This window comes from Nycticebus coucang, chromosome 22, assembly GCF_027406575.1.
Source record: "Nycticebus coucang isolate mNycCou1 chromosome 22, mNycCou1.pri, whole genome shotgun sequence".
NCBI classification, from domain to species: domain Eukaryota; kingdom Metazoa; phylum Chordata; class Mammalia; order Primates; family Lorisidae; genus Nycticebus; species Nycticebus coucang.
Window position 1 is genome coordinate 39053157 of NC_069801.1, and position 117687 is coordinate 39170843.

Genomic DNA, 117687 nt, shown 5'->3' on the forward strand with positions numbered 1-117687 from the left:
GGCCCTGACCCATCCAGTCCACTCCTGCTCCCTCACTGCCATGGGCACCTCTTCACCCCATGCCTCATTCTAAGCACCTCACACCAGCCACATGCACTGCTTCTTTGCTGGCTCATGGGAGAATCCATGTGGGGGTGGCCGCCTGGCTCATGAGGACTACTCATCTGGAATGGCCTGGAACAAATGAGTTGGCTCCCCAAACCAAGGATGTGATGCAGGTCCCTCGACCCCACTCATGGCTGATTGAACCAGTGGTGGATACTTGACCCAAATCAAGCCAAACAGATTCTCTTCCTTGAGTACTGGAAGCTTGGAATGGAGAGTTTGGGAGTCCTATGCCACTAAGCGAGAGAGTGTTAGAGGTTACAATGCCTCTGGCTGCTGGAGCCAACTGCTTTCTGCCCTCCCAAGTCAGCCAGCCTTTTGATTCTAGCCAGCAACAGCTAGGATTCTTCCCCAAACTCTTTCTGTTGCTTGAACTAAAAGCAGCTTAAATCGAGGGTCTCCCATCTTAAAACTACCTCCCTTACTCAATTTCCCCACCAGCAGCTATGACCCTACCCTCCTCTTCATCAAGATTCTTGGTGAAGTTGTCCACGCTGGACTCCACCTCCTCACTTTCCACCCATTTACTCCTCAACTCACAGGAATTCAACGTATTTATTTAACATCTGCCTTGGGTGATAATCTGAGGATACAGAACAGCCTGGAGCCTCAGATTGATCACAGTCTGGCTATGGGGACAGAGGTAATTAGGGATAAGTGAAAATTGTGATAAAGATTAAAATAAAAGCATGTCCAGAACAGTGTCAGATACACTCAAAGGGCTCCAGTAGAGGGCAAGCTCATGGAAGGAGTCCTGGAGAAGAAGGTGTCTGAGCAGTGTCTTCCAGCTATGAGTCTTAAGTACTAGTTCAGGAAAAATAAAAATGGGCTATGATTTTTCATTCAAAATGACATTTATTAATCCCTGTGAAAAACATAATATATTATAACCAGAATATCTACTTTATTGATAGGAAAAATGTTATTAAGAGGCTTAGCGCTGTTTTTCACCAGCTCACATGTTATCTGGGCACATTTGAAATGCTGGCGGGTAGGTAGGCCACATGGAACCTACTGACTACAGTTTTCATCACTATCGTAGAGGATTTAGGCAGAGGATTACCAAGCAGAAGGGCATGGAAAAACTGCATGGGGTGGGGCATGGGGATAGCAAACATTTAGTTACATAGGGAGTGGCAAGAAAGGAGATCAAGAGTCCCAGAAGTGAATCAGAGGAGGTCTTTTCCCATACTCAAGCTAAGTATTTGTTAGGCTTTATTCTGAAAACAACAGGAGCCATTGAGAGTTACACAGCAAGAGAGGGGTCATTGTCACTTTGGTGGCTAATATCAGAGAAGGGAGAATGATCTTCCCTTGGTCAAACTTTAAGCCCTCACTGCCTCTGTTCCTGAGGGTCAAGGCCTCTCAAAGGCCACATAGTAGCCTCTGTTCTTAGCTATCACTCATGGAGGAAGGGGGCAGTGCCCAAAAATTGGGGCTCAGAAGGAGAAGTGGTCCCTGCTACCCTCTGTCCCCAGCTCGCCAGCTCCAGGCTGAATGTAATTGTCCTCGATGAAGCCATCATCCTCATCTTCAACCAACTCTGGATGGTTCCCCCTCCCTGTCTCAGGCAGTGGGCGGTGCCTATAGCTGGCATAGTATCGGCGGCAGAGGTGGCATTTGGCAGCAAGTGCGATAAGGAAAGAGAGGACCACAGCCCCCAGCACAACACCTACCAGCACTGGCCATGCCCGGGCCCCAGTGCCTGGTCCAGGGACTATGGCTGATGCCGTGGGGAGCTCCGAGGGCCCCACAATGGCTGTAGAGAAAGAAACAGCATTATGTGTGGACCTCCAATTGGGGCTCTCTGGGGACACCCAGAGGAGTGAAGGAAGGATCCTTCCCCTCAAGCCCAGCATCTAAGGGTAACCTACCCCAGTCACCACCCTGATCCCCGCCACAGTCACTCACTTTGGTTTGTCCCATTCATGGAGGGGCTTGATGACACTGGTGAAACTTGGCCTTGGCTAGAAAGAGCCCAGGCTCCAAGGAAACCCCCTAGATACCAGTCCTGGAAAATACACATACATGAAGATTTCAAGGATGGCCACAGGGTACACAATCCAGGTCACACAGCCATGTTAGTGCTGCACAAACTTGGGACAGAACAGCTGGCCAAGCCAGTTGTCCACAAAGAAGAAACAAGACAAACCTATAGAAATTGGCTATTAGTAGGGGATAGTTGTACAGTCCAGGTCTATAAGATACTACCCAAATAAATAAATTCTAGAACTTAACTGAGCACTCCTCATGATTCAGGTATCAGACTCACAAAACCCTGTAACATGGGTATAAGCATTACCCCCACTTTGTAGATGAAGGCTCTAAGGCCAAGAATGGTGAACAAACTCAGCCAAATCCCCTGGAGACAAGTCAACTACACCGCTTAGCAAGTGGAGGACAGATGGGGCAGAGGTATCTCCGGCTCCTGAAGGTCAGACAACAGAGGGACCCAGCCACAGTGAGGACCACTCATGGGGCAGACCATGTGGAAGACCACACAAGCAAGTCCCCACCCAGGACAGGGGCCCTTCTGTTCCTCTCCACCCCTTAGCCCTTCAAGCAAAAACCCCTGTCCATCCACCTCTACTCCCAGGATGTCCACAATCTGTTCCCAGAGGGAAGCTCGAGCCAGGAGGGTCCACACAAGGATCACCTGAGCCAGGAAATTACTAGATGGGACTCACCCAGGGCCCAGACACCTAAAACACCTGGATAAGGGGAGTAGCGGAAGGAAGACCATCTAGACTTGGGAACAGCAGGAGAAGAAGCACCTGAATCAGAGGTGTGTCTGGGGGAGGCGCACTTGGGAGTATCTAAAGCAGTGATTTCCTTTTTTTTTTGTTTGTTTTTTAAAGCAGTGATTTTCAACCAGTGTGCTGTAGTGCACTGGTGTGCCATGAAAATTTTTAACATTTTTTTTTTTTTTATTTTGTGGGTTTTGGCCAGGGCTGGGTTTGAACCTGCCACCTTCGGCATATGGGATCGGCACCCTACCACTTTGAGCCACAGGTGCCGCCCGAAAATTTTTAAAGATCATTAATTAAACTGTTTTTGAAAGACGTTCAAAGCAAAGTATAGTCTTTTACTTTTTTTTTTTTTTGACCAACATAACTCATGTGTTGCCGAAGTTAAACTATAGGTTCAGGTGTGCCGTGAGATAAAAATGGTTGAAAAACACTGATCTAGAGGAAGAGCGGCAATGGTAAGGTCATACCTGGAGGAGCAGCAGATAGGGCTGGTGAGTGTCTGCAGGAGGAGCACCCAACTCCAGGGAGTCCCTGGCAGCAGAGTAGCCAGGCTAGAGAAGTGCCAAGGAGAGAAGCACCTAGTTGAGGGCAGTACTCTGCCATAATGCTTGATGTCCATACCTTAACAACACCCTCCCCCTCCTCACCTCCAACCTGGTGTCAAGCCCCATCAGTTCTTCCTGTAAATATCTTTGGAATGACTCTGCCCCTCCTCCCTACCTACTGCCACTGCTGAGTCCAATCCACCTCTACCTTGGACCTGAACTTTAACCAGAATCCCCCACTGGTCTCTACCCACCTCTAAGCCGTTTCCCAGAGTGATGGGCCAAAAGCCAAGTCTGGCCCTATCACTTGCCTGATTAAAACTCCTTCAAGAGTTCCCCCCGCCCTCAGCACTGCTTGCAGACTTCTCAGTGAGTCTTTCAAGCCCTGCAAGCCAGCAGGTGGCCCTCAAGCCAAACCCCTCCCCCTTCTCCACAGCTTCCTCCCCACACCCCTCCAGACTCAACACCCTCACACACCCCTCCAGACTCAACACCCTCTTGCTTCCTGGCCACTCCCCACCTCACTGTTCTTGACCCCATCCATCAAGTCCAAATCAAACCATACTTGCTTGTGAAGATTGTCCCAGGGTCTCCCTGATGACCCCATCACTGTCCTACCCGGTCAACCACCAGTCAGAACTGGCCATTGCCAGGCAAGCAGCTCCGGGAGGGCAAGGACTAGCTGATAAAATGTGCCCTGGTGCTGCCCAGAGCTGGGACTCAGCAGCTCAGAACCACATTTGTGAGATGAAGGAGGGGGTGTGAAAGTGAGGTGGGGACACACCCTTGGAAGGAGAGGTAAACTACTCATTCATTCATTAACCTACTGTGGGCCTCACCCTAGGCCCTAAGTCCTCAACAAATGACAGTTTGTTAAATTGGAATGAACTGATTTCAATTTGATGTTTCCAAGATTTCACTCTCATTCCTTTCCTCCCTGCCCTATCCCTGTGAATTCTTCCCAAGGAGACACACAAACATACACATATCATAACCTTCCAAGGGCATAGATACACTCCCCAAAAGGCCTCTAAACTCACAGTCCACACCAATACGCCCGTCCCCAGTACACACACCTACGTCACCGCACCCCTCAGGTCACACTTCCTCCACTAAGGAAGCACATGCACCTGCTCAGCACAAATACCCGGCTCTGGTCTGTAGCCAGTTCCTGCCACCCCGAGCCCCTGGAGATCTTGCAGAGGCTGGGTAGTCCCTCACAGCCCCTCCACCCTCCACCCCCATGTCTTCCCACTCCGCTCCCACCTTCAGGAACAGTGCACAGTCCGTGGAGTAAGCTTCCGGTTGGGGCCGACAGAACCTGGACTGGTGGGCGGGCCCGAGCCGCCAATTGACTCACCAGGGGTGGCAGCGGGTGGGCGGGGCCGAGTGCAGGTGGGGAGGGGCGGGGCATCGATCAGCAGCCTGTCCCACCGAGAGGACTCTTGCTACATCTTCCCAAGCCGTTGCCAGGAACTTTATGAGTGTACGCCTCACCCCCACTCCCAGAGCTGGGGGTGCCACAGCTAGGACACAGGAAAGGGACCCTAGAAGGGGCAGACACCTCAGCAGACAGCTGCTCGGGCTAGTGGCCCCAGTAAACAAGTGAATTTCCGGTGACAGGTACGAAGTCCAGAGTTGAAATGGGAGCTGGAACCAGAGGGAAGTGGGGTGCATTCTCCCCCGGCAAAGCCAGAGGGACTAAGGACACTCGGAATTTGCCTGCAAACTTACGTGTATGCACGTGTGTGTTTGTCTGGATCTCCAGAATCCAGTAGCCCCATCAGCCAGGTTCTGGGCTTTCCTGAGGAGCGCCCTGACTGGTGGGAGCTGCCACTGACTCCTTGTTGCCTCAGTCCTGGGCCTGGAGCCTCTTTGACCTTCAGCACCCAGTTCAAGCGTCACCTTCCTCACCGCCTCCTTCTACCCCGAAGCCCCGCCCCTTCCACGCCCAGAGCACCCCCTACCGCAGCATTTCCCTGGGTACCTTGTGATCATTTCTCCCGGTGCTGCGACTCAGAAGCTCTCCCGCGGTGGGGCCAGTCTTGGACAACCGCTGGGCTCCTGCACGGCACCTGACCCAGGGTGGGCGCTCAGTAAACCCTAACGGAGGGAGGACTGCAGCGCTTAATCCTGAGGTGCACAGAGACCTACAGGGCACAGCTGGAGCAAGGGCTGCGGAGAGAGGTCGCAGGTGGGGCATGGGAAAGTGGAAGTGGATTCACGCTTGGCCTCTGGAATATCTTAGCATGGAGCCTGACAGCTCACCGCCAATGCCTCTTCCACCTCTCCAACATTGGCTGGGCTGAACCCTCACACTCTGCTCCAGCCACACCACACTGTTTTCCCTTCTATTCCCTGGCTTCCCAGGCTTTGCGGGCTCTGCTCCCCCTTTCCTGGGACCCCTGCCTTCCCTCTTACTCTTCCTCAGGACCCTCTGCCTCCCAGTCCTGCGCCTCTCTCAGGCCCTGCTGAGGCGCCTCTCGGTCCTAGACCAGCCTTCCCTGGTGCTCCCGGGTCTGGGTGAGGAGAGCTGCCCTCCGCCATGCCTTTGTCCCCATTCCCTGACTGCATAGCACTGCGCTTTATCTTTAGAACTTCTCCTACCGGCCTGTAAATACTAGGGGAGGGGTCAGCGACTGTCTTGTTCCCGTCATATCTCCAATAACTAAAAATAATAACAATAAATACTTCTGAAATAAATGAATGAGATGAAGGTAAATATTATCCTGGAAGAGGCAATGAGGCAATGGGGTTTTACTTTATTTATTTTCTTTCTTTCTTTTTTTTTTTTTTTAGAGACAGAGTCTCACTTTGTCACCTTCAGTAGAGTACTATGACGTCACAGCTCACAGCAACCTCCAACTCCTGGGCTTAGGCGAATCTCTTGCCTCAGCCTCCCGAGTACCTGGGACTGCAGGCGCCCGCCACAGCACCCGGCTATTTTTTGTTGCAGTTTAGCTGGGGCCGGGTTCAAACCCGCCACCCTCGGTATATGGGGCCGTGTCCTGCCCACTGAGCCACAGGCACCGCCCTTTTACTTTATTTCTGAAGCAACAAAATCACCAGATTCAACTGATACTCACTGAACACCTACCATACCCCAGGCACTGTGCCAGATTTGGTTAAATCGAGGAACTCATGTACTGTAACCCAATTCACAGAGCATGCAATTCATCGTTTTATCCATTTTTAAGGACACCTTTCAGTGGTAGTTAGTGCATTCATAATGTTGTACAACCATCACTCTAGTTCTAAAACATTTTCATCATACCAAAAGGATACCCCTGACCCATTAAGCAATCATTCCCCATTTCCCTCTCCCCACGGACTCTGGCAACCACTAATCTGCTTTCTGTGTTTATGAATTTGCCTATTCTGAATATTTCATATAAATGAAATGATATTTGTAACAGTTTTTTTTTTGTTTGTTTTGTTTTGTTTTTTTTCTGAGACAGAGTCTCACTCTATCATTCTGGGTACAGTGCCATAGCATTATAACTCACAACAACCTCAAACTCTTGGGTTCAAGTGATCCTCAGCCTCCTGAATAGCTGGGGCTATAGGTGCCTGTCATGACTCTTGGCTAGTTTTTCTATTTTTAGTAGACACAGGGTCTCAGTCTTGTTCGGGCTAGTCCTTAACTCCTGAGCTCAGGCAATCCACCCACCTCAGCCTCCCAGAATGCCAGGATTACAGACGTGAGCCACCACACCTGGCCCTGTACCACCATGCCTGGCCTTGTGCCAGCTTTATAATGAACTATTTAATCCTTATAACCATGCTATGAGATAGATGTTAATTGTCCCATTAACACACAAAGAAAATGAGAAAGTAACTGGCATGAAATCCTATGGAAGACAGTAAGCGAAGTCTCTGCACATCCATCATTTAGTCATTTATTCAATGAACATTTTTTGAATGCCCACCACAGAGCCACAGCCAGCCCATATGGCGCACATTACAAAATAGCAAACGGCAACCTGCTGTGTGCCCTCATAGCAAGGAGAGCTGAGAGCAGACTGCATTACCCGCACCTTCCAGCCCCTCAGCCAGGAGCTCTGATGCAGTGAACAACATTTACAACCTTGCATGCCAGCCCTGGTGACCAAGTGGTAGGCTCTGTCTGCACTAACTAACGGTACTGAGGGCAGAGTTTGCACCACCATAAAGCTTTTGTTCTGGTGGGGAAGAAGATAAATAACACACTAGTATGGAAATGAATAGGATTATTTCAGAGAATGGTATTGCTATGAAGAAAGTAAAATAGCTTCATGATAGTTTCATGTGAGGATGAGAGGTGACTGCTACTTTAAATAGCCAGAAGAAGAAGGGACTCACAAAGAAGGCACATGGGAGCTGAGATCTAGGTAAGGGTAAGATGGTTGATTGTGCCAATATCTGGGAGAAGAGCTTGGCAGGCAAAGGGAACAGCCAGGACAAACACTGAGAGGAAGAAGCATGGCTGGATTGCTAGGCAATAGCAGGGAGGCAGCTGATGGATTTCAGAGAGGCAGTGGACAGTGCAAAGAGCTGCACTAAGAGGTAAGTCAGGAGCCACCTGCAGGTCTTTGCCTGAAAAGGGAAGCCATGGTTGTTTGGCCAAAGGACTGATCTTCACATTTTAAAGGAACTTCTGTGTCTGCAATGTGAGGAATGAACTAGTAGAGGCCAGGGTAGAAGCTGGAAGGCCAGGCAGGAGGTGTCACAGTCATCCAGGGCAAAGGACACAGGAGCATCAGGGAAGTCAGGAGGTGGGGAGAAGTGCTCAGATTCCAGATAAATTGTGAAGGTGAAGCTGACACAATTTGCTGATGAGATATGGGGTTTGAGAATAAGACAGCAAATCAGGAGTAATTCCAATGTCTTGGTCTGAGCAACAGGAAGATGAGACCTGACATTTAGTGAAGTGGGGAGACTCTGGAGGGGCCTTGGAGCTCTTTTTGGGACATGTTAGACACTGTGAGACATCCAAGCAGTGCACTGTGCAGGCAGTGGGTAAACCAGCCTGGGAGCAGTGGGAGGTGGGGGTTAGGAAAACACATTTGGGAACCAGAAAAATACAGTTGATTTTTAAATCCAGGCATCTGGGTGAGATCCCCAAGGAGGAATGCAGAAAGAGAAGCAGAGCCCCAGAATATGCCAGGAGTAGAGGTGAAGGTACCAAGGAAAACAGGAAAGGAGAGTGAGGAGAGGCCCACAGGGCAGGAGGCAAAAACTGAGAGAGTGTCCTGGCCAGAGAGGAAAGCATTCAAGGGCAAGGGCTTGATTAGCTGTTTAGTCAAATGCTGCAGGCAAGTCAACGAAGATTTGGGCAAACTGGCAAAGTGAAAGTCACTGGAGACTTGGACAAGAGTAGTTTCAAGAGACAAAACAGCATGTTGGGGACAAATGCCCAATTGGAGCATTGCAATATGTGTGGGAGCAGAGGAAATGGAACCCACTCCTCCAAGGAATTTTGCTATAAAAGGAGCAGAGGAATGGGGCAGACACTGGAGAGAGGGTCCAGGCTAGGAGCTGTGAGACTGTAGGTGTGCTAAACAAAAGCCAGAGGAGACTGGAAATTGAGGATGCGGAAGGAAGAGAGAAGGAACAACTCAAGTGCAAAGGCCTTGAGGAATCCAGAGGGCAGGGTCAAGTGTACAGGGAGGCCTGGCCACTACAGGAACAGAAGAAACCCTCAACTCACAGGGGAAGGTGGCCTATGTAGGTAAATGCCTTAGGTGAGGACCTTAGGAAGTGCTCTTCTGCAGGCTTCTGTTTTTCCAGAGAAATAAGCAGCAGTGTCCTCAGCTGAAAGTGAGAGCAGGAAGGCTCTCCAAGGCTGGAAGAAAGGAGAAGTGTGAATTCTCCATGTCAGAGCATGAGAGAGAACATGGATTGCCAGTCAGCACCCGTCCCCCTTGAGGGAGATAGACATGGTCAGTGAGAAGTCTGCATCCTTTCCTCTTCCAGCAGCTTCAAGTGCAGGGTTGGGGATCTGCCCAGCAAATGGGATCAAGTGAAAGAGGGGCCAGGTAACCCAGGTGAGACTGTAATGAAGAACATGGAATCCATCAGAGCAAAGAAGGAAATGGAGAACATGGAAAAAGTGATAGGATCCATGGATTTTAGGATGGATTGCTGGTGTACTAGCAAGGGAGTGGAGAAAATAGAAGGTGGTGGGCTGATGTCTGCACGTGGAAATTGATGTTCCCTTAGGGATGCAGTTCTTTTTTTTTAATTAATTTATTTTTATTGTTAAATCGTAGCTGTGTACATTAGTGCAATCAAGGGGTACAATGTGCGGGTTTCATATACAATTTGAAATATTCTCACCAAACTGTTCGACGTAGCCTTCATGGCATTTTCTTAGTTACTGTATGTAGGCATTTGTATTCTGCATTTAGTAAGTTTCACCTGTACCCATTCTAAGATGCACCGTAGATGTGGCCCCACCTATTACCCTTCCTCCACCAAAACCTCCCCCCTCCCTTCCCCTTCCTTGGCTCTTTCCCCATAGTCTTGTGCTATAGTTGAGTTATAGCCTTCATGTGAAAGCTATAATTTAGCTTCATAGTAGAGCTGAGTACATTGGATACTTTTTCTTCCACTCCTGAGATACTTTGCTAAGAAGAATATGTTCCAGCTCCATCCATGTAAGCATGAAAGAGGTAAAGTCTCCATCTTTCTTTAAGGCTGCATAATATTCCATGGTATACATGTACCACAATTTGTTGGTCCATTCGTGGGTCAGGGATGCAGTTCTTGATAAAGACAAGTCCCAGGATTTGAACCAACGAGTGACCCTTGAGGCAGGGGCTACAGACCAAAGATGGTCTTACTCTTATCTGAAGCATATGATTAACTCAACCTTCTAAATCCAAGGTGTAAGGGTTAACTTCTAAGAGCTCTATAATTGAGCAACAGATCTAAGATTCAAACCTGTGCTTCCGACCCCAAGTTCAGCACCTTTCCAGTTACCAACATCCCAGCCACTTCCCTCTACTCCTATGAGTACAACTGACCATCAAGGTGTTCCATTCCTCACGCTCCTTCAGAGTGACAGATACCAATCACTTCCTTTCAAAGATGGCATTATATTTCCCAAAGGAAACTCAGGACGCTGCTACCAGAAGACCAGGGAACGGAAGCTGAACAAGCAATAAGCTGGGGTGCCCTGTCCCCACCAGACCCCACCCTGCCTGCAGCAGACAAGACTTCCAGCCTGGGCCTCAGCCTTGGGTAGCTGCAGAGCACCTTTGAGAAGCTGAGGAGAGCAGGTAGATGGTTTGTCACCAGCCACCAATCACAAATGTGCTTGTGCACTGATAGATGCTCAAGAAAAACTTGTTGCTGGATCAATAGTGAGAGCTCCAGGGGCTCACTTGCCCACACTAGGTTAAGAACCAGTGTTGACCTTTTCCACTCTGCTCTGTTACAAACAACCCTTGTGAATAGATAAAGGGCACCTTCTCTTTACAAGCCTTAGAATCTAGGCCTTTAGACTCTGGAGGGAGGCTTCCCATTTCCCATGCTCCCAGGCACTTCCAGCTTCCCAGATAGGAGTCAACACCTCCTGGGGACTTAGGAGTATCCTTAGAGGGATGCCACACTCTTCCTCTTTTGTTCAGCCTCCATCTATCCAGGAGCCCCCCACTCTTGGTCTGCCATCACTGACCTCCCGGAAGTGCTCTGACATTCAAAGCAACTCTACAGACCCACAAAGGACTGGACTTGAAGCTTGGTGAAAAAGAGTCCTGTGACCCAGTTATCCCTAAGAAGTCACAGTTCACAGGGATAAGCTCAAAGATATATCCTCAGTGGAGCTTCCCAGGAAGCCTGAGACTAGGGAACTATTTCCTAACCTTCCCAAGGAAGACAAGACTATCCAGGGCCACAGTGTTCCACGAAGCCCTCAGGGAGAGCTTACCAAGCCTCTTAGGCACCAACCGCACCACCCTGAAACTCCAGTATAATCACTCATCAAATTGCCACATCAGATCCAACTTCCAGGTTCATGAGACAATTTCTTCCCAAGGCACCAGCTCCACCAGGCCACATCTGATATTCGAAGGTAATTAAACATCACACATGCACAGTGCACAGATGTAGCAGTCTATGTGTCCCCTGTGATCATTTACCCCTGAGTAGCCAGGTCTAGGAGAAACGAAGCTTGGCAGCCTTGGCAGGGACTAGCACACCCTCTCCTGAGGATGTCACATCCATACAAGTGGCCAGAAGTAAGAGACCATCTAGAGAGCTGCCCCACCACACTGCCTCTCTGGGCCCCACTAATATGAAGGGTCATCTCTGCTATATTCTTGCTTTCCTGCAGAGGCCCTGTTAGAAGGGGAGGAGTTGGAAAGTTGGTGCCCACCTGAGACCCTGTGGGAACAGTTTCCATGTAGAAATTCACTGGTGGCAGACACCACTTAAGCCTAGAGGGAAGCCCAAGCCAGGGTGTTGTTGCAATGGCACAGAACTCAGTCAGAATAAGTGTCCCTTCCTCCAAGTGGGGGCAGGGGTGGAGCTGGCAAAACGCCAATATGCCTTCTGGGTAAAAGGTTAAGAAGAGGGTGGAGTTGGGATGCCACCTTCAAAGCTTTCCTTAACATCACTGTGTCACCACAAAGTAAATAAGAAAAGTAAGTAAGGCCATGGTGCCCATACCTCAGTGGGTAGGGCGCCAGCCACATACACTGGGGCTGGCAGGTTTGAACCAAGCCTGGGCCTGCTAAACAACAATGACAACTGCAACAAAAAAAATAGCCTGGCGTTGTGGTGGGCGCCAGTAGTCCCAGCTACTTGGGAGGCTGAGGCAAGAGAATCACTTAAGCCCAAGTGTTGGAGTTTGCTATAAGCTGTGACGCCACAGCACTCTACTCAGAGTGACATAGTGAAACTACCTCAAAAAAAAAAAAAAGTAAAGTAAATAAGGAGCCAGCCTAACATGCAAGTGTTATCTATCCCTCCCACTCATCCTCAAACCAGCATTTTTTTTTTTATTAAATTTATTTATTTTTATTGTTAAGTCATAGCTGTGTACATTAGTGCATTCAAGGGGTACAATGTGCGGGTTTCATATACAATCTGAAATATTCTCATCAAACTGTTCAACGTAGCCTTCATGGCATTTTCTTAGTTATTGTATGTAGGCATTCATATTCTACATTTACTAAGTTTCGCCTGTACCCATTCTAAGATGCACTGTAGATGTGGCCCCACCTATTACCCTCCCTCCACCAAAACCTCCCCCCTCCCTCCCCCTTCCTTGGCCCTTTCCCCATAGTCTTGTGCTATATTTGGGTTATTTGAAGCAAGACTGAACAACCAGGAGCCGAGCTCCCACTGACTTCTGGGAGGAGTATGTGGCCATGGCCTATGGTGGCAGCTTTCCCATAAAATATGTTTTGTATGTTAAGCAGGTTGCTGCTGTTTGAGGCAAAAGGACAATGAGTCACTTGTATTTGGTGCTATTGAGCGAGCTATTGATTCTAGGATTTTGGTGATTTCGGATAAACAAGGACCTGGGATAACTTAAGAAAAGAGGCCCTTAAAATTCTCCCTATCTCTCTCGTCTACCCCTGCCTTTCCAAAGGCCCCACTCCATCTTAACACAACACAGAGCTGTTTGTTCAGAATAAAATCTCTAATGCTTTCTGAGTAGGCAAGGATTGATTTCCTTAAGTCATTTTTTTTTTTTTTTTTTTTTTTGTAGAGACAGATTCTCACTGTACCGCCCTCGGGTAGAGTGCCGTGGCGTCACACAGCTCACAGCAACATCTAACTCTTGGGCTTACGCGATTCTCTTGCCTCAGCCTCCCAAGTAGCTGGGACTACAGGCGCCTGCCACAACGCCCGGCTATTTTTTTGTTGCAGTTTGGCCGGGGCTGGGTTTGAACCCGCCACCCTCGGCATATGGGGCTGGCGCCCTACTCACTGAGCCACAGGCGCCGCCCTCCTTAAGTCATTTTTAAGAGTTTGAGGGATGGAGGGGCGGCGCCTGTGACTCAGTGAGCAGGGCGCCGGCCCCATATACCGAGGGTGGCAGGTTCAAACCCAGCCCCGGCCAAACTGCAACAAAAAAATAGCCGGGCGTTGTGGCGGGTGCCTGTAGTCCCAGCTGCTCAGGAGGCTGAGGCAGGAGAATCGCCTAAGCCCAGGAGTTGGAGGTTGCTGTGAGCTGTGTGACGCCACGGCACTCTACTGAGGGCAATAAAGTGAAACTCTGTCTCTACAAAAAAAAAAAAGAGTTTGAGGGATGACACATGCGGACAGTAGCAACCTCCTGTGAATGCTGCAGACTTTTAACCTGCTTCCTATCTAGGTAATATAATCTAACCAGCCGGTGCACAGTTAAACTCTCAGACTGTGTGGGGTCAAGGCTGAGCTCCACCTCTTAATTAACCTGAGGATGCATCAGTTTCCTTACCTGCAGAAGGGGGACAATAATTATGAAACATATCTCAAGAGGTGGGGAGTCCATGAAGTATAGCCAACACCTTTTCCTGGTACCTGTGAATGTCTAACATCTGTCAGCCATTGTAATTAAGGTTTATTGATGTTCTAGCAAAGCAAGCTGAGTCTTGTATTGCTGAGTAAATGTCATTCTAACCAAGATAAGTAAAAGTTTGTTATTCTTTAATAAGTCCTGAATTTCAAACTGTCTGAACCCTGTGTGGGGCATTGATTTCAGCTTCTGACCTCACAGGACTCCACGGGGCCAAATGGCCTTTGTCAAGCAGTTTGTATAAAAGTTTCATTCAAAGCTTTGTTGAATTAACTGGGGCTTCCTTTAAATAAGGGCTTGTTTTCAGAAGCTTTCTTTTTCCAACAAGGAAAAGAACACAATGGATTCCAAGTAATCCACTGTCCTTACCACAGCTTGTCACAAACACCTGGCACATCTTTTCAGACCAGAGTGAAAACACGGCACACACACACACACACACACACTCGTTAACTTCAGGGACACAGCCTCAGCCTGAAGTTCCAAAAACATTTGCTATTAAACTTCCTCTCACGACAGAATTATTTCCTGGAAAACAGTAAAAATTGTTTTTGACAAGATGGTGTTAGTTGCTGCTGAAGTTAAGTGAAAGTACCATTGTTATATTAACCTAAAAAAAAGAAACCTTAAAAGAATTACTTTCTTTTTCTTTACTTGACAGGAAAAGATATTTTTCCTTTCTTTGCTGATCAATATGAAGAATGATTTTTCAGTAAAGTCGATTTCAGGCAAAGACAGAACTTAGGAATCTGGTTAATATGTAGCTTATTTCAACAACAACAAAACCACTTTATATTGTTGTTTGAGCAAAATTTACTTGGTTCTTCAAAAAGCAATTGTAACCAACAGTAGAGAAAGTTAAGGCACTTGTGGAATATACAAAGATGCCAGCGTTTGGAGTTTGCACATAACAAAGAAATATTTTAAATACTTTTCAAAATATTCTAGGAGCCAAGACACAGGGGCATGCTTTAGGAGAACACAAGAATGTAATTTGGGAGGAAAATTGAAAATATCCATTTCCTTTAAAATCACTGAGTAAAACAAAGCAGCATTCAACTTTACATACTGACTTTACATAGTTTACATAGTATAATAGTTTGACTTAAATCCAAGAAGCAAACATGGGACCCCGACACTGTTTATTTTGGAAAATAATTGAGGTAGTCTACCTCAATATGGCAAGTTTACTAGGTAGGAGTCTCCGTTATTTGGAAGAGGACCAATCTGAAACTTCAATTTGAATGTCCCTGAGGACATTTGGAGGGCAACTTGGAGAAATTAATTTTCTTCCCCCTGACACAGTCTCTATTGAGCCAGCCCTAAATTTCCCCAGCTTTTTTGATACAACTCAATGGGATCTTAATTGCACCACTTTTTCTGCAAGAAAACTGTGGGTCTTATCTACATAGAAAATTAAATCAAATTCATAGATATTTTCAAGAGTCTGTCAAATTTTTTTTATATATGTGTGTGTGTTTGTGTGTTTACATGTAGTCTAAAACCCTAAGGGCAGTCTAAGAAGCCACAAACAAGACCAAAATGAATGTTGTAAGAAATATACATCGCTTTGTAGTTTGAACCACCTATTAAGAAAGACTAGACTGGTAGAACCTGGGCAGTCAGGTTTTTCTGTCCCTCTTGAAAAAAGGGTCACAGGGAGGCTGAAGCAGGTAGATTGTGTGCGTTCAGAAGTTCAAGACCAGTCTGAGCAAGAACGAGACCCCATCTCTTAAAACTAGCCAGGCACCGTGGCAGGCTCCTGTAGTCCCAGCTACTCGGGAGACTAAGGCAAGAGGATTGCTTGAGTCTAAGAGTCTGAGTTGCTGTGAGCTATGATGCCATAGCACTCTACCCAGGGCAAAGTGAGACTCACAAAGTGAGACTCTCTCTCTCTCTCCAAAAAAAAAAAAAAAATGAGGTTGCTTGGAGAATACAGGGCCCACCCTGCTGAGGGGGCCACCAATGATGCCACTTTTTTTTTTTATTGTTAAGTCATAGCTGTGTACATTAGTGCAATCAAGGGGTACAATGTGCAGGTTTCATATACAATCTGAAATATTCTCATCAAACTGTTCAAGGTAGCCTTCATGGCATTTTCTTAGTTACTGTATGGAGGCATTTGTATTCTGCATTTAGTAAGTTTCGCCTAACATCATACTTTCAAGATTTGGAAAAAATAATTCTTCTTTTTGTATGGAGCCGGAAAAAAACCTATATAGCCAAGGCAGTTCCTAGCAACAAGAACAAAGCCAGGGGCATTAGCCTACCAGACTTTAGGCTGCACTGCAAGGCCACCGTGATCAAAACAGCATGGCATTGGCACAAAAATAGAGACACTGACATTTAGAACCAAATAGAAAGCCATGAGATGAAACCAACATCCCACAGCCACCTAATCTTTGACAAACCACACAAGAACATACACTGGGGGAAAGAATCCCCATCCGACAAATGGTGCTGGAAGAACTGGATAACCACATTTAAAAAACTGGACCCGCACCTTTCTCCACTCAGCAAAATTGATTTAAGATAGATAAAAAATCGAATCTAAGGAATGAAATAATAAAAATCCTCCAAGAAAATGTGGGGAAAACACCCGAAGTTATCAGAGGGGTAAAGACTTTATGAACACTGCATCAGTGCCAATTGCAATAATAACAAAAATAAACAAATGGGACCTAATTAAACTAAATAGCCTCTGTACAGTCAAGGAGACAACAACCAAAGCAAATGGACAACCATCAGAATGGAAAAAGATATTTGCACATTACGAATCGGACAAAAGCTTGATAACTAGGATTTACAGAGAACTCAAATTAATCAATATACAAAAAGCCCACAAACCCTTACATAAATGGGCAAGAGAGATGAATAGAACCTTCTGTGAAGAAGACAAGTGGCTAACAAACATATGAAAAATGCTCATAATCTCCAATCATCAGAGAAATACAAATCAAAACCACCCCGACACATCACCTAACCCCAGTGACAATGACCCACATCACAAAATATCAAAGCTGCAGATGCTGGCGTGGATGTAGACTGCAAACATAATACAACCCTTCTGGAAGGCAGTAAGGGGAACCCCCAGAGAACTCAAAACTAGACCTCCCATTTGATCCTGCAATCCCACTATTGGGCATCTCTTCCTTCTCATGTAGCATAATATGCGCTTTGAGACTAGCCACTCTGGAGAATTTCTTGTTATACACAGGGCAGGTAGGATCTTCCCCGTTGTGGGTACATTTATGAAGTGTCAGATTGAATTCAACGTTAAATGTTTGGGGGCACTGGTCACATCGATGTGGCTTGTCATTGCGCTCGTGGTTCCTCATATGGCGTTGAAACTGGGATTCTTTTGGAAAAGACAGCAGACAGATTTCACATTTATGGAAGTTTGGGGCTGGATAGGCATAATTAGAGTTCTCCGCATTCAATGTTAAAACTCCATCGGAGTTGCCACGCTCCTTGCTGTCCCTGGGCTTCGGGGGGGGGCGGCCCCGCGGCATCGTCGGCGCGGCGGACCACCCCTCACTCGCACACTCACACACCATGATGCCACTTTAATTCCCTAAAATGAAAGAAAAATCAAGAAAATAATGCTTTGACTGGCTTCCAGTGAAGCACTTCTCTCAAAATAGAATTTAATACTATAATAGATTTTCAACTTATCCAAATACATATTAAGCATCTCTAATGCAAAAATTTTAAGTCTGGTCAGTGCTATAGCTCATACCTATAATCCTAGCACTCTGGGAAGCCAAGGCAGGTGGATTGCCTAAGCTGTGGAGTTTGAGACCAGCCAGAGCAAAAGCAATACTCCATCTCTACCAAAAACAGAAAAACTAGCTAGGCATTATGGTGGGCACCTGTAGTCCCAGCTACCTGGGAGACTGAGGCAAGGGGATAACCTAACCCCAAGAATTTGAGGTTACTGTAAGCTATGATGCCATAGCACTCTACCCAGGGTGACAGAGTGAGATTCTGTCACAAAAAAAAAATTGAAATCCGAGATGCCCCAAACTATACAACTTTTAGAGTGCCAACATGATACCTCAAAGCAGAAAATTTCACACCTGACCTCATGTGATAGGTCACATGTTATTGAAAATATTATATAAAATTACCTTCAGGCTATGTGTACAAATAAATTTCATGTTTAGACTTGGGTCTTATCCTCAAGATATCACATTATATATATGCTAATATTAAAAAAAAATCTAATACACTATGGTCCCAAGCATAGGGGATAATCAGCCTGCACAAGCAGTATGAAAATACATTCTTAATTTTTCCTTACTTTGGCAAAAACTTACATACTACATATACTATTCTGCACCTTGGTGTTTTTTTTGTCACTTACTAATTAATGCGTCTCAGAGATCTTTTAAAAATCAATATATAACTGGCCATAGTAGCTCATGCCTGTAATCCCAGCACTCTAGGAGGCTGAAGCAGGAGGATCACTTGAGCCCAAGGATCTCAGACCAGCTTAGGCAACAAAGGGAGACCCTGTCTCTTTAAAAAGAAAGAGATAGATGTAGTTTCTTACATTATTTTTACAGCTGTATAATACTTTATGGTATGGCTACATTAAAATTTATATAACCAGTTCCCTGTTGATTGACACACGAGCTACTCTTAAGCTTCTGTCATTACATATAAAGCTGTAATGAATAAACATGACCTTTTGTACTATGTGAGCATGCATATCTGCAGGATAAATTCCCAAGGAAGGAATTGTGAATCAAGGTAAATAGTTTTATGATTCTGACAGATATTTCCAAGTTGCCTTCCATGGGAGTTATATCAACATGCACTATATAGAAGTATGCCTATTTCCCCACAACCTCACCGAGACAGGATGTTATAAAACTTCAGGATTTCTGCCACACTGATAGGTGAGAATGATAGGAAGAATTTTATTTTGTCTTATTACTCTCACAATGAGTGAGGCTGAGCATCAGGGCCATTTGTATGTACTTGTTTATAAACTTTTCATAATCATGAAATTACATGTTAATTTTTATCATTTTCATAATCTGTGCCTATTTATCTATTGGATTTTATCAGGCTTTATTGATTTCTAATTTATTATTTTTTGTTTTTGTAGAGACAGCATCTCACTCCTGGGCTTAGTCGATTCTCCCGCCTCAGCCTCCCGAGTAGCTGGGACCACAGGCGCCTACCACAATGCCTGGCTATTTTTATGTTGCAGTTTGGACAGGGCTGGGCTTGAATCCCCCATCCTCAGTATATTGGGCCAGCACCCTACCCACTGAGCCATAGCACTGCCCTAATTTATTGATTTTTAATCTGTATGATGAGTTACAAATACTTTTGACATTTGTCTCTTATTTTTGCCTTTTATATTTTTTATGTGTGCGTAGTAAATTTGATTAATGTTTTCTTTTGTTTTGTTTTATTTTGTTTTGTTTTGAGACAGAGTCTTGCTGTGCCACCCACTCTAGAGCCCGATGGCCTCAGCTTAGCTCACAGCAACCTCAAACTCCTGGGGTCAAGCAATCCAAATAATCCTGCTGCCTCACCCTTCCAAGTAGCTGGGGCTACAGGCATGTGCCACCAAGAGGGCTAGTTTTTCTATTTTTAGTAGAGACAAGGTCTCACTTTGCTCAGGCTGGTCTCAAACTCCTGACCTCAAGTGACCCTCCCAGAATGTTAGGATTTACAGGAATGAGCCACTGTGCCCATCCAATAATTTTCTTTTAAGGTCTGCAAATTTTGAGTTTTACTAAGAAAAGGTCCACCCAATATAAAGTTAGAAAATAATTCTAACTTTTCTTCTAGTTCTTTTGTGAGATTTATTTTTATTTTTAAATCCTTAACCCTTTAACCCTTGGAGTTTATCTTGATAAATAATGTATAGGTTCAACTTTATTTTCTACAGATGTTTACTCAGTTGTTACAACATTATTTGTCAAAAAAAAACCAACTTTTCACACTGATTTGAAATATCACTTTTTATGTATATATTTGGGTCCATGTCTAGATTTTCTCTTTAGTTCTATTAGTCTATGTATTTGTGTGCCATTAGCACATTATTTTAATTATTGACTTTAGATACATTTTATATTCTGGAAAATATTGCTATGAAATAAATCATTCCATAACATAGTCACTTAAAACAACAATTATTTTATCTCAAAGTGTCTATGAGCCAGAAATTTAAAAAGTCACTGCAGAATGGTTCTGGATCATTCAGAACCAGTATTATCTGGCCTGTATTGTCAGACAGTAACTAGAACTGGAACAGTGTTGGAAGGAGAGGGAAGCACTAAAGCAGTTGAGGGCTGGCCAAGCATCTCATTCTCTTCAAGTAGCCTTTAGGCTTCTTTATGTGATCTCTCTGCATGGAGTAGTTTGGGCTTCCTCGCAGCATGGCAGCTTCAGAGTAGTCAGACTATTTGCTCTGGAGCCAAAAGGGGAGCCTAAATTTTCTTAAGCATAGGCTGTATCTAGTGACTGGACAAATACTACCTCAGCTAGGTGATCAAGGTCAGTATCAACAGTGAAAAATCATGTTGATACTATGTGCACTTGAAATAATGGGATGAAAAGGGCACATTACCTCTGTGGTCTTCCCAAAACCCATGACCCCAGTCTAATCATGAGAAAAACCTCAGGCAAATGCCAACAAAGGGAAATCCTACAGAATACCTGACCGTACTCCTTAAAATTGTCAAAGTCATCAAAGCAAGGAAATCCCAAGAAACTGTTGCAGCCAAGAAGAGCCAAAATTACTAAGTGAAACGTGTTATCCAGGAATTAGATTTTGAAACAGGAAAGATACAAAGGGAAAAACCAAAGAAATATAAATAAACTGTGAACTTTAGCTAATAATAATGTAATTGCAGCAAATAGACCATACTAATGTAAGATGTTAATAAAAGGGGAAATTGGATGTGGAACAATATGTGGGATTACTTTTTCTATACATCTAAAACTGTTCTAAGAAATAAAGTCTATTTAATATTTTAAGAAGCACTGCCCCCTCCACCTCAGGACAGCAAGATTCACAGGGGCCTGTGGGCCATGTCCACAAGCAGTGCCAGCTTTCGCCCCATCTCCCACTGTCCCATTTCCCTGAGACTAAAGAAGTCCAGCCAGGCACTGCCAGCCCCATCCTTGACTTCTACACAGCATCAGGGTGAAAGGGCAGGTAGTCCATTTGCTTTAAAACTGGGATTAGGGAAAGGATATCTCCCCAGGAACACCACTATCTAAAGTAGAAACTGAGTGGGCCCTGGCTAGGCATCATTCATCCCGCCCCCTGCCTGCCCACCCAGCCTCCTGCCCACTGCCCAACACAGTGTGCTATTCCTATTAATCCCTCCCCTTCCCTGCCTCGCCCCAGCTCCACTCACTGAAGGAGAATGGCAGAAATCACATGGAAGGTGGAGGATGGTCCAACATGGAGAAAAGCAGTCCTAGCCCCAAATTAGCAGCATACAGCAGATCTCCCATAACCTGGGACCTCCCAAGTGCCCTGGGGTCCAGTATGACACAGTCGTACCAGCAATAGAAGCTAGTACCACTGCCTGAATTTTAGGGGAGCTCTGTCCTTCCTGTCACCACCCCCCAAAATCCTGAAATCACTCTGCAAGAAAGGCAGAATCTGTTTTGAGATACTTTATGAGTCTTGATGCAATGTTATAGATGATGTGCAGACAGTATACATAATCAGCAAGGCCTGTGCTGGAAAGGACCAGGGCAGAGTCCCTTCATTATATGCTTTATCTGCCTGAGTCTACATGAAGATACAGTGTGTTCTGAATGGTGAAGGGGAAAAGGAACAGTCCTCAGAGAGGACCCTCCCAAACACCCATGGGACTTCATCTCCTATGACCTTAATTCCCTTGCCCCTTAACCTGCAACATCATTGACTCTGGTCATCACCCAGAAATGCTGGAACTCTCAAAATTCAAATTCAGACTTCAACTATGACATTAGCCATCTATCCCACCAACCCTGTTGTCTGTTACCCCACCAGACTAGTGCTACTCAAAAAATGGTCCACAGCCCAGCACTTGTCTGAGAACTGTTACAAAGAGACAAAAATAAAAACTGAGCAAGCATTCTGAAACTCAGACAGCAATTTGACCTTGCCACAACATCCAAGTGCATGGTCAGCAGACTCGTGTCAACCAGATGGGGTGTTAAAGCATCAGAGAGGGGGTTGGGAGAGAGAGAGTGAGAGCTGCCTCCTGGGGATGCACACCAGGACCACAACCATGTGGATGTAACTCGAGAGGCTGCATTAAAGGCTCGTCAGCCTCTCCTCTCTTCAGCCTTAAATGAGGCATTTCTTGCTCCTCCCATAACCCAGTGCTGGAGAAGAAACCCTTCCCTATGAGAAACACTTCAAAGTTCAGGGATTCGCCCCTCTCCTCTCCTTTCACTTCCTTCCCCACCCAACCGAGGGAGACCCTCCATGCCTACTCTCACTACTCAGTGCATCTGCCCAGCCTTAACCTGGAAGGGATTCACTTCTGACTCAGGCTGCCCATCAGAGCCAACTTCCTGTGGGGGGCCCACCTCCTTCTGGGATCATGGAAACAAAATTCCCTTCAAGGAAGACCTAGCACCTGACCATGCCTTTCCCTCTTATAATACAACACAAATAAACACACAGTTTTCTTTTTTTCTTTGCCAAATATTTATTGAGAGCCAATTATCTGCGGTGATGTCAACCTCTGACACCAGTGGTCCCTGTCTACAAGGTGCTCACAGACCAGAAGGAGACGCCACCCAGGTATTGAAAGGAAGTTGAAGGTTATGTAAAGGGGAGATACGGGAGGCTGTGAGAGAGTGTGACTCTCACGGAGGAGGCATACACATGCTGGAGGCGGACAACAGCCAGGCAACAGTGTGTGTGTGTGTGGGTGGGTGGGTACGTGGTTTAGTTACATCTCTCTCTTCAAAATGGAAAAGGGAAAAAGTAAGCTTCTGTTATTTTAACATTTTTCTTAGACTGGGTCATTATTAGCAGAAAAGAAAATAGCACAATGACGGTTTCCCAGAGTGCGCCTCCGGGGAAGAGCAGCAGGCCGTGGGGAGAGGAGGGAGGGATTCCTGGAGGGCCTCGGGCTCTGGGCCAGAGGTGCGGGCGGGGAGAGGCGGCGCCAGGGAGCCCTGCGACAAGGCATGGCCGGACCATGAGGAGGGGGCGGCGGGAGCGCCTGGGCACCCGCTGGCGAAGGGATACCTCCTGGTGCGGAGGGACGCGCCGGCCGAGAAGGAGAGAGTGGACCGCAGAACGGACCAAAAGCTGGCTGCCTGGCCCTGAATGGGGTCCTCCGGGCCGCAGACTCCGCTGGCCCCGGAGACCCAGGCCCGGCTGCTGCCCACGGGCCCGGGAGAGGAGACTCAGGCCGTCGAGGGCACCCTGCTGCCCCGGACTGCGTTCTCGGGCGGCGCTTTGTGGTGCTTCTGATCTTCAGCCTGTACTCGCTGGTGAACGCCTTTCAGCGGATCCAGTACCGCATCATCAGCAACGTCTTCGAGGGCTTCCAGGCGTCACCTTGCTGCACATCGACTGGCTGTCGATGGTGTACATGCTGGCCTATGTGCCCCTCATCTTCCCGGCCACCTGGCTGCTGGACACCAGAGGCCTGCGGTTCACCGCCTTGCTGGGCTCCGGCCTCAACTGTCTGGGCAGCTGGATCAAGTGCAGAGTGTGCAGCCGCATCTCTTCTGGATCACCATGTTGGGCCAGTGCCTGTACTCCGTGGCCCAGGTGTTCATCCTGGGCTTGCCCTCCCACATTGCCTCTGTGTGATTTGGGCCCAGAGAAGTGTCCACTGCTTGTGCCACCGCCGTGCTAGGCCATCAGCTTGGCACTGCAGTTGGCTTTTTGCTACCACCAGTTTTAGTGCCCAACACACAGAATAACACAAACCTCCTGGCTTGTAATGTTAGCACCATGTTTTATGGAACATCAGCTGTGGCTACACTTTTATTTATTTTGACAGTAATCACATTCAAAGAAAAACCTCCGTATCCACCAAGTCAGGCTCAAGCAGCTCTTCAAGACAGTACCCCTGAAGATTACTCCTATAAAAAATCAATCCAGAAACCTGTTTAAAAACATTCCTTTTGTCCTGTTCATCACTTATGGTATCATGACCGGAGCATTTTATTCAGTCTCGACATTATTAAGTCAAATAATATTGACATATTATGAGGGGGAAGAAGTGAATGCTGGAAGGATTGGACTAACACTGGTAGTAGCTGGAATGGTGGGCTCTATTATCTGTGGCTTTTGGCTGGATTATACTAAAACATAAAAACAGACTACTCTGATAGTTTACATTTTGTCTTTTACTGGAATGGTTGTATTTACTTTCACATTGGACCTTGGCTACATCATCATCGTGTTCATCACTGGAGGGGTGCTTGGTTTCTTCATGACTGGTTACCTCCCCTTGGGTTTTGAATTTGCTATTGAAATCACTTACCCTGAATCTGAAGGTACTTCATCTGCGCTTCTTAATACTGCTGCACAGATATTTGGAATTTTGCTCACATTGGCTCAAGGAAAGCTCACATCAGTCTATAGTCCTAGAGAAGGGAACATTTTCCTCTGTATCTGGATGTTTATAGGCATCATTTTAACAGCATTAATCAAGTCTGATCTGAGAAGACATAACACAAATGTAGGAATTACAAACGTTGATATTAAAGCGGTGCCAGTTACAGTCCTACAGATCAAGAACCAAAAGATGTTACATTGTCCAAGCAGTCAGAATCAGCAATTTGAGGTGAAAGGAAAAGTTATTATCCTGAAGTAATTGGGCTAGAGTGTGAACATCCTTAGAGTGTTATATGAGCACCATGGCTGGGTTATAGGTGGTAGGGAATGGATTCTTACTTGAAAATTACTTTAAGAGCTCCAAATATACAGTTAATATTTTGCTTACTAATTTAAGCAGTGTTTTGCTTAAAATACTTTTGTGTACATCCTGTTAACACTACCATTTATCAAATTAGTGTTGCACTTTTACATTGTGTCTGAAAGTAAGTTTCTTGACATTTACTTTTTTTGTTTTTTTCACTTTTCTTTTTTTTAATTTATTTGTTTTTATTGTTAAATCATAGCTGTGTACATTAAGATGCACCGTAGATGTGGCCCCACCCATTACCCTCCCTCCACAGAAACCTCCCCCCTCCCTTCCCCTTCCTTGGACCTTTCCCCATAGTCTTGTGCTATAGTTGGGTTATAGCCTTCATGTGAAAGCTGTAATTTAGCTTCATAGTAGAGCTGAGTACATTGGATACTTTTTCTTCCATTCCAGAGATACTTTGCTAAGAAGAATATGTTCTAGCTCCATCCATGTAAACATGAAAAAGGTAAAGTCTCCGTCTTTCTTTAAGGCTGCATAATATTCCATGGTATACATGTACCACAATTTGCTAGTCCATTCGTGGGTCAATGGACACTTGGGCTTCCTCCATGACTTAGCAATTATGAATTGGGCTGCAATAAACATTATGGTACAGATGTCTTTGTTATATTGTGACTTTTGGTCTTCTGGGTATAAACCTAGTAAAGGAATTATAGAATCAAATGGCAGGTCTATTTTTAGGTCCCTAAGTATTCTCCAAACATCCTTCCAGAAGGAACGTATTAGTGTGCATTCCCACCAGCAGGGTAGAAGTGTGCCCATTTCTCCACATCCACGCCAACATCTCTGGTTTTGGGATTTTGTGATGTGGGCTACTCTTACTGGGGTTAAGAGATATCTCAAAGTAGTTTTGATTTGCATTTCTCTGATGATTAAGGATGATGAGCTTTTTTTCATGTGTTTGTAGATTGTGCGTCTGTCTTCTTTAGAGAAGTTTCTCTTCAAGTTCCTTGCCCACTCTGAGATGGGGTCTCATGTTCTTTTCTTGCTAATATGTTTGAGTTCTCCATGGATTCTGGTTATAAGACCTTTATCGGAGATATAACCTGCAAGTATCTTCTCCCGTTCTGAGGGCTGTCTGCTTGCTTTACTTACTATGTTCTTGGCTGTGCAGAAGATTTTTAGTTTGATCAGGTCCCAGTAGTGTATTTTTGATTCAATTGCCTGCTTCAGTTGCCTGGGGAGTCCTCCTCATAAAATATTCACCCAGGCCGATTCCTTCAAGCGTTTTCCCTGCACTTTCTTCAAGTATTTTTATAGTTTCATGTCTTAAGTTTAAATCTTTTATCCAGTGAGAGTCTATCTTAGTTAATGGTGAAAGGTGTGGGTCCAGTTTCAATCTTCTACAGGTTGCCAGCCAGTTCACCCAGAACCATTTGTTAAATAGGGAATCTTTTCCCCACTGAATGTTTTTAATTGGCTTGTCAAAGATCAAATAACAGTAAGTAGCTGGATTCATCTCTTGGTTCTCTATTCTGTTCCAGACATCTACTTCTCTGCTTTTGTGCCAGTACCATGCTGTTTTGATCACCATTGATTTATAATACAGTCTCAGGTCTGGTAGCGTGATTCCTCCTGCTTTGTTTTTATTGCTGAGTAATGTTTTGGCTATTCGAGGTTTTTTCTGATTCCATATAAAACGAAGTATTATTTTTTCAAGATCTTTGAAATATGACAATGGAGCTTTAATGGGAATTGCATTAAACTTATATATTGCTTTCGGTAGTATGGACATTTTAACAATGTTGATTCTTCCCAGCCATGAGCATGGTATGTTTTTCCATCTGTTAACATCTTCAGCTATTTCTTTTCCTAAGGTTTCACAGTTCTCTTTGTACAGATCTTTCACATCCTTTGTTAGGTATACTCCCAAATATTTCATCTTCTTTGGCACTACTGTGAAAGGAATAGAGTCCTTGACTGTTTTTTCAGCTTGGTTATTGTTGGTATATGTAAAGGCTATAGATTTATGGGTGTTGATTTTGTAGTCTGAGACATTGCTGTATTCCTTGATCACTTTTAAAAGTTTTGTAGTAGAATCCCTAGTGTTTTCCAGATTTACGATCATATCGTCTGTGAAGAGTGAAAGTTTGATCTCTTCTGACCTTATGTGGATACCCTTGATCACCTTTTCTTCCCTAATTGCAATGGCTAAAACTTCCATTACAATGTTAAAGAGCAATGGATACAATGGGCAACCTTGCCTGGTTCCTGATCTGAGTGGAAATGATTTCTATTTAACTCCATTCAATACGATATTGGCTGTGGGTTTGCTGTAGATGGCCTCTATTAATTTAAGAAATGTCCCTTCTATACCAATTTTCTTAAGTGTTCTGATCATGAAGGGATGCTGGATATTATCAAAAGCTTTTTCTGCATCAATTGAAAGAATCATACGGTCCTTATTTTTTAGTTTGTTTATGTGTTGAATTACATTTATAGATTTACGTACATTGAGCCAGCCTTGAGACCCTGGGATAAATCCCAGGTGGTCGTGGTGTATAATTTTTTTGATGTGTTGTTGGATTCTGTTTGTTAGGATCTTATTGAGTATTTTAGCATCAATATTCATTGGTGATATTGGTCTATAATTTTCTTTTCTTGTTGGGTTTTTCCCTGGTTTGGGGATCAAGGTGATATTTGCTTTGTAGAATGTGTTGGGTAATATTCCTTCTTTTTCTATATTTTGGAAGAGGTTTAGTAGTATAGGTACTAGTTCTTCTTTAAAGGTTTGGTAGAATTCTGACGTAAAGCCATCTGGTCCTGGGCTTTTCATTTTAGCGAGATTTTGTATAGTTAATGCTATTTCAGAACTTGATATAGGCCTGTTCAACATTTCCACTTTGTTTTGGCTAAGTCTTGGTAGGTGGTGTACTTCCAGGTATTGGTCGATTTCTTTCAGATTTTCATATTTCTGAGAGTAGAGTTTCTTGTAGTATTCGTTAAGGATTTTTTGAATTTCTGAGGGGTCTGTTGTTATTTCATCTTTACCATTTCTGATTGATGAAATTAGAGATTTTACTCTTTTTTTCCTGGTTAGGTTGGCCAAGGGTTTATCTATTTTATTGATATTTTCAAAAAACCAACTTTTGGATTTATTGATCTGTTGTATAATTCTTTTGTTTTCAATTTCATTTAGTTCTGCTCTGATTTTGGTTATTTCTTTTCTTCTGCTTGATTTGGGGTTGGAGTGTTCTTCCTTCTCCAGTTGCTTGAGATGTCCCATTAAGTTATAAACTTCCTCTTTCCGTTTTCTTGAGGAAGGCTTGCAGTGCTATAAATTTCCCTCTTAGGACTGCCTTTGCAGTATCCCAGAGGTTCTGGTAATTCGTGTCTTGATTGTTGTTTTGTTCTAAAAATTTGGTGATTTCCTTCTTAATCTCATCTATAACCCATCTATCCTTCAGCACAAGGTTGTTTAGCTTCCATGTTTTTGTATGGGTATGCAGGTTCCTGTTGTTATTGAGTTCAACTTTTATTCCATGATGGTCTGAGAAGATGCAAGGAATAATTTCTATTTTTTTAAATTTGCTGAGGTTAGATTTGGGGCCTAGGATGTGGTCGATTTTGGAGTATGTTCCGTGGGCTGATGAGAAGAATGTGTATTCAGTTTTGTTGGGATGAAATGTTCTGTAGATGTCTGTTAAGTCCAGATGGTGAATGGTTGAGTTTAAATCTAAGATTTCTTTGCTTAGCTTCTTTTTGGAGGATCTTTCCAGCACCACTAAAGGGGTGTTAAAATCTCCAACTACTATGGAAGTGGAGGAAATCGAGTTGCTCATGTCTGTTAGAGTTTCTCTTATAAATTGAGGTGCATTATGTTTGGGTGCATAAATATTAATAATTGAGATCTCATCATATTGAGTATTACCTTTAACAAATATGAAGTGTCCATCCTTATCCTTAATTATTTTGGTTGGTTTAAAGCCTATTGCGTCTGCGAACAGGATTGCAACACTTGCTTTTTTCTGCTTTCCATTTGCCTGGAATAGAGATGACCATCCCTTCACCTTGAGTCTATATTTGTCTTTTAATATAAGATGCGATTCTTGTATGCAGCAGATATCTGGCTTGAGTTTTTGTATCCAGTCGGTCAACCTGTGTCTCTTTAGAGGACAGTTTAAACCATTCACATTAATTGAGAATATTGATAAGCCTTTTGAGAGTCCGGTGGACATTTTTAATCCTTTTGCGACTGTGGAAGTTGGAATTTGATCAAAATTTTCTGGGTGGGTTTACTTTTGTTGGGGAGGATTACGCTGGTCTTTATGGAGGATAGGTCTGAGACTATCCTGGAGAGCTGGCTTAGTTATGGCAAATTTCTTCAACATGTGAATGTCATTGAAGTATTTAATTTCTCCATCATAAATGAAACTCAGTTTAGCTGGGTATAGGATCCTGGGTTGAAAGTTATTTTGTTTTAGGAGATTGAAAGACAATGACCATCCTCTTCTAGCTTGAAAGGTTTCAGCAGAGAGATCTGCAGTTATTCTAATATTCTTCCCCTTGTAGGTAATGGTTTGCTTTCGTCTGGCAGCTTTCAGAATTTTCTCCTTCATATTAACTTTAGTGAAATTGATTATGATGTGTCTGGGGGATGTCTTATTAGGATTGAGTGGTGCTGGAGTTCTGAAACTGCTCTCAATTTCAGAATTTCTTGGCACTCAGAGAGTGATCTGTTTTTGCCCTCCATTTCTCATCCTCTTTGAGAGTTTGGGAGCATTTGAAAACTTTGTCTTCAATGTCAGAAATCCTTTCTTGTTTGCTCCATTCTGTTACTGAGGGATTCTACTGTATTTCTCAGATCTTTGAGGGATGCAACTTCTTGTCTCAATGTGTCAAAATCTTTGGTCATTTGGTCTTTGAATTTGTTGAATTCTTGAGATATCTTTTGGGTTACTGCTTGGAGTTCTAATTCAATCTTATTTGCTATCCAGATTCTGAATTCGATTTCTGACATCTCAGCTTTTTGTTTGTGCATGGGATCTTGTGCTGTGTCTGCCCCATTGATCCTTGGGGGAGTTGATCTATTCTGATTATTCATATTGCCAGAGTTTTTCTGTTGATTTCACCTCATGATTGTTTTTCACCATTGCTTCTGGCTGCCCTCAGAGTTGGGAGGTGTCTCTCCCAGATTAGACCTCAGCGGGATCACTCTATTATTGCTGGATCTTTGTAGGGAGTGACCCTGTGTAGTTCCTCTTGGTAGTTCCTCCCCTGCTTCAGCTAGGGAGTTCTGGTTGTGGAAGCAGCTCCGGTATGTGACACACCCGGATCTAGCAACAGGATGGGAGATGGTGTGCACGCTTCTGGGAGTGCCTGTCACCCAGTGACTTTGGCAGAGAGAGCCCAAGGCTCCAGCAGTCTCTGGCCAGGAGAGGGGCTCTGCACCAAGGCAGTGAGGGCTCCAGAGGGCACGCAGCTACCAGTATCCCTGGCCAGATGAGTGGGCCAATGTGGAGGCTGGGAGGACACAGGAGGGAGGATGCAGGGTTGCGCGGCTCCCGCAGTTCCTGGTCAGGGCATGTAGAGGCCCAGTTGGTGTGGGGTCGCAGCGCAGATCTTGTGGAGGTCCGGGCAGCGCCAAGCCCAGGGGTTTGAGGTTGCTATGAGCTGTGACATCACGGCACTCTACCCAGGGCAACAGTCTGAGCCTCCAGTGTGCCAAAACTGTCTCACTCTGCCCCTGAGGGTTAAGGCTGTAAGGCAGCTCAGTCCCCGCCTTTAGGCTGCTGAGTCACTAGGTTACTAGGTCCTGCCTGATCCTTGCTATGGAACCCTGAGGGTGGAGCTTGCCAGGGCAGTTCTCTCGCAATGGCTGCCTGCAGCCCAGCTCAGTGGCTCTGTCTGGGACCCCAGACAATGCGCAAAGTTCTCCGCACTCCTGCTCAAGCTCTCCCCAAGGCAGTTCAACTGAGTGCCAAGTCCAAAGACACCGAAACAGTTCGCAGTTAAGGCCTTTCTAGTTTGCAGTCTCACTGCTGCTTGTACTTATGGTTGCCAGCATGATTAGGTCTCGAACACACGCAACCACTTGCCAGTTTCCCACTGTTTTTGTCCTCCTCTTGGGGTCCAGAAGTCCCTTGCTGATTCCCTGTATCCTCAAAGGGATGATTATAGGCAGATCCCGCCGGCCAGAGATGCCTGGAGTCTTATCTCCCCAGATTCACCGTGCCCAGTTGCAGGGAAGCTGTTATTCAGCCGCCATCTTTTGACATTTACTTTTCAAAAGTAGGTGTCTTTTTTCTTTTTTTTTTAATGAAAAGTGGAAGCTTAGGGGACTTTGTAAAAAGGATAATGTGGGGGTCCATTCCCCATAAGATACATAAGAAAACATGAAGTTTATGCATAAAAAATACCCAGTGGAACCAAATGTACCATATATCCCAAATTGGCTACCTTTGTACTCTGCTGACCACCTCTCTAAGCTACTTCAGTGAGAGTACAATGTACAACATGATGCTACAGTATTGGGGTCAGACTGCCGGAGGACCTTTAAGATCTTTCCCATTTCTCATACTGTTGTCACAACATGCTTTGAAACACATACTGTCAGTGGCCACAGAACCTATTCTGTGCACAGATTTTGCCCATGACTTTGGTCTTGGAATTATCTTCTGATTAAGCTTTGGGGCCTAGATACGAGCTCACTGTCTGAAGTTCTTTCCCCTGCTGCCTTTCTATGAAGGAGAAATGCTAATATTCTGTATTTTTTTTTTTTACTGCAGCTTGAAGTGGGGTAGTATTTTTTTTTTTTTTTTACTCAGAGATTTTGTTTACTCTCTTCTCTTTTTTCCAATATATGTCTTTAAAACAAGAAAATTTCAAAAATAGCCGAGTGTTGTGGTGGGCACCTGTAGTCCCAGTTACTAGGGAGGCTGAGGCAAGAGAATCACTTGAGCCCAAGAGTTTGAAGTTGTTGTGAGCTGTGATGCCACAGCACTCTACCAAGTGTGACAAAGTGAGAATCTGTCTCAATTAAAGAAAAAATTTCATCATTCTTGTTACTGGCTGTTTCATGATTTTTTGTATCACATCCTATATATTGCCTTGAAGATTCCTGAGCTAAGGAAAGCTATACCTTCAGATAGCCTAGGTCTCCCCATGTAGTGGAGATCTCTTGAGTGCTGTTTTAATTCTCCAGTATCATTTTTACGACCATTCTCCTCTGAAGGTACTATGCCCACCTACATGCTCCATCAGTATGCTGGAGGAGTCGATTCTTTTCTTCACCACAGAATGTGTATGGTCACCATACTGTAAAAGAACAGTATGCTCTTTTACATGCTCAGGGTAAGGACCAAATATATTTCCACAGTGCCTACCACTGTGTTGTGTTTACAGTGAGGATTTAAATGTTGTTGATGTACTGATTCTCTAAGCTCACAGGGAAGGTAATATCTTTACAGAAATGACATCTGATCAGCCATTAGCATATACATTTTGTCCACTTGTACAAAAAAAGGCCAATAAGGTGTAGCGAATACCCTTGAAGCGAATAGAAATTTTGATTAAAGCAGAAAAGATGCATTAGTTTATACTGACATTCTAACACTCTCTATAATCTAGAAATAACTATAAATTATGTAGAATCTGACCCTAAACATGTGTTACCAAAAGAATGGCTAAGGATCAAGAATTCTGTGTCCGTGTCCTTGATGTAGTTCTGTCTATCCCTATAACTCTGGATAAGTTGTTTAACTTTGGGAAACATTTTCCTCATCCAAATAAATGTGTTTAGTTTTAAAATGTTAAATGCTTCTTTCATCATGGAGTAGACCCAATCATTGTATTACAGGAGTTGAAATCTAGACAGATGAAAATTTCCCGTACAATTGAGTAAAAAATTGTGATTATTACCTTGTGGATATGAAGGACTTTTGATTCTCTTTTTAGCCTTATTGGTCAGTTGGTCAATTGGCAAAACATGCCCAATCATTAGCTTCCTTTGATATTACATTACAGGTAAAAATGTCTAAAAAGATATTTTAAAGTCTGTCCCAAATAATCGTTTTATTTTTAAGCTGTCAATGATTTTTTTGGAATGACTTTTAAAATAATCATGTATTTGTTGACTTCCTAAGGTTTTGAATAAATTACACATTAAAAATCAGAATACTTTAAAAAAAAAAAAAAGAAAGAAAGAAAGTAGCACAACCAGAGTTGTGCCTCCTATGGCCAAATCAGATACTCCTTGCACTTCCCCTGTGCCCCTGTAGCTATTATTCTAGAAACTAGACTCCCAAAAGAAACACCACTCCCTCAATATGGGAACCTCAATATGGGTCAGATGTCATCAGGCATGATGCTAAATCATACACTCAGTCTCTGAGAGAAACCTCAGTAAAACACAGGCTTCACTAAGTAAAAAAAGTAGGTGGGTCCCCATTCTTTGGACAAATGCCTTGAGACTTTGAGTCTTTAAGTTTCTGTCATGAAACAATTTCTCCTGCTTTTAGGCTGTATATTCCAAAGCATAACATCTGTCTTTTTGTGATTATGTCCTCAGCATGTCCTCAGCATGTGTCCTCAGGAGGGGTGCAGTAAATACACGCATACATGGGTAGATTCCTATGATCCTACAGGCATGTCCTCACCTTGGTCTCACTAGCCTGCTCCTTCAGAAGGACTACCTCTCCAAATGCAGAAGCCCCAATCTACAGGTCAGCTATGAAAAATGCATGATGATTATCAGTATCACTTGAAATAGGTGACACCATCAAGCAAACACAGACCCATTTAGTTCCACAGCCCACTGTGGAGCATGAGGACACGAGATGGGTCTTGGACAGTGCCAAAACACAAGTCCTTTTTTCAGTCGTGATGAGCAAACAATTACTAATTTCATTGATTTTTCATGGTAACCTTCTAAATGAAAGTCACCAAAATTTAGCAATTGAAAACTAAAACTGGCATGTTGCTTCATTAAAAACCCTACTTTAATAAATAAATAAATAAATAAAATAAAATAAATAAAAACCCTACTTTAGAGTGGCGCCTGTGGCTCAGTGAGTAGAGTGCTGGCCCCTTATACCGAGGGTGGCGGGTTCAAGCCCAGCCCTGGCCAAACTGCAACAAAAAAATGGCCGGGCGTTGTGGTGGGCGCCTGTGGTCCCAGCTTCTCGGGAGGCTGAGGCAAGAGAATCGCCTAGGCCCAGGAGTTGGAGGTTGCTGTGAGCTGTGACGTCATGGCACTCTACCAAGGGCAACAAAGCGAGACTCTGTCTCTAAAAAAAAAAAAAAACCCTACTTTAGTATTCTGCTAGGAAGCCTGGCTGCCCTGGAACCCCTGGCAACCTGGCAAGCCTCCTGCATGTGCCCATGTGCCAACAACTGGAATTCTCGCTATTTGCAGGAAGGCAGCTTTTGTTAGCAGTGAATTATCAGCCTTATGTGGAGTTGATCGTGCTGCTGTTCTTCCTTTTTTCTTTTTTATAAAATGTGTTTTGTTTAGCTCAATAACCATCAACTTAGTTTGTTTTGGGTTGGGGAGGTTAACCTTACAAAATGTAGAATTTCATCTTTGCATTAACATTATCTTTAGCCCATAATTTTCCAGTGACTGAGTCTTTAAGATGAGCACTATGGTGAAGCATTCCTACTGCAGCAGCAGGCATACATACAACCCACTCAAAATGTGTGCAGAATCATTTTATTTGGGACATGCTGTTTGTGAAATGATGCTATTTAAATTATTTGCAACAAAATCTCAACACATGTAAACTATTCTTTAATACTTACAGGATATTGTTTTATAATGCAAATTCTTATATACAAATTCTATAATATTTGCATTTTATTTATCCACAAATCATTATTAAGGTTTGTTTCCTAGGGAAAATGGGGAGGGTAGATGGGCATAGAGTCAGACTTTTTTTTTGAAATGGAGTCTCACTCTATAGCCCCAGGTGGAGTGCTCAAGTGATCCTCTTGCCTCAGCCTCCCAAATAGCTGGAACTATACGCATCTGCCACATTTTTAGTAGAGATAGGGTCTCCCTCTTGCTCAGGCAAGAGTTTGGTCTCAAATTCCTCAGTTCAAGCAATTGTCCTGCCTTGGCCTCCCAGAGTTGTAGGATTATAGGCATGAGCCACCGTGCCTGGCTGGGCCCAGAGTCTGCACATGCCAGTATCCTGGAATCCCAAACTTCCCCATTCAGATCAAGTATCTGTGCCAATACCTATGTTATTTTCAAAAACAAATGCTTCCCCAGTGTTCTCCATACATTTGCAAAATGACATCAGGCCAACAAGGTCTTCCCAGAACAAAGCAAAAGTTCCACAAAAATATACTCTGCCTACAGTCCTGCCACACAAATGGCCCCAGTATTTTTTTTTTTTTTGAGACAGAGTCTCACTCTCTCACCCTTGTTAGAGTGCCCAGGCATCATAGCTCACACCAACCTCAAACTTGAATCCTGTTGCTTCAGCCTCCCAAGTAGCTGGGACTACAGGTGCCTGCCACAATACCCAGCTAGTTTTTCTACTTTTAGTAGAGAAGGAAACTCACTATTGCTTAGGCTGTTCTCCAACTCCTGAACTCAGGCGATCCACCCTCCTTAGCCTCCCACAGTGCTGAGATTATAGGCATGTGCCACTGCATTTCCAGTTTCTTTCTCATCCCAGATTCAAGGTCCTGGCACCAAGATGAGTTGATATATAAGGCATCAACCACTCACTCTGGTCCCACTCCCACTCCAGCACAGAGCCTTGTCCAGAAAGCTCTTTCCAGCCTCAGACCAAGGAATTTGAGTGTCTGTGGCCCTCATGGGGTCAGGAGGTCTTCCCCTAATCCTTTCTCATGCTATTCTAGGAGTCAAAGCCTCTCCTGTGATTTTTCGGAGACCTTCAGAAAAGCTCCGGGCCTAAATCAGTTCAACTAAGCTACAGGAACCCAGTTTCCCCAGGAAAGTGAATTCGAGCCTGGGGTATCCAGAGAATGAAGCCCATATCCACAACAAACTCTGGAACGATGTCCCCATCCCAGAGGGAAGGTTTGGACTTCCAGACCTAAGTCACCTAAGCTGGCACTAGGTATCATCCCATCCCAACCATTCCATTCCAGGCCAGAGGAGTCACAAATTAACCGGGTGAGCCTGGCCATCCCCCCACCCCCACCCCGAAGGACCTCCCAAGGACATGCTTTACCTAGTGGCCATGTTCTGGTCTGGCAACTGCGGTCAGTTACCAGTGGTGGCAAGAGGTGAAGCAGTGGGTGCCAGGGCGGTGGAAGATAAGCCTGGGAAAGGCAGCAAAGGCAAGATCCATAAAGCTTTGAAGGCTTTGCCAAGAATCTAGGACTGCTCCCAGGTTGTCATCAGCTGTCAATAGTGAGTAGGAAGACTTTTGCTGTCCCAGTGCCCAGGGTAGGCATGGGCTTGCTGCAAAATGAATGACATTTGGCAGGCAATAAGCTGAAGCCTCCATTAGCAACTTAAGCTGAGGGCTTATCTATGCAACAGTCCCACTCCCTGCATGTTCCCTAGATTCTTTTTGTGTGTGCCCTTCTGGAAAGACCAGCACTGAGAAAGCTAGGACCAAGCAGGAAGTTCAAGCACCAGCCTTGCCATAACCTCAGGGTGCCCTTAAACACTGCAGGACTCAGTTTTTCCATCTGCAGAGTGAGAAAGGTGCATGAGATAGACTTGAAGGCTCTTGGTTGGCCTGTGTTCCTTCTAGCATATGCATTCTAGAGCCATGAAGATCTTTATGCTACACCTGTGAACTGCTTTCTAGGAAGCCCATGTAACTTTCTGTGTCCTGCAGCACACAAACGAGGAGTGATGTGGGCCATGTATGTGCTGGGGGGAGGGTAGACCCCAGAACAATGTCCTCCCCCAATCCCTCCTCAATAGACGGAAGCCCCTGGCTTCCTCCCTTTCCTGACTCCTCCTGCCTCCTATGTGCCAGCGAGACTGAGGATTAAAGGGAAACAAGATGGGAAAAATCAGTCCGAGAGTCCCTAGGTTTGTCCTTATCATAACCCTCCCCCCACTGCAAGTGACCCCATTCCAGGACCCTATAGGCCACACCCATCTCCACCTTGCAGGGGGCCAAACCGGAGGCTCCTCCCATCCCTCTCCTCTGCCACCCCTCCCATCCAAGCCACCTCATTTCCTCTTCCTCCCCAGCACCAACACACACTGACCAGCACAGGCGGAGCACTCAGACCCACAGCAACTGACCCCAGGCCAGGCTCGTCCTGGCTGGCCTGGGGCAGCCTCCGGAGTATGGTCTGGCTGGGGCCCCCTTTCCTGTTCCCCATCCTCTTCCTTGCTTCTCAAGTAGGTAAGTCTTCCCTAAGCCCACACCCAGTTTCTAGGCCTCAAGTCCCTGATTTGCCCCTAAGAAACTCTATCCTATCCTAAAGAGAGAAAGGAGCATGGTGGTTGCCATAGGCTGGAGGGAGAGAGGAAAGGGCTATGTTTAATGGGTACAGAGTCTCGGTTTTACAAGATTTACAGAGAGATGGAGATGAATGGTGCTGATGGTGCACAATGTTATGAATGTATTTAATAACACTGAACTGTGTGCTGGTAAATTTTATATGTAATAAAGAAAGCTGAAGAAAAAAGAATTCAACCCTCATCATCACTTTGATCTACTAGAAAGTGAGATCAGGCATATGTTAGAAATCCCTGCAGTGGGAATGGGGGAAGGGGGGCTGACCGTGGTGGATCTTAGGACCACAGGAAGCATTAGGGCCCACTGGCACTGTGAAGTCCTCAGTGGGTGATCACAGGGTCCGTGTGTTAGATCCATTCAATTATTCATTGGACAAACATTTATTAAGCACCAAAAATATTCCAGAAGTTGTGCTAAGTGCTGAGAGGCTAGCAACCTCCAGACCTCTACAATGACATTGAGTGACACTCACCTCCTACAGTTGTCATGGGGTTTAAATGAGGATGCAGGCAGAGCATTAGCACTGTGCCTGGCACTAGATAAGGGCGTCTGAGTAAGAGGAAGCTGACGCCTTCAGTCCACACTAGTTGGGAGATTAGAACACAGAGGCTGCATTAGGGTAGCTCAGGGTCTAGTACAGAAAGCAGGATATGGAAAGAGGGCTAAACAGACAGAGACAGGAGGAGCTCTAACAGAGCTTTGAGGAAGAGCCAGCCTCACGTAACAAATGAAAATGGAGCTAAGAAAGATTTCACTAAGAGCATGATCTTCTTCATTCCAGGAGGCCAGAACAATAAATGCAATTATCAGGGGCCTGAAAGTGTACAGGAAAGAAGGTGCCCATGGGAACACTGTAGGAGGGGTGGGCGGGAACAGCCAGGGACTTGAGAACATGCACATTATCTTCAGGGCATCATCCTAATGGGGAGCCATGAAAGGTTGTAGGAAAGAGAGTCATGAGGTCAGACTTGTGAGTCTTAGATGGATCTCTTTGGAGGATGAATTGGCAAAGGAGAGGGTGTGGCTAGAATGGTCCAGGTGAGTAGGGATGAGGGCTGAACCAAGACAGGCTTGGTAAATGGGGATGAAGTGTAGAAGCTTTTAGGAAATAGCGTGTGGAATTCTGTGACTGATTAGGGTAGCCACCATAATGCTCAGAGGTGTGGACTTCAGGGTTAGACAACCTGGCTCTGCCAGCTTAACTTCCCTGAGCTTTTCTTTCCTGGCTATAAAATAGGGATAATCACAACCACCTTCCTAGGTAGTAAGGATGGTAAAATGGGAGAACATCAATAAAGTGCTAGGCACATAATTGACATCCAATAAACATTAATTATTATGACAGCGGGAGTATGAGATGACTCCATAGTTGGTGTCTCAGGTGGAGGGTGCTGTCCGCTGAATCAGGAAGCACAGGAGAGGAACAGGTTTGGAAAAGCTGATGGAAATTCAGGTCAGGGCTGAAAGGCTGTCCCCAAGTCACTGAGGCAGAGGTGATGGTTAAAGCCAACGGAGTAGATGAGCTTGCCCAAGGAAGCCTGTAGAACAATTGTCATGACCCTCCTCCCTCAATGGAAAGAACGACAGCTTCACTGGAGGGTGCTGAGGATCCAAGGAAGAGGGGTGAAGATGGGGTCAGAAAGTGTTGGCTGCATTTACTCTTGGTAGCCTTTTAAAGAATGTTAACTGATAAGCTAAGTGGCACTTAATTACCTAACAGTTAGCCAACAGGGACAGAGAAAGGGGGTTGCTCAGGAGCTGAGGCAAGCCCTCAGGGCTGACCACAGTATGGGCTGGCCTGGACTCTGATTCTACCTGCATACTCTCACTCTTGGCCTCCTATTTGGTGTTCCAACCAACCAAATGTGGGCAGCTGCCTCCCCGTACCATGGTATTTTCACTCCAGGCCTTTACCCAGGTTGTTCCCTCTGTCTAAAACACCTTTTCCCTACTCCTGCTCTCTCTCTCCCTCCCCGTTGTCCACATCCCATTGTGCCCCGCTCTAGTTTTATCTCCCAGGAAACATCTCTTCATCTACCTGCCTACCCCATGTGGGGTTATGGGCCCCTTCTCTGTGATCCAACACACAGCACCCTGCTTTTGGCACATATGTCTATGCCTGTCCCCCCCAACTAGGCAGTGAGGTCTTTGGAAGGCAAAGACCAAGACCTACCTGGAGTGCCCTCCCTGACCCTGGGCCTGGCCCCAAGCAAGTTGTGTGTCTGTTCTACCACCTGCTGGCTGCAGGGCTGGGCCTCTCCACATCAATCCCAGCCCACCAAACATTTCTACGTCTTGGTGGTAGGTGGTAACACTTTGTTCTCTAGGGCTCTCCTAGCCTGCACCCTCCTGGGGGGAGCTGGAGAGAAGTGGCTCAGGGCAACCTTTGCAGGGGAATTTGAGAGACACAGGGCTGATAGGAACAGAGAGAGGAAACGGAGACAGGGAGCATAGATCATTCTTTCCTAAAGCTGGGCTGAAAGGGAAGCCATCTGGCAGGAGGAGGAAAGGGATGCGTAGCCAGAGAAGGGTTTGTGGTTTTGTTGTTGTTCTTTTGGGATGAAGAGACTTGAGAGAAAGGGGCCAGTGCACATGGAAGAGGGTTGGGGGGTGGAAATGCCTAATATAGAGCCCGGCCTGTGGGGTTTGAGCACAGGGCAGAGGAAGGAGAAGGGTGAAGGTGGGGACCCTCCTCAGAGCAGCACGGTCAGAGGACCAGAGGACTAGGGGGTGAGATGGCTCTTTGGCTGTGCCTGCCCACGATGAAGTCACTGGTGCCCTGGCCCCAGGGGCGGCTGTGGACCTGACGCTGCTGGCCAACCTGCGCCTCACAGATCCCCAGCGCTTCTTCCTGACCTGCGTGTCGGGAGAGGCCGGGGCGGGGCGGGGCACCGACGCCTGGGGCTCGCCGCTACTGCTGGAGAAGGACAACCGCATAGTGCGCACCCTGCCGCCCGGGCAGCCCCTGCGCCTGGCGCGCAACGGCTCGCACCAGGTCACGCTGCGCGGCTTCTCCAAGCCCTCGGACCTGGTGGGCGTCTTCTCCTGCGTGGGCGGTGCCGGGGCTCGACGCGCGCGTGTTATCTACGTACACAACAGCCCCGGCGGTGAGTATGGCCGGCGGGGTCGGGGTAGGGGGAACGGCCCGGCAGGCGACTGTGCCCCCAGCCGCTGACTCCACCCTCCACCCCGCAGCCCACCTGCTCCCAGACAGGGTCACGCACACTGTAAACAAAGGCGACACAGCTGTGCTTTCCGCACGTGTACACAAGGAGAAGCAGACAGATGTGATCTGGAAGAGCAACGGTGAGAAAGGCGTTTGGACCAGCCCGCAGGCAGACCCAGAGTTCTGATGCTGAAGCTCCTTTGCCCTCAGCACACTCAGCTTTGGCCCCTTACACACCCATCACCCTGGTACATCTTTTACCTGGTCATCTTTACCTCCTGGTCAACTTCTAAGGCCCCTCCTCTGTCGTGGACCAGGTCCCATGGGACACATCTGAACCCATCTCATCTCTAGCTCTGAGCTGCCCTCCTACCCTATTCAGGGGACCAGGAGGCTACCTCAGTTACCGCCTTCCATCTGACTCTCAGATGAGCACTATATTAAACCCTCATCTTCGTGCTCTGGGAGTTAGCAGGTGTTGTCACATGCCCCCACTGGCAGAGAGCAGCATCCCCTGAGGAGGCAGAGAACTGTTAACAAAGTGCCCACACAGGCAGGGAAAATCTGGCCTCCTCCAAAGCTCTGTCCAGCCTACATCCTCAATGCAGACACATAATAAGGCTGGGCAGACCTGTAGGATCTCAGCCCCAGGCCTGCCCTCAGTCCTGGCCTGATCAAACCCTTTGTTTGGCTACCCCATTCCAGGAGTTGTTTTCCCGTGTGTCCCCAAAGATTCCTGCAGGTGGAACACCCATCTGATAAGGGGTCTGCAGGTCCTGGAGGGAGAGGCTCAGGGAGAGACCTCAGAGTAGATGGTACCTGAACTATGCTCAGGAAAAGTGAGACCACAAAGAAACCGGGCATGGACAGAAGGAAGGCATTCTAGGAGGGGGGCTGGTAGGAGCAAAGGCAAGAGGGTTGGGTTTTGGAGAAGTGTGGGGTTGAAGGCTCAGAGGAACAGAATTGGTGAGAATGAGGTGCTAAATTAGATTTGTCCTGAGGGCTGGGGAGAACTGGGAGCTGAAACAGGAAGTTAGAGAGGATCTATTGTGCAGAGAGCCTACTTACCAAGGTAGCTAGGACCAGGAAGTGCCAGTGGACTAGGATAACAGGGGACTGGCTTAGGAGATGAAGAGATAGACTGAACAGGACTTGTGCTTTACTGGGTAGTTAGTTGAACATGAAGAAGAGGGTGCTTTCGAGCTCTCGGACTATGTGCTAGGCTCTCATGGTGCCTCTCAGGTCTGATCACTGTGCATGGGACCCACTGATGTGATGTGGGCAGGGACAGACAGAGGGAACTGACACAGGCCCTCACATTATGCTGAGGGCCCTGTCCCATTCATCTACCCTAGGATCCTACTTCTACACCCTGGACTGGCATGAGGCTGGGGATGGACGGTTCCTGCTGCAGCTCCCAAATGTGCAGCCATCATCAAGTGGCATTTACAGTGCCACCTACCTGGAAGCCAGCCCCCTGGGCAGTGCATTCTTTCGGCTCATAGTCCGGGGTCAGAAACAGAGGACAGAGGTCATGGGTGGTATGGGAGGCTGGGACCCCTATAGGTACTTCTTGTGGGTCCCTGGATCCCTTAGGTCCCCAGAGCTCCCCAGTCCTCAGTGGCAGTGGCCAGGTGGGTGAAGGTCAGCTGCTGAAAACACTTTCCTCCAGGTTGTGGGGCTGGGCGCTGGGGACCAGGCTGTGCTAAGGAATGCCCAGGCTGCCTGCATGGAGGTGTCTGCCATGACCATGATGGCGAGTGTGTGTGCCCTCCCGGATTCACTGGTACCCGCTGTGAGCAGGGTAAGGAGAAGGAAAGCTAGAACCTCTGCAGGAGAGGATGGCTAGCTGGGGGAGGACCCTAGAACCATGGGAATGGAGCTTGGAGAGTGAGGGTGCCAGGCAGATCCTGGACCCTGTCACTCACGCTCTTTCTAGCCTGCAGAGAGGGCCGTTTTGGGCAGAGCTGTCAGGAGCAGTGCCCAGGTACATCAGGCTGCCGTGGCCTCACATTCTGCCTCCCTGACCCCTACGGCTGTTCTTGTGGGTCTGGCTGGAGAGGAAGCCAATGCCAGGAAGGTATGGACTACTCCCTGGCCCTGATCAGGAGAGCTGGCCACAAGCTTGACCCAGGCCCTTCACTCTGACTCTGACTTACAGGCTTAGGTGGGCTCACCTAACCAGTGGCCCACGTGGGCCCTCCTTGCTGTTGCCCCAGGCCCCCATAATCATACCTCCTTTGTTCCCAGCCTGTGCCCCTGGTCATTTTGGGGCTGATTGCCGCCTCCAGTGCCAGTGTCAGAATGGCGGCACTTGTGACCGGTTCAGTGGCTGTGTCTGTCCTTCTGGGTGGCATGGAGTATACTGTGAAAAGTCAGGTATGAGCACCAGGGTCTCTGAAACCCCTCAAGATGAGTCAGCCTTCCTCCAACACATCCTCCTGGCTTGGAAGAGACTCACCCCTCCTCTCCCTGTAATGTCCAAGTCCTGCCCTCAGGGAGCCATATTCTGGTGGGAGTTCTCACCCCTCAGCCATCCTGACCTGATGAGCAATAGTCCAGAGGGCATGGGAGCTCAGAGGACAACCTGACTGGCCTGGGAGGGTCAGGGAGGGTTCTGGAAGGAGCTGCAATCTGTGATTGGAGATTGGAGATGAAGGACAGGAGAGAGATGGCTGGGGAAAGAACATGGGCTGAGGACTCAGGCTTTGCACTTAATAGGATAGGGGCAAGAGGGAATTGTTGAAGAGACACAGGGTAGTGAGTGAGATTTGAGTTTGAGAAAGGGCACTTAGCCACTGGCTGGAGAGTGGAAGCAGGAGACCCTGGAGGAGTCTATAGCTAAGAACCAGAAATGATGAGGCCCGAGCTAGTGTGCTGGCATTTGAGGGTGCTGAGGGGCCTGCCGGTAGGTTTTAGGGAGCATTAGGAACTGGAAGGGGGTAGGAGGCAGACTCCGCACTGATGGGGCTTTGGGCTAAGGGTGCTGGAGGGCTCTGATAGCTTTCAGGCTGGAGCATCAAGGTAAATAGTGGTGTCCCCACTGGGAAGAAGAACACAGAATTAAGGTCACTATGATGGTCACATGCCTGCCCTGTGGGAGCTCCAGAATAAGTGTCGGTCTGTCTTTCTCTAGACCGGATCCCCCAGATCCTCAACATGGCCTCAGAACTGGATTTCAACTTAGAGACAATGCCCCGTATCAACTGTGCAGCTGCCGGGAACCCCTTCCCAGTACGGGGCAGCATGGAGCTGCGCAAGCCAGATGGCACTGTGCTCTTGGTCAGCCCCGATCACCCCTGACCCACCAGCCTCCCATCCTCTCAGCTTCACAGTTGATCCCCAACCCCTCAGAACTTTCTGCAGGCTCCTCCCATTGGCCTGACCATGCTCAAATGAGGTTGGACTGGTTGGTGAGACAGACATATGTATACCTGCTACAGGGGAATTCACTCTCTGTGATCTGCCCCTGTCTCCCCTCTCAGTCCACCAAGGCGATCGTGGAGCCAGATAGGACCACCGCTGAGTTCGAGGTGCCCCGCTTGGCTCTTGGGGACAGTGGATTCTGGGAGTGCCGCGTGTCCACATCTGGTGGCCAAGACAGCCGGCGTTTCAAGGTCAATGTCAAAGGTCAGCCAAGTCGGCACTCTGATGCTGCTCAGACTAGGGATCCTCGTGGGAAGGCAAAGGCATCTAAGGTCATGGCCTAGCACCACACAAAGAGGGATGTGGTCAACTAGAGGTCAGGCCAGTCAGTGTCAAGGCTAGAGCCATAGTCCCATGTGGAAAGGACATCCTCTGCTACAGAAACTGGGCACTTCCCAGCCTCATCCTCCCTCCTGCCTAGCCATGCTGCCCCTCAACCACCGCACACACACAAGTTTGAGTCTCCCAGGGGAGTGCATAGTGCTGTGGATCTCACAGGGTGACTGGCTTCACTCCCCAGGGGCAGTGCATGCCCAGGAGTCTTCCAGGAGACTAGTAGGGAACCACTAGTCCCAGAGCAGAGCATCCCACCCCAGTCTGGATGCCCCTTCACCCTCTCCAGCACCGCAAGCCTCGGCCACTCACATGACTGACACCCCTCAACCCTCAGCTGCTGTCCCTGCTTCTGACCCCCTCCTCTTCCTACAAGAGCACCCCTTGCATTCCTCTTTCTCACTGTCCCACTCTGCCTCCCGGAGCCTCACCTTCCCCCATCCCCATCTGGATCCACCCTTCACCTTTCTCTGCTCACTCTCCCCAGGTATTGGACTCCGACTACCTGGGTTTGAATACTCTCTTCACAAGTTCCTTGCTCCATCACCTACAGCAAGTTACTAACCTCTTTTAGTTGGTTTCTCTTTCTTTAAAATGGGGATATTAGCACTTAGTTGATAAGGTTGCTATGAAGATCAAATTAGAGGATGCATTTAAGCATTTAGCACGGTGCCTGACCCAGGGTGTGTGCTCAATATATGCTGACAATTATTGTTATTTTAAATGTCATCTTTTTTTTTTTTTTTTTTGGCCGGGGCTGGGTTTGAACCCGCCACCTCCAGCATATGGGGCCGGCGCCCTACTCCTTTGAGCCATAGGTGCCGCCCTCCCAAGATTTTGATTATTCTCTGGCAACTCCCACATGAGCTGTAGGCACCAATGGGCTCCTTGGGACCCAAACTGGACCTTTGCCTCCCCCCACATCAGCATCTCCCCATGGCATGCTCATTGCTGCCTGACACCTCCTCAGCTACAATTCTGCATTAGGCTTGCCCACCTTCCTCCTTCCCTCCCTTCCTTTCTTTCTAGAAAGTCAGTCTGGGCTGGCATACTGGGTGATATCTGTAATCCCAGCATTTGGAGAGGTTCAGGGAGAAGGATCACTTAAGGCAGGAGTTCAAGACAAGTTTGGGCAACATAGCAAGACCCCGTTTTTACAAAAAAAATTTCTAAAAATTAGCCTGGCGTGGTGTTGCACACCTGTACTCCCAGCTACTCAGGAGGCTGAAGCAGAAGAATCCCTCAAGTTCAGGAGTTCAAGAACTCCTGAGCTATGATGATGCCACTGCAGTCTAGCCTGGACAACAGAACGAGACTCTAGTTCTTTAAAAAAAAAAAACAGGAAAGAAAAAAGGAAAGTCAGTCTGGTAAATATTTGGAAGAGGCAAAGGAACCGGTCAAGGCATTAATGCACTAATCTGGAGAAACTGAGGCTAGGACAGGAACAGTGACCATGGAGTGGGGAAGCCAGGAAGAAACTTGAAAGCTGTTTTGGAGTAGAACCAATTGATTTGAGGTTGCCTGGTTAGAGAGACCTAGTTCAAACTCTGGCTTTATCTCGCCATCACTGTGTGACCTCAGACAAGCCAGTCAATGGTATTGAGCGTTTTCATTATGTGGGTAATGAGCCCTATCTGAAGAGTAGCTATGAGAATCAGAGGCTGTGCAATAAGGCATTGGCTAGAGCAGGTGCTTTGTCACTGCACTTTTTTTTTTTTTTTTAATTAAGAGAGCGTGAATGATGAAGGGAGGGGCAGAGACCAGAGTGACACCCAGGTTGTTCCCCTACCCTGGGTTCCAACCCCTGTCTACCCACATGCTATGTGGGCAGAGTACACAGCCCAAGCCCTGTCTCATCTCCAGGAGGCTTCTGCTTCAGCCTCCTGAGTAGCTGCGACAATACATTCATGTCCTATTGCCAAATCCCTGGCCAAAACTCTGTCCTCCCTGGGCCCTGGCTACTCTGGTCATCTGCTGAACTTTGTCTCCCTGAAGCCCTCAGCTCCAAACAAAGCGCAAAGGTGTTTTTGAAGCCCACTGCAGAGCCCCTCCTTTCCTTGAGGCCTCAATAGGCAGTGTGGCCATGCCTCACCCCCACTCTCCTGGCAGTGCCCCCAGTGCCCCTGGATGCACCTCAGCTCCTGGCCAAGCAAAGCCGCCAGCTTGTGGTCTCCCCACTGGTCTCGTTCTCTGGGGATGGACCCATCTCCTCTGTCCGTCTGCATTACCGGCCACAGGACAGCACCATGGCTTGGTCAGCCATTGTGGGTGAGTGGGAGGGAACCAGGATGGCTCAGAGGTGCTGGGTAACAGAGCATAGGGGAGTGGAAATGACGGGTGGATAGTGCAAGAAGAGCAAAGCTGAAGGGGACTGAATGATGTGTACTGTATACCCCATCCCCAGTGGACCCCAGTGAAAACGTGACATTAATGAACCTGAGGCCGAGGACAGGATACAGTGTCCGTGTGCAGCTGAGCCGCCCAGGGGAAGGGGGAGAGGGGACCTGGGGGCCTCCCACCCTCATGACCACAGACTGTCCTGGTGAGTGGACAAGAGTCATCCGTTCCTGTCACCCCAGGGGTTTATCTCCTGTCCCCCAAAGGGCTCTTGCCTTTCCCCTTAGAGGCTGTCCACTGGGGATCATTGTCCTATCCAGCCCTGAGGACCCATTGGACAGTTCTGACCTCTGACCTCTGGCCCCAGAGCCCTCTTTACAGCCATGGCTGGAGGGCTGGCATGTGGAGGGCCCTGATCGACTACGAGTGAGCTGGTCCTTGCCCTCGGTGCCCGGGCCACTGGTGGGTGACGGTTTCCTGCTGCGCCTGTGGGACGGGGCACAGGGACAGGAGCGGCGGGAGAACGTCTCATCCCCCAAGGCCCGCACTGTCCTCCTGGCTGGCCTCACACCTGGTGCCCACTACCAGCTGGATGTGCGGCTCTACCACTGCACTCTCCTGGGGCCCGCCTCGCCCCCCGCACATGTGCATCTGCCCCCCAGTGGTATGTCTGGGCTGGAGAAGGGGAGGACATGGGACACAGGCACTCATGAGACCTGGAGAGACTGGGTAGGCATGGAGAGGACACAGGACACACCTGAGGTATCAGGCAGACATGAGCCCAGCAAGGATGTGACATGCAGAGAGGATACAGGATACCAGGGAGGCCATAGGTCACCAGGAGCATGTGGATGGGGACACAGTATGGAGAGATGTGGGGAGGACTTAGGATACAAGGAGAGCAAGGGGGAGCAGAAGCTTGGGGGTGAGGGTGGCCTGGGGATGGAAGGGAAGGAGGAGGTTGGCAGCATGGCTCCTTTCCTGGGGTCCACAAAGCAGACGTGTCTGCCCCACAGCTACATAGCCTGGTCCTGTCTGAGTCCTATCTTCCTGCCCCCCTCTTCCCAGGGCCTCCAGCCCCCCGAAACCTCCAGGCCCAGGCCCTCTCAGACACGGAGATCCAGCTGATGTGGCAGCGCCCAGAGGCTCCGGCTGGGCATATATCCAAGTACATCGTAGAGGTGCAGGTGGCTGGAGGCGCAGGAGACCCGCTGTGGATGGACGTGGACAGGCCTGAGGAGACAGGCACCATTGTCCGTGGCCTCAATGCCAGCACACGCTACCTCTTCCGCGTGCGTGCCAGTGTTCAGGGTCTAGGTGACTGGAGCAACATGGTGGAAGAGGCAACCCTGGGCAACGGTGAGAGGGCAAGGCCCCCAGGACTCCTGGGCCTGAGGTTGGCCTCAGTATGCTCTCTCCACATGACCCCTGGTAGAGCCAGGGTACCCCAGACCCCTCCCAACAAGTGATACAGCCCTGTACTGGGGACTCTGACTCTTCCCTTCTTGTGACCCACTGTATTAGGGCTGAGAAAATTGTGTGACGCCTGTGGCACCCCTGGGCCCTTTCTCCATGTGGCCTAAGTGACCTTCATGAGTCCTGTACTGGGATCTTTGACCTCTCCCTCTATGTGACTACATGGTGGCCTCTGGGTTCCCTGACCCAGGCAATCCCCACAAGCTGCCCCTCTTACTGTGTCCAGGGCTACAGGGTGAAGGCCCAGTCCAAGAGAGCCGGGCAGCAGAGGAGGGCCTGGATCAGCAGCTGATCCTAGCTGTGGTGGGATCCGTGTCTGCCACCTGCCTCACCATCCTGGCCGCGCTCCTCACCCTGGTGTGCATCCGCAGAAGCTGCCTGCACCGGAGACGCACCTTCACCTACCAATCAGGATCGGTCAGTGGCCCATGCCCGCCCCGGGTGCATGTGTACAGCCCCTTGTGCATGCATGTTTCCCCAACATATGTGTGGGTACTTACATACCGTGTGTGTGTGTGTGTGCACGCACGCTCGCTCACACATTGCATATCTGTGTTGCAGGTATCAAGCTACACTCACATACTCAAAGGTGCAAAATATAATTTTCTTTATTTCTTTAGAACTGAACTCAGCTCATGAGCCCACTTACGTTAGGGGTGAAATATTTAACATTCCCAGTTCAGAATAACTCAGTTATGTCTATATTTCACCAGGGCCAGTGAGACTTAGACCTGGTCTACTTGTGTTTTCCTCTCCTGCTTCCTTCTCCCTAGATGTGATCTAAGCCTAGGTGATGCCACAGAGGGGCACCTGCATCCATGCTGGCCTCTGTCTACACACATGCTTGGCAGACATCCTCAGCCTGCTGGCCCTCAGCAGCAGGCCTCCTGCTTTTAGGCCACTCATGCCATGAGCTCCTCATCCCAACCACCACCCTTACAAATCCCAGGGCCTCTTTTGGGAAACATAAGATCTCCAGGGTTTCCCTATGCCCTGCAGAAGGCCCATTCTGTGGCCCTCAGACCCCTCAGACAACTGTTTCTCTTGCTCTGAAATTATGCAGCCTCACCCTTGCTTCTGATCAAAGAACACCAGACTCCACTCCTCCTGGCTGCCCTGTAAATCTGCCAGAGTTCTCAACCTCCTGTAGCCCTTGTCCCTTCCGTCCTCAGGCCAACACTTACAGCCAGGGGGAGAAGACCCATTGTTACCTCATCTTGTCACATCCTTCCATCTGGTCTTACCCCTGCCCCAGGTCCTGTCACTTCTGGGGTCTCCCTCCCTGTTGTCACTCACAACCTTTGGTCCTCCAGGGATGGATTTTTGATATTTACAGCCCATCTTTGGCATTAAAAAATAAAAAAAGTCTCTTCTTTCTCAAGGGCTGGCCCTTGCAATAGAAAGACTAGTGTTCAAGGCTGGTGTCTCTGCTATGCCTTTAAAAACTCCACTCAGAGATTCAACTGGCCTCTTTGTTCCAGTGTTGGCCCTTCCTCTGACGTCAGTGCACACAGAAGCCATCATTGCTGTGGTGGGGGAGGGTGATGGGTACAGATGTTGGGGGCAAGAGATGGGAAAGCAGTCACATATCATCATAATTCAGGCACATATGGGTCCCCTTGTGGGTGCCCCTGTATATGCATGTGTCCTGGATGCACGTGTGTGTCCGTGCACCTGTGTGGATTCACTTACACATACGTGCACTCTGGTGTGTGCTTTCAGCTGTCTATGCTTCATGTGAATGTGTGCGCACCATGTCCTCAGGCCTTGCCTATGTTTTGGTGCACTTAGGGAGCCCCTCCACAGGCCTGTCTTCACCCCTCTTCCAGGTCTCATATGGCAACCCCTTTGGTCTTGTTCAGCGATTTCCTTTTCTTGCCCTCAGCCCTACCCAGGTAACCCACCTTCTACTCAGCTGCGAGAACTGGACGTTCCTCTCTGTTGTGGTCTTGCTCTATTCAGGTCCTGGTTTGGCTTGAGAGCTGTGGGGATGCCAAGTGTGTGGACAGGGTAATCTCTGATGCTGCGTCAGAGGGGCATCAGAAGGGGAAGCAGACCCCTCCACTGGCTCCCAGTGCCTTGGGTTTAGTGTGTGTTGTGTGCTCAGTCAAGGTACCTCATCTGCAGCCCAGCCAAGACTGAGATCCTTTCCGCAGCCTCCTTGGTGACAGAGAAGCCTAGGTTTGAGAGTAGCACAGTCCTGGGAAGCCCCACTGCACAGCTTATCCCCATCCTTTTCTGTTTGAAATGTCAGAAATAATCATCCTTCTCTCATGGCTTCTCGCAACATGGCCTGCAAGCCCTCCATCTGCCTTCTAGAGCCCCACACACCAGATCCCCAGGCTGCAGCTCTGCCTTTCTCTCTGTGGACATCTGACCCAGTGGCCCACCTGTGGCTCTATCCTAAGATTCTGTGTCTGTCCCTGGAACCATCAGGGCACCCTCTGTCCATTTTTCTAACCACTGGATCCTTTTTTTGTGCCTGTCTGCATCCTCTCCTGCCCCCATGTCTCCTGTGTGGACTGTCTACTTGTCCCATTCTGTGAAGGGCGAGGAGACAATCCTGCAGTTCAGCTCAGGCACCTTGACACTGACCCGGCGACCCAAACCGCAGCCAGAGCCCTTGAACTACCCAGTGCTGGAATGGGAGGACATCACCTTTGAGGACCTCATCGGGGAGGGAAACTTTGGCCAGGTCATCCGGGCCATGATAAAGAAGGATGGGCTCAAGATGAACGCAGCCATCAAGATGCTGAAAGGTCCCCTGACCCTGGCCCTCTCCTTTGTCCCACACATCCCAGCTCCTGCCCTCCCCCAGCTCTCTCCAGCCATTGACCCCCACCCTCATCATCGCATGCCCTTTCTCCAGAGTTATTTCTGGCAAAAGTGATACTGGATTCTCTACACAGAGTATGCCTCTGAAAATGACCATCGTGACTTTGCGGGAGAACTGGAAGTTCTGTGCAAATTGGGGCATCACCCCAACATCATCAACCTTTTGGGGGCCTGTGAAAACCGAGGTGAGCCCCCAACTTATCTACTACCTCTCCTTCCAAACCCCCACTATCTGCCATCACCTCCACCATGTTGGTAGCTTGCTGGGGGCTGCAGGTGACTGGCATGTCCCTCTTGGTTCTCCCTTATGTGTCAGGGTCCCTGTCTATTTCCCTTGGGCACCTGCTCTCAGCCCAGGCTGCCTGTATACAAATTGTCACCATGTATCTCCTCACCACCCAGGTTACTTGTACATTGCAATTGAGTATGCCCCCTATGGGAACCTGCTGGATTTCCTGCGTAAGAGTCGGGTCCTGGAGACTGACCCAGCTTTTGCTCGAGAGCACGGCACAGCCTCCACCCTCAGCTCCCGGCAGCTGCTTCGTTTTGCCAGTGATGCTGCCAATGGCATGCAGTACCTGAGTGAGAAGCAGGTATGTGAGCAGGGAGGGTGGTGGAAGGGTGAGGGGGAAGGCTCAGGTATTCTGAAGCATGGCTTGGTCTTTAGGGTGTGTTCCAGGTATAACACAGGTATGTCTGTAGCATACCCTGGCAGTGCCCGGGGAAGGTGGAGGGCTAGCTGGAAGGAGATTTTGTCTTGGAAAGTGTTTCAGGGGTAGGATTGGGGTAGTGATAGTTAGGACTGTGTTTGTGTAAGGGGAAGTTGAGGGGACTGAGGAATAGTGAGAAGGAAGGATGTGGCCCTGGTTCCGATCCTAGTGAGAGGCCAAGTACGAGTACAGTGAGAAGGGAGCAAGGGCAAGAGGCAGGTCAGGAGGGGTGTGAAGTGAGCAGTTCCAGGTGCCAGCGCATTGCTCAAGGGAGAGCCAGGGCTGGAACAGAAGTCTGTGCACTGTCACCCTGCAGATGGTGCCTGATGACCGGGGGCAAGTGAGAGCCATCAGACAGGAGGATGGGTGGAGGCCCAAACCTGGGTCTGAAAACACTGTGCCTGAGGGCAAGGAGGAGAGAACAACTGCCTGGGGGAACACAAGGCACGTTAAGGATAGTAAGGCTTTGGGTATCCTTGAAAGCAGAGGGATGGGCCAGTGACAAGGGAAGAGTGATGGAGAAGAGGCTCTGAGGAAGGTGCAGGACTGAGAGGGGGGAAGAGGTGAGATGAGAGGGGGTAGGGGGAATGGAAAGAGTGTAAATGCCATGTGGCCACCATCACCTCAGGAAGAGGGATGCAGCCTGAACTTGGCTATGGCCCCAGAATGAGGGCATGAGAGCCAACACTGTGATTTCTCAGGCTGATCTAGGATTGAGTAGAACAAGAGCAGGGTACTCAGGGTGCCCATGAAGACCTGATGATGGGACCAGGGTGCCCATGAAGACCTGATGATGGGACCAAACCCCTGACTGGCCCCATTGTCCTGGGTTCCTCATCCCCCAGTCTTCTCTGACTGCTGACCTTGCCTGCAGTTCATCCACAGGGACCTAGCTGCCCGAAATGTGCTGGTCGGAGAGAACCTGGCCTCTAAGATTGCAGACTTTGGCCTTTCTCGGGGGGAGGAGGTTTATGTGAAGAAGACAATGGTAAGATTCAACCCTCCCCCTCAGGGCCTGTGCCTGGCCTGCTGCCCAGAACCCCCAAATAGGCACTTCCACCACACTTGACCCCTCAAACCTATTCTCTGCCAGGGGCGTCTCCCCGTGCGCTGGATGGCCATTGAGTCTCTGAACTACAGCGTCTATACCACCAAGAGTGATGTGTGAGTGTGGGGTGTGGAGGTGCAAGGGACCTAGCTTCCACTGGTCACACAGGAATAACCCAGACACATCTCAGAAATGGCTCAGGTAGTCTGAGGCACGGCTTTGTCTCTGGGGTGTGTTCCAGGTGTAATACCAGTGTGTCTGGAGCATACCTTGGCAGTGCCCAGGGAAGGTGAAGGGCTAGCTGGAAGGAGGTTTTGTCTTGGAAAGCGTTTCAGGGATAAGATTGGGGTAGGGATAGTTAGGTTTGTGTTTGTGTCAGAGATGGGGGGGTGACTTGGAGAGGATTGGGGACACTTGTGGGTAATTAATTCCTGATGTAGATGGAGAGACCCCTATAGAAATGCTCCCACCTTCCTCTCTGAAGGGCAGGGCCATGTCCACCTGAGGATCTTACCAAGATTTGACCACCAAGGCTCCCCACACTAGGGTGGCCACCTTGGCACACTCCACCTCCCTCTCCAGGAATGCCCACTTCTGTCTGAACCTGCCCAACCTTTCAGCCCTAACTCTGAGCCACTCTGCCCCTTGCCTAAGCCCTTTGGCCTGGCCTGGCCTGTCTAGCCCCCTGTCCACCACACTGACCACTCCTCCAACCATAACACACCTACTTCCTGCTTCTGCCCCTAAGACTCCCTAAATTTCCTGCACCCACCTGAACTCTCTCCCTGCTCAGGCCTGATGCTTACCTGCCTGGGTTTGAATTCCTGTTCTGTCACTTACCGGCTAAGCTCTCAGTGCCCCAGTGTAAAATGGGGATAATAATAGAGCCTATAGCACAGGGTTGGTGTGAGGGCCAAATGAACTAACATGTATATTAAATGATCAATGCCTGGACTTTAGTTAGTGCTCAGAAAAATGTTGGCTATAGGTTCAGCGCCTGTGGCTCAAGCAGCTAAGGCGCCAGCCACATACACCTGAGCTGGTGGGTTTGAATCCAGCCCAGGCCCCCCAAACAACAATGCAACCAAAAAATAGTCAGGCGTTATGGCGGGCGCCTATAGTCCCAGTTACTTGGGAGGCAGAGGCAGGAGAATCCCTTGAGCCCAGGAGTTGGAGGTTGCTGTGAGCTGTGATGCCATGGCACTCTACCCATGGCAACAGCTCGAGGCTCTATCTCAAAAAAAAAAAAAAAAAATGTTGGCTATAATTATGCTGAGCCTGGGCATGGATGACTGTGAAGGAGCTTCAGTGGAGCAGACAACAGCTGGCCAAGGCCAGGTGCTTACTGAGTAGCCATACACAGGACTGGGAGGGACTGCATATCTCAGGTTTATGAAGACTAAACTTCTAGGCCTCCAGCCCAGAAGTAACTGAGGGTATGCTTCTCATTACAGCTGGTCATTTGGGGTCCTTCTCTGGGAGATAGTGAGCCTTGGTGAGTCTTCAGCCCCCATTCCCCAGAGTGCCCCACCTTAACCCATATGGGCCCTGGATTGAAAGGAACTTGTCCCCTCCTGCAGGAGGCACACCCTACTGTGGTATGACCTGTGCTGAGCTCTACGAAAAGCTGCCTCAGGGTTACCGCATGGAGCAGCCCCGAAACTGTGATGATGAAGTGTGAGTCACTCCAGCCCCAAACACTATGACCCCATTTCTATTAACAATGGCCTCAACTTTGATCTCTGTGACCCAATCTCCGTGATGAGTGGTCAACTTTGAGCTCTGTGACCCATCACCCCAGTTGGCCCTGACACCCTCATTGCAGTAATGCCCCTGTCGACAGGTATGAGCTCATGCGTCAGTGCTGGCGGGACCGTCCCTATGAGCGACCCCCCTTTGCCCAGATCGCACTGCAGTTGGGCCGAATGCTAGAAGCCAGGAAGGTGAGGAGACTGGGGTGGGGGCAGTAGCTCCCCAGAGCACCCTCTCATAGGTACCAGCCACACTACCTGTCCAGACTTCCTCAGCTAGGGCTGTCACCACACTGGGCTGGACCCCGGGATGCAGCCTTCTTCTCCAGCCTTTGCTGGGTTAAACACTCGGCCCTTCCAAAACTCTTCCAAGGATGCTGCTTATCCCCTGCAGAATACCCCTCCCCAAGTGCCAGGTTCTAGCCTGCTTGCCTGTGCGCCTCTCCTGAGGCCATCAGCCCATGCTCACCTGGGACACCTCTCCTCATCTGGCACAGAACCAGAGCAAAATGCCTGAATGGTCAGCTAACCAAATGGATGGCTAGGGGAATGGATGATACAGTAATTGCATGCATGAATGAACAGAATCAGTGGATGGATGACACAATAATTATATCAATAAATACACAATTCAATAACCAAAGCATGTGAATAAATGATCAAATAAATAGAAATGAAAAAAATCAAAATTAGTAAATATGAAAAAACCGCATACAAATTAATCAATGATTAAATTACTATCTTAAGGATGAAAGAATGATCAAATAACCATATAAATGAGTGAATCATCCCGAAATAGCCTTTGACTAGATGAATAAGGAAATGAATGAATGTATAAGCAAACAGTTCATTGGATAAGTGCATGAAAACCCTCCTCTAACAATAGAGTTAAGGGCCTCACAGCTAAGACACCCAGCTGTGTCTGATGCCTGAACTGCCCTGGGCTGGTAAGGGCCACCCTTGGCTATGAGACCATCTTGAGTCTCTGGAACAAATCAGTGTCAGTTCAAATGCCCCGAGTGCATTAAAGTCAAGGAGCTTGAAGCTAGATATGGCTTCACCCTTACCCCCCACTAAAGCTTGTTCTGCCCCCAGGCCTATGTGAACATGTCGCTGTTTGAGAATTTCACTTATGCTGGCATTGATGCCACAGCAGAAGAGGCCTGAGCCACCTTCCACCTAGAACCTGTCTCTGCTGGCCAGAGCACTCTGCTATCCACCCTACAACCTCTGACCCTTACAGCCCCTGACCTAAGCTGCCTCACGGACTTTTTTTAACTTAAGGGAGAAAAGAGGGGATCCAGGGATGGGGTGGATTTCGGGAAATTGGTTCCCATGCTTTGCAGTTGCTCCCTTGCTCCCTGCAGCTACCCTTGTAGCTATTCCAGCCATACTTCCGTGTAGTGCAGCCACCTTACAGATGTGTTCCCCATCCCCCATGTGCTCCCCACACGCAAGCCCCTGCTCCTGCCTCTCCATCCAAGCCAGCACACACCACTAGCATGCCCTGCGCAGCTACTCCCCACTCCCTGCCTAGCATTCAGAAAAAAATAAATGCTCTGAAAAGCTCCATCCAGTGTCTGTCTTTTCCTACTAATCAATCTTGGGAAGGGTGGTTGGTGGGGTGGAAATTCAGCCCAAAGGAGAGAAACTGGTCTTCCCAGGAAAAGAAACTGTCCCTACATATGCTTTCTGTGGCCCAAGCCCTCTGTTGAGCTCCCTCTCCAGAATGGGAGATGTTCTGAAATAACCATTTTATACATGCACCACTACCCCTCACCTCTGTCCTAATCTGAAGTCCAGTTTCTCCTGGTCCCACCCTGCTCTCCAGCTTCCATCACCATCGTTTCTCCCGGAATCTCTAGGTAGCTGGAGCCTCAGCGTCTTTGCTCTGTATAAACAGTCCACACCAGGACTAGCTGCAGCCCAGCCATAGCTCAGACTGGAACCTCAGCCCCAGACAGAGTCTGGCCTGTCTTGAGCTCCTTCTGACCTTACCCTTGTCCTTATGCCTCCAGGCAGCCTTCTTTGACCCAATGGCCACCTTACTGTGCAGTTTATGAGCCCAGAAGATAGAGGGCAGAGGTCATTCCCAACTGCAGCCAGCCGAACTGGGTCGCCCTGTTCAGGGTGTCATAGTGGACTAGGAGGTGCTCCTGTCCTTAGAGTGAGTCCCACACTGCCCCATGCTGTATGACCTCTGGGTTTGCTTAGCCTTTGGGTTGCTCCTGGCTAGCCGTAGATTTCTCTACCATTGATCCTTTAGAAACAAGACTGGTGGAGTGCAACATCGCAGTCCCCGGGCAAAGTCTGTCACGGAGGCGCGAGTGGTTCCGCAGGCCGGGCGGCGGGTCTGCTCTAGTTTCTCAGACCTGAATTCTGTGAGCAGCCGCGATGTCGATCTTCACCCCCACCAACCAGATCCGCCTAACCAATGTGGCCGTAGTGCGGATGAAGCGCGCTGGGAAGGAAGCGCTTCGAAATCGCCTGCTACAAAAAACGAGGTCGTCGGCTGGCGGAGTGGCGCGGAAAAAGCCCTTGATGAAGTTCTACAGACCCACTCAGGGTTTGTAAATGTTTCTAAAGGTCAGGTTGCAAAGAAGGAAGATCTCATCAGTGCATTTGGAACAGATGACCAAACTGAAATCTGTAAGCAGATTTTGACTAAAGGAGAAGTTCAAGTATCAGATAAAGAGAGGCACACACAACTGGAACAGATGTTTAGGGACATTGCAACTATTGTAGCAGACAAATGTGTGAACTCTGAAACAAAGCGGCCATACACGGTTACCCTTACTGAGAGAGCCAGGAAGGACATCCACTATCCACTATCAAACCCAACAAGAGCACAAAACAGCAGGCTTTGGAAGTGATAAAGCAGTTAAAGGAGAAAATGAAGATAGAACGTGCTCACATGAGGCTTCGGTTTATTCTTCCAGTGAATGAAGGGAAGAAGCTGAAAGAAAAGCTCAAGCCACTGATCAAGGTTATAGAAAGTGAAGACTATAGTCAACAGTTAGAAATTGTATGCCTGATTGACCCAGGCCTTCAGAGAAATTGATGAGCTTATAAAAAAAGGAAACACAAGGCAAAGGTTCTTTGGAAGTGCTCAATTTGAAAGCTGTGGAAAAAGGAGATGAGAAATTTGAATGACGTCCTTCAATCTCACCAACCACAAAACACTAAAAAGTGTTTTTTGTTTCGACAGCACTGTTTCATTTCTGTGATCTGCCAAATCCTTACTCAAACTGACATTTTCTATCTTTGTGCTAACCGTGTACACAAAAAGACTTTCCTCCATAAGTATTACACTATGGGGATGATTTAATTTTTAAGTGGAGTTAAAACTTACAGCAAAAATGAAAAATCCAAGATTAAAGTCCAGAGGAGCATTTTGCTGCTGTCTCATGCCTTTATAGCTTTTGTAAATGAAAGTTATTTGAGGCAGCTCTTTGTGAATAAAGTTAAATTTTGTACAGTACAGTGAGATTATTTGGAAGGCGTGTCTATATGACAAAAGGGGATTATTTGCTGAAAAAGAAAACATAAGGTGTCTCAGTTCCATTTAATGAAATTTGCATATAGGGGTAACTGTCGTGTCCTAACATTGGATGATGACTTCCTGATTATCTGAAAGAAAGACATGCAATTACCATGCAGAAATTAAATAATTTTCATTGAATGTGCTGTCAAACTTAGATTGTTCTTGGTAAAAAAACAAAAAAAACAAAGTCATTTATTCTAATTCTTAAAGTTTATAATATATATTAATTTAGATAAAATTATCCATAATCAATAAAACCACTCTTATTTTTATTAAACTATGGCTTATGTTTCTAGCCAACTTCCTAACTCCCTTTGTTTGCTCTGCCTTTGTGGTATGGTTGGGGAGTTGTTAGGAGGATTAAGTAAATCATCATGCCGAGTGCTTAGGTCAGGGCCTGTTCTGATAAGCATCTCATAAATCTTAATTAACATTTGGGAAGTAATTGTATTTAATTAGTATTTAGTCACTTTAAATGGACAAGGTACAAGTTTTTAAAAATCAGTCCTCAAAAGAGTTACACTTCTAGAATAGAAGAGATTATTAGTTAGATATTCACTCAAAACAAACATAGATGTATTTGTAGACATCAGTTTTTATTTTAAACTGAAAACAAAGTTCTTGACTTGAACAGGTCCTGGTTGGTTTTACAAGCACACAGAAGCTGCTACTAACACAAGTTTTCAGAAATGTCCCTTTTTCTTTAAATAACTTCACAGTATTTTCCCATACTACTAGAGGGACTATTCTTGTTTTGTAATATGGGAATGAACCCTTTTCTGTGAATGTTGCTGTTTTGATGCAGTCCTTAAGAAGGCCCTTCACTGCTTCATTTTCACATGCATAGTTGTGGTTTTGTAAAGATCTAAACTTGAAGTCCCAGGAGATAATTTTAACCAATGAAGCTTACGCTCTTTCCAGCTTGAGGAGGTAAAGTGATGTTTCAGATTGAAAATCATTCTTATTAAGAATATTCAATAACTACTACATCTTAGATAGGAAAAGATAAGCAAGTAATACAACACTGCCTTAAGTTTTTCTGATTCTGATTAGTTACCTCTTCTAAAAGCTGGAACTTTGAAAAATGTTAAGTATAGACCACGTGTGAGTCATGCTTCTGAACTTATAAAAAAATTTTTCACCTTATATTAATTTCATTACTCAAAGGAGTTAAAATTCTTGCTCATGGTCATCTTCCCAGTACCACCCTATAATGCATTATTTTAAGGATTGATTTGTTTTGCATTTTCAATACAAGCTAGTAATACATGTATATATATTTGGTCAGAGTGATGTTTCAGAATTAAGCCTCTTCTATCAGTACAGTTCTATTCTGTGAAGTTTCCCTTTTACACCCCTATACGATTATTTTCACCACCTTCTGGAACTCTATACCACATTGAAATTCATTTGAAAGCCTTGACTTGTCCCACCTTGTATTAGAGACAGCTACTTAAATAGTTCTTCCATGCTAGATTGTGAGCTCTTTAAGGGCCAGGGACTTAGACGTATTTGTATCCCACCATGCTGTGGACCTGGGAGATGTGGAATAAAAGTCTATGAAGTGATCAAAAAAAAAAAAGAAAGAAAGAAACAAGACTGGTTAGGTCTCACACATTTTTTCATTGAATCAGATGAAATCAAAGAAAGTATACCATTGTGTGGCTAGAACACAAATTTGGGATCACACAGACATGTGTTCAAGTCTCTGCTATAACACTGACCATCTGTGTGGCCTTGGTCGAGGCACTTAACCTGAGCTTCAGTTTTCTCCTCTGAAAGATGGGGTTAGTAATAACTACCTCACTGTTGGTGCTACATGAGATCACACAGGCCTATCTTTCACTGCACTGGGCCTGGGCCACAGTAAGTGCTCAGTAAATGTCATTGTATACAAATGCAGGAAGGTGAGGGGGATTATCAGAGTCTGTGTTTTGAAAAGACTTGAATGATTAGAGTATAGGATGAACTTATTTATTTTTCTTTAGCTTACATTCTTTTAATTAGATATTCAAAGAGGATAACCATACAATGGTTTTCTGTAAACATTTGCGTACAATGTATGCATGAGACATCTTTCAGTTAATATGTTAGAACAGCCTTTTTTTTTTTTTTTTTAGATAGTCTCACTATGTCACCCTCAGTACAGTACCCTGGCGTCACAGCTCACAGCAACCTAAAACTCTCAGGCTTAAGCGATTCTCTTGCCTCAGTCTACCAAGTAGCTGGGACCACAGGTATCCGCCACAACACCTGACTATTTTTTGTCTCAGTTGTCATTGTGGTTTAGCTGGCCCAGGCCAGGTTCAAACATGCCAGCTTCAATGTATGTGGCTGGCACCATAACCACTGTGCTACAGGAGGCAAGCCTAGAACAAATTTTTTAACTTAAGATTTTTTTTTTTTTTTGGCCAGGGCCAGGCTCAAACCTACCACCCCTGGTATATGGGGTTGGCACCCTACTCCTTGAGCCACAGGTGCCACCCTTTTAACTTAGATTTTATAGATCTAATTTCATGACTTTGGAAAACATAATTTTTAAACAAGATTAACATATAAGCTGCTTAAAACTCAGTTTTCTGTTTTATAATAAGCCTAACTTACATATAGTGGTCATTTGGTACTTGGATTTTCTCTTCCAGTTAATAGTGACATAACACTATATTTAGTCTTCCTTTCTTTTTTTTTTTTTGCTCTGAGAACTTTAATATTTGTGACAAAGTTCTCTAAAATATGCACCTTCCCCAAGGCCTAGCACCCAATCAACTGGGGCAGGCAGGCAGGGTGGGCTAGATCTCCCATGACAACATACACGCCTCCTCCCCGTACAGACAGAAACCTGTTCTGTTCAGAACACAAGCAGCAGCTGTGGCCAGGGCCAGTATCATCAGGAGCTGACTGCCCCAGCGGGAATGAAGCTCCAGGGGACAGCCATCCACACAGTCCCTGGCCCCATCTGGGTGGGCCTTGCGGCACAATACAAGGCAGGTGGCTTCAGCCAGAGGAGGAGAGGGTCCGGCAGCCATCAGCACCAGGTCTCACTTTAGGCCTAGGCTGAGCTCTTTGGAAGTCACCATCGATAACTGAGGTGTGGTCACACCTCATGGGCTATCTCTGGGGAGAAAAATCTCTCGGCATCGCTGTACTGTGTTCTGAGGGAGACCACACTGTGGCCAACAGTCCAGGGGTCGGCAAAGATCTCAAAGTTGTTCCCGCCAGGGCTGGTCTCATTCCCAAAGAAGTGGATGGTATCGAAGCTCTCCTGGTCCAGGCTGTCCGGGCAGAAGCGCTTGTCCCAGCCCTCAGGAAAGACATCAAAGCTGATCATGCCTCCTCGGGAGAACCTCAGCCTTTCGCCCACAAACTCTGTTTTTAGTGCTTCCACGAACTTCTCTCAAATTTTCTTTTTCTTGTCCAGTTCAGAGAACTCGATCTGTTCCTCCAGGGTGCAGCTGCAGCCAATGGGTGAAATGTTCAGTATGCCATTCCGGAACTCGATGAAGGTTCCACACTTCTTGGGCAGTCTGAGCAGGGCCATGTTAGTCAAGACAGAAGTTTATCAAGTCTTGTAGCAGATAAACTCCCACAGGTGGTTCTGGATGGTCTACTTGGAGAGTAGTCGTCTGTGCTTATACTGAACTGTCCCATTCTCAGCAAACACGTAATCAAACTTCTCAATGACTTCATCCCCATCACCCAGGTGCTCAGCAATCTTGGCATAGTCGGAGCTGCCCATCACACCCATCTGTACTCTCCCTCGAAGCTTCTGCAGGAAGGCAGCCACCTCAGGGTCAATTTTCTGGCATAAGAATCCCATCCACGTCAAACAGGCAGAGAACGTGCTCCTTCCTGCGGGCACCCTCGACGATGACCACCATAGCTGCAGCTAGACCAGCCTGTATTTAATCTTTCTTTCCAGTTCATTATATAGATCCTACGGTGCATTTAGGGAGTATAGAATGTTATATTTAATCTTAACAGAAGAGCATGGTATTCACAAAGTTATAAAATGAAATATAAGGCTTTTGTCCATAGGCTGCTGTCCTGTGTCCGGGGCAGACACCATGTCAAATTATGTTTTTCAGAAAGGTTTGAACCTAAAGGGAAGTTCCCAAAAGTAAAGGCAATAGAGTAACAGAATTCCTTTTGAACTCATAGTAAGCTCTTCTGGCATGAATTTATAGCCCTATTCTACCCTTCTAGACAAAGGTCTAATATGGTCCAAATTATATGTGGAATTTGTCTGCAGGGTAAGGAGTCCAACAAGAAAGGAAAGGCTGAATCACTTATACACTGCTCTCAATGTGATAACAGTGGCAACTATTGAAATGTCTTCTGAAAATTTCAAACACCCTATTTGTTGCTTCAAAAACTAAGATTTATAGTTTCAACCAAAGAAATATCAAACAAATATGTAGTGTAATTTGTGTAGCATAGATTCAGCCCATGCATTTTCTTTTTGACAATTAAAAATACATTTTTAGGGCAATGTGGCTAAACGGAGTAGGGTGCTGGCCCCATATGCCAGAGGTGGCGTGTTCAAACCCAGCCCCAGCCAAAAAGTGCAAAAAATAAAAAAAATACATTTTTAAATGTATTTTTTAAGTGTAATTTAAAAAATACATTTTTTAGTGTAATTAAAAAAATGCACTTCTCGTTGACATTTAACATTATAACCATTCTTGGGGTGTCCTAGAGTGCTAGTACAGTAGAACCTCCATATCGGACCACCTCCTATGTGACTTAATTTTCACAGACCAGACATGCACCACATGTGCATATCACTACAGTAGGCCAAGTTGCTTATATTGACCACATCCACATGTTCACCAGCTTGTTACGGTCCCTTGGATGGTTAACTTACAAAGGTTCTACTGTATTTTAGATGTCATAATAATCTTTATGTGAAATACTACTAATACTGGTTTGTGTTTTTTGCGGGTTTTTTTTTTTTTTTGAGACAGAGTCTCACTATGTCACCCTCGGTGGCACTCTACCGAGGGCGACAAAATAAGCTCCTCTGTCTCAGGAGGCTGAGACAGGAGAATTGCTTGAGTCCAGGAATCTGAGGTTGCAGTGAGCTATGATGATGCCACTGCACTCCAGCCTGGGCAACAGAGCAAGACTCTGTCTCAAAAAAAGAAAAAGTAATCCAGCAACATATAAAAAGGATTACACACCACAATCAAGTGGGATTTATCCCAAGAATATACAGTTGATTTAACATATGAAAACCAATTTAGAGCGGTGCCTGTGGCTCAGTGGGTAGGGTGCCAGCACCATATACAGAGGGTGGTGGGTTCAAACCCGGCCCCGGCCAAACCACAACAAAAAAATAGACGGGCGTTGTGGCGGGCCCCTGTAGTCCCAGCTGCTCAGGAGGCTGAGGCAAGAGAATCGCTTGAGCCCAGGAGTTGGAGGTTGCTGTGAGCTGTGTGATGCCACAGCATTCTACTGAGAGCGATAAAGTAAGACTCTGTCTCTACAAAAAAAAAAAAAGAAAGAAAACCAATTTAATGCATATCAATAAAATAAAAAACAAAACGATTTATTTTATCAACAAATAAAAAACTAAAAATATTGGAAATAGAAGGAAACCTTGTCAGCCTGATAAAGGGTGATTACCAAAAAGCCACAGCTAACATCACACTGAATTAATGGTGAAAGACTGAATGCTTTCCCCCTAAAATAAGGAGCAAGACTAGGAAGTCTGCTCTCCCCATTTTTTTTTTTTTTTTTTTTTTTTTGAGCCAGAGTCTCACTCTGTTGCCCTTGGTAGAGTGCTATGGTGGCATTATAGTTCACAGCAACCTCAAACTCTTGAGCTTGAGCAATCTTCTTGCCTCAGCCTCCCAAGTAGCTGAGACTACAGGTTTGCACAACTACACCCAGCTAGTTTTTCTATTTTTAGTAGAGATGGGGTCTTACTCTTGCTTGAACTCCTGAAGTAAGCACTGTACCTGCCTCCACCTCCCAGAGTGCTAGAATTACAGGCCTGAGCCACCACGCCCAGCCCTGCTCTTCCCACTTGTATTCAACATTGTACTGGAGGGTTTAGCCAGAGAAGTTTGGCAAGAAAAATAAATTAGCAGACTAGAAAGAAGTAAAATTATCTTTACTTGCAGATAACATGATAGTGTACACAGAAAATCCTAAGGATTTCACTAAAAAACTATCAGAACTAATGAGTTCAGAACAGTTGTAGGATACAAGATCAAATTACAAAAAATAATTTTCTGGCTCAGAGACCATAGCACAGTAGTTACAGCACCGGCCACATGCACTGAGCCTGGTGGGTTTGAACCTGGCCCGGGTCAGCTAAACAACAATGACAACTACAACAAAAAAATAGCCAGGCTGGGCGGCACCTGTGGCTTAGTCAGTAGGGCGCCGGCCCCATATACCGAGGGTGACGGGTTCAAGCCCGGCCCCGGCCAAACTGCAACCAAAAAATAGCCGGGCGTTGTGGCGGGCGCCTGTAGTCCCAGCTACTCGGGAGGCTGAGGCAGGAGAATCGCTTAAGCCCAGGAGTTGGAGGTTGCTGTGAGCTGTGTGAGGCCACGGCACTCTACCGAGGGCCATAAAGTGAGACTCTGTCTCTACAAAAAAAAAAAAAAAAAAAATAGCCAGGCGCTGTGGTGAGCGCCAGTAGTCCCAGTTACTCTGTGGCGCTTACCACAATACCCGGCTATTTCTCACTATGTCTACTGAGGACGACATAGTGAGATTCTGTCTCAAAAAATAAATAAACAAATAAATAATTTTCTTCTATACATTTATACAATGAAAAATCTGAAAATGAAAATAATAAACAATTTCATTTATAATAGCATTAAAAATAATAAAACACTCAGGAATAAATTTAACAAACAGTGTAACACTTATACTCTGAAAATTATAAAAGAAGTTAAAGAAGATCTAAATGAATGGAAAAACTTCTCCTGTTCATGAATTGGAAGACTTAGTGTTAGTTAGATTATCATACTTCCCATATATATCTACAGATTCAATACAATCCCCATCAGAATTATAACCAGCTTCTTTGTAGCCATTGACAAATTGATTTTTAATTTATATGGAAATGCAAGGAAGCAAACCAGAACAGCAAAAACAATCTTGAAAAAGAACAACAAAGTTCGAGGATTCACACTTTTAGATTTCAAAACTTAATACAAAGCAACAAAAATCAAGACAATGCGGGACTGGCTTGAGACATAGATTACGGAATAGAACTGAGAGTCCAGAACTAAATCCCTGTGTCTATGGTCAAATGATTTTCAATAAAGGTGCCAAAGTCATTCAGTGGGGAAAGAATGGTCTTCAAAAAATAGTGCTGGGACAACTGGACAGCCACATGCAAAAGAATGAGGTTGGATTTCTACCCAATACCACATATGAAAATTAACTCAAAGTGGATCAGAGACCTAAAATAAGATCCAAAACTGTAAAACTCTTAGAAGAAAGCACAGGAGTAAATCATCATTAACTCAGACTTAGCAGTGGATTCTTAGATGTGACAGAAAAGACACAAGTAACAAAATTAAAATTAGATAATTTTACAGTCACTTCAGCAGCACATATACTAAAATTGGAATGATACAGAGAAGATTAGCATGACCCCTAAGCAAGGATGACATGCAAATTCGTGAAACATTCCATTTTTTTTGACCTGGTTGCTTGTACCCGCACCTTAACCTGAAATAAATTTACTTTAAAATATATATATATATATACCAATAATTAAGATAGGTATTCCAGGATGGATACTATTACACAATCTCTAAGAGATTAAAAAAGATAAAATATTTTATTTATTATTCATTGATCTATCACACATTCTATGATAAAATATCTTTGAAAAATTTAGGCAAGAGGGCGGCGCCTGTGGTTCAAAGGGATAGGGTGCCAGCCCCGTATGCCGAAGGTGGTGGGTTCAAACTCAGCCCCCGGCAAAAAACTGCAAAAATAAATAAATAAATAAATTCCCCTGCAAAAAAAAAAAAAAGAAAAATTTAGGCAAGAATAATGGAGAAATTTTGAATTTAAATATTCCTGAAATACATTATTTTTCTTAGTCCCTATCCTGTAGGCTAAATGGAAAAGGCATAGTCTGAAGATTGATTATTCAAAGAAAGAATAAAACAATGTGTAAATTCTTTATGAAGCTTACAAAATAGAAAGAATACTGTTTGTGATAATAACTTCTCCCCCACTTTACTATTGTCTCCTTTTAATTTTTTTTAGTTATACCTTTATTATGGTTTAATTAATGTGGTGATCATTGTAATTTCTTCCACTGCCTAAAACCCACAGTGTTCTAATCAATATCTAGGTTTTATAGCTGTGAATATTAAACCAAACTAAGATAATCAAAATTCATTCCCATCTTTTAAAACGTGATGAGTTGTCTTTCTTGTATGTACATTGCCAATCATTAACGGGTATTACCAAGCAAAGAAGAAGTGGAATATATGTCTTATCTCATATCCAAAACAAACATTCACAAACTAGTAAAAATGAGTAAGAGGAACACTTTGAGAAAAATGTTATGACAATAATTACTTTGAAGCCAAAAGAGATGGACTCTTATGTATGAACCATAGACATTTAAAATTAGTAAATATTTATTCATGTCACAAATAAAATAAAATAATTTAGAATTCATCAAAATTGAAAATTTTTGTATATCAAAGGACACTATCAAGAAGGCAACAACCACAGAGTGGAAGAAAAATTTTCCAAGTCACATATCTTTTAAGAGACTTGTGTCTAGAATATATAAAGAAGTCTAACAACACAATAGTAATGGTCATTTCACCAAAGAAGTTACATAAATTGGCTAGTAAGCCCATGAAAAGATGTTCAACAAGATTAATCACCAGGAAATGCAAATCAAAACCCAAAGAAGATACCACTTCACAACCACTAAGATAGCTATAATCAAAAAGATAACAAAGTATTGGCAAGGAGAAAACAGAACTCTGACACATTTCTGGTGGAAATATGAAATTGTGCAGCCTCTTTAGAAAAACAGTTTGGCAGATGGCACCTGTAGCTCAAGCAGCTAAGACGCCAGCCACATATACCAGAGCTGGCAGTTCAAATCCAGTTCAAATGACAACTACAACCAACTGGACCTGTGGTCCCAGCTACTCAGGAGGCTGAGGCAAAAGAATTGCTTAAGCCCAAGAGCTGGAGGTTGCTGTGAGCTGTGACGCCACAGCACTCTACCACGGGTGATAAAGTGGGACTCTGTCTCTTAAAAAAAAAAAAAAAACAGTTTGGCAGTTCCTTAAGAAATTAAAGATAGGCGGCGCCTGTGGCTCAGTGAGTAGGGCGCCAGCCCCATATGCCGAGGGTGGCGGGTTCAAACCCAGCCCCGGCCAAACTGCAACAAAAAAATAGCCGGGCGTTGTGGCAGGCGCCTGTAGTTCCAGCTGCTCGGGAGCCTGAGGCAAGAGAATCTTGTAAGCCCAAGAGTTAGAGGTTGCTGTGAGCCATGTGATGTCATGGCACTCTACCTGAGGGTGGTACAGTGAGACCCTATCTCTACAAAAAAAAAAAAAAAGAAAGAAAGAAATTAAAGATAGGACAGCGCCTGTGGCTCAGTGGGTAGGGCACCAGCCCCATATACCGAGGGTGGCAGGTTCGAACCCAGCCCCGGCCAAACTGCAACAAAAAATAGTCGGGCGTTGTGGTGGGCACCTGTAGTCCCAGCCACTCAGGAGGCTGAGGCAAGAGAATTCCTAAACCCAGGAGTTGGAGGTTGCTGTGAGCTGTCATGCCATGGCACTCTACCGAGGGTGATAAAATAAGACTCTGTCTCTAAAACAAAAAAAAAAAAAAAAAAGAAAGAAATTAAACATAGAGATCCAGAAATTCTACTCCTAGGTATATACCCAACAGAAATAGAAACATTATGTCCACACAAAAATGTGTACAGGATGTTTATAGAGACATTATTCATAACAGCCAAAATGTGGAAACAACATGAATGTCCATCAACTGATGAATGGATGAACAAAATACTGTATACCTATATAGTGAAATATTACTCAGCTATTAAAAGGCAATGAAGTACTAATATATACTATCACATGGATAGACATTAAACATACCATGCCAAGTTAAAGAAGACAGTCAGGGCCTAACACGGTGGATCATGCCTATAATCCTAGCATTCTAGGAAGCTGAGGCAGGGGGATTGCTTGAACTGAGGAGTTAAAGACCAGCCTGAGCGAGAACAAGACCCTGTTTCTACTAAAAGTAGAAAAATTTGCCAGGCACCATGGCGGGAGCCTATAGCCCCAGCTACCAGGAGGCTGAGGCAGGCAGATCACTTGAGACTAGGAGTGAGGTTTGAGGTTACAGTGAACTATGCTGACATCACTGCAGTCTAGCCTGTGCAAAAGAGTGAGTAGGAAGGAAAAAAGGAAGGGAGAGAGAGGAAGGGAGGGAGAAAAGAAGGAGCAAAGGACCCCATGTAGTAGTTATATCCATAATAGCAAAGCTATAGAGATAGAAAATAGATTAGTGGGCTCGGTACCTATAGTACAGTGATTATGGTGCCAGCCACATACACGGAGGCTGGCGGGTTCAAACCTGGCCCGGACCAGCTAAACAACAATATACAACTGCAACAGAAAATAGCCGGGCGTTGTGGCAGGTGCCTGTGGTCCCAGCTACTTGGGAAGCTTAGGCAAGTGAATCAAACCCTCACTCCAAGGGTTTGAGGTTTGAGGTTGTTGTGAGCTATGACACCACAGCACTCTACCGAGGGTGAAATAGGACTCTGTCTCAGAAAAAAAAAAAAAAAAAAAGTACATTAGTGGTTGCTTGGGGCTGTGAGGAAGTTGGGGGGTAAGAGGATGAGAGTAAAGGGTACATGATTTCTTTTGAGATGATAAACTACTGTAGTTGGAACTGTGTCCTTTAAATAGGTGAATTGTATGATATGTGAACCATAACTTAAATGAAGTTGTGCTCTGGGAGACCAAGGTGTGGATTGCCTGAGCTCATGGAGTTTGAGAACAGCCTGAGCAAGAGTGAGATCCTGTCTCTACTAAAAATAGAAAAATAAGCCAGGGGCGGCACCTGTGGCTCAGTGAGTAGGGCGCCAGCCCCATATGCCGAGGGTGGCGGGTTCGGACCCAGCCCCGGCCAAACTGCAACAGAAAAATAGCCGGGCGTTGTGGCGGGCACCTGTAGTCCCAGCTGCTCAGGAGGCTGAGGCAAGAGAATCACGTAAGCCCAAGAGTTAGAGGTTGCTGTGAGCCGTGTGACACCACGGCACTCTACCCGAGGGCGGTACAGTGAGACTCTGTCTCTACAAAAAAAAAAAAAGAAAGAAAAACAAGCCAGGCATGGTAGTGGGTACCTTGCAGTCCCAGCTACTCAGGAGGCTGAGGCCTTGGGCCAGGCTTGAGGCCAAGAAACTAAGGTTGCTGTGAGCTATGATGATGCCATGACACTCTACCCAGGGCACAGAGACTCTTATGTAAAAATAAACAAACAAACGAACTAATTAATTAATTAAAAACAAAAAGTGAAGTCTTTTCCTTCACTGAAAGACTACAACAGTAGTGCAGGTTGGGGGTGATGAACTGGAAGGAATACCACGGAGCAAAAAATGGAAAGGGGTTGGATATGGGAGTGGAAGGAAAGGGGGAGAACCTAGGGTTACTGCCAAGCCCTATATGATGGGTGGACAGAGATATCAGTCACTAAAAGAATCAAAGCAACTAATATTTATACAGTACTTAATTGCCAGGCACTATTCCAAGCACTTTGCACTTATTAATTCATTCTATCTTGAACAATCCTGTTAGGTAAGTGCTACTATTATTATCCTCATTTTACAGAAGAGAAAACAGACTCAGAGAGGTTAGGCAACTTGGCCAAAGTCTGACAGCCAGTAAGTGGCAGAGTTGGTATTCAAACCTGGATATTCTGGCTCCAGGGTCCCTCTCTTAGCCACAGTACTCTGCTGCCTGTCTGGCGTAGTACACTTCCAAATTCAACACAAATACATCCATCATTTGCATGGGCCAGGTGGTGGGCCCCAAAGGCACCCTCTCCAATAGTAGATCCCCACATGTCCGCTGTGGCACCACAAGGACCCAGAGCCCCACTATAAAGAAGTCAGCAAACTGCAGGTATGGCGCACAGTCCCATATCCTCAGCTCCACCCATTCCAGCTTCAGTTGTCACTACTTCGCTCTAAGGCCACATTCTCAGAGGAGGTGGCCTGGGTTGGGCTGGAGGTGGAGCAAGAGGCCAGCCCAGCAGCACAAACTTGTTTCCAGAGAAATGATGGAAAAGCAAAGAGGAAAAGTCTCATCAGGCAGGCAGCTGGAAAAGGCAAACCTGGTGAGCAGTTTATCCAAGGAACCTCCCTGCAGCCGGTCCTGGCCACAGAAACAGAACTCTACCAATCAGCCCTAAGTCATTCATTCCCCTCCGGCCCCAAGGAAGGGGTGATTTCCTGCATGCCTCTCTGGGCATCTCAGGCTCCTCCTTGGGCAGGCCAGCCACACCAGAAGCTGGCTGTCCTGAGGCTGGTCCCCCTGCTTCCTCAGTGGGCCTTGGCAAGCCAGCAGAGAGAATCCAACAGCCTAAGTTTACTGAGACAGCTCAGGAGCCAGGATACCTCCTGGAGGACAGAGGGCAGAGAATGATGAAACTGGGCCCCCTGCAGCTCTCTGCCTTGAGGTTCCTGCTAGGCAGCTACTGGTCCTTTCTCCATTTACTTGAATTAAACCTCTCCGGATGCCTGTTTTGAATTCAGCCACATACTGTTGGAGAGACTCCCACCAGAGGTGTGCCAGGCACATGATGTTAAATAAATGAATAAAACAGAGGAAATGGCTATAACATGGTCCGAGCAAAGGTATATACGTAGTGGTTTAAAAAACTGGTTTTGGAGATCTGAATTCAAAATCTCAGCTCCACTTTTAATAGTGACTTTGGACAACTTATTTACTCCTTTGAAATCTCAGTTTTCTCTTCCATAAAGCGAGGACAGAAGTATATGCTGAAACAAGGCACCATGTTCACATTAATGCTGGCAAATAGCAAGTGTTCATAACTGGGAGCTGGTGGGATTCTGGTGAGACAGAGTCAAGGAGGAGGAGTGAAGATGGCATTCCCTACCTGTGGGGTTCATATCTTGTCTGGCTAGTGTAGAGCTACAGCATGGCTGTTTACATATAAGAACGCCCCCCCCCCCAAAGAAGTATAAATTTCTGTGAGTCTCAGAAGATAAAAAGATTATATGTGTGCCACCCAAATGTCCTCCAGCCTTGCAGGCCCTTGGGGTTCCCTTTTCCCATTTATATCTAATTGGAATGGCTCATTCCCTATCCTACATCCTCTGGGTAGCCCCTGCCCAGCTCTGTTTTTTACCAGGACTGTCCAAGGCTTTCTGTCCTGGCCTTGCCTCTCAATCTGCTCTTGCTAAACTCTCCATCACTGGGCTAACTCATGTTCTCTCTCAACTCCACAGGAAGCATTGCCTCTTTTCCTTCATTCCTAAAGCTCTGCACATACAAGGTTTTGTGTGGAGGACACTTTTACTGAATGTTCAGTGATGCTCCAGGAAAGCTAAACATTCAGAGAATGGGAAACACATTCAAAACTGAGTATGAAGTGTGCTATTCTGAGATTGTTCTCAGTCCTACCTAGAATTTCTCACTGGTTGACCTTTCTTCCCCTCAGTTTGCTGTCTTTCACTTACTGGACCTTGTTTTTCCCTGGGAGTGACCACAGGGTACTCAAAAATTTCCCCCAATTTTATATGCTTCTGATCAAGGCCATGCCCAAAGACCCTTGTCTTTTTAAAACAAAAAGGCCCCTCAATTTTTTCCAATAATAAAAAAGCTATGGGGCTTCAGAAAGGGATGTGAATTTGCATTTCTCCTTTTCAATTAGCCTTTTCCCCTGCTTAGGTACAGTTTGAAGATAAGAAAAGACTCCCAGGAAGTAATGACCTGGGGAAAGGTCAGGTATCACAAAGAAAGTTCCACAGGCTGATAGGTTGGGAGAGTCCATGACTGATGAGGGGAAGAGAACAAGACCCTGTGGCAGGAAAGGGGCCTAAGTTTGGGCACCAGTAAACCCAGCTTCCTGAGAGAGAGAGAACAGTAAAGGGAAAAGAAAGAGGTAGTGAGGCCCCTGTGTTCCAGCATTAAGAGACAAGTGTTAGTCCAAAGGGTCATGTGGAGCCATGGAAGGATCTTAAGCAGGGAAAAAATAAAAGCAAATGTGAACCTCGGAAAATCACAGAGTAACAAGACGCCCATGGCCAACTATCAGAATAGCAAACTTAAAACAACAGGTGTGGGGGGTATGCCGTGCCCTAACACACTGCTGGGGTACAAATGGAACCCTCATTTCAGAGAAGTCTGGAGAAGTTGGGGGAAAAGATGGAGAAATAGAGAATCCGAGTGCCCCGAGCTACATGTTCCAGACTTTCAGAGTGGACAAAAACAGTAGTTTTCCCCGTAGTTGTTGGAAAATCTGGGAAGATGAGGAGATGGAGCAAGTGCATGGGGATGGGCTCTTGAGAGCCAAGAGCCAGTTGTCCTCTCAATTCAGTGATGTCATGTTAGTAGCTTGAGAGGGGGAGCCGGTTTGACAGCACAATGCTACCTAAGCCAACCCTCATCAGCAACCTTCTCTGAACAATGGCTACTCAGAGATCAAGTACCATCTTTTATAAACCAGAACTCTGGCTTTGCATCCCAACAGGAAAGCCTAGGCCTGCTGAGCTGGGTGAGCAGGGTCCTTAACCAAAGCAAGCAGCCCCCCTTTCCTTAGGCCTATCCCAGTTCCTGCTTGATTTTCTAAAGAAGCTGAGGATGGGGGAAGCCAGCTCTTTCCAGCTATGTGGAACCAGATGAAAATAGGAAAATGACAGGGCAGGTAGCAGGACCTCCTCTTATGCAGAAGCAGAAAGCCACCATCTCCACGCTCTGACAGTCATGGACTTAACCATCTTTATACTGCCTCCTGTAGAAGACAGAGGACTTGGCAAGAACTCGGATGTAGGAGTGGAGGAGGAATGAACAGTATGAGAGTAACGCTTAGGTTGCAGGCATAGACGACTAGGCAGCCTAAGTGAAATGCAGAAGAAAAAAAGAGAGGATCCAAAAGGGTGTGCAGAGTTAGTGATAGTTCCATGTGGGATTTGGTGAGTTTGAAGCACATGTGGAACAACAGAAATGCCCGATAAGTAATTGAGAGTTTGAAGTTCAATAGAGTGATGACAGAATATATAGACACAACTGAAGCCATGTGATCACTCAGGCACTATAAAGGGCTAAGCAAGGACAAATGGGGAACAGCAACATTTAAGAGAAAGACCAACCACAGGAAGGAAACTGAGAGGGAATGTCGTAAGAGGAAACCAGGAGGATGTGACACTGTGGAACTCAAGGAAGAAGATCAAGTGTTTTGCAGTTAAGTACAGTGAGCACAGAGTAACAAGACACCCATTACCAACTAATCACAGTCACAATGAGGTTGTCATGGCTGGTTAAGAGAGAAGAGAAAGTTCCTGAGCACAGTGGCTCATACCTATCATCTTAGCACTCAGTGAGGTTGAGGAGGGAGTTCAAGACCAGCCTGAGCAAGAGCGAGACCCTGTCTCTACTAAAAGTAGAAAAATTAGTCAGGCATTGTGGCAGGCACCTGTGGTCCCAGCTACTTGGGAGGCTGAGGCAGGAGGATCTCTTGAGCACAGGAGTTTGAGAGTGCTGTGAGCTAGGCTAACAGCAGGGCACTCATTCTAGCCTGGGCAACAGTGTGAGACTCAGTTTCAAAAAAAAAAAAAAAAAAAAAGAGTGAAGAGAAAGTGGTAGGAGATAAGACTCAAGCAGGCGGGGCGAAGTGCAATGGGAATTCCTCGAAGGATTCTAAAGGAGAAGTGAAGAAATCTGACATGCATTTTAGACATGCCACCCTGTTGTGAGGACAGCCTGAAGGGGCAGGAGTGGAGGCAGGGACACCAGTCAGGAAGCTCATTAGTCCAGCCTTGGATTAGGGTGGTCAGAGCAAGGGTTCAGACTCAGATACATCGTGAAGGAAGATTTGACATCACTTGCCCATGACTGGGATGTAGAGTAAGAGAAAGAGGAACTGAAGAATAGTACTAAGGGTTGGGTTTGAGCAACTGTGTAGAAGGTGATGCTATTTACAGAGGTTGGCAAGACTACAGGGGCGAAAAACAGGTTTAGAGGTGGGAAAAAGAATCAAGAGTTTTATATTGGCTGTCATAAGTAAAAGATGCTTAATTAGACACATTAGCGGAAAAGCTAAGCAGGCAGTCAGCTGTCCAAATCTGGAGCCCAGGGAAGAAGTCACAGTTAGAGATGTTAATTTTGAAGGCATCATCATATACATGGCATCCAAAGCTATGAATGGTAAGCTATGTTCCCCTCTCACTTGCTCTGACAGAAGTTTCCACAGTCTTTGTTGGAGACTGAGGAGGCAAGTCCATTGGTCCTTATAACTTAGGGTTGGGTTTGAGCAACTGTGTAGATGGTGGTGCTATCTGGACCACCAGAAATAGAAAGCTGGACAGGGCTAAGGACAAACTCAGCTCAGGGACTGCTTGCAGAGAAACAGTGCCAGATAAGCCAGGACTTCACAGGAAGGCTGAAGGATTTCCCTTTATTAACTCCACTCCTCACAATTCTCTGTTAGTAAAATTAATTCAGAAGGAGGAAGAAAAGAAGATAATGTTGGGGATGATGTCACTTAGTCAGGAAAAGCGAGAACAGGAGCCCCAGCTGAGGCCTGAAAGGTTAAATGTGGGTGTTAATATGGCTATGCACCCTCTCCCCAACCTCAGTCTCACCCCTTCCACACAAGGGTCACAGCTCCTAGAATGGGCATACAGTCCACCCACTTACAATACCCCCAGGAGGAGATCTGGGGTCCAAGAATAGGGTCATTCCCTTGGCTCTGTTCCTAATGCAAAGAACATGAACATAGGCTAAAGAGCTGAGCCCTCTGATTCTGAGAAAGTCAGATAAGAGCACTGAAGACCATCAACTCTCAGACTTTTATATTCACGTAACTTGGGCATTTTGGTAAAATTCAGATTCTGTTTTAGTAGGCCTGTGGTGGGGCCTAAGATTCTAACAAGCTCTTCTGACAAGCTCCCAAGTAAGGCTATTACCACTGGTCTGCAGACCACACTTCCAACAGCAAGGGGCCAGAGGCAGCTGTGGTGACCGCCCAAATGCAGGGCAATGTCCAGTTCAGGAGAATGAGAATGTGTTCATTTATGCACAAAGTCATAGAATCCATTACAGTGGGCCATGGTTGTGAGGCTGGCAGTCACTTCTCAGAAGATTACACCTCTCAAGAACATAGCACTTGGGTTCTGAAGAGCTTTGCCCCTTAGTAAGTATGTGACCTTGGGCAAATCTTCTCCGCACCTCAGTTTCCTCATCTCTATAATGAAAATAATAAAATTATTATGAGGATTATCTGATTCAATAAAGTGCTGAATGGCTGATGCTAGTATATCCTTCCATAATAGTTAACCCACGTGTGGAGGCACAGTCTACTTTTGGTGCATGGTCAGACACACAACCCCCATCTCCCTCCCACCAAAAGACTCATGTCCTCTCTTTCTAATTCTTCTTGCCTTCCTTCCCACTCCTCCCCCTCCCTTGGCCCCTGGCCCCAGTGTGGTCTGGATGGGCCCCAGAGGGGCAGGGACAGGGACAGGACGTGGGGCTGTATCTGACAGGAACCTGAGGGGCTGGCCCAGCAGGCGACTGGGGCCCGGCTTCCTGAAGGGAGGATGGGCTGAGGCAGGCACACAGTGCCGGAGAAGATGCTCTCCAGGGCCCTCTTCATGGTCACCTCCTGCCTTCTCCTGGCTCCCCAAAACCTGGCACAAGTCACCAGCCAAGGTGAGGTGTGCAGAGGGTGGAAATCACCCATGCCTAGGAAGAGGGAGCCCTGGAAGGGAATGGAGAGGAGAGGGTTCCCACTGGTCCCCTACGCCTGCCCATAAATGTGCCTGGGAGGACCCAGAGCCCAACCCATCAACTGTTTCTCAGATGTCTCCTTAGTAGCCTTGGACTCAGAGCCCCTGAATTGTTTCTCCCGAACATTTGAGGATCTCACTTGCTTCTGGGATGAGGAAGAGGCAGCACCCAGTGGGACATACCAGCTGCTGTATGCCTACCCAGGGTAGGTGCTGAGCTGTGCCCCACTCCCTGTATATCTGCCCCTGCACTCAGCTCAGCTGAGTCCCACTCCAAGGGTTTCCCTGTCTTTGGGCCTATCCAGGGACTATTCTAAGTACATGCCCTAGGTAGCCACTTTATGGAAAGATGTGCTTTGGTTATATGCAGGCTCAAGCCCCTACACAATCCCTAATCCCACGTGTCCCAAGCAGTGAGAAGAAAAACAGCAGTAATGGAAACAGAACTTGGTCGTGGGCCCAGGCTGCTTCCTCAGGTCTGAGCATGATGACTGTGTAGGTAGGACCTCTCCTATGCCAACAGGGAGATGCCCCGGGCCTGCCCCCTGAATTCCCAGAGTGTGCCCCCCTTTGGAACCAGATATGTGTGCCAGTTTCCTGCCCAGGATGAAATACGCCTCTTCTTTCCACTGCACCTCTGGGTGAAGAATGTGTTCCTAAACCAGAATAAGACCGAGCGAGTGCTCTTTGTGGATAGTGTGGGTAAGGGCCCTCTTCCCATCACCCTGCCCCTCCATTTGCTGTCCCCAGCCTGGCTCCTATAATCAGAGTTGTCCATGCTATTTCAGGACAGCAGAGATGCCACCCATTACCAGATCCCTACCCCAAGATTCCCTGTCATTCCTCCCAGCTTAGGCATCCAGAGCTAAATTATGACCACAAATCATTTCACATCGGGACACCCTGGTCCTACTATTGTCCACATATTCACTTACTCACCTGTCCAGCAGTTACAGAATACCTACTCTGTGCCAGACACTGTGCTTGGTGATAAAGACATAGGGATAAAAAGAGATCCCTGCTTTCAAGAAGCACTGTCTTACAAACCATTATCCTACATCAAGGTCACTGTTCTCATGAGGGAAGGGCAAAGTAAGAGGCCTTCCTGGCCTGCCCTTCAGGAGAATGGTCTATGATCTATCTGAATCCCAATCCTGCCCCCAGTTCAGCCACCAGCACCCCCCTCTTTAGTTCATGGATTGAGCCACAGACCGTGCCACTCAGAGAGTTCTAATGTGCCCCTGTTTTGTCCTCAGGCCTGCCAGCTCCCCCCAGTATCATTGAGGCCAGAGGTGGGAGCCAGCAAGGGGAACTTCAGGTCAGCTGGGAGGCCTCGGCTCCTGAAATCAGTGAATTCCTGAGGCATGAACTCCGCTACAGCCCCAAGGATTCCAAGAACTCCACTGGTCCCACAGTCATGCAGCTGATGGCCACAGAAACCTGCTGCCCCACTCTGCAGAGGCCAAACTCGGCCCCTGCTCTGGACCAGCCTCCATGTGCTCAGCCCACAATGCCCCGACAGGATGGACTCAAGCAGACTTTCCCAACTACAGAAGTAGTCCAGCCCTCTTCTTCTCTACCTCCCATCCCTTACCCTCAATTTTGCCCCAGGAAAGGACAGGCCATACTTTGGGGATTCCAAGCTGGGTTGGTGCTTGGGGAGTTATAGGCTCTGATTAGCCCTCAGGAGTCATGGCTAGTTAGAAATTTCCTACTTTGGGTCATTCACACTGGCAAAATTGAGGGCTTTTTTCTCCAAATTAATGGAGATGTCCCTAAAAACCCCTGAGCAGTACCTCAAACCCACTGACCTGGCCCCTAGTTTGTCTGCATAACTGTCAAGTAAAGAGTTGAGCTCCTCTCCAAAGGGATGCTATGGAGACATCACTTACACGGGATGGAGGCTGTCTTGGCTGAGAGGCAGACCTAGGTCCTGAGGCTGGGTCTTTTCTCCCAAGGTTCCATCTCTGACAGTGATGGGAGGAAGCTGCCTCATCTCAGGGCTCCAGCCTGGCAGATCCTACTGGCTCCAGCTACGCAGCCAACCAGATGGGGTCTCCCTCCGTGGCTCCTGGGGATCCTGGTCCTCCCCTGTGACTGTGGACCTGCCTGCAGATGCAGGTGAGTCAATAAGAGAATAGGGAGATTTCTTTTTTAAGTCTCCACTAGGTGCAGTGGCTCAAGCCTAGCATTCTGGGAGGCTGAGGCAGGAGGATCACTTGAGCTCAGCAGTTCAAGACCAGCCTGAGCAAGAATGAGACCCCATCTCTACTAAAAGTAGGGAAATTAGCTGGGCATTGTACTGGGCACCTGTAGTCCCAGCAACTTGGGAGGTTGAGGCAGGAGGATCACTTCAGGCCAGGGGTTTGAAAGTGTGAGCTAGACTGATACCATGGCACTCTAGCTTAGCCAACAGAGTGAGATTATATCTTAAAAAGTCTCTAGAGATCAGCTGCTCGGGAGGCTGAGGCAGGAGAATCGCTGAAGCCCAAGAGCTAGAGGTTGCTGTGAGTTCTGTGACATCATGGCACTCTACTGAAGGCGGTAAAGTGAGACTCTGTCTCTACAAAAAAAAAAAAAAGTCTCTAGAGAGACTTGATATTGATATGAGGGCTCTGGGGACGGACCATGGTCCCAGGATGACCTCAAACTTACCATTGGATAGGATGAACTATGTTCAGGAGAGAAGAAACAGCAGTAGCAAATGTTCTAAGTTATGTATGTAAAAATGATCTGAATATCCTATAGAGTACTGGGACATGAGACCTGATGGACTTATTTTTTTACCTCAGTGGCAATTGGACTGCAATGCTTTACCTTGGACCTGAATAAAGTCACCTGTCAGTGGCGGCAACAGGACCATGCTAGCTCCCAAGGCTTTTTCTACCACAGCAGGGTGCAGTGTTGCTTCAGAGATAGGTAAGGATTGATGTTATGGGAGAGAGGCACAATCTCCTTCTTTTTTTTTTTTTTTTTTTTGAGACAGTCTCAAGCTGTTGTCCTGGGTAGAGTGCCATGGCATCATAGCTTATAGCAACCTCCAACTTGGGCTCAAGTGATCCTCTTGCCTCAGTTTTTCTATTTTTAGTAGAGACAAGACCTCACTTTTGCTCAGGCTGGTCTCAAACTCTTAAACTCAAGCAATCCACCCTCCTCCCAGAGTGCCAGGATTACAGGTATGAGCCACCGGGTCCGGCCTAAGAGGCACAATCTTACAGAAAGAAAGAAGAGATAGTTCTTGGTCCTCTTTGCTATCCTCCCTTGGTCCTCTACACTCTCCTTCCTTGTTTCAAAACCAAACAGCCTTCATGCTCTCTGATTTATTCTCTCATCCTCTATGGGATATTTTATCTCCTCAACCTCCCTCTTTCCCCATCGGGAACACTTTGGTTTAATTCAGCCTTAATCATGTCACATGAACCACTGCAACAGCCTACAGTCTCATTCACCTCCAAGTTATCCCCCATTCTGCTAAGGACAGTGACATTTTTCAAGCTCAAACTTTACATGATCTTTGTAAAATTCTAACTTTGCAGTCTTCCCATTCTCAGATGGATACTGAAAGGATTATTTATTATCTATTAAGTCCATACAAAATTGAGGCTGGCTCTCAAGGACTGCTACCAAACACCTCAACAATCCTCCTTCACTCTCAAAAAAAAAAAAGTCTTTAACTCTCTCCATATCCAATCTATAACCAGGTTTTATTGATTTTACCTATGAAATATCTCTAGAATCCATCTACTTTTGTCTATCACTGCCAATATCCTAGTACAACACATCATCACTCTCACTTGGACTATTGAAGTGACCTAGTCAATGATCACCTTGAATCCTTCAGAGGAGTCTCCACTTAAGAGCTGAAGGAATCTTTAAATGTACAAAATGAACATAACACTCCCTGTTTAAAAATCTTTAATAGCTTCCCACTGACCTTAGGATATAGATAAGGACTTAAAAAGTTCTAAGAGATTCAGGTGCTGCCTATGCCTTCAGCTTCATTTTATCCTATGCTGTCCTGGCCCCATATGTCCCTGCACTGGCCTTCTTGGGTTCCCTCATATCTGGCAAATTCTCTCTTGCCTTTAGGTCGTTTCACACGCCATTTACCTAGCCCTCCTGTCTTTACTCAACTTCTACTTATCCTTCAGATCTCAACTCAAGTATTACTTCCTGGGGAAAGCCTTCCCTGACTTCCTTACTAGATTCAGTGACACTATTATACATTCTTGTTGTATTAGTCCTTTCTATTTATCATAGTTATAATATTACATTTATATGCTGTGTGATTATGTGTTTGATAACAGAAGTCTCTCTCAGAACTTCCAGTGGAGAAAGGCTGATCTTGACTGTATATGACCCATAAAGGCAAAGTCAATGTCTGTTTTTACTCACCAATGTACCCTTTCCTGCCACAGTGCCTGGAACATAGTAGGTGCTCAGTAAAAAATTGTCGATTTAGTGAATAATGAAAAAAATTGCTATTAACAGTTTTAATGTAGTCTTCCAGTTTTTTATAACTATATACAGTATTTAATTTTTTAGTGTAAGTTGGATTGTATTTATGTATATAGTTTGTTAATTTACCTTTTTACTTAAAAAATGTCTTAGAGATCATCACAAAGAGATGTAACTCATTTTTTTTTTTTTTTAGAGACAGAGTCTCATTTTATCGCCCTCGGTAGAGTGCCATAGCATCACAGCTCACAGCAACCTCGAACTCCTGGGCTTAGGTGATTCTCTTGCCTCAGCCTCCTGAGTAGCTGGTACTACAGGCATCCGCCACAACACCCAGCTATTTTTTGTTGCAGTTTGGCCGGGTCGGGTTCGAACCCACCACCCTCAGTATATGGGGCCAGCACCCTACCCACTGAGCCACAGGCACCACCCAACTCATTCTTTTTTGCCAATGCCCTGTATAACACATCATCACTCTCACTGGGACTACTGAAGAGACAGTAGGAAATAATAACTTCTGTTTTGCCACCATTTAATCCAGGGGTCCTCAAACTGGCCCGCGGGCCACATGAGGCAGTGTGATTATATTTGTTCCTGTTTTGTTTTTTTACTTCAAAATAAGATATGTGCAGTGTGCATAGGAATTTATTCATAATTTTTTTTTAAACTATAGTCTGGCCCTCCAACAGTCTGAGGGACCGTGAACTGGCCCCCTGTTTAAAAAGTTTGAGGACCCCTGCTTTAATCCATTCACAGGACCTCCGTGCACAGATTCAGTGAATGGATTAAAGGGTGGCAAAACAGAAGTTATCATTTCCTCTACCAAAACCTGCTCTTCCTCTACTGGTTTCCACCCTACCATCAACTCAGTTTTCTAGGCCTGAAAAATAAAAATCATCCTGGACTTCTCCCGTTCCTACATCTTCCAGGTCCAATCAGAAGTAGTCTTGCCATTTCTACCACTTCAATACCTCTTCTCTCATCTCTTTCCTTCTATCCTACTGCCACTACTCTGTTTTCACACCCCCATCATTTGCACATGAAAAACCAAAATAGTGTCCTAATGGATTTCTCTGCTTCTAGTCTTGCTCACAAATCCTTTTTTTGAGACACAGTCTCACTCTGTGGCCCTGGGTAGAGTACCATGGCATCATCATAGCTCACAGCAACCTCAAACTCTTGGGCTCAAGCAATTCTTTTGCCTCAGGTTTCTATTTTTAGTAGATATGGGATCTTACTCTTGCTCAGGCTGGTCTTGAACTCCTAAGCTCAAACAATCCACCTGCCTTGGCCGCCCAGAGTGCTAAGATTATAGGCATGAACCATCACACCCGGCCCCTCACAAATCCTTTCTAAAAACTGCAGTTAGAGTTCTAAAAACTGCAGTTAAAGAACAAAGCTAAATACGATACTTCCCTACTTAAAATACTTAAAAGTCTTGATAATTGCCATAAGATTAAGTTCAGGCTCCACAGAAAGGCCACAGGACCATCTGTGACACGGTCTACAGTCTCACATTTACCATTTACTACCAGGCCCCCTATGCTAAAAACCATCTGAACCACATAGAATTTCCCCCAAAGCACCACACTCTCTTATCTGTGCATAAGCATGTGCCTGGGATGCCTGTTTGACCCCTTTCTATCCTATTTTTAGTATGAAAGTCAGTCTAAAGACTGCCTTATCCAGTAAGTGTTCCCTGATCCTCCCCATCTGGGTTAGACGCTTCTCTCTCTGATGCTCTCAAGCCAGCCTATGCATACCACAGAAAAATATCTCTTCTCTGTCTCTCCCACTGAAATAAGAGCTCCTTGGAGATGATTAGATTCCTCTGTGTACTCATAGCTCCTAGCACAGTGCCTGACACAACATACATGATAAATAATTTTGGTGAGGGAAGGCCATTTAGGGGTTATAATCAGAAAGGAAACATGATTCATTTGTTCAATAAACAATTATCAAGGGGCCAGGCACAGTGGCTCACGCCTATAATCCTAGCACTCTGGGAGGCTGAGGTGGGTGGATTGCCTGAGCTCACAGGTTGGAGACCAGCCTGAGCCAGAGTGAGACCTCGTCTCTAAAATAAGCTGGGCATTGTGGCAGGCACCTGTACTCTCATCTACTTGGGAGGCTGAGACAAAAGAATCACTTGAGCCCAAGAGTTTGAAGTTGCTGTGAGCTATGATGCCACAGCACTCTTCCAAGGGTGACAAAGTGAGACTCTTTCTCAAAAAAAAAAAAAAAAAAGAAAGAAAAACAAACCAGAAAACAAAAAACAAGTATTGAGAATGAGTATGTACAAAACCCTGGAGATAGACAAAGTGACAAATAAAACAGAAGAGGTTCCAGCATTGTGGAAGCTTACATTTCAGTTGTGGGGAAGAAAGGAAGATGAGCAAACAAGTTAAAAAGGAAAAAAAAGTAGGAACAAGGTTATATGAGGTCTGACAATTTTTTTTTTTTTTTTCAGTTTTTGGACGGGGCTGGGTTTGAACCCACCACCTCCGGCATATGGGGCCGGTGTCCTACTCCGGTGTCACCGGAGATCTGACAATTAAGTTCTCAAACTTATCCTAGAAAAAGTGCTACATAGTGCTATTCATTGCTGAATATCATTGAAGGTGAGTGTAGTGATATTCAGCAATGAGGTATGTAGCACTTTTGTAGGATGAGTTTGCAAACTTAATTGTTCAACTTATATGACAGAGATTGGGTAAGGGGTGCTAATTTAGGCCGAGTGGTCAGGAAAAGCCTCACCTGGGAGGTGACAGGTGAAGTGAGATCTAAGTAGCAAGAAGAAATGAGTCAAGTGAAGATGAACAATCAGAGCAATCCAGGGCAAAGGCAAAGTGCAAAGACAGTGCATTTGAGATATGCGGCACAGAAAGAAGGTCCATGTGGATGAAGGCTGACAAACTGGCACGAGAAACATAGGAGGTAAGGATGGCAAGGTTAGGAGCAACAAAATCATACAGTCCTATAAACCCTGGAGTTGAGTTTGGATTTTATTCCAGGTAAGATGAAGAGCCAATGAAGGATTTTATGCAAAAAAGTGACATGATATGATTTATATTTTTAAAATATATGTTTCTCTGTGAAATTGTAAATAAGAGTTCTATCAGTTAGAAATTTGCCTTAATCCAAGCACAATAATGGTGATTTCCTCTCATGTGGCAGTGGTAAAAATCAAAATAAATAGATTTGTGATATATTCTGGAAATTATCACATCAATATTTTTGGAAGCAAATTCTGATAGCTATGTGGAAAACAAATCAAAGGCAGTGGCAAAATTGGAGGCAGAAAATCCAGTTAGGAGGCTTTTGTAATAATCTAATAGCAAAATAACACATGGGGGTGAATAAGAGGGCTGCTATATAAGAACAAATTATAAATATAGTGTGTTTTCTTCCAGAAAGACTAAGTCTCTTTAATCTTGAAAACAATCCTATTAACCCCTTTTACAAATGGAAGGAAACTAGGGCAGAGATAAAACAAGTAATTTGCCCAAAGTTATATACTGGTAAACCAAGACCTGAATGCTATAGCCAATGCTATTTTCACTTACTATGCTAGATCTTTTCTCAAAGAGAAGAGGCTAGACAACAAAGCAGACTTCAGAAAATAAAATGCCATGATATGAAGATGGACGGAAAGTCCCGGAGGCCCACTAAGGGAGACATTGGATTATAATCCATGCAGGCCATAGTTTCTATGGGATAGGGAGTATCAGGATTGGTCTCAGCACAGGCCTGATTCAATGACTCTGTGGGGCTGGCTCTTAGGTACCCCATCTGGCAGAAGTGTGAAGAGGAAGAGAAAACAAATACAGGATTACAGACCCCCCAGTTCTCTCGCTGCCACTTCAAGTCACAAAATAACACTGTTATTCACGTTCTTGTGGAGGTGACCACAGCCCAGGGTGCTGTTCACAGCTACCTGGGATCCCCTTTTTGGATCCACCAGGCCGGTAAGGACTTTCTTCCCACCCCCACCAAATCTGACCCTCTGCCCAAGATCCTAACTCTGACACTTCTGACCTATGGCCCTGGTGGCATGATGCCTCATGCACCTAAAGGCTTAAATTAGTCCCTGTTGACATACTTATAGTGCTCATCCCCACCCCAAACTTGCACTGGAAGGAGGTCTCCAGTGGGCAACTGGAATTGGAGTGGCAGCACCCATCATCTTGGGCAGCTCAAGAGACCTGCTATCAACTCCGATATACAGGAGAAGGCCATCAGGACTGGAAGGTATGGCCATGCAGCAAATGCCCACAGGTCTCCTGGCACAGGGTATTCCCGAGGCTTGTCATGTCTGCTAACAGGAGTGAAAGTGTTCATGGATCCAAGTCTTGGCTAGTATATCTGTTTTTATCTGGTCTAACTGGTATCTTAATTGCTCTTGGGCATCTGACACTGCTGTCTACTTTCACTTCATATTTTCTCTTCCCCTTGCCTCTTGGATATGTCTCCCCTGATTTTCTCCCTACCCCTATGACTGAACGTTCTCGCTCTCCTCTCCTGGCTTGCTCTTTTCCACCCTCTATAATATGTTGTGTGTCCTAGAGTCCCATCCTAGGCCCTTTATTCCTCTTGATAAATAAACATGTTCCCCTTAATGCTTCAATATGTAATCATTACACATTAGGAGTTGAAGCAGTGAATGGCAGAGAGGGTCCCACTCAGATATAAACCTTCTTTCTTCTCACTCTTCTTGTTATTTGTCCTTTCAACTTCTCTCCTACCCACAAATGAGAGGAAGCCCATAACTTCCCCAGTGGTTAATAAGCTCTAGCCTCCTCCTGTGTAGTGAAAACTTCCCAGACTCGGATTACACATTAATGATCCCAATTTTACCTTTCCAACCCTAATGCAGAAAGGAACTTATAAACCACAGGCAAATTACCTAAATTTTCCTCATTGGTAAAAAAAGGATAAAGCTAGCTACCTTATAGAGTTATAGCAAAAAATTAAATACTATATATAAATACCTAGCATGCTACCTGACATATAGAAGATGCTCAATATGCATTAGCTAAATATTAGTATCTTTGTCTACTTTTATTCTCATTTACCACACATATATCCAACTTCTTATTAGACAGTTCTATCAACCCCCTCCCCCTCAGATATTTCAGACTTAATGTATTCACAATTGAATTCATCTTCCTCCCTAAGTTTTACTTTTCTATTGAGATATAATTTACATACAATAAAGCATACAAATCTTAAATATATAATTGGTACATGTGTATAATACACCCATCTAACCATAACCAGGACCAAGTTATAAGTTATTTCCAGCACCCTCAGAAGCTCCTTATGCCTACAGCCACCCCACCACCAAAGTAACCACTACCCTGACATTACCATTGATTCATTTTGCCTGTTGAATTTTATAAAATGGAACCACAAATTATGTCTTCCCCAAACTTTCTTCTCTGTCCCTCATCTGACAATGGCACCCACCTATTACCAAAGCCTAGAAGAACTTTTCACTCTTCTTCCTTTCCTCATATGCCTTCCCCCTATTTATTAGCAAGTAAGCTGAGTACAATATGTGCCAACAGTCGTCAAATACCTATTACAACTGCCTTAGCCTATTATGTGACCATCCAGTTCTCCTGTCCACACTTTTGGCACACTGAACTACTCTGCAACACCCAACCACGCAGTTTGAGGAGCACTAAATCATACTTTGGGTTCTCATGGTGCCTTGCACTAAGTCATTGTGATTATTTTCCTGTTTGGATGTTTCGCCTATTAGACATGTGAGAGTCCGTGTTTTATTTCGTTTTCTCAAGTGCCTACCCCAGTGTTTGGCTTATCACAAACAGTTCGCAATGCCTTTCTGCTTGCACACATACGTGATGCTCGTACCCCAGCATCTGGCATCCTCTGCGGCACGGGCTTCATGTGACCTGGTCTGTGTGGCTCTAAGTATCTGAGTGTCTTGGGTGGCCATCGCCTGACTTGGAGTTATGGTGAGGGCATCCTGCAGGGCGTATGTGTACTGGGATCTCTGCGAGGGCCTACCGCGGACATGCGTGTCAGGATGCGGAGCTCCCCAACCAGGGAATGTATCCTGGCACACTTCTCTCAGGCGGGGAGTGGCCGGGCCAGTAAGAAGCTCTCGGTCAGGGTCCTCTATCCTGAATGTTTCTACCGGGAAACGTGTTTTCCGCCGCTGAGGCCCTTTGTGTGGATCCTCAACCGCCCAGGGATTCAAAGCGGTAGGATTTTGGTCATGTGGCGGCCAGGTTCTCCAGGCCCGGACGCCAGGCTACAGCACGCTTTTCTGCGTAGGTTCTGGAGCCGCCTCTCGGAGCCCAGGGAGGGACCCTGGAGCTGCGCCCGCGATCTCGCTACCGTTTACAGCTGCGCGCCAGGCTCAACGGCCCCACCTACCAAGGCCCCTGGAGCTCCTGGTCCGACCCAGCGAGGGTGGAGACCGCCTCGGAGACCGGTGAGTCGAGCCAGGGCACAGCCGAAGGACTGGGCACCGGCGGCGGGGAAAGGGATAACGGAAAAGAGTCGAACGAGGAGGGGCGGGGCTCTGACCTCACCGGTCTGCGGCTGCGCTGGTTTCTGCGGTGCCCTGGGGCGGCAGGGGGCGGAGCCAGAACCGAGTCTGGTGGGTCTGGAGACCCGGCTTTCACCAGGGTCTGCTGAGGTCTGAAGTTTTTTTGTCCCTTAGCCTGGATCTCCTTCGTGATTGCTCTGCTCCTCGTGATGGGCCTCAGCGCCCTTCTGGGACTGCTGTTGCTGAGGTGGCAGTTTCCTGCGCACTACAGGTACCGCCCCCAACATGCGGGAAACCGGCCTCGGCGCCGGGGAGCTAGACGCCTCTAAACAAGCATCTCACGATCACTCTGTGACACCCGCTCTCCGGGCCACCGCTCGTCCACACCTATGGCTTCAGCTGCTTCCTGCCCGTGTCTCCTGGGAGTCGCAGTCTAACATATCCACTATGTTGGACACTTCAAACAGCCCCACCTTCTGCTGCTCACCTCCGTACCGAGGCTACTGTCCATCCTTCACCCAGGCCGAAATACTTAGGCGCCTGCCTTCCCTCCCTTCCCCCGTCCAAGTGGCCATCAGGTCGGTCATTCCAACTCCTAAACCTAACTCAAACAATGGCCTCCTTTCTCTAGTCCAACATACACTCCCTGACTCACTGAAATGGAGCCTCTTCTTCCTACAAACTCGCGTCACACACCAGCCAGATTAATCTTACTAAAATCCACACATGAACCTATCATGCCCCTCCTTAAATTTAAAAGCTTCCAGGATAGAGTCCAGGCGTCCTAGGATGACAGGCAAGCCTCTGCAAAATCTGGCCCCTGCCAGTACTTCCCCACTCTTCTACCCTACCAAACTGTGGGTGATTTCCTCCACAAGCCAAGTGGTTTTACTTGTCAGTGCCTTTGCACATAATGTCCTCTCTGCCTGAAATAGCCTCCCCGTCTGACTGAACTTATTCATCTTTAAATAACTTTCTTCACCAACTCTTAAGAAACCTTTGCTTCGTTGGCTACTATGTGCACTCCAATACAGAACCAATCGTGTTTTACTGCATTTATTTCTTTATATAGCTTCCCTGTTATACCTTACTTGGTCATCTTTAGATCCTTAGCACAGTACCTGCCAAATATCAGGCTCTTAAATAAATGTCGATAATAAGTGACTCATTTATGTGGAATACTAAGGCTGAGGAGAAACATCATTGGAGGCTATAAACATGAAGTATAGAATCCATCCCACTTCAATCCTTCAGTTGAACATCTGCTAATTCAAGACTTTGCTCACAAGTCAGCTCCTCCAAGTAGCACTTTTTTTTCTTTTGAAGATGGAGTCTTGCTCTGTCAACCTGGGTAGAGTGCCATAATGCTCTTTATGGGCTCTTGCTCTTGCTCAGGCTGGTCTCCAACTCCTGTGCCTCTCAGAGTGCTATGTTACAGGCATGAGCTACCACACCTGGCCCAGGTAGCATCTTTTGATGATCCTAGGCTGGTTCAGGTGCCACTCTTATGGATTTCCATCTCTCTTTGAAATGTCTTTCTTTGATCTTTTAATCTGCCCATGTGGACTGCACACAGTAGCTCATGCCTGTAATCCCAGCACTTTGGGAGGCTGAGGCAAAAGGATTGCTTGAACCCAGGAGTTTGAGACCATCTTGGGCAACATAGTGAAACCCCCATCTCTACAAAAAAAATTTTAAACTTAGCTGGGACTGGTGGCACATGCCTGTAGTCCCCAGCTATTCAGGAAGCTGAAGCAGGAGGATCACTTCATCACAGAAGTTTGATGTGCCGATGAACTATGATCAGGCCACTGCACTCCAGCCTGAGTGACAGAGTAAGACCCCATCTCTAGAAAATAAATAAATAAAATCAATCTGCCCATATGTATGAGCAGACTGGAGGTAGCCAGAGCCAACAAAAAAGTTGGGAAAGAAGATGTTGCTGAGCCAGGCATACTCAGTTCCTTTTCCCTAACTGTAAATCAGTCCTCCTCCCCTAAGGAGGATAGATATAAGTGATGTCTCAGAAGAGGCCTGAAATGTCATTCAGCTGAAGTCCCTCCATGGGAAAATATGAAGATAAAGAATTGGAGGATCTCCCAACATGCCTTAATCCATACTTTTCCCAGATAGCACATCCTGTCCACTAACTTACTAATAAGCTCCACTGGTTCTCTTCATTCATTCATTCAACTAATTTCTTGACCACCTACTATAGCCAGACACTATTCTATACCCTGGGGATACAAGAGTCAGCGAATAGACAAACCCTCTGCTCTTGTGGAGCTTACATTCTAGTAGGGTGAGATAGACAAAACCAAATATATATAATAATGTCAGAATTATATTAATACAATAAGTGTTATAAAGGAAAACAAAGCTGAGCAGGAGATAGAGTGATGGGGAAGAGAGGTGGTACTATAGTAGTAGGTACTTATCTGTGGTTTTGCTTTCTGTAATTTCAGTTACCCTCCGTCAACCACAGTCTGAAAATATTAAATGGAAAATTCCAGAAATAATTCATAAGTTTTAAGTTGTCCTTGAGTAATGTGATGAAATCTCTTGCTGTCCCACTCCATTCTGCCCAGGACAGGAATCATCCTTTTGTCCAGCATATGCACACTGTATACGCTCCCTACCCACCAGTCATTTAGTAGCCATCTCTATTATCAGATCCACTGCCATGGTATTGTAGTGCTTATGTTCCAGGAACCCTTATTTTACCTAATAATGGCTCCAAAGTGCAAGAGCAGTGATGCTGACATACTGCTATAATTGTTCTATTTTTATTAGTTATTGTTAATCTCTTACTGTGCTTAATTTATACTTTATCAATGGGTACGTATGTATAAGAGTATACACCCCTGGTTTCCGGCATCTACTGGAGATCTTAGAACATATTCCTGGAGGATAAGGGGAGACCAGTGTCTTTAAGGCACAGTAGTCAGGGAAGACCTCTCTGTGACATTTGAGCAGAGATCTGAATGAAATGAGAGAATGAATTGAGTGTCCCAGGCAGGGAGAACCAAGTACAAAGGCCCTGATGCAGGAATGTTTGAGGAAAGCCCCACCACTCTTTGTTGAACCTGCTGCCACTGATTTCCCTCTCCTACCTACACTCCTCTACTTTATTGCCTTGACAACACTCTTATCTCTCCAAGCCTCTCTCCTTGCCTGCACTGCCTCCTCCACTTCCCCACCTCAGTGGTCTCTTCATCCCTCCCAATCACACCCATAATTTAGTCTCTTCTTTATTTTCCCTCAGGAGACTGAGGCATGCCCTGTGGCCCTCACTTCCAGACCTGCACCGGGTCCTAGGCCAGTACCTTAGGGATACTGTGGCCCTGAGTCCGGTGAGTGTTCTTCCACCAACACTGCCTTGGTGTTGGATCCTTGCTCCTACAACACAGTGTGTTCAAGGTCCTTATCCACCAGTGTACCATCCCCAGATACCACTACTGCCTATTTCCACTTTCTGCACAATTCAGCCCTTCCTCCCACAGGACCTGCACTAATCCAACTCCTCTCCCTGCATCTCACAGCCTAAGGCCACTGTCTCAGATACCTATGAAGAAGTGGAACCCAGCCTCCTGGAAATCCTACCTAAATCCTCAGACAGAAGCCCTTTGCCCCTGTGTTCCTCCCAGACCCAGATGGACTATCGAGGATTGCAGCCTTCTTGCCTGGGGACCATGCCCCTATCCGTGTGCCCACCCATGGCTGAGTCAGGGTCCTGCTGTACCACCCACATTGCCAACCATTCCTACCTACCACTAAGCTGTTGGCAGCAGCCCTGAGGGTGGGCTCCTCACTCCCAGTACCCTGGGCAGATCTTAATCCTCTGGATCTCTTTGTGAATCTCTCTATCCTACCAACCCCCAACATAAACACATCAGACCTCACCTCCATCCCCCTCTGCCTACACTTAAAGTTGGGCTTCACAGCTCTGATCTACCCATATTGCTGCTAACATAAACCCAGGACTTTTCTGTACAGACAGGCTCACTTGACTAAGCTACTCCAACTTTTACCTTTGTTCTCTCTTTAATGCCAAACTCCTTGAAAACAAGTCTCTACGTCTTCACTTGCTATTTACTTGTCAGACTATTGCAATTAGTTCCCCCACTACTACTTTGCTAATGAAACTGCCCAGGCAAAGTTCACCTCAAATCGTCTAATTACAAGATCCAATGGAATCTTGTTAATCATCAGTTTATTTGATCTCTCTGTAGCATTCGTCATGTTTGACTACTCATTTCTCTTTTAAATTTTCTCCTACCTTGATTTCCATAATATTACTTTCTCTCCTGGCTCAGCTCCTACTCCTTTGAGTACATGCATAGTTAAGAGGATAAACTCTGGAGACAGAGCTAAGTTCAATTCCTATCTTTCACACTTGTTAACTGTGCAGCCTTGGGAAAATAACTTAATGTCTTTGAGCCTTAGTTTTCTGAAATATAAAACAGGGTTAATAACAGTACCTGAGTTGTGAAGAGGATTAAGTGAGATAATATAAATAAATCACCATGCCTAACACATAGTAAATGTTTAATATATCTGAACTACTATTGTAATTGTTCCTTCTCTTTTTTTCTTTTTTAAAATTTAAGTGTCCACAAGAAGCATTGATTTTTCTCTCTTATTCTGGTTTCTTCTACTCCTTAATTATTGCAGACCCTCAAGAACCCATTCTTAACACAGTCTTTAATCCCATCTATTCTTATTGCCTTTATTATATGTTGACCATTCCAAAAAAATTTTTTTCTTGGGACAGAGTCTCACTTTGTCACCCTCAGTAGAGTGCAATGGCATCACAGCTCACACTCTTGCCTCAGCCTCCCAAGTAGCTGTGATTATAGGCACCCGACACAACACCCAGCTATTTTTTAGAGACAGGTCTCTAAAAAAGACAGTCTCACTCTTGCTCAGGCTGGTCTTGAACTTGTGAGCTCAGGCAATCCACCCGCCTCTGCCTCCCAAGTGCTGGGATTACAGGCATGAGCCACCATGCCCAGCTCATTCCAAAGTTCTTGTCCCCATCCAGACTTCTACTACAGCATCAATGATACTTTATGAAAGTAACTGTTTACATATGTGTCTCCCACTAGTAGATTGTGAGCTCCTTGAGGGCAAGAGCCATGATTTATTTGTCCTTTTCCCCCAATACCCAGAGTAATGCTTGGTGCATGATAGTAGACCTTCAATAAATGAATGAAATCGTTCTGTGCTATATTACCTCAGTCTGCAAACTTCTCTCATCCTTTAAGCCATTCATATGCAGCAGTAAATGTACATACAAGTTTGGTTATGGTTTTCTCTAACCCATTCATATTCTCAAACAAATGTTTTTTTAGTTGTTGATGTTTTTTGGTTTTTGCTGGCTCCAAATATATACCTTGTATCAGTCAGGGGCTTGGTGGAAACAGATGACATACTCAAATTGAGTAATTTGATGAGAGTTTAATAAAGGGCATGCAGTATTTACAAAGATGAGGGCAAGATTTGGAAAACCATCAAGGAACAGTGCAGTACAATGGGGCTAACCACAAGAAGCTGGCAGCACTCCTGGGCACCAAAGGAGAAGAGGAAGGAGTGGTTCCCAGATCTCCAAAAGAGAGAGGACTGCATGGCAGGAGTTGTGGCCTTGGTAGAGGAATGTGGCAGGAGGGAGCCAGGGGAATAAATAGCTCAAGCTCATGTTCCTCATTCACCAATCTTGGGTTCCTACGCATAGAATCAGAGACTTTCACATGGCTAGGGATGGAAATATGGAGAGTGGATGTACTGAATGTCATCCATTTGCTCCCTCCTGCCACATTCATATGGGCTACATCCATGAATTCCCTTGGGCACTGGTTTCTGTTTGGGTTCCACCAATGGGAGGATGTTATGGGTTGAATTGTGTTCCCATACAGAAATTCAGATATTGTGACCTTATTAACAAATAGGATCATTGCAGATATATCATAATTGGCTAAAATGAGGTCATGGCCCCTAATCCAATATGATTGGTATCCTTATAAAAAAAGGAAATTTGGACACTGATACACAGAGGAAGGAAGCCAAGTGAAAGTGGAGGCAGAAATCATGGTGATGCTTCCACAAGCCAAGAAATGCCAAAGATTGCAAGCAAACCACCAGAACCCTGGGAAGAAGTATGGAACAAACTCTTCCTCACAGCCTTCAGAAGGAACCAACTCTGCTGACGCCTTTATCTGGGAATTCTAGCCTCCAAATCTGTGAGACAATAGTATCTGTCAAAGTACCACTCAGTCTGTGGTACTTTGCTATAGCAGCCAAAGCAAGCTAATACAGAGATCAGAGAATGAGCTACCCAAGCAGCCTGTGCTTGCTGGCTGCACATTCTCCTTATCCCATTCTCTCTGCAGCCCCTTCCAAGTGGGTCTCAAACACCCACTTTCCTGATCCTGGTCTCTCCAAGGTCACTGGTGATTTGTTTCCCAATGGTCAAATCTGACCTTTTTCTGTCATTATTCTACTACTTGACCATTTTATATTAGAACTCCTCCCATTTCCAGGTCCATGTCCATATAACCTCCATTGCCTTCCTCCATTCCTTTATTTTTTAATGTGTAGATTCCTTGGGGTTGTACCCTTATCCTTCTTCTCTACAAGCACTCTTAGTCCAGAATTTGCAGATTGGCCCCCTCAGATATGTTTTGTTTTTGCCCTATATAGAAACTCTCACTGGTTCCACAATGCCTAGAGGATAAAGTCCTAAGTTCATAACTTACTATTTACAGCCCTGACCAGCCTGACACTGAACTACCTCTTCTGTTTTCTGGTGTTCAAGTACTTTCCACTTCTAATGCCAGAACATCCAACTCCTTGTTTTCCAAGGTGATTAGAAATAGAAAATATGAATGCATCAAAGTCAAAGATAATTAACGACATTCAGTTTGAGCAAAAAGCCCTCTGTCATCATCAGGGCTGGTGTTAGGTTAATGATTGAAAACCTAATTTTTCCAGCCTCTTTCTTGGGGCAGTATAGCATATTGTTAGGATTGCAGGAGTTGGTCAGATGGTTTGGATCCTGGTTCCACTACTTATTATTGGCTGTGTGCCTTTGGGCAAGTTTCTAACCTCATTTTGACCCAGGTTTTGTTTTTTTATTTTCTGTAAAATGAAGACAGATCTGCCTTATGAGATTAAGGATTGAACTAACACCTGTAATCCTAGCACTCTGGGAAGCCAAGGCAGGTGGACTGCTAGCTCAGGAGTTGGACAGCCGCCCAAGCAACAGCAAGACCCCTTCTCTAAAAATAACCTGCTTGGCTAGGCTCCCATGCTCAGTGCTTAGGGCGCTGGCCACATACACTGGGGGTGGCAGGTTCAAACCCAGCCCGGGCATGCTAAACAACAATGACAAAAAAAAAAATAGCTGGGCATTGTGGCTGGTGCCTGTAGTCCCAGCTACTTGGGAGGCTGAGGCAAGAAAATCGCTTAAGCTCAAGAATTTGAGGTTGGTGTGAGCTGGGCAACCTAGTGAGACTCTGTCTTAAGTAAGTAAATAAATAAATAAATAAATAAATAAAATAAAATAAAAATAGCCGGGTGCTGTGGCAGGCGCCTGTAGTCCCAGCTACTTGGGAGGCTGAGGCAAGAAGATTGCTGGTGCCCAAGAGTGTGAGGTTGCTGTAAGCTATGACACCATGGCACTCTACCAAGGGCAACAATGTGAGACTCTGTCTCAAAAAGAAAAAAAAAGATTTAACTCAATAATGTATGTAAACTGTTCTAATACAGTAGTTTGCGGATGGTCAATAAATGGTACCATTGTTATTTTTATTATTGCTGCTTCACCTCTGATCATATTCACATAATTCATTTCTGTCATTAGAGCACTGGATTGGGAGTCAAACTTGGACTCCACCAACTTCTTTGTATGACTTAGGGCAAATCCCTCCCCAGGAAGTCGGGATGGGGAGTATGCAGCTTGGACAGTGGGTCTCTGTGCAAGAGTGGGTCTCTAAGATTCCTGACATCTCTAAAGCCTCATGGGAGTAAACCAAAGTGTCTTCCATTGGGTATCTTCCAGATAGGCAGGTTTAGATTCTGGTCCTTTTTCTTGGCTTTAAGGAATTCCCTTTCCCTCTTTCAGCTTCATTTTCACTGTTTGTAAAACAACAGCAAACAAAATAAACACGCATGTTACTTCCTTTCTAACCGGGGTTTCCACCAGGCACATAAGGAGATACACCCTAACTAACTCTGTCCTTCTTCCCACTCCTAAACTGCTCAACTCTGTCCGCTCGCCCCGCCCTGCCCGCCTGCCGCCCGCTGGCTCCCCTTGCACTTCTTTGAAGGGCTCAAGCGCTTTGGGTCACTCCACCGAGTTCTGCAGGCATGCATCATAAATATGACCCATGTGCAGGCTTCTTCTTCTTCTTTTTCTTTTTTTTAAGAGACAGAGTCTCACTTTGTTGCCCTCGGTAGAGTGCTGTAGCGTCACAGCTCACAGCAACCTCCAATTCCTGAACTTAGGCGATTCTCTTGCCTCAGCCTCCTGAGTAGCTGAGCCTACAAGCGCCAGCACAACGCCCGGCTATTTTTGTATTTGTTGCAGTTTGGCCGGGGCCGGGTTCGAACCCGCTACCCTCCGTATATGGGGCCGCCCCGCTGAGACACCCCAAGCACGCCGAGCTCAACACTCAGAAGTCGCCCCAGGTCAGAAGTCAGAGACAGCCCAGCCCAGCCCCGTCCCGTCGCGATTCTAACCCCAAGTTTCCGGCGCGGCCTTTTATCCTTGCCTCCCACCCCTCCCACCCCCACCAAATCACACTGCCTGTATAAACTCTCGTGAGAGCCGTAACATGCCCGGAAGACCCGCCCTCTGTCCCGTAGGGGCCAATGGGCGAGGGCGACGGTTGCAACGGTTGGATTTTGAAGGAGCCAATGAGTGCTTGGAGCGGAGAGTTTAAGAGGTGTAAACCATCCGTGCGGAAACCGGTCCGGCATTGGAACCTGCTCTGGAGCTTACGGTGAGAGGCCGCTGGGCAGAACCGAGGTGGGGCCGCGGCCGGCGAGTGTCAGGCGGGAGGGGGCTGCAGCCGAGCGTGGCTGGCCGGGAATGGAGGTGGCCGTCAATGTCCCCTGAGCGCCATCGCCTCTCTTCCTCCAGGGCTCCGCGGGCACCTACTGGAAGGACCTCTCCCCCACAGGCGCTCCCATGGCGCAGTTCGTGTTCGAGAGTGACCTGCACTCGTTGCTGCAGCTGGACGCACCTATCCCCAATGCACCCCCCGCGCGCTGGCAGCGCAAAGCCAAGGAAGCTGCCGGGCCAGCCCCTTCACCCATGCGGGCGGCCAACCGATCCCACAGCGCCGGCAGGACTCCGGGCCGAACTCCTGGTGGGTGGAGTGCGGCGGGACGAGGGAGCCAGAGAGAATGGCTGGGAACAGCCTTCCTGCCTCCTCACCCAGGAGCTTGATCAAACTGTCTCGTCTTCGCTCCTCCCCAGGCAAATCCAGTTCTAAGGTTCAGACCACTCCTAGCAAACCTGGCGGTGACCGCTACATTCCTCATCGCAGCGCTTCCCAGATGGAGGTGGCCAGCTTCCTCCTGAGCAAGGAGAACCAGCCTGAAAACAGCCAGACGCCCACCAAAAAGGTATGTGTCCCAAAGGGTCTTATGTCACCGGAGTCTATGTCTATCATGCCTCACCACTGCCTTTATATGCTAGGAACATCAGAAAGCCTGGGCTTTGAACCTGAACGGTTTTGATGTGGAGGAAGCCAAGATCCTTCGGCTCAGTGGAAAACCACAAAATGCCCCAGAGGGTAAGAACTGGAGTTCGTGGTTCTTGGAGGGAGGTGTATGTTCATCTCCAGAACTAAGAGAAGATACCTATCTGCTCTTCTTGGTCTGCTGCTTCTCCATCATAGGAGAGAGAACAAGAGAGGCGTCAACTTTCCCAGCATCTAAAACAACTCTGTTGCCACAGGTTACCAGAACAGACTGAAAGTACTCTATAGCCAGAAGGCCACACCTGGCTCCAGCCGGAAGACCTGCCGTTACATTCCTTCCCTGCCAGATCGTATCCTGGATGCTCCTGAAATCCGAAATGACTATTGTAAGTGCAGCCTTCCTCTTGCCCTGTGGATGGAGAAAGAGGGCCTGGGAACCACGCAAACAAGAAAGCTCATGCTTTTACTTTTCCACATCTGGCAGACCTAAACCTTGTGGATTGGAGCTCTGGAAATGTACTGGCTGTGGCACTGGATAACAGTGTGTACTTGTGGAGTGCAAGCTCTGGTGACATCCTGCAGCTATTGCAAATGGAGCAGCCTGGGGAATATGTATCCTCTGTGGCCTGGATCAAAGAGGGCAACTACTTGGCTGTGGGCACCAGCAGTGCCGAGGTGCAGGTGAGACTTGTAATCCTGTTACTGCAGCTCTGTCATCACCAGACCCAGGGGGCTTGCCCAGCTGTAGAATGTTAATGGCAAGTCTCAGTCTCTGATCCCAGTGGTCTCTCTCTAGCTCTGGGATGTGCAACAGCAGAAACGGCTTCGAAATATGACCAGTCACTCTGCCCGAGTGGGCTCCCTAAGTTGGAACAGTTATATCTTATCCAGGTTAGTGGTTTTTGCTAGTCTGTGGCAAAGTCAGTCTTGTTTTTGCCCATTTTGCCTTTGACTATACACCTCTGAACTGAATTAAGACTATACACCTCTGCCACCACAGAACCTGATTCTTTTCCTACATCCCTCAGCGGCTCACGCTCCGGCCACATCCACCACCATGATGTTCGGGTAGCAGAACACCATGTGGCCACACTGAGTGGCCACAGCCAGGAAGTGTGTGGGCTACGCTGGGCTCCAGATGGACGACATTTGGCCAGTGGTGGCAATGATAACTTGGTCAACGTGTGGCCTAGTGCTCCTGGAGAGAGTGGCTGGGTTCCCCTGCAAACATTCACCCAGCATCAAGGGGCTGTCAAGGTAAGGGGGGTTGGGCTGAGGTCTCTATAGACCCTCACCTATAACCTGGGGACTATCAAAGGGGAATAGGGTGATGGAATTGGACTACATTCATCTGTGACCCCTATAGCTTATTGTCTAGCTCTAGTACCTGCTGACCCCACCTTTATCCCACCTAGGCTGTAGCTTGGTGTCCCTGGCAGTCCAATGTCTTGGCAACAGGAGGAGGCACAAGTGATAGACACATTCGCATCTGGAACGTCTGTTCTGGGGCCTGTCTGAGTGCTGTGGATGCCCATTCCCAGGTACTCTTTTTACCTGTTCCAGCCTCTCACTCTAGATGTGTTCTTACTCTACGTGGTCTTCCTGGGTGACTAAGCCACTCCAGTGGCTTCGCCAGCTCTATACCCTGATGACTCCCAAATTTTGAACTTGGATCTCGCTCATGAACTCCATTTCCAGCAGTCTGTGGCTGTCTCCAACTCTGGCCTATAGACAGAGGTCCCAAATTAAACTTGCCACTGCCTCTTGCCTCCCTGCAATGTGTATCTCTTCGTCTTATATTGCTTCAGAATGGCAGAACCTGCTCAGAAATATGAAAAGCCTCCTAGAATCCTTCGTCCTCTGCCATAATCTGTCACTTTTACTTCAGAATATTATACACAGCTATCCCCTTCCCTCAGCCTCCCCCTCTTTCCTAGATGCCCACTACAACTTTCTCACTGGTGGTCTCCTCCAGTCTGCCCTTGCACTATGCTCTGAATGGTCTTTTACTATCTTCCTTAAACCTGTAATGACTCATCATCACCTATGGCATATAATCCAAATTTATTAGAATGACATTTGAGGCTCTTGCTGATGGCATACCTGCAGCCACATCAGCTTCTCTTTCCACTCCCCTTACATGTAGCTTCATACTAGACAGAGGCTTTATACCCAGATGGCCAAAATTCAAATTCTGTCACTGTTCCCTACTAACCTAACTTGCATATGACCTTAAGCAACTTGTTAAACTTCCTTAGGATTGATTCCTCATTCCTCATCTGTAAAATAGATAGCATAGATGTTCCCTGACTTATATCCCAATAAGTCCATCATAAAAGTCAAAAACTCGTTAAGTTGGGGACCATCTGTAATTGTCTCTCAAAGGGCTTTTGTAAGGACTGATCATTCAAGTCTGAGTCCATAGGACCTGGCAGGATGCCTAACACTAGAACTGACTCAGTTTTGACTTGAGTAGCTTGGGTGTATGTCAAGTAATAGCCCATGCTATCCCCTCTCCACAGGTGTGCTCCATCCTCTGGTCTCCCCACTACAAGGAGCTCATCTCAGGCCATGGCTTTGCCCAGAACCAGCTGGTTATTTGGAAGTACCCAACCATGGCCAAGGTGGCTGAGCTCAAAGGTAGGTGATTAAGTGAAAAGCCGGACACAATGGGGCAGCACCTGTGGCTCAAAGGAGTAGGTCGCCAACCCCATATGCCAGAGGTGGTGGGTTCAAACTTAGCCCCAGCCAAAAACTGCAAAGAAAAAAAAAAAGAAAGAAAAGCCGGACACAAAAGGCTACATATGAAATGTCCAGAATAGGGAAATCCAGAAAGACAAAACACATTAACGGTTTCTAGGAGCTGAGAGAAGGAAAAATGGGGACAGAAGGTAAAAGGGGAGTGATGATATTTTAAAATTAGATAGTTTTATCAGTTGCACAACATTGCAAGTATAATAAAAACCAGCAAATCGTGTATTTTAAAAGGGTTAGGCTTAGCTCCTGTAGCTCAGCAGCTAGGATGCCAGCCACGTACTCTGGAGCTGGTGGGTTCAAACCCAGCCTGTGCCTGCCAAGCAATGACAACTACAACAAAAAAATAGCTGGGTGTTGTGGCAGGCACCTGTAGTCCCAGCTACTTAGGAGGCTGAGACAAGAGAATCGCTTAAACCCAAGAGTTTGAGGTTGCTGTGAGCTGTGATGGCATGGTACTCTGAGGGTGACATAGTAAAACTCTGTCTCAAAAAAAATAAATAAAAGGGGGCCATATGCCAGAGGTGGCGAGTTTAAGCCCAGCCCCGGCCAGAAACTGCAAAAAAATAATAAATAAATAAAGGGTTAATTTTATGGTATGTGAATTTCACTTCAATAAAGCTGTTATTAAAAAAAACAAAAAGAGGTGGGGTATGGGTCTGGGTACGTCCGCATTAAGATATTCTGTTCTTATTTGCCCAAGGTCACACATCCCGGGTCTTGAGTCTGACCATGAGCCCAGATGGGGCCACTGTGGCATCAGCAGCAGCAGATGAGACTCTGAGGCTTTGGCGCTGTTTTGAGTTGGACCCTGCACGGAGGCGGGAGCGGGAGAAGGCTAGTGCAGCCAAAAGCAGCCTCATCCACCAAGGCATCCGTTGAGGACCAACTATCACCTCAGCAGTTTTTTATTTTTCTAATAAAGTCATGTCTCCCTTTCTTCTCCTTGCATGACCTATGTCCCAGGGACTCTACTAGGATCAATGAGAGCTAGAAATTTCTGGGAGCCTTGACCATCACTTCTGTTTGTACACAGGACTAAGCAAGCTGTCTACCCCACCTCTTACATTCACACATGTACACAGGTGGCCTCCGTAGTTTTCTCTTGTCACTTTTAATTAAAACACAAGTGAGTAAGCAGCCTCCATAGGCTGTATTCCCAGGCTCCCGCCCACCATGACCTTTGGCCCAGAAGCTACTGCTTCAGTGTGGGGTGGAGGAGCGAGACTGGGTCCATGGTGACAGATTATTGCTGACCTCTTCAGTGTGAGGAAAAAGGCCACAAGACCCTGGTGGGGGCCAGCCCTGAGTGCTCCTCTCCCAAGTTTAAGGCAGAGAGGGGGAAGTAAGCGTCGAGCCCTTTTAGCCCCCAGCTCTGGAGCAGCAGAGAGCAATAAGGCCACATCCCCGGAGCTGGCCGGAGGAAGTAGGAACAAATGGAAGTGGTGGTCCCTGTAGACCAGCTGTGGGGAGGAGAGGGCCAGTTCCCTGCTTAGTCCTGACCATATAAACCCTGGTCACAGGTGTAGGCAGGAAGGGTACTGATGGATGCTACCCAAGGTGCAGTCCTGAGGCACTTAGGTGGGCGCCTATCTAGGCCATGTTTCTCAGTTGGCCTTAACCTTGGCAACACCTGGAGCTCCATTTTGCTGAAGTGCACGGGGCAGCCGCTTGCCTTTGGTGTAAGAGTGATACCAGAAATTGGAGAACAGCACGAAAAAGATAGTGCCATACATCCAGATGAGGTGAATAATGACCGGGTACTGGTAGTTACAGCTAGGCATGAAGTAGTACTGGGAGATGTGCAGTGAGACCAGGACAAACTGGATCTAGAATAGAGGAAGGCAACGGTTAGAGGGGGCAGTGAGAGGGTGAGAAAGCGGAGTCACAGGGGGATAAACATAGAGTGGAGAGGGATGGGGTCAAAGGTGAGATAGGCTAGATAAAGGCAGGATCCAGACTAAGCATGTTGGGGGGATGGTTACAGGCCAGACCTAAGCCCTCACCAGTTGGATGGCTGTCATGTGCTTTTTCCACCAAAGGTAGGGCTGAGCCACAGGGCCTAGGGCAGATAACCCATAGTACAGGTACATGACAACGTGCACAGAGGAGTTAATCATGGCATGGAAAGAGCCCATTCCTCCTGTGAGTAGACAATAAAACAGTCAGCAGAGTGGAGTCTCTGGTCCCCAGTACACACCCTCTTCCCCCAGTGGCCTCCACAACTCACCTGGGGCAATCTTTACACCCCACCACCAGCTCCAGGGAAGCACCGAGTGATGGAAGACATGTAGGAAGGTCACCTGCCCATCCTTCTTCCGGAGAATAAAGATGACCTGAAAGAAGAGGAAGGGGGAGTTCAAAGCCAGGGCCTCTCCCTCTTCTCCCCAAGTTCTCACATGTAATACAGTTATACTCACTGTGTCCATCAGCTCAATGAACTTGGAGAAGAGGAATAGCCAGGCCACTCGAACCATCTGCAAAAAGGGCAGGCTTAGGACCCCACAGGCTATTCCCAAGAACTTCCCTAAAACAGCCATGGGCACAAGTCATGTAAACTGTTCCTATCCCCCAGGCGGTTCTGACCTAGTCCCAGTTCCTACTTACCCTAAGTGCCTCAGGGCTATTGGAATAGTCGACAGGGTCACAGCGCCAGGTATAGGTACTCAGCCAGCCCGACATCAAGAACTAAGAAAGGGTATGTATTAGACCACCAGAGTTCTCCCCTCATAGCAGTTCCCTCCCCTTTGCTAGCTGCAGACATTCAATTGAGCCTCTCTGGAAAGGAGAGAAGACATGCCATACTCTACCCCTACAGCCTGCCCCTTATGTTGACCACAGGAACTAAAGCCCAGGCATCCCAGGGGCCCACCTCATAGACAATGTAGAGGGAGAGTGCCACCAGTGAAAAGTTGTAGACAATCATGAAACCACGGAGCTGGAAGGGTTTCCGATTGGCCATGATTCGAGGTCCAAGTGAGAGAACGAAGTACACATAGGTCAGGAGGATGGAGGTCATTAACAGGGGGGATCCCATCAGAGGGTAGCCCTGGACCCGAGGATCTGTGAATAAAGGGCAAAGGAGTCAGAAAGGGTCATGGAGTCCAAAAGGTCTTCATCAGCTTTACAGACGTGAGGTCATGTCACAAGGCTTCATGAGATCTCTCTCCATTAGGAGACAACCCTCAATCCAGGGATCCCAGGGAAAAAGGGAGGAAAGGGCTGGTGGATAACACCTTACCTGCATGCTTTATCATCCCGTGGTACAAGTTCACAACAGCCTCCATCCTGGCTAAAGACTCTAAGAGAGATATGGAGGGTAGATATCAGACAGAGCCCACTGCACACCCCATCCCAGAGACAAGACACAGAACCAGACAACTTCCAATGCCTCATTGCAGAAAGGGCACAAGAACAGTGAGAGGAAGCAATTGCTAGGGTCTAGGATAGGAGGCAGTTTGTTGGGGACATCTGCTCCCTACACATGCTCCCTACACTTGCTGGGGAATGACTGTTCCACCCTTCCTCTCCACACCTTCCTCTCCTCACTCTCTGCCCTCTCCAGATAGTTTTACTTCCTGGACTCTCCTCTCCTCTCCCCATACAAGAGAACTCTCAATTCCTGGTTTCTTTCCAAAGAGTCTTACCTCCTCAACAAAATTCTCAGTATGAACCTCCTCTCCCTTCCCTGCTCAAGTCTCTCAGCTCCCCAGCTCTGAGTTTTTCTTCTCTCCGGTGATTCTCCCCTCCAACAGCTCCTCTTGACCTCTCTTCTCAGTCCCTTCCAGGGACACTCATCTCCCCAGGGTCCCTCCCCTCCTCTGGCAGAACTCTCATCTCTCTGGTCCCTTCTATCCCTTCTGCACTCTTCCGGGCCTCGGATTTCTCCTCTCCCTTGCTGGGACACTCATCCCCCTAATTCTCCCTAGGATTTCTCTCTGCCTTTCCCAAGGCTCTCACCTGCAGCCTCTCACAGTGCTTTCCTCTGGCAGAGCCCTTCCTCTCCTGGAGCCTGGCTCTTAGAGACTCCTGCCCTGGCGGCTCCACCTGTCTGACTAGATCTAGCAGCAGCCCCGCCCTCCGCCCACCCTCACTGTACTGCGCATGGGGTGGAGGGTGGGTCCAGGCCACAGGTCAGCACCTGGGTGGTGGGGAAGCAGGACCCACCAAGATTGAGAAGGGTGAGTAAAGCCCCAGACTCACCACCTACCCACCCTGGACCAGGCAAATGTCCTAAGGTCCTAAGTTCAGAGCCAGAAACCTCCTTGGCCCAAAGAACTGCTGAAAATCCACAGCCAGCATCCTCTCCTGAGCCAGCCATAAATTCTCAGTTTGTCCTACTTCAGAATGGGTACAATCACCCTTTCCTTCCAGGGAGGGGCAGGGAAACCAGTGGCATGTGAGGAGGTGGGGAAGTGGGGGAGGTCTCAGGAATCTTCCCCTCCTTCAGGGAGGGGTCCTAATAGGCTACGCCCCATCCCCCTCAGAGCCCGAAGGAATGTCAGGGGAAGGCTCACAGGGACACAAAAGCCTCTGCCCAGAGCTAGGAGAGCCTGGGACTCTCAGTTCCAGAGGGACCAGACAGTCTCCCTACAGCCAGGGTATCAGGTGCTCCTGGTTCCCTCCATCCTTAGCATAGGTGCTAAGTGAAGAAGCACAACTGTCAAACGCACCAGGGGATGCAGTGTGCCCCACGCACACCCCTCGCAGGTGCTGCCTCACACCTCCATGTCACCCCACACTTCTTCATACCCACTACAGTGAGATTCCCAACACTGCCATCTACACATACCCTCTCTTCTTAGTTCCCCACCCCCAATGCCCCTGACAACAAAACCACACATACAGCCTCCTGCCTCTGACACACCACCCAAACGGGCCTCCACTCCACCTGCTCCAGTGACATTCGCGCCAAGCTCACACAGCGCCCTCACAGTCTGGGCACCATGCACAGATGCATCTGCTCCCGGCCCAGGCCCATACTCACTGGAAGGTGCATACACAGGTCCACTCACACACATGGGAGCCCCTAGGAGCAGACTCGCACCTGCCTTCAGTAGGGCACAGGTCTCTTTTCACGGAACACAGTGATCACCTCTTCCCTTACTTGCAGACCCTGTAGGTGTCCATTCTGGGGCAGGGCCTGGGCTCTAACACATTGAGTTTGCCAGCTTATCGCTCTCAACCACCAAGCCCAAGTTCACCGCCTCCCCCCCCCACACACACACACACCCTGGAGGTCAGGAGGGACTCAAGGCTTCTGGGAAGGACCTCTCCCCAAACTGGAGGAAAATTTGGGTGTGTCTCCCATGGGGGAACCCAGCCGATTCTGTCCTTCCTCCCTTCACGAAGGATGGAAGGGAAAAGAAGCCGAGCAAAGGAAGGGGAAGGGAAAAGGAGGGCAGGGGGGCAGAAGAGAGAGAGGGGTAAGAGCAAGAGGTGGTGGAGGAAGGCCTGGGTGTAAGCAAATGAGGCTAGGGACGCAGGTGTCGGGAGAGGGAGGGTGCAGGCCAGGCCCGGCCCTAGGAAGCTGGGACCTCCCACCCACTCGCCCCAGGAACAGCCTCGCCCACAACCCGGGCAGGGCAGGGTAGGGCAGGGCTGGGTTGGGCAAGGCTCGGCCAGGGTGGCCAGGCTGGGGTCGCCGGCACGTCGAGAGCCCGGGGACGATCCAGACTCACCAGCTAGGGGCCTGGCGGGCAACAGCGGAGGGCTCAGAATGAGCTGGGGCAGAGAGACGTCCCCGGGGCCGGCCTGCCTGCCACTTCCTCATCTGCTGGGCTGACTTTCTGTCACCACAGGGGAGGGGCAGGCCGGGCGGGGGGCGCCCGCTGATTGGGCGGCCACCCAGGGCAGGAGGCCGGCCAGAGCAGCCCCGGCCCGGGGGCGGGGGCGAGGGCGGGGGCAGGAGGCGGGCCACGGTCCTGGCAGGAAGCGCCGCGGCCCGGACTCCCCTCCTCTTCCCTCCAGCTCCCTGCCTTCCCCGGCCGCGGCCTGGCCAGGCGCCGGAGCGCGCTGCCTCCTCTCGACGGCCAGTCCCCAACCTTCTCTCGGCCCTCGGGTGATTGGCACACCAAAAGAACCACGCATCTGTTTGCGGCAGACCCAGCTTAGGGCTCGGGGGAGTTCCAGGCTCCTCTTTCCCCCACTAGAGTTCACTCTCCGGCAGAGAGCCCGGAGAGCGTGTGGGAGGGCAGGGGGCAGACTAGGTGTGCTACGGGCCAACTTGGGTGGCAAGAGGTCTTAGCAGGAGGGAGCAGCTGAGCAGGTAAGCCTTCTCTAGGAGCCTTTAAACTCGGAGCCCTGGCATTAGGATCCGCTGAGAGGATAGCCTGAATGGAGGTGGGGAGAATACGAGTGGCCCCGGGCAATAATAGTGAATCACTGACTAAACAGGCCTCCAAGGTAGTGAAAGGAAAAGACGGAAGCGAACGTAGTAGGTCTTGAAAGCCAAATGGAGCCTTTTGATTTTTAATGTAGAAGCAGAGGGGAAACTGAAGATTTTTGAGAAAGCTATAACCAGGCTTGTATGATTCGTTCACCAAATATTTATTGACCACCTACAATGTGTAAGACTGTGTTAAGCTCTGATGACACTGTCCTTGCAACCATGGGATTTACAGTTTATCTGAATCACTTCACTCTAGCTGTCAGTATAGGGAGGGTGCTGGAGGGAGACCAGGTGAGAAACAACAGCTTGACCTATGGTTTGGAAATTGATGCGATTGGAGGAGGCATAGAATATAGAGATCTCCTCCAGATGGCAAGACTAGCTCTCTGTATGCAGTAGACCTCCATAGTTGACCACCTCCTTAAGCTGACCTAATTTTCATAAACCAGACATGCACCACATGTACTTATCAGTACAGTAAGCCTAGTTCCTTCTGTTGGCCACTTCCATATGCTGACCAGTTTGTTAGAGTCCCTTGAGTGGTCAACTTACAGAGGTTCTGCTGTATTTAGTTGTTTATTCTACACTCCTGGCCCCAGCTTTCACATATCATTGTTTTAGACTGAACTAGTGGGAGCGAGGACTAGGTTTTAAGTGAAGTGAAATTTTTATCTCCAGTGTATAAACATACACTATTTCAAGAGCTGCTGGAGATAAAGATGTTTGCATACAGGGATGCAATAACTGCTTGTAAGCTTGGCTGGTGTGAATGTGGACAGAATGAGCAAATTCAGTAGAGGTAGTGGGTGGTTGAAATAGTATGTGCTTAAATGGTGAGATATAGCTATGTAGAAGTTCAGTCCTAGAACTCAGGTAGGAGGTCTGAGCCAAAGTACAGTTATGACCCAACCCATTAGTACCTATCCTTGAAAGAAAATGGCAGAACTGACTATTCAAAGAACTCAAACTTCTTAGCAGTGTATACTAAGGCCCTACCTGATACAGGCCCTGCCCCGTCTTCTCATTCTACATATGTCACTCTCCTAGGCCACACTCAGTGCTTTAACTATTCCCCAAGGATATCAGATCTTTCATACTCCCCAACCCCCAACCTGCCTCCTGGCTCAGTACAAGGTACATTGAGGTCTCCCAAGTAGTCACTTCCTCCTCTTGCTCATACAGTCATATGTCAATATAAATTATTTGCTTATCTGCACCACCCCCCCCCCCAACTATAAGCTTCTCTCAGCAGAGGACAATTTTTTCTTGTAGAGACAGAGTCTCACTTTTTCACCCTCGGTAGAGTGCCATGGCTCACAGCAACCTTCAACTCCTGGGCCTAGGCGATTCTCTTGCCTCAGCCTCCTGAGTAGCTGCGACTACAGGCACCCGTCACAACACCTGGCTATTTTTTGTTGCAGTTTGGCCGGGGCCAGGTTTGAACCCGTCACCCTCGATATATGGGGCCAGCGCCACCCAGAGGACATGTTTTATTTTTTTCTTTGTTTTTTATTAATTTTTTTATTTTATATACATTTTATGAAGAAGACATGTTTTTTTTTTGTTTTTTTTTTTTTTTGTAGAGACAGAGTCTCACTTTATGGCCCTCGGGTAGAGTGCCGTGGCGTCACACAGCTCACAGCAACCTCCAACTCCTGGGCTTCAGCGATTCTCTTGCCTCAGCCTCCCGAGTAGCTGGGACTACAGGCGCCAACCACAACGCCCGGCTATTTTTTTTGTTGCAGTTTGGCCGGGGCTGGGTTTGAACCCGCCACCCTCGGCATATGGGGCCGGCGCCCTACTCACTGAGCCACAGGCGCCGCCCCAAAGAAGACATGTTTTAAACATCTCTGTATCTCTAATTTTTATTTTATTTTTATTTATTTTTTTTGTAGAGACAGAGTTTCACTTTACCACCTTCAGTAGAGTGCCATGATGTCACAGGACTCACAGCAACCTCTAGCTCTTGGGCTTCCGCGATTCTCCTGCCTCAGCCTCCCGAGCAGCTGGGATTACAGGCGCCTGCCACAACGCCCGGCTATTTTTTGGTTGCAGTTCAGCCGGGTCTGGGTTTGAACCCGCCACCCACGGTATATGGGGCCGGCGCCCTACTCACTGAGCCACAGGCGCTACCCTTTATTTTTATTTTTTAGAGACAGGGTCTCCCTATGTTGCCCAGGCTAGCCTCAAAATTCCTGAGCTCAAGCAATCCTCCCACCTCAGCCTCCCAAGTTGCTGAGATTACAGGGTCATGCCACTGTACCCAGTTCCATCTCTGTATCTCTAGCATTTGGCTTATCAATGTTTTGTTGAGTGAATGTTAGCATTAAGAGGAAGGAAGAGACATCAAGGGATCCACAGTCAAGTGGGGAGGACAATAAGTATTTAAAAGCCTTTCTACTTCCATAAGAGCAGTTTCATTGAGTTAGTAAATATTTACTGAAAACCTCATGTGCTCCAGGTATATGCTAGTGACTTCGGAGTCATAACTGATTCCAAAGTCCTATGTTTAAATGTACCTATTAGTTCCTATGTGACCTAATGTAAGTGGCTGAACCTCTATAAAATGGGAACAATAATAGTACCAATCTCATAGGATTATTGTGAAGATTGAAGGAGATAACTCAAGTAAAGTGCTTAGTACTCTTTCTGTCTCAACATTTAATAGACATGGTGGGGAAGCAATCCAATAAATTCATAAGGGACATAATTATATGTAGATTTATAAGCATACAATTTATTTAATATTATTTCCTCAACACTGTGTACAAAGCACTAGTCTGAGAGCACTACTAAGTTCTGGATTAAGTGTCCACTATGAGAGTTCACTAAAGATGAACAAAGCACAAGATTATAGATGATGAAACTATACCAGAGGCTAAAAAAGTAGTGATAGAGAACTTCAACTATGCATTTATTCACCTGGACCATGTTGGTATATGACCATAGCAATCCCTCAATAAATGTTGTTGACTGACTACTTGAATGAACATGCTCAGAGACACTTCATTCAGGTCTTGTCCGGGTCCTGGTAGGAAGCATCCTCAAATATCTGATATAGACCACCTAGCCCCAACTCTTAACCAAATGCCATCTTCATAGCCCTAGGGTTCCTGAAAGACAGTGCGATGGAGAAGGCAGACATATAAACTGACAATTATAGTAGCATGCAGTGAGTACTTCCATAGAGATTAACCCAGAGCATTGTAAATGCGCTTGAGTAGGGGGTACTAACCCAGGTTATGAATTAGTTCTTGAAAGCTCTACAGAAGTAACACTTGAGCTTTAAAGGACACTTTCTAGAAGGGAGAGAAAGGCAATCCAAGCAGAGGGACATGTGTATGTGATGGCACAGAAGCAAGGGATATGGCAGGTTTGGGGAACTCTTTAAGTAGTTTGGTATGGCTCCAGACCAGAGGGCTATGGGAAAGGTAGGAGAGGTAGTAGGCAGGAGTCAATTTATAAAGAGCCTTGATAAGAAGTTTGGATTTGGGGCGGCCCCTGTGGCTCAAGGAGTAGGGCGCCGGTCCCATATGCCGGAGGTGGCGGGTTCAAACCCAGCCCCGGCCAAAAAACCACAAAAAAAAAAAAAAAATTAAACCAACAAAAAAAAAAAAAGAAGTTTGGATTTGATTGTTTATGTTTTTCATCCCTAGTTGCACACCAGAATCACCTGAGGAGCTTTTAAGCTATTACTACCTCCAGATTGATTCTAATGGTTGATTTTAATGGGCAGATGCTAGAGCATGTTTATGTGCTATTTGGAAGGAGACAATGGAATCCCCAGCATACACAGGAAGTGATTAGTCTCTAGCTAAAGAGAACATATCCCAGACTGAAAAATATGAGGACAAGAGTAAATTCCAATAAAAGCAAAAAAAAAAAAAAAAAAAAAAGGAAAGAAAGAAAAGAGTAAATTCCTCAGTGGATTGGTAAGAAAAAAGGGACTCTTCATCTAAAGTAGTGGTTCTCAACCTTCCTAATGCCTTCTAATGCCGCTACCCTTTAATACAGTTCTTCATGTTGTGGTGACCCCGGACATAAAATTATTTTTGTTGCTACTTCATAACTGTGATTTTGCTACTGTTATGAATTGTAATGTAAATATCTGATATGCATTTCATTGCAGGATGTATTTTCATTGTTACAAAGGGGTCGCGACCCACAGGTTGAGAATTGCTGATCTAAAGGCTTCTATTTTCTTGTTTTAATCAGAAGGTGAGGAATTTGCTGAGCATGGGGTGGGAGTAGGGGTGGGTGGGGGATAGTAAGATAAGGGGTTTCAGGGAAGTGGCACCATCTGGGACAGCGGACGGTGGAAGGCTTGGTGAGCACAGCTGAAGACCCCACTGGTTAGGAGACCATGACTGCACAGTGGAAAAAGCTGTGTGATTTCTCCTGCAGAGCTAAGTGAGTGGGAGGCAGGGGAACAGAATTGGGACCATTTGGGATTTGCAGGGAAGCCAGGTGGAAGGCCTTGCAGCTTAGAAGGTTCAGTGAAGGCTAAGAAAGAAAACTAACCAGAGCTGGAAAGCTGGTGGGAGCAAGCAGGCTTGATAAGGATGTAGTGGGGAAAGAATACCTAGTCCAACAGCTAAAACGTCCTTAATGGATCCTAAATGACTCATGGGAAGTGGGGAAGACAACTTCCCCTGGGTCCCACCCTGCTGACTCACTTCTCGTTCACTGATCTCCAAGGAGCCCTTCTCCATCCTTTCTCAAGAAGATAAACCATTGATGTAGTTTCTCTAAAAGTTCGGCCTATCTGGGCACAGTGGCTCATGTCTGTTTTCTTTTTTTTGTTTTTTTGAGACAGAGTCTTACTATGTCGCCCTAAGTAGAGTGCCGTAGCGTCACAGTTCACAGCAACCTCAAACTCTTGGACTTAAGCAATTCTCTTGCCTCAGCCTCCCAAGTAGGTGGGACTACAGGCACCCACCACAATGCCTGGCTACTTTGTTGTTGTAGTTGTCATTGTTGTTTGGCAGGCCAGGGCTGGGTTCGAACCGGCCAACTCTGGTGTATATGGCTGGCACCCTAGCTGCTGAGCTACAGGTGCCGAGCCTCATGTCTGTATTCCTAGCACTTTGGGAGGCCAAAGTGAGAGGATCACCTGAGGCCAAGAGTTTGAGACCAGTCTGAGCAATATAGCAGGACTCACTCTCCACAAAAAATAGAAAAATTAGCCAGGTGGTGGTGGTGCATGACTGTGTCCCAGCTACTCAGGAGGCTGATGAAAGAGGATGACTTGACCCCAGTGAGCTAAGATGATGCCATTGCACTTTAGCCAGGGTGACAGAAGGAAATCCTGCCTCAAAAAATAAGAAATAAAATAAAATAAAAATTCAGCCTGAAAACCACTGTCTGTATGAACTCTGGTTCTATGATTGAAGCTGTATATGTTTCAGCACAAAAATCAAATGGAAGTGGGACTAGAGATGCAGAAATGAAGAAAAAAAAATGGGAAAAGGAAATCAGGTATGTTTATGAGTGCAGAAAAATAGGCCCCATGGGAGACATGTGGGGAATCAGCTGTGACAACAGGAATTGATCTAGAGAAAGAGGCCACAGGAGTGGCAGGTGGAGACAGAAGCAGCCTCCTGGGTGCTCTGTCAATCTTTTCTCTTCCCCATCCTATAAAGGTCAAAGGGCACTTCCTACACAGTACCCACACAGTTGTTGAAAGGAGGGTTGAGCCTGTAAGGACGTGAGAGGAAAGATGAGGACAAAGGGTTTACTAGTTAATCATTCTGCATATTCCTGGACCTCAGCCAACAAGCTAGTATCCTCTTCTCAAGCAGGCTAGGACCTTGACTGAAGGTACTGGGGCTAGAAAGACATCTGGCTGTCAGAAAGCACAGACTGCATGCAAACACTCATCACATCATTTGGAATTTGAGGGTTCGCCTGGACTTCTGAAAAGTCAGGACCAAGCTCTTATCTATCAATAGGTAGCCAGTGCCTACACATTATGGGCATCATTTACTGTTCACTGAACTGAACCAAAGAAACTCAGGAAGAAAGAGAGCAGAGTATGACAGAACCTGTAGGATGAAATCTGGAGAGAGAAAAGGGGAGAGTTTTTATTAGTGAGTAAATCAGGAGAGGTTATCAGGATGGAGGAAAGAAAGCAAGATCCAGAAGACACATGGGAAGGGCCAAAGGGGAAAGAGACGTCTGTTATTCTAGTCAGTACTTTCTTTGGCAAGCACCAGGCCAGCTGCTTTCCATATAGTCTTATGGCTCAATCCTGTAAGATAACTACTACCCCATTTCCTCTTATTTTAAGGTGTGCTCCCAAAGATGCGCTAGGTCTTATTTTCAGGGGACATCTTATCTTTCCTGTAAGTAGGTCTTATTTTCGGAGGATGTCTTATTTTCGGGGAAACGGGGTAGTATCACTTTTTTTTTTTTTTTGCAGTTTTTGGCAGGGGCCAGGTTTGAACCCGCCACCTCCAGCATATGGGGCTGGCGCCCTACTCCTTTGAGCCACAGGCGCTGCCACTAGTATCATCTTTTAATTGATTAAAAAAATGGATTCAGAGGTTGAAGGGTTTGCTCAAGGTCACATACCCATTAAGGTAGAAGCAATATAGGTGTGTCAGGTTGAGGAAAATGTGTGGACAAATGAACACAGGAAAGCATTGGGAATTGCAAGGGATTCAGTTTAACTAAAGGATATGGTGAATGAAAAGCCATCATACGACAAAAAATTGAAAAGTAGTTGGGAACTACCAATCAGGAAGTTTCTTGGTTAAAAAAAATGAATTTTGTTTGTATGGAACATCTCTGAAGATTTTTGTTTGTTTGCTTGGGGGTGGGGGGCACAATTTCACTCTGTTGCCCAGGCTGGAATGAAATGGCACAATCATAGCTCACTGCATCCTTGAACTCCTGGGCTCAAGGGATCCTCCTACTTCAACCTACCAAGAAGCTGGGAATAAGGCACATATCACCACACTTACCTAAGATTTTTCTTTCCTTTTCTTTTCTCTTTTTTTTTTAGAGTCTTGCTATATTGCCCAGGTTAGACCCAAATTCCTGGCCTCAAGTGACATTCCTGCCTCAGCCTCCTAAGTCTCCCCAGAGATTTTTTTTTTTTGAGACAGAGTCTCACTATGTTGCCCTTGGTATAGATGCCCTTGGCATCATGGCTCACAGTAACCTCAAACTCTTGGGCTTAAGCAATTCTCTTGCCTTAGCCTCCCAATTAGCTGGGACTACAGGTGCCCCCACAATGCCCAGCTATTTTTTGGTTGTAGTTGTCATTGTTGTCTGGCAGGCCTGGGCTGGGTTCGAACCTGCCAGCTACGGCGTATGTGGCTTGTGCCCTAGCAGCTGAGCTACAGGTGCGGAGCTAAGAGCTACAGGTACCTAGCCAGGACCTGAAGATTTTTGAGTAAGGGGTTAATATGTGTCCCATTGTGCTTTAAAAAGACAAACTTGGCAATAGTAATATATACATATTATCAAGAAGAATGCAGAGGAAAGAAGGGAGACCAACTGGGAGTCAGCTCAGAGGCACAGGTGTGATACAACGAAAGGCTGACGTAGAGGAATGGTGGTGAGAAAGAAGAAGGGATATGACAGAGAGAGCCCCAGAACTGACAGCAGTTGTCTACCTGGATAACTCAGGTGGAGCAGGACAGAGAACATGAATGCAGTTTGAGATATTTCAAGTTTGAGGTAAGATGAGGTAAGTCAAACTGCAACACAATACTACATGTTCAGGAGAAAAGACTGGGCCGGAGAAAAAAAATCTGAGGATTCTTTGTATAGAGATGAAACCACACAAAGTAGACCTAGGGTAACTCTAGTTTTGGTTGTATTCATTTACTTTAAGGAATTTCTCTCCTACTCTTTTGGCTCATTGTTCTCCCCAAATCTCCCCCCTATCTAGTCTAAGCTCCAAATGGCATGTAATCCAAGCAAAATTAAAGTTCTTCCAGTAGATGAGTTATAATAATGTAGAATGGAGAAATGCGGAGACAGGGAGTCCAAACAACATTCGAGCCCCTGGGCAGCGCCTGTGGCTCAGTTGGTAAGGCGCCGGCCCCATATACCGAGGGTGGTGGGTTCAAACCCGGCCCCAGCTGAACTGCAACCAAAAAATAGCTGGGCGTTGTGGCGGGCGCCTGTAATCCCAGCTACTCGGGAGGCTGAGGCAAGAGAATCGCTTAAGCCCAGGAGTTGGAGGTTGCTGTGAGCTGTGTGAGGCCACGGCACTCTACCGAGGGCCATAAAGTGAGACTCTGTCTCTACAAAAAAAAAAAAAAACATTCAAGCCCCTGAGCCCACCTAAAGCCATCCATATAACCCAAATACAAATGGGTCTTTTTTTTTTTTCATTTTGGTTAAGCTAGCTTAATTGTAATGTGTTGCAATCAAACCAGGCTAATATACCATCAGGAGATTGCTCAAGAGAGAGTAGAAGAGAATAATAGCTACCACTTGAGTACCGAAGGGACTAATCCTGTAGAAAAGTAAGAGCTACTTAAAGGTTTAAATTTAATTTTAAATAAACTCTGTTGAGGGTACCCTTTGAAGTTGGTACTATAATCCCATTTTATGTAGGTAGAAACTGAGGTTCTTTTTTTTTTTTTTTTTTGAGATAGAGTCTCACTATGTTGCCCTCGGTAGAGTGCCATGGCGTCACAGCTCACAGCAACCTATAACACTTGGGCTTAAGCGATTCTCTTGCCTCAGCCTCCCAAGTAGCTGGGACTACAGGTGCCCGTCACAATACCTAATTATTTTTTGTTGCAGTTGTCATTGTTATTTGGCAGGCCAGGGCTGGGTTCGAATCCACCAGTTCCGGTGTATGTGGCTGGTGTCCTGGCTGCTGAGCTACAGGCGCTGGGACAAAACTGAGGTTCTTAAAAGTGATTTGTCTTGAGAGGCGCCTGTGGCTCAGTGAGTAGGGCGCCAGCCCCATATACCAACGGTGGCGGGTTCAAACCCAGCCCCGGCCAAACTGCAACAACAACAAAAAATAGCTGGGCATTGTGGCGGGCGCCTGTAGTCCCAGCTACTCAGGAGGCTGAGGCAAAAGAATTGCCTAAGCCCAAGAGCTGGAGGTTGCTGTGAGTTGTGTGACTCCACAGCACTCTACCGAGGGTGACAAAGTAAGACTCTGTCTCTAAAAAAAAAAGTGATTTGTCTTACACATGGATAAGTGTCCAGGCCAGGATTTGAACTTGTAAATAAATGAACTGCAATAGAATTATGGATGCTATAATGGAGGCGTATAGAGGGTACAAGAGAGGTACAGTTTAAGAATGGTTAAGTGTACAGGGAAGAAGTGATACAGACTTTATAGGGGTGGGTGACATTTGAAATGGAAGCATGACTTGTTCACCAGATGAAAAAGAGGATGGAACAGGAAGAAAAGAGGACGGATATTCTGAAGAGAGCAGAGCATCTCTAAGCCATTGAGGTATGAGGCAGCACCTGACCCCCAAGTACTTCCTCATGGCTACATCTGACAACACTTACAGCAGAGTGGCAAAAATACCGAAGTAAGCTATTACAAAATAAGGTCTGAAAGACTGGTGATGAATATGGACGAAAGAGAGGCAAGCATGGGGCCTAACATGAGACCTATCTGGTTTTGACACCCAATGAATTTTACACAGCCACCCATGAAGACCTGAGCCCAGACCTAGCAAACACAGAAAAACGTAGCAAGAACTCAATACAGCCGCATACAGATAAAGCTATAAATGGTGAGGGGCCTCCCATTCTGAGGGGTCTTCCCAATGTAGGAAGACAGTGGAACTAAGTCTTTACCTAGATAGGAAAAAGATACAGTTCAGAAGGGATAAAAAAGAACATTTCCAATGAGGAAGCTTGTCATTTGGTCTCAAGTCAAGACAATACATTTAAGACCAAACTGGAGCATAATGGAAGAATAGAAGCAACAACTAAGTGGGAGAAATAAGATTCAAAATTGACTTATCATGCCAGGCAATCCAATGTAAAAATATTCCAGGGCGTACTCTTCACTACTTGCAAAGGAATACTGTGGGGGGATAAAATGTACACAAAATGTCTCTCCCAAGGCTGAACTCATGAGACATAAGCACAGGAGAGCTGCAGAGGGGGGGCAAAAATGATGACCCTTTAGAGCAGTGGTTCTCAACCTTCCTAATGCAGCAATATATTGGGCGGCGCCTGTGGCTCAAAGGGATAGGGCGCCAGTCCCATATGCTGGAAGTGGTGGGTTCAAACCCAGCCTTGGCCAAAAACCACACACACACACAAAAAAAAAAGGGGGGTTGCAACCCACAGGTTGAAAACTGCTGTTTTAGAGAGATTGGTCAATTGTTAAATTCAGGCAACAATTCCTGAGAGCAGATTTCTATATGCTACCCTACTGAGTTTCCACCATTGCTAAGTACTATTCTAAGCACTAAATATGTATTAGCCCATTTACACCTCATGGCAACCCATGAAACAGTGACTATTGTTGTGCCCAGGAAATGAAGGCACAGAGAGGTAAACTAACTTGCCCAAGACCACACAGCTAGTAAGTGGCGTGATTAGGACTTGAACCCAAGCAGGCTGGCAGTACTCCCTACATTTTTTCCTTTTTTTTTTTTTTTAATTAACTACTGTAACAACCTGCTCATTTAACTAAAAAGTTATTTTATACCACCTCTCCAAAGTCAAAAAAATCATGATAGTAATTATTAATAGTAACACTACCATTTACAGAAGCTGTAGTATGCCAGACCCACATATTATCTTTATCACACAGTTCTCAGATGGAAGTACAGGATGTTTGAAATTGCAAAACAAAGTGTAGCAGGATCTATGATAAGTTTGCACAAGGTACAAATGTGATGCATAAAAGAGGAGGCAACTGATCTCAGCTGGCAGGAATGGCATTGATTTGTGGACAGACTGGGTTGTTGGAAAGCTTCACATAAGGGTGATTTGTGAGCTGAATTTTGAAAAATGATTGGGTATTCATTAGAATGATAAGGTAAAGTGTTCCATCCAGAAGAAACAGTGGGACTACCAGAATAGAGGTTTGAAACAGCCTGCTACATTCAGGAAACTGTGAGCAATTTGTATGGTTGGAGAATTGAGTGGGTGGCAAGACAATATATAAATTATATTCTAGCAGGGGACTAGATCACATAGAATCTTACTTGCCTTTCCAGAAAATTTGAGCTCTAAACCTTTCCAATGAAGTAAACGCAATGCCTCCCACAAAAGAGTACATAAACATCCCCCAAGAAATCTAGAGGCTTAGTCTGAAGTCATTCAGACTAGTAGAAAATCTCTGAAGTCAACTTTCTTTTAACAATGCATGTACGCTAAATTTGTATTTTTAAAATTACTTACCTACAAGTAAAATGAATATTTATGATAATTTTATCTTCTGACTTCCAGCATGCCTGGCACACTAACCCTACCAACCTACCAGGTAGCGGGACCCCAGTTTGAGAAACATGGGGAATAAACTATCAAAAAGATTTTAATCAAGGGAATGGGATCAGACGTGCAGTTTAGAAAGATTTATCAGGTAACCTTTCAGAAGACAAGTTAGAGTGGGCAGTACTGGAGAAAGGGATTCTAAACAATACTCTTAGTGAAAGAGGCCCAGAGCCTAAAGTGTAAGGCAGCATGGATGAACATTGGGGAGACAGAACTGATAGCATTTGGTATCTGATCAGGTATAGGCAGACTGGGGACAAAGATGGAGAATAGTTTAGGATGGCTTCTATGTTGCTGGCTTAGGCTGTGCCTAGGAAAGTTAGAAGAGAAACAGGTATGGAGAGGATGATTGCCTTGCACATTCAAGTACCTCTGGATCGCACAGATAGAAATGCCTGGCAGGAACCTGCAGCTCAGCAAAGTGGTACAGGCTAAAAGCAAAACTTGTTTGAATTATGCACATAAAAGTAGTAATTGGCCAAGCACAGTGGTTTACGCCTATATTCTTAGCACTCTGGGAGACCGAAGCAGGTGGATTGCTTGAGCTCAGGAATT

The 117687-nt window shown here is 46.7% G+C and overlaps 5 protein-coding genes, 1 long non-coding RNA gene, 1 other non-coding gene and 3 pseudogenes across 16 annotated transcripts; 6 read left to right on the forward strand and 4 right to left on the reverse strand.

The window, feature by feature from the left end:
• Positions 1-762: 762 nt before the first annotated feature.
• C22H1orf210 (chromosome 22 C1orf210 homolog) lies at positions 763-5257 on the reverse strand. Of its 3 annotated transcripts, XM_053575851.1 has the most exons (5): positions 5135-5257; positions 4761-4926; positions 3323-3406; positions 2017-2116; positions 763-1864 (listed from the first exon to the last, which is right to left on the reverse strand). In XM_053575851.1, the coding sequence occupies exons 2-5, from the start codon at positions 4812-4814 to the stop codon at positions 1545-1547; spliced, it is 558 nt and encodes a 185-aa protein (XP_053431826.1). In that variant the 5' UTR covers positions 4815-4926; positions 5135-5257; the 3' UTR covers positions 763-1544. The 3 variants fall into 3 exon arrangements, with proteins under 3 accessions (XP_053431826.1, XP_053431825.1, XP_053431827.1); XM_053575850.1 differs by having other exon boundaries at positions 4761-5249; XM_053575852.1 differs by lacking the exons at positions 4761-4926; positions 5135-5257 and adding an exon at positions 4477-4625.
• A 17495-nt stretch (positions 5258-22752) lies between these two features.
• On the forward strand, positions 22753-24675 carry LOC128574703 (feline leukemia virus subgroup C receptor-related protein 1-like; annotated as a pseudogene).
• A 12260-nt stretch (positions 24676-36935) lies between these two features.
• Positions 36936-55878, forward strand: TIE1 (tyrosine kinase with immunoglobulin like and EGF like domains 1). Of its 4 annotated transcripts, XM_053575841.1 has the most exons (24): positions 36936-37107; positions 40014-40331; positions 40420-40530; positions 41746-41901; positions 42063-42194; positions 42330-42470; positions 42641-42769; positions 43527-43672; positions 43876-44020; positions 46259-46417; positions 46554-46691; positions 46854-47150; positions 47555-47845; positions 48189-48379; positions 50511-50721; positions 50872-50982; positions 51200-51390; positions 51824-51951; positions 52393-52495; positions 52601-52671; positions 54010-54050; positions 54136-54232; positions 54399-54498; positions 55402-55878. In XM_053575841.1, exons 1-24 carry the CDS (start codon positions 37050-37052, stop codon positions 55471-55473), a joined length of 3537 nt encoding a protein of 1178 aa, XP_053431816.1. In that variant the 5' UTR covers positions 36936-37049; the 3' UTR covers positions 55474-55878. The 4 variants fall into 4 exon arrangements, 3 of the variants coding, with proteins under 3 accessions (XP_053431816.1, XP_053431817.1, XP_053431818.1); XM_053575842.1 differs by lacking the exon at positions 51824-51951 and having other exon boundaries at positions 52382-52495; XM_053575843.1 differs by lacking the exon at positions 46854-47150.
• An 804-nt stretch (positions 55879-56682) lies between these two features.
• Positions 56683-58002, forward strand: LOC128574885 (ribosome maturation protein SBDS-like; annotated as a pseudogene).
• Positions 58003-60951: 2949 nt separating this feature from the next.
• LOC128574704 (phosphomannomutase 1-like) lies at positions 60952-61728 on the reverse strand (annotated as a pseudogene).
• Positions 61729-65411: 3683 nt separating this feature from the next.
• Positions 65412-65515, forward strand: LOC128575637 (U6 spliceosomal RNA). The gene has a single exon (XR_008377063.1). It is a non-coding gene; the product is annotated as a U6 spliceosomal RNA (small nuclear RNA).
• A 9401-nt stretch (positions 65516-74916) lies between these two features.
• LOC128574889 (uncharacterized) lies at positions 74917-86823 on the reverse strand. Its single transcript, XR_008376875.1, has 3 exons — positions 86721-86823; positions 77747-77963; positions 74917-75310 (listed from the first exon to the last, which is right to left on the reverse strand). It is a non-coding gene; the product is annotated as an uncharacterized LOC128574889 (long non-coding RNA).
• On the forward strand, positions 75677-92048 carry MPL (MPL proto-oncogene, thrombopoietin receptor). The gene is made up of 12 exons (XM_053575844.1): positions 75677-75777; positions 75928-76060; positions 76378-76556; positions 77111-77409; positions 77813-77975; positions 78647-78773; positions 84096-84280; positions 84421-84563; positions 86619-86778; positions 87010-87106; positions 90101-90188; positions 90378-92048. The coding sequence occupies exons 1-12, from the start codon at positions 75699-75701 to the stop codon at positions 90630-90632; spliced, it is 1908 nt and encodes a 635-aa protein (XP_053431819.1). The 5' UTR covers positions 75677-75698; the 3' UTR covers positions 90633-92048.
• Positions 92049-95648: 3600 nt separating this feature from the next.
• On the forward strand, positions 95649-100234 carry CDC20 (cell division cycle 20). The gene is made up of 11 exons (XM_053575854.1): positions 95649-95837; positions 95978-96206; positions 96317-96465; positions 96539-96635; positions 96800-96928; positions 97027-97223; positions 97339-97433; positions 97571-97799; positions 97958-98083; positions 99065-99182; positions 100000-100234. The coding sequence occupies exons 2-11, from the start codon at positions 96026-96028 to the stop codon at positions 100176-100178; spliced, it is 1500 nt and encodes a 499-aa protein (XP_053431829.1). The 5' UTR covers positions 95649-95837; positions 95978-96025; the 3' UTR covers positions 100179-100234.
• A 159-nt stretch (positions 100235-100393) lies between these two features.
• Positions 100394-105164, reverse strand: ELOVL1 (ELOVL fatty acid elongase 1). 5 transcript variants are annotated; one of them, XM_053575856.1, is made up of 8 exons: positions 104978-105164; positions 102538-102597; positions 102169-102359; positions 101904-101984; positions 101717-101773; positions 101527-101632; positions 101303-101439; positions 100394-101125 (listed from the first exon to the last, which is right to left on the reverse strand). In XM_053575856.1, exons 2-8 carry the CDS (start codon positions 102581-102583, stop codon positions 100904-100906), a joined length of 840 nt encoding a protein of 279 aa, XP_053431831.1. In that variant the 5' UTR covers positions 102584-102597; positions 104978-105164; the 3' UTR covers positions 100394-100903. The 5 variants fall into 5 exon arrangements, with proteins under 5 accessions (XP_053431831.1, XP_053431834.1, XP_053431833.1 ...); XM_053575859.1 differs by lacking the exon at positions 104978-105164 and adding an exon at positions 104529-104896; XM_053575858.1 differs by lacking the exon at positions 104978-105164 and adding an exon at positions 104344-104513.
• Positions 105165-117687: the final 12523 nt, after the last annotated feature.

What these genes read in the sequence shown, in the direction of transcription:
- C22H1orf210 (XM_053575851.1), bottom strand. Translation starts at nt 4,814, where the DNA reads ATGCCCCGCCCCTCCCCACCTGCACTCGGCCCCGCCCACCCGCTGCCA. An exon ending in CCTATCTGCTGCTCCTCCAG is followed by an intron (nt 2,117 to 3,322) that starts GTATGACCTTAC and finishes TGTATTTTCCAG; the next exon opens with GACTGGTATCTAGGGGGTTT. An exon ending in CATGAATGGGACAAACCAAA is followed by an intron (nt 1,865 to 2,016) that starts GTGAGTGACTGT and finishes CTTTCTCTACAG; the next exon opens with CCATTGTGGGGCCCTCGGAG.
- TIE1 (XM_053575841.1), top strand. Translation starts at nt 37,050, where the DNA reads ATGGTCTGGCTGGGGCCCCCTTTCCTGTTCCCCATCCTCTTCCTTGCT. An exon ending in GGCTTGGTCAGCCATTGTGG is followed by an intron (nt 46,418 to 46,553) that starts GTGAGTGGGAGG and finishes CCCCATCCCCAG; the next exon opens with TGGACCCCAGTGAAAACGTG. An exon ending in TCACCTACCAATCAGGATCG is followed by an intron (nt 48,380 to 50,510) that starts GTCAGTGGCCCA and finishes CATTCTGTGAAG; the next exon opens with GGCGAGGAGACAATCCTGCA.
- MPL (XM_053575844.1), top strand. Translation starts at nt 75,699, where the DNA reads ATGCTCTCCAGGGCCCTCTTCATGGTCACCTCCTGCCTTCTCCTGGCT. An exon ending in GCTCTTTGTGGATAGTGTGG is followed by an intron (nt 76,557 to 77,110) that starts GTAAGGGCCCTC and finishes TTTTGTCCTCAG; the next exon opens with GCCTGCCAGCTCCCCCCAGT. An exon ending in ATACTGTGGCCCTGAGTCCG is followed by an intron (nt 90,189 to 90,377) that starts GTGAGTGTTCTT and finishes TGCATCTCACAG; the next exon opens with CCTAAGGCCACTGTCTCAGA.
- CDC20 (XM_053575854.1), top strand. Translation starts at nt 96,026, where the DNA reads ATGGCGCAGTTCGTGTTCGAGAGTGACCTGCACTCGTTGCTGCAGCTG. An exon ending in ACCACAAAATGCCCCAGAGG is followed by an intron (nt 96,636 to 96,799) that starts GTAAGAACTGGA and finishes CTGTTGCCACAG; the next exon opens with GTTACCAGAACAGACTGAAA. An exon ending in AACAGTTATATCTTATCCAG is followed by an intron (nt 97,434 to 97,570) that starts GTTAGTGGTTTT and finishes TACATCCCTCAG; the next exon opens with CGGCTCACGCTCCGGCCACA.
- ELOVL1 (XM_053575856.1), bottom strand. Translation starts at nt 102,583, where the DNA reads ATGGAGGCTGTTGTGAACTTGTACCACGGGATGATAAAGCATGCAG. An exon ending in CGGGATGATAAAGCATGCAG is followed by an intron (nt 102,360 to 102,537) that starts GTAAGGTGTTAT and finishes CTTTATTCACAG; the next exon opens with ATCCTCGGGTCCAGGGCTAC. An exon ending in GGGTGTAAAGATTGCCCCAG is followed by an intron (nt 101,440 to 101,526) that starts GTGAGTTGTGGA and finishes GTCTACTCACAG; the next exon opens with GAGGAATGGGCTCTTTCCAT.